General features: G+C 43.0%; 4 protein-coding genes across 6 annotated transcripts; 2 read left to right on the top strand and 2 right to left on the bottom strand.

Annotated features, from left to right (window-relative positions):
* The first annotated feature begins 31458 nt into the window (after window positions 1-31458).
* egr1 (early growth response 1) lies at window positions 31459-35519 on the top strand. Its single transcript, XM_056438682.1, has 2 exons — window positions 31459-32103; window positions 32967-35519. Exons 1-2 carry the CDS (start codon window positions 31893-31895, stop codon window positions 34262-34264), a joined length of 1509 nt encoding a protein of 502 aa, XP_056294657.1. The 5' UTR covers window positions 31459-31892; the 3' UTR covers window positions 34265-35519.
* A 25726-nt stretch (window positions 35520-61245) lies between these two features.
* Window positions 61246-67132, bottom strand: LOC130209190 (cell adhesion molecule DSCAM-like). 3 transcript variants are annotated; one of them, XM_056438677.1, is made up of 14 exons: window positions 67012-67132; window positions 66566-66904; window positions 66265-66393; window positions 65975-66142; window positions 65450-65520; window positions 65023-65269; window positions 64823-64909; window positions 64656-64730; window positions 64228-64356; window positions 63934-64098; window positions 63521-63573; window positions 62409-62511; window positions 62300-62330; window positions 61246-62208 (listed from the first exon to the last, which is right to left on the bottom strand). In XM_056438677.1, exons 1-14 carry the CDS (start codon window positions 67052-67054, stop codon window positions 62151-62153), a joined length of 1698 nt encoding a protein of 565 aa, XP_056294652.1. In that variant the 5' UTR covers window positions 67055-67132; the 3' UTR covers window positions 61246-62150. The 3 variants fall into 3 exon arrangements, with proteins under 3 accessions (XP_056294652.1, XP_056294653.1, XP_056294654.1); XM_056438678.1 differs by having other exon boundaries at window positions 64823-64891; XM_056438679.1 differs by lacking the exon at window positions 62300-62330.
* Window positions 67133-71926: 4794 nt separating this feature from the next.
* Window positions 71927-94516, bottom strand: LOC130210156 (hepatitis A virus cellular receptor 1 homolog). Its single transcript, XM_056440146.1, is given in 6 exon segments — window positions 71927-71996; window positions 72151-72265; window positions 72696-72734; window positions 73227-73294; window positions 73296-73548; window positions 94456-94516. Coding segments are annotated over 6 exon segments (606 nt in total).
* A 34936-nt stretch (window positions 94517-129452) lies between these two features.
* Window positions 129453-139693, top strand: LOC130209191 (alpha-1A adrenergic receptor-like). The gene is made up of 2 exons (XM_056438680.1): window positions 129453-130586; window positions 138480-139693. Exons 1-2 carry the CDS (start codon window positions 129623-129625, stop codon window positions 139040-139042), a joined length of 1527 nt encoding a protein of 508 aa, XP_056294655.1. The 5' UTR covers window positions 129453-129622; the 3' UTR covers window positions 139043-139693.
* The last annotated feature ends 4486 nt before the right edge of the window (window positions 139694-144179 follow it).

The following is a 144179-nucleotide window of genomic DNA, read 5'->3' as shown; positions in this document are numbered from 1 at the left end:
ATTAGCTGCAGTACTGTACAAACTGACACCTGAATCAGGCTGCGTGTCACTACCTTTGTCCTCGTCTGTTTGACACAACAGCAGCAACTTTTCATCTGTTGCCAGGAAAGTCTGATAGGACTTCACCCAGTCCACATCAACTTCTCATCAACTTCTGTCTGGAGTGCTGAAGGAAAGGAGACATTTTAATTTGGTAGATTTTACAATAAGGAATGTAAAAAGTATTTGACCATGTATGAATGTATCTGCCTCTGTGTTCCTTGTGTTTTATGTCCCCTTGAATATCTTTGTGAATCATTTCCACAGAAAGCATCAAAGTTGGATTTCTAAAATGTGTTTAATTTTATATTTTGTATTTCTTCTTCTTTGCCAGTCCACTTAAATAGCACAGAGCAGACCAGCTGCATCTGAGTCATTTAGGATTTTAACACAAATATCCCCCCCACACACACACACACACAGACACACACACACACACACACACACACACACACACACACACACACACACACACACACACACACACACACACACACACACACACACACACACACACACACACACACACACACACACACACACACACACACACAGGAATGTTTTTAACACAGATGTGAGTTTGATGGATGACATGGGCCAACTGCCGGTGGAAATCCCGGATTACTCAGCTCCTCACCCCGACCCCCCTCTCATTTCTCCATATCTTTCTATCTTTCTGTCTTTCTCTCCCTGTCAGTGTCTTTTTCTCACAGACAGGACAACCAGAGCCACCATTTGTTCGGTTTAGCCGAAGAAGGGAGAGGAGATTGTGGGAAGTGGGGAGGAAAGAGGGTGGGAGGGGAGTAGTCCTGATTTATGGCTCTGACTTTTCATTTGTAATACCCTGATTATCTGGGGAGCTGGGTGGGAGGGCGTGGGGTAAGAGGGAAGGGGGCCTGGTGCTGGTGAGAGGCCTGAGCAGCTTAATAATGTGTACATGCCCGTAGCGATGGGGGGATACAAGGCAACATAAATGCTGCCCTCTCAAAATGAGATGAGGAAACGACGGAGCAGTGCAAACGCCCGTTTTCAGCTAAATTAATCATAAAACAGTGTCTTTGATTTCACAGGCTAATCACTTCGGTTCCCTGTCATGCCGTTAAACATTTCTGCACCTATTTGAAAGAGATTGGAGGTGATAAAGACTTCAAATGAATATGCACTTGTTTTAAATTCCTGCTAAGCTTTCTTAGCTTTTGCAGGATGTGAATGCAGTGAGATAGATAGCGAAGAGATAATTAGTGCAAAGTCTCTCCTAATGACAACTGCGAACAGTTCGAGTCCCACAGGTGTGCCATTGGTGAAACACAGATTTGTAAAATGTTCAAAGTGAGATAATTTTCTCAATAATTAAATCTTTAGAACAAACTGGAGCGATAATGTAAACTTTTGAGATGACGTCTCTGTAAAACACATTTTCTTTGAATAAAACCACTTTGTGTTTCAACCATTTGCTCACTTTCTCTCTCTCACACTGACCCACCCACACCCACACACACACACACACACACACACAGGTAAACTCGGCCCTGAAAATAACACCCTCATCATCTGCGAAATCGTCCTAATAATCATCATCATGACATGAACCCTGCTCATAATAATTGGTACAGTTGTGCAGGCACGTTAGCTGGGAATGCATCTCTAGTTTTCACACGGTGCTATTATCCCAGCACATAATACCTTGCTGATTATCCATTCAATAAAGGCGTAGCCATCGTAACTGTTATGATGATAGCACGCACGGCTGTGATAATCCACACAGCCGTTGCTCTCGCTCTGTCAGATGCTAATGATGGTGGGTGGTCATGCACACAAACAGCAATGGCTGGTGGGAAGCCCCTCCTGGTTCAGTGGTGAGCCAAATGGACGGCACAGCGTTGTGTAAATCCGTTTGACCCCGGACGGCCCGGCGCTGACCGCGCTGGGGAGAGGACAAGGTTGCGGACATCTGCGGATCATATCACAAGTGTGGATCAGCTCATTTTGCTGAATTGATTAAGTTAAAAGGAGACACCTGTTTACCCAACGCCCTGTTAATATGTTGCCATGACAACAGCAAAGGACCCAGCGTCTCCAGCGTCTCCAGCGTCTATCTATTTCTCACTTCCTCCTTTATCTCTACACTTACTTCTCTGCTGATGAGGCTCTTGCTCTGGCTCTCCTTCTCACGACGCACAAAAGCACACACGCACACACCCCCACACACATACGCATACACACACAGACACACAAACACACGCACACACATAGCCATCCGCCATACACATGCACACGCGCACACATACACACACATAGCCATCCGCCCATACACATGCACACACGCACACACCCCCACACACATACACACACACACACAAACACACGCACACACATAGCCATCCGCCCATACACATGCACACGCGCACACATACACACACACGCACACACATAGCCATCCGCCCATACACATGCACACGCGCACACATACACACACACATACACACACACACACACACACATACACACACACGCACACACATAGCCATCCGCCCATACACATGCACACACGCACACACACACAGACACACAAACACACGCACACACATAGCCATCCGCCCATACACATGCACACACGCACACACACACAGACACACAAACACACGCACACACATAGCCATCCACCCATACACATGCACACGCGCACAGACGCACACACACACACACAGATGTATCTACTGAGTCTCTCGATCTGAAGTTGCTGAGGTAAGACGATCAGGTTTTCCAGTCAGTGGAGCGTGAGCGCTCTCACCTCTTCCCCACGGTCCACCCAGCAGCACCTGTGTGTGTATCTGTGTCTGCATGTCTTTGTGTGTGTTTATGCGTCTGTGTGACATTTTGGGTCCAAAGTGGAGGAGGCTAAAGCACACAGGTGCATCATTTCACATGTCTAGAAATCATCTCTTTTTGTGTGTGTGTGTGTGTGTGTGTGTGATGCAGGGATGTGGAAGGTATAAATCATCAGGTAAAGTTCTTGGCCAGAGTTTTCATCAAAATAGCTGCAACACAAGCAGAGCAAGGGTAATTAAATACATATTTTCAGGTGGGAAATACTCAATTTTAGTCTCAGCGTGAAACAAAAGTTTGCAGAAGTGATATACCGCAGGAGGATCACTTGGACGTCTCCTTTCTCGTCAAAGTGTTCTGCATATATTTTTTATCCTTTCCACCTCCCTCTTCTCTTCACTCTGCTTCCCCCTTTTCATCACTTGGTTTCTCTCTTTCACACCTTGCATCCATGGTGGTTGACATGTGCCTCTGTAATGTCTCTGACTGTCTTTCCCGCTCTGGCTCTCAGCTCCATTTAGGTCAACTCTCTAACCTGAAACAAAGTGACGGTCCCCCTTCACACCTTTTACATATCTTTCTTTTCTTTATTTCCTGTATTGCCCCGGTCTCTGCTCCTCTCGTAATGCTTTTTATTACAGTATTTGTCAATCTGTAGATGCACTTGAGTATCTGTATTTTGTTGATCTGTCACATTCCATCTCCTCCTCTCCGTCTCCTTCCTCTCTCCTCGGCTGTTTGTTTCTCTTCTTGACTCTGGCAGACTCATAATCTTTGTAGGACAGCAGTGTGCGTTCGTCAGCAGTGATTAGCAGCTTTTCATTCTAACATCGTTAAGGAAAGACACTTTGATATTTGACGAATGAAGATATGGCATTCTCTAATCTTCCACCGCCAAAACTGTGTCCCAGTAGATAGCGGCTTCAGTTGAGTTTTCCATAACATTAAAGCTTGCATTGATCATAATCCAATTAATGAAAAAAAAGAGAAAGACAAAAAGGACAGGGAAAAAAGAAACGCGTACCTCATTAAATAGAAAGAAATCAACTGTAATCAAATTGCTGAGTTCTCAGAACTGATGAAGTGTACACATTTAAAGATCTAATGAAAATGTTTGCAGTTAACATAATTAATTTGCAGCCCTTTTGATAAGTGGTAATGACTTGGAGATTATTGGTTTAAATGAATAGTTTTGTTGTATAGCCTCAGCGGAAGAGAGAAGTTGATGAGGAGGGGGGACAGTAGGAAGGAAACACTATCCTACTTTCAAAGTTCCCAAGGAGATGAATGAATGTTTTTTAAAATTACAATAAGACAATTAGACTCCTCCATAAACTAATTACTGCTGCTTTAATTCCTTTTCAGATTAAACTGCAATTGTAATAAGCCAACGTATCAAAGAAGATGTTTGTAAGCAGGGAGAAAAGAAACATTTGTAATTAAAGGTGGAAACTGATTTTTCTCATTAAACACACATTTGCACGGTATAAAGGTGCCGACATCCATTCTGAAGATACTTGTACGTCTCTTCTCTATCTCTCTTTCTATGGTGATGAATTAGAGGAGATGCTGCTCTTCATCGCCTCCAGAAACAGACGAGCAGCCTGATAACAGGAGGTGAGCCACGTCTCTGACAAGATATTAAGACACAATGTGATGAGTGAGGATTGTTTTGCTCTGAGGCTAAAAAGTGGGAGACTTGACTTACCAAAAAGGAACTTTTCTTTTATTTCTGGAATGTTATTATTATGAGAAAGCGGTGGTAATGTTATTATTGCTCACATCCACCGCAGGCTTCTTCTCATGCTGTCAGCTAATGTTGATGATGCCCTCCCCTTGGTCGTTGTTCCACAAACAGCATCGCCTTTAAAAGACTCAAAACAACTAGTTTCAGCACGACTGACTCTCTGTTATCATAATTTGATTATTTTAATGATCTTGTTACTAAACCTCAGACCCTGCACTTGCATACACCCGGAGGGAAGCCATGGTTGAACGCATTGTATGAATCTCACATGAGACCCAGGAAATGTCCAAGGGTGACTATGTACAGTGGTGTGTTTACCCATGTGTGTGTGTGTGTGTGTGTATTAATGCATGCGTGCAAATATGCTTGTGTGCTAGTGTGTCACTTTCCTCAGACAAACTTTTCGCACAAAGCAGCCCAGTGCATTATCAGTCAAACACTAAAGCCAGAGGGGTTTTGATGGTGGGGTTTCATCATCGCTTATTGAATTATCTGGATTAATTTAACACATTTAGGCCTGTGTGTTTTCCCTAGCTCGCAACTCTCCCGTCTCTTCGTTAGCGATAATTACACTAAGTGGGTCATGTCCTTCTGAGCTCCCTTCTTTTCTTTCTCCCGACATAGCATTAGCATTCTCAACTTCTTAAACAAAGTTTGGCAAAAATGTAATGATATAAACGTCATGATTCACTCTGCATTCTGCGGATGAAAGCCTTGAAAAGCAGGCGGTTGACTCAGAATGTGGAGGAGTGGAATGAGAGAATAGCAGTGTTGAACTAGGGGTTTTCAAACTCACCTTTAATTTTATTCTCACACTCGCACAGTGTGTGTGCCCTGGCTGTAACCCGTGTGGGCATCGCTGGTCAGTAACTAATGCGTTAGAACATAATCACAAGTCAACATATCACATCATGCTGGTAGAACATTTAGTAAAGGACATTACGTAACAAATGCCAATGTTTCATTCCAGTGGTGAAAGCGTGTTTCTCCGATTCTTCACAAGTCATGCCACTGAGCCACGCAACTCTTTAAACAACTGTTTGAAGATGAAAGGAATCAAAAGGTTGCCATGGTAACAGCAGCCTCAACTGAAATCTAGCAAGTGCTTGTGGCTTTAACTGTTATCTTATCAACAGTTTTGCATTTGATTGACCTGATCTGGAAACAGCTCAACAAGACAATAACACAATGTACACCTGACTGCTTCCCAAAAACACACAACACGAGAGAGGTGAGGTCAAGAGAAAAAGCCAATTGAGTCATAATAGCTTGAGCTATTGCTGAGAAACCTCACAGAGGAAAAATGGCTGCTAAGTTATTAGGGAGCTCATTAACACGTTGTTTAATTGGTGTCTAATTAATCATGAATGTGATATAAAGCTGTGCACCTCAGGGACGTTGCACATCAGCAGACTCTCAGGGGAACCATGGAGTCGTCAAAAGTCTGTGAATTGACATGTAAGGTCGACGTTGTGCTTCACAGCTGTATGAACCACTCTTAGCTGGCCTCTCTACATCAGACTGTGGAGAGATAGTTCATTTCAATCTGGTCAGAGCGTTAAGTAACCATGAGACTGGAAGTCAAAGTGGAAAAATATGAGCAAAAAAAGAAATGCGGTGCAGCTGAAGGAGAAAGCAGTGACAGAGGTGTCGTCTATTTTCATGCAGCCTCTCCATTCTTTTCTTTTTTTTCTCTCTCTCTCAAACGCACACAAACAAACTTCTCAGCAGAAGGAAAACTTTTCAGGGGACCAGCTCGTTATCTCAGGTGGTCTAATGGAGAAAGAGGCTCCCAGCCCAATGTTTTGACCCCTCTTTCTTTCTTTATTTCCTTTTCACTGCATTTCAAATTGGTTTAATGCAGTTAAAAGTCTGATTAAAATTGTTTTTTTGAATCAAAAAGAAGTGAACAATATTTTGCCAGAATAATCTTTCTAAACTACTTACTAAATTATTTATGTTTTCTTCTGGGTTTAATTTCTACATTTTCACAATGTTCATATATTGCGTGTTCATCTTAAAACTCACCTGGAATGCTTTTAGTCCTAAATACATGGGGTGGTGGTCCACTTCAGTCTCTTGTGGCAAAAATTAATATTGCAACATTGGTCAAAACCTTTTTTTCCACTTGTTCTCAATTCATAAACACACAGAGATCTGACTTAGAAAATGGACCACCCAAATGTTTGTTTTTTCTCGCTTGCCACTCAGGGCTTCTGTAACTTTTTCATGTATCAGATAAAAGAAACTCTGTATGCTCAAAACCCCAACCGTACACTCTGTCACAGCGATGTGATACATAATCAATGGCCTTTGAATGAAACTCTATATAAGTTAATGGATAGTATCAAGAAACGTATCACTGTATCACTTTCTCAACATTTGCCTTTTTCTATTTTCGTGCTTGTTTTTTCACTGCTATCTCTCCCTGTCATTTTGTGTCTCACCTGTGAATAATTCATAAGGAACAGCACATACGATTACACTGGTTAAAAAGTCATAAGGCGCTGCCAAAATAAAAGGTTGTCTAGCATTGTTTTACCAAGTGTCTCTCACACACCTGTGACGTTGCTGGTCCCGAGTTCAGCGCGCAGCGTTAGGAGAAAGCAAAACCACGACCTGTGGAGCGTGGTTAGAAAACAGGCACCACCGAAGCCCCCCCAGCTCTCTACCAGCACAGCGGCGCGATCTAGACCAGGCTATGAGCTGTCACTTGTAGCTTTTCATGTCTGAGCTTTGGAAAGATCTGTAGACTCCCCGTCTGAGCTCGGAGCTCTTTGATAATCGATGCATCTTACAGTGGTGCTTTGTAACGACAGCAACCGTTCACGGCACCAATCAAACTGCACCGCTATCTTCTCTTGTTTGTTCCCGGGATTGTGCAGGCTATTTCCTGTTTGACTTAATATGAAGCCTCGTGTTTTATGAGCGAGTCAGTGTTGACAGCGAGGAGATATGCCGGCACTACAAAGCTCCTCCTTTTTGAATTTCAGTACAATATTGGTGCAGCTCAGCATTGTTTTCTGTGTAAAGCAACAGTTGTACAAGGCTGACACAGATTTTTGAATTTTATTTACATTCTGAAACACTTTTGGACTTTGATAGCAATACATCAACTTCTTCATAACACAAGGAGGCATCAATGTTCCATTAGCCATGAGCTGTCCCCTGTCAAGTGATCATATAGTTAAATGTAACATCAGTGGTTGATCTTAAAGTGTTACTGTGCCCAAAATGCACAGCTAAAAATATGAACTGAATTAACTGAACTAAATGTAAGGTTGTTAAAGCAATACTCATGCCCCAAATGTAAAGGGGCTCAGCAGCTTGTGTTATATTTTCACTATGGGGAAAAATCCATATAAACCATTTAAACTGCTGCACCACAATCCACTTTGTCACATTTTATCTATAAACTTAGTGTGCTCTTAAACTCATTTCTACATTTGCTCCAAAATACGGCAAAACACACACAACTGTGCCCCATTATTTTATTTAGCATATTTTGGGCATTCAGATAGCAAAGACATGAATTAAGATGCAGAATGTGTGAAGTTATGGTGTACTGACTACACTTTTTCCACTGTGAATTCAAGAAAACTGCTGTACTCAAACAAAAAGGAAACTTTTGAAATCCACTGTTGAATACTACAGAGATATTGATCATACGCTTTTGGTGGAGTATGTCTTCAACAACCAAAGTAGTCTTGGGTTAATGAGATGGAATAATTGGCCTTGCTGCCAGTGTAGGAAAAAACGTGATAATTTCAAAGATGTTGATGACAAATTTGTGAGAAAGCCCCCCCCCCCCTCTTAATCTGAGGTATTTTCCACCTACAATCTATTTCTGTTTCATAAATACATAATTCAGTGGCTGTGAATCTAATTAAGTATTGAACATGTACAGATGGTGCTCTTGACCTCCTGTGAGTGCAGTACGTTGTATGTATATGCTGCAACAACTGACACACGTGTCTCTGATTGCATGTGAACATACTGCATTTGGGCTTGTTACGTATTACTGCATCTGAAGAATGATATTCACTCTAGATAGCAAGGACACACTTGTGTGTAATGTTTTTCAGTATGTGAATGTACATTCCTGTACCTGTGTGTGTGTGTGTTTCATGGCATATAATCTAAGAATTATATGCTCACAGATGAAGAAAATAAAACAATGTTTAAGTTGTTAAGAGTTAGACTGAACTAGTTAATAAGCCATCATGCCGGCGACATTGTGACATTTCTACCTGCTGTGTGCATCACACACTCAAATTTGTGTCTCTGTGTGTGTGTGTATGTATGTGTGTGTGCGTGTGTGTGTATGTATTTGTGTGTCCGTGTGTCTTCCCTACTGCTTTACAGTGGCCATAACAGGGGGAGAAAAGAGAGAGAAACCAAATAAATGGATGGAAGAGAACCGATTGATTGAATAGAGATGTATAAAGAGTCCATGTGGAGGAGGCGCAAAGCGTTCACAGCGAGGTCAAGCTCACCCAAGGTTGTTTTGATTTCCAAGCCACTTCCTTCAATCCAGTTGCATCTGTGTACTATAGTTATATGGATTTATAAGTACACCTTTATTGTGTGTGTTTGTGTGAATGCATCTGTGTGTGTGTTTGTACACAGTATACAGGGTTTGTGAGCGTGTACAAATGTATTTAGGCAACAAAATGACATGGTTAGGTTTGGGAAAAGATTGTGGTTTAGGTCTTTGTGGCAGCTGTCCCCAATCTGGCCTCGGCTGCTGGCTGGTTGACAATCAGTCAGCTGCTCTGACTGATTGGCAATCAGTCAGCAGCCGCTTGTATAAAAGGGCAGCAGAGCTGGAGGGAGAGGAGAAGGGAGCAGACGCGTATGTTTGGCGGTCTGCTCGGTGTGCGGTGTTTTGCCAAATAAAAGATGTCTTCAGACAAAACCTCTGTGTGCCTGGCGAATCCTGGGTGCTGGTGGGGGAAACCCACGGGTAGCGGCATGGAACCTGCTACAGTCTTACCTCCAGTTCATTCGTATCAATAAATTCAACTCTGACATAGCCCCTGTCTCTCAAGGTGTCCCCCAAAGTTCAGTACTGTGCCCTCCTCTTCATCCTTTCCATGCTCGCCCTGGGTATAAAGACCTGGATGCAAGCATTTCTCAAACTCAAGATCGCCAAATCTAAAATCCTCCTCATTGGCCCCGAATCACACATTTTTCTCTGTTTCGATAGCACCACGAACACACATCCGTAACCGTGGTATCAGTTTTGTATCAAACCTTCTCTTTCTATCGCCATGTTGATCACATCACAAAAAACACCTTTTATATAAAAAAAAGCCTGTCTCCGCCTCTACCTCACCTCTTTAGTCACTGAAACACTCATCCACGTCTTCATCACCTCTCGACTGTACAGCACATCCACCAAAATCATCAATAAATGACCATACATCGAGTATTCAGCTGCCTGTCTCCTCTCCTACTCCACCAGAGATCATATCACCCCAGTCCTTCTAAACCTCCACTGGCCCCCTAAACAGCAAATTATCCAGTTCAAGATTCTCCTCATCACCTACAAAGCCCTTCACAACCTCGCCCCTTCATACCTTTCTGACCTCCTGCACAGACACGCTCCCACACCGCAACCTCATATCTGCAGACGCCAAGCTCCTTACCCCCCCTACTCTGTCCAAGCATCGGTCCTCTGGGGTTAGGACCTTCTCCATTGCTGCCCCTTCCCTCTGGAACTCTCTTCCCCATCATCTCAGACATTCTCCGTCACTCGCTGCTTTCAAAACTGCACTAAAAAACTCATCTATTTAAATCGGCTTTTAATCTTCTATTTTTTTCTATTATAATATCATCTGTCTGCCTTGTTGATATTGTTGTTGCTTTTATTGTTTCTTTAAAGCGCTATACAAATAAAATGTATAATTATTTAATTTTGAATGAAAAGGACTGTATTTAAACATTAAAATATCAGTGATCGCATGGGATGAGAATGAGCTCGACCCACACACTCATTGTTCCTCAATACTTGCTCAACATTTGCTCGTCAAGTTCACTTTGGAGACTTTGGAGGCGGCGATGGAAGACAGTGGCTGATGTCTTTGCTGCTTTGATTGCACTAGTTTTGCCAGGTGCTGTAAATCCTCCGGTGCCGCGTAAAACATATTGCAAGTGCGTGAGCGTTGTGAACCCATGTGAGTTGCAAACGCATAGGCTCAGTTCACTGTTCACACATGAGTCTGTTCAGAGCGCGTTGATGCGCAACACTGCCCTGGGAGAACTGGAAGCACACACATCTACAGCCTTTATTTTTTTGGAATGATAAGAAAGAATATTTACACATTTATGGAGCTTTAATTTTTCATATTAATTCTCTAGTTTTTAAGCTTTAAAATCTTTGTTCACATAATATAAAAGAAGGCGCCATCGTCTGCCTGCTGCCAGCTACTTCCTCTTTATTGCAATCCATCACTCTCTTCACCTCCCTCCCTGACCGCCTCCGCCTCTTTTCTTCTCGTTTAATGTCTGCTGACCAGATCAATAGTCTAAAACAAACATGCACAGACACAAACACATAAACACACTGATGTACAAACTGCGGAAAGAACAAACAACACACACATTAAAGGAACATATCTAGGTCCTTCAACTATAAAGACCTCTTACTGGGGACATAATTGTGTCTTGCCAATGTTCGATACAATCACAGCACCTGAAAAATAGGCAGGGGGAAAAGTGGCTTGAGCTGAGGGGGAAAAGAAAAAAAGATGAAAGAAAACAAAAGGCAGATAGGTAGACTAAATTCCATCAATGCAGCCAACCAGCAGCACAGATCCACACAAATGGCATGATTCAAAGATGTGCAGGGCACCATTACCATCCTGTGAATGTGTATGATCGGAGTGGAGCTGAGGTGAAATGACTTGTGTCAGGTCTGCGGGACCACTAGTGGCTGACGGCCTCATCATGCAGCCTCGAGCTGCCCGCATGCAAACCGCGCTTGTGTAAGCTTAGAAAAACTGCTAATGACTTTTTAGCATTTCAGATTTTTCCTGCCCCTTGCTGTGCAGGGGATGCGCCCAGTCACAGTTACTCAATCCCGACCTCTGGGCGATTAGGCACCATCTCACTCCAAGCATGACCAATTCTTCTGCTCCCCTCTCACACACTCTTCAGTCCCCGGCGAGGTCAGGGGACAGACGCGACTTCATTCCTTACGCTTCTGTCGTTTAAATCAGGTTGGATGAGTGTCATCCTACCCTCCCCTTTAAAAGCATGGTAATTTGATTTGTTCTACTCGTGCCTCTATCCGCTCTATTTTCTTCTGCCTCTAACCCTCTCGGTTTATCGCCCAACTCTGTTTCTAAGTCCTCATCACGCTTGTGTTATGATTGAATTATGGCCTCTGGAGTGGCTCTATAAGCCCCTGTGTGGCTGCTGTGCTGTCACCAACAGACCTACATCTCCACTCTGCTCGGCCGCTCTCTCTCTGCCTTTACACTAGATGCCCGCTTGCCCTATCCACCCCAGCACTGCCCTGTCACCTTGGATCACAAGGGAAGAAGGAAGAGAAAGACAAGAGGAAAGAAAACAAACACTGACCTCATGGCAGCTTCTTTGCCTGCAACATGTATGTGTGTGTAAATCTATGACATGTGGCAGGAATGGAGATGTGGTCTGGTTGTTGTTATCAGGAATATAAAACAGGAGAGCAATGACTGTCTTCTCTGTGTAATGATTTTAATTTGTTACTGTAATTTGTGCAACGCTACTTAGCTTGACCCTGGCTCAAATTTCAATGGTGCAAAGCTGGAACAAGTTCTCAAAATCCTTTTGTCCACTGAATTAGATGGTTCAGATTAACCAAAGGAGTATTTTCCGTTAACCATTTGCTTAAACTGTAAAAGATACATTTTCTTGGTGATACATACAATACACAGACACAAAGAGATTCATATGCCGAGATAGTATGAGGGGGGTAGGGAGGCAGAGGCTATCCAAACAGGCATGTTGTCTTAATTAGGCCTGACAGCCTCTTCATAGAATATGAATAAAAAGCGTTAAGCCCCAGACCTGGACTTATGCATAATGATCTATTGAAAGAGGTGCCAAGGAACACAAAGTGTGGCTCACTTTAAAAAAACATGAAATAGTGCTGGATGTTTGCAAAATATTTAATGACTGAGGGAGTATCTTTGTACATGAGAAAAAGAAAAAAAATGTCATCCTTTATTTTCCCTATTGATTCCTCCACTTTAAAAGAATGCAACACAATACTTGTTCCATGGTGTTCCACTATTTTCAGAGCTTTCTTGAATTGCATGCAAAGAGTCGTGGGCTTTGATTTGTATCACATTTTATCGGGTTGACCAGAGGGTCGTTGTGTGACTTACCTTTACGACGCACGCTTCCTCTCTCCCTCACTGCAGTGGCTCAGAATAGTCATATGCTCGTTTCCAAGGCAACCAAGCAGGACCTGTGTCCAGGGAGGGTTGACAGACATGAATCAGTGGCTGCTCTAACGAAAAAGTCAATACATTTTTATTCGACTGTTATCAAGTTAGTGATATGTATGTGTGATATAAAGAGCTAGTTATAAAAGTTATATGAAAATGATAACTTTTTTAAAATTCAGGATCTATTTTTATTTAGGCCTAAACAAAAGTGCCTGGTACAATATTTCCCCTCGCCAAATGAATAAAGCAAACCAGATTTGTCGTAGTAAGCTGCAGCCCCCAGAGGACAAGATACTTTATAATATTTTCCCCTGGGTCACTCCACCAAGTAAGCCCCATTAATATAAAGAGAGAAATTAGAGGCTTATAATAAGTGAAATGAAAAACAGAACTCAGTGGGCCAGCACTAAGAGTAACACTGCTTATCAGTTGTCTAATTAATCTGTTGGCTAGGCGATGTGCAGGGAGTGGAGGGAGGGCCGAGGAGCTGCAGCGGCAACAAGAGACAAGAAGAACAATAGCGCTCTGAGTCTCACACTTCTTCACTGGGGTGTTGTATAATCCTGGTATTTTCAGCAACACAAGGGGACAATTAAAAGCATGGGCGCTCAGTGTAAAGCGCTTCAAGGGTCAGAGATTTTGGGATTATTTTGCGTCTGTTCCCACAAGGGTGATACTACACATGTGACTTGAATCTACTAAGTAAAAATGTGCACTTCACATAACTGGAGTTGATGTAGACCATCAAACAGACATTTACATCTGCTCAGATCATTTTTAGGGTTCACTCAATTAAATGCTCTTACTCTCCAATAGGGAGTGCTGTTTTCTGTCTTCTGTCATGGGAGAACTTTGTGATCAGGCCCGTCAAGGGGAGAGAGAGAGAGAGAGAGAGAGCTGTGCTGTTGAACGACTGCTGATAGCTGATATCCAATCAGATTTAATTTGCAGCGGATGTTTTTTTAACGCTTAGAACGTCAGTCAATATAATCAATTCAGTTTATTTTTTATTGCCCATCATCACAAATTACAAATTTGCCTCAAAGGGCTTTACCATCTTTACAATATATCTGCTCCATCTCAGGGAGATATCTCTACTCCAATCCCATACCTTTTTAATGTACAGAACTGACCAGGAGTTAGTACACACACTTGCGTAGATCCTCTTACAGATCTTTGAAGACAACTTTCCCCCAGTTTGTGAGCAAACAATTAATTAATTAATTTGAAGAATTTTTTTCAACTATGCTCTTTTTTCATCATCTCACCAATTAATTGGACTCAGTTTCCTTTAATTACCAAGTTATATTTACTTTGACTTGAACAAAGGTTTCAACGGAGCCATTGTGGAGTGAGAAGTGTGAAATGATAAAAAAATATTCTCTATTTTTTGTTGCATTTAAGTTCTTAAGGCACAAGAGTCCAAAGTGATCAAGGACGTACAGCCCAGTTTTTGCTTTTGACAATATGGTCCTTGTTTTTTTTCTTTTCATCCTAATCAAAGAGCAAAATAAGTGCTGATTAAGTGACGATGCACCTCTCTACCTGTCTATCAATAATCACAAAACAAATAGATCAACAAAAGATCAAAATTGTCACAGAGAAAAAGAAGCTGCTCTAAAAAGGTGCTGTGTTCACAAATTCAGTTCTTGTACGGGATATTAGGAAGTCAGAGTCCTTCAGTTTTCTTAGAGTAACTGCATTTCCCTAAGACTTCAGTCTTAAAGATCTGAAGAGCATCAAGAGGCATATCTAAAAGAAGTGCCTTCAGTTTTTATTCATGTTCCTTCCCCTTTTTTCAAGTGATCTGCAGCTTCACAGAGACAGAGAGAGAGAAAGAGAAAGAGAGAGAAAGGGGGAGAAAGAGAAGTGTTTTCCAAGAGGAATGATGCGAGTGGAAGAAGACTCTTCAGTCGGGCGGAGGCTGTCACTGTTCACTTCAAAAACATTTTGCCATGCCAAACAGCCCAAAGCCCCCAAAAACCTGTTATATGACTTCTTTGAACATCGGGGGAATCTCGTTCACAAGCAGGTCAGACTCTTTCAAACTTTTGACATTTTTAAAGAGCGCTCAAAGAATGAGTTAAGTAATATCTCAGCTACTTTTATTGGATTTGATTGTCAAGAATTTTGTTTGCAGTTTTATTTTCCTTTGTCAATGAAGATCATTGTCTCACTTATTGGCAAGCAACAAGGAGCGGATTTGTCATAACCGCAAGCATTCACTGCAAACACAAACAAAAACACACACACACACACACACACAGACGCAAACACTTCTCATATTCTGGAGGACAGCTGCATGGGGTGTGGAAGCCTTGGGAAAATGGATCATGGAATCAGGCCAATCAACTTCCTCTGCAGCCAGCACCTGTTTGTCTGTATCTGCTGCTGACAATTTAGGAAGTGATTACAAATATATATACAGAGATTAATAGAAACATTCTGTAAGTAAAAACAATAGAATACTGTCACAAACATGCCTTTCTTCATATTTTTTTAAGGTATGCAGTACAGTGTGTATTTATTATTTTCTGCTTGAGGTCTATTGAACAGAGATTATGCAAATGTTTGTCTATTACACATCCTGCCCTAATTCACTAAACCCTGTTATAATTAAGACGCACATCACCATGGAGAAAAACATGCACACACACACACACACACACACAAACAATAATGTATTACCTTGAAACATTTCTCTGGACCAAAAAGAGAGACGGAGAGATGCTAAAATGATGACAGTTAATACGCCTTGATGTTTTTTTCACTCAGAAAACAGGCAGGCTGAGTGTGTGTCTGTGTGCACATGTGTACGTGTGTGTCATGAAAGAAGCTGTGCACGTGTGTGCATGTGTGTACGAGCCAAGGCAGGGGGGTGGGTAGACGATTTTCTCTGAAGCGGTCCAGGCAGGCATCAGCACTCAATCATCCCAGATCTGCCAGACGACACCAGCAGAGAAAACACATTACCCGTGTTGTGTCGCCTCGTCTTCTTCTGTTGTCTTCTCTTTATTATATTTAGGGCTGCCTTGCCTCAGGGTCAGGTGACAATCTGCATTCTCTTTCTACAAGTTTTCTCAAGACTGTCTGGAGTTTTATTTATTTATTTATTTATTTTTATTTATTTGTTCAACGTTCTTTTCCTACCTCTCTGTGAAAGGGGAGCAGTTGATGGCTTTTAATCCCTACATGAGTCCCTTTGCAGATGACTCTGCTGGCATGGTGTCAGAAAGAAACTAACAGAGAGCAGTGCTACACATTAGACAAAAGATGAATACCCTCAGAAGGGAGGGAGGGAATAGAGAGAAGAGGCAAAGAGCCCATTTGAAGTGTCTGTCTAAGTTTTAGTAAAAAAATGAGTTCTTTATAACGGCATATAAATATATAAATGAAACACTTAAAGACATTATCAGGCACTTTCATTCCCCTGCCTTTTGTGTGCTGGTTGAGGTGGGAAACAGAAGGGAAGTAAACACATCTGCATATCTGAGTCATTGGTTCCAAGGGAGCTGTTATGGGCTGTCTTCGCACATCTCTTCTCTGCGTTGCTTACAGCCCACCAGCAACAAAATCAACCCCCTGCACCACTGATGCCAGGTCAGATATTCCAACAGTCCTCTTACTGATGCAGCTAGAAGGGAGGGTGGCACATCTGACTTCAGATTTAAAATGGCTGTGCACACTTTTAGTTTATCTTTTTTTTCCACATTTGAACACATGAGCAGAGGAAGGCGTGGCATGTGTCTCTGGTGTTTAGTGTCCAGTTGACTGGTAAGTTGGCACAGTTGGTGTAACAGAGTGGGCCAAGACCGGTCAAGCCCTCTGTCTCCACGGTAGCCATCACCTGGACAACTAAGCGTGCCAAGCCTGTGGTCACATCTGAGGGATCAGAGTAACGGCAACAACTGGCACCACCTGCTTCAGAGCATGCTCATCTATACAAACTGCTCACACAACTATGGTACAACTTTCGATTACAGCCCTCAAGGTACGGCACAATCAAGGAACCCATTGGCTTCCAGAATTGTGTTTCAGCCATTAAGCTCCGCCTCTTTTGCTTTCCACACAGACTACCGAAGAGCTACCGAATCTTCCATAAAACTCCCAACTTCTTACTCAATACAGGTCACATATTTCATTGTATTATTTAAATAAGTACCATGTAGTTAAACAGCTCCTACAAAATGCCAGATTGTTATTTAGTGTGTCATATTGTACGCAGAAATAGACCAGAGCAGACAACGCTGTGGTGGTGACCTAACAACTACAAGGTATATAGCCACGCCCTAAAGCATAGCCTGCTTTATGCTCCTTGGAACATCATTTACTAAATGAACATCATGCTGTATTCAGGAAGATTTGAAACTATCAATTGAGACTCTTGTTAACAATGTTTCGGAGGTAATAAATCAAGTGAGAAGTGTAGTGCCCCCGTTACCTTTTTAACGTGGGCACTACGGGCTGCTCATTGTCGAAGGTTTAGACACATTTTTAGTAAGACCAAGAGTCCCTATAATTTCTCCTGTGGTTTTATTAACAATCATTACATTCGTACAGACCTGGCTCACATTCCGACGGTCAAAAATTGTTTGGTCTTGTCAATAAGCAACACCTGGCCTCCCACTTCACCTCATTAAGTAGGGACAAACAACACCTTACAGCAAACTTGCCCCACCTAGTGGTGGGAGGTCCAAAGTCACAATAACATAAGAAAATGGCTCCTACAAGAAGTATACAATCAGACTTATTTTTCCAACCAGAGGAGTCGATGGCCTGTAAAGAGTTTTAGGGAATTTTTTATTGGAGGTCTCCCCTTGTTTTCTCCATGTATCCATCGGTAGACACTTGTGCACCATTGAAAGATGACGATGTGAATTAGGAAGAACTACACCATTGGTTAATTACATTACTGTTCATAACAACATATTAGAAGAAGTCTTGGAGAAATGAAGCTCCTTTGTGTGGGTTTCTATGTCTGGATTTCTTCTAACCTTGAGATTATTTCCCATATCCATTGTAAACTGTTTGTATATATATAATGTATGTGTGTGTGTGTATTCCTTCTGGTCAGTGGGAGGACTCTTTCAGTATGGCTGGCACCCCCAGGACCAGGCTCATACAACAGGATAATGAGCAACTATTCTGCTCGGTGGCAGAGAACCAAACAAGGTTTACAAAGAGGAAGGGGGTCAAGGCTGAGCGGTGACTCTCTCCCTGTCGAACATAAGCCACACACACACGCACACACATTTCTTTATGACTTCCACTTTCTTGCGTATGTCCCCAGTGTGTAGGGTTCACCATGGTAACCTTGTTTTCTGCAGCAAATGGCCGTGATATTGTGATGAGGTCTCGACCAAAGTTTATTGATCAGCAAGATTTGGTGCCCGTTTCAAGGAAAAATCTGGTTCTACGTTGTTGAGAATTGCGATCGATAATAAGAAATCTCTGGAAACAAACATGTTGAGATTTACAGTTTATTGGTGGTTTTATGTGTTATTTCTAGTCTTTTCTTCCGGTAGCTCATCCTGAGCCGATTTGGTTATGTGTTTATATACTGTGTGTGTGTGTGTGTGTGTGTGTGTGTGTGTGTGTGTGTGTGTGTGTGTGTGTGGTGGGGGTGTGGTTGAATGCACTTATTGTAAGTCGCTTTGGATAAAAGCGTCTGCTAAATGACATGTAATACATTCCTGTGTGTGTATGTGTGTGTGTGTGTGTGTGTATGTGTGTATGTGTGTTCCATGGATACTTCCTGTGGTTAGATCTATGCAGCAGAGATGAATCATGACTTTCAGTGTTGTTTCAGAGAGAGAAAATTCACACTATAAATTTCTCTCTCTCTCTTTCTATTACGTTAGTGTTCCAACTCCCACACAAATAGACAGAAATGGGTGCATCTTCATTTCTGCTTTTCGGGGTAACTGACACACTAGGCAAGATTTAATCTATGGTGTCTTATACATTCATTCATATAAATAAGCAGTTCATATAACAGATTACGTAAAAAATAATTTGAAGCTCTGCTGTGCTTTATCAGGAAACGCTGCCGTCAGTTGAGATCATAGTACAAAGGATGAAGTCCTTTTTTCCGTGTTCTTCTGTGGACCGTGTGCTGAGCGGAGGTCACAGCAAACAATAACCTACGGGAAGTGAGAGCACCTAGAAAGGCACGAGAGCTTGTGAATATAAAAAAAGAAGAAATAATCTATGTACGCCCGTTGGAATCGATTTGGGTGCCGAACATTTTGTGCAACCTAGCACAGAAATAATGCCACAGTTAATCAAAGCAGCAACCGTAATAATAGCAGCAGTCTGCAGCTCACCTTATCACTACTGTCTATCCTGTTATCTGAAAGGGGAAAGTCCGCACACAGGAAACTTTACCGTTCAGTTACAGTATCCAATTACAGTTCAGTCAACACATTTTCCTTTTTCAAATAAAGCCACAGCTTCCTCATTGCAGATTTTCCACGCCTCTATGTTGCTCTCTTTCTCTTTTTTCCAAACACCGCGTCACTGGTTTGTGGTTTTCTCACTACTCACAGTGCACAGGAAGTGTGTTGTGGCAAAACAGGTCCTCGTCACTGTTTCCACTCCTCAGCGAGGACCACAGAACTAAATTTAACACCAATAACAAGATCACAAGCACCCAAAATACTCACTTCCACATACATAGAGGCACAGTTGCACTCCAGTGAGCTATTTATACTTAACCATGTTAATATACTTATGTCTAGGCTGAGGCTAAGTTTACTGTGTGACGCAGTCGGCCACAAAGGAATCAGACTAAGCCAATTAGCGAGCCTATAGGGTTAGAGAGGAGCTAGTAAAGTCAAGACAGATAGCCGCTAAAGCTGCCCATGATGATCACACGAATGAAGTCTGGTCAGAAAATAGACTGATCGACACTGACATGTCTGTCAATCTGACACTTGACGGTGAGCCAGCGCATAGGTTTGATGCAAAAAGTGATCGTCACCGATCAGTTTATCAGTTTATCAGGACCAGTCCTTTACTTGAACTAAAAGTCTGCTCAAGAAAAAACGACAGACATCTGTTTGTATGAATAACAAGTTGCCTATTTTGTGGTGCCCCCTCAGGACTTGGTGCCCTACGCACAGCGCGTAGTGCGTTATGGGAGCGGCGGCGCTGGTCGTAGTTTATAGCATGCCGCACAAACAACAATGCAACTAGTGGAAGCGGCAAGGTGCTCCGTGTTGCCAGATTGGAAATGGTGAAGTATCGTACCAAAGGCTCACAATGGTCGTATTTGGAGGATAATTATCGTGTATCTGGCAACACTGAGATCGGTCGACCAATGACTGTTCTCTATACAGTCAGAGCTCGTGCAAGAAGGTGGAACGTAAGGGAGATACCATTTCCAAAACTTGTAAGGGGTAAATACTAATTTGTGAAAGACCCAGAGAAACACAAATATCCGACGAAGCAAAATCCCGGACGTTTTTGGAATCCCTGCCGGACGCATTTTTTAGGTCTCAAAAAGAGGATATGTCCGGGGAAAAGAGGACATCTGGTCCTTAATCTGGAGCAGCTCCTCTCCACTCGGTCTTTGTGTCGAGGGTATTGTGAGGCCTCGATTGAACCCAACTCTGTGAGCTGCCAGCGTATGCTCAGGATCAGTGCAGTGGAGATGAGAAGGGTTGAGAAAGAGGCCGGCGGACTTGGACCACAGCCAGGGCCACAGTGGGTTTAACTGTGGCTAAAGTTATGCACTGCTCACTGTGACTGGCTCCGATCACTCTGGCTGGGATCAGAAGCCAATAGTGGGACAATTACCCTGCACTGCCGAGTCATATTGGCCAAAGTCTGGTCTGTGTCCAAGAAAGGACAAACACATAATCAGAGGCACCAAAGCACCATTCTCTTAGTTTCTAATTATTTGTTTTTCTCTTTTTTCTCTCTGTGACTTCCTCCCTCCTACTCATTCTCTCTCATTTGTTCCCAGTTCTGTGTCTCCATCCCTAACTCGCACCATCCCTGTCCTTCTGGGTCTATAGATAGGCCGATGTAAGGTGGTCGGGCTTTCGGAGGAAGCAGATAAGCTCTTTTTGTAACTCGTAGAAAATGAGCCAGAGGTCCTGCTATAAATAGGCAGATTTAGTCCACCCTATACTCAGAGCTCGGCAGGAGATCACACTTGAGAGTGCAAATTTAAGGCCAGGGTCAGTGTGTTACTATGGCGACACAGCCACACACTGAGTGACTGTCAGGGGGTAAGGGTGTACATAAGAGTGTGTGCGTGTGTGTGTGTGTGTGTACCCTCCTTCCCTGTTATCCGGGTCTCTCCAGCAGCAGCAGCAGCAACAGCAGCAGCAGTCAGTCTCCCAGCCCCTGTTGAGAGAGCATGTTGGGTAATGTAAGTCTGGAGTTCCCCTGGCCTCGCTCCAGACCTCCTCTCCCTTCCCTCCTGCCTCTCTCCCACAGTCCTTCACTCCTCCTCCATTCTCACCCACCCGCGTCCTCCTTCCCCCCACTGGCTTTTTCACCGAGGAGAGATATGGCTTTATGGGTTTATGTGTGTCTGTGTGGACATGCTTGGCTATTCTTCCCAACAGTCAATGCAGCACAACTGCTGGTTTATTTGTCCTGTCCACAGTGGGTCATCTCCTTTGGACATTTTCAGTGTTTTAAATACCGTTCTTCCTCTAAACTGCTGTTGGACCACCTTTCCATTCACCTCTGTTGGCTCAATCTCCTAAATTAAACCATTATGTGAAACGGATCTGGAGTCATTGCCAGCATCTCAACATATCTGACTCATTTTCTCTAGTTCCCCATTCTGAAAATGAGAAATAAAGCCTGCTTTCAAAACAATGTGTGCCTATTTGTGGCTCTGACCAAGCCCAGTCAGAATACCATCATCAACACAATTGGTGTCATCATAGCAACAGATGTTGGGTAATGGGTAATTAAACACATCAGCTCAAAGTGTGTATCTCAGAGGGGGATTGGTAAGGTTGGATGACTCTTTTCGAAAATCCCTTCTAAGTGATTTACAGTAAAAAATCTTGAGCTGAATCAAAAGTTTTCAAGTTTTTTTGTTGGTGTCTTTTCACTGTAAAATGCTGAAGTTTCAATCCTCCAACCGTCACATCTCAAACATAAAAAAAGTCTGAGATCGGATGATGTCACACATTGAGAAAAAGTAGGTGTATGAATGTGAAAGATGTCAACAAGGCAGCACAATTACTGAGCGGGACCTGTTAGAGCATGTATACCTGCACCCACTCCATTCGGTTTTCAGCCTCCCAGCCAGAGGAACAAGCTGTTGCACGCTTCTACCACAAAAGCAGACAACAGTAACTCACCCTGCCTTGCACCCATGCTCTGACAAAGCACAGCGTCACAGTTTCCGAAACCTCTCCCTCTCCACTTTTGCATCACCTTGCATGCAAATAACTGAAATGTAAGAGCACTGGTGTGAACTGGCAAGTCACCGGATGTCTGACAGAAGAGTTTTATGGCTACAAGCAGTTCATTAGAGGGTTGTAAAATGTAAACACATATTCTCGGATTTATTTGGCTTTTCATTCATTCCAGTTATTGAAATGAACACAGGTGAAACTGAATTAACTGAAAGCTAGAAGTTAGACAAAGTGTAAGAAACAAGAGGCAACTATATGAGATTTAGCTGAGGAAATGTCTAGCAACTGCTGACGTCAGCAGAGTCTGGTCCAAAAATATGTACGATTATAAATTTTCCCAAAAAACCCTTTATACGTGTTTATGCAAAATGGTCATGAGGTTAAAACAGGGGATGATAAAGTAGATAAGTGACTTAAATTGGTTCCGTTTATTTGTCTGGCTGGCCTTAAACAAGACCACAGAGACTGGGACGTCTGAGCCACAGCCACAGCCACTGAATGAGAACGAAACACAAACAGCTTCCTCTTTCCACCCATCAGCTGCTCAGCCGCTTCTCTGTCTCTTTTCTTCCTTTCACTGTATAATGTTCTCCGTCGAAGCCCAGTGATATCACGGAGCACCGGATGTGAAGTCACTTCCTGTTTGGTTTTCAGTCGCACTGCCAGCAACTACAGAAGTAGTCAGCTTGCTGACAGCTGTGAGTGGAGTTCGAAACATGCAAATAAACGGGGTCAAAGGTTAGAACTCGCTGATTGTAAGTGTTCGTAAGCCCTTACAGCTGCTTTTCAAAGCCAAATTAGAGTCCCGGGAAATGTTTTCTTTGTAATTTGGTATGTGCCTTACCGTAAGCTTGTTTTCTGAGTGCTTAGCTCTTATACAGGTGTCGCCAAATCAACTTCTCCAACAATGCAGGTGCACAAACTTTTTGCAATGCACAACAAGCAGGGCCGCATAGCTGGAGGACAACATTCTAATTTACTGTATACATCTCCTGTATTATCTCCTGTAGTATCTATTCTGCCAAAGAGAACAGCAGTTAGAAAACTGCAACTCCTTTCCTCATCATCTGTCGCTAGTTGAGAGTCTCGTGGTGACAGACAGGCTGTGACACCCAGCCCTGGTAATAGAAGGCAATTATAAGCCCTGGCGAGAGCTCTGGCAATGGGGAAAACTTTTATACAACCCCCCTCCTGGGGCGCTGACATGCAGACACACTGAAATTAATTGCTACAAAACATCAGGCGAGCTTGACGCACACATGCGCACAGTCAAACTCCTGGAAAGGAGAAGAATGAAACAATACGCATCATGCAATGTTGCATTGATGCTCGTGAGGAGGAAGAAGAAGAAGAAGAAAGAAAAGGCAGCAAAGAGAAGCAGCAAAAAAACAAGTAGATCTCTTCCAACAAATCATGTTCTCATCTAAAATAAGAAGCCAAAGACAATAGACTCAGGTACCTTGGAGACCGGGAGGACTATTTCTCCATGGCAACCAGTTTGGTGTGTGACAATGCCGCAGTGCGAGAGTTTGAACTGCTAAAGCTGTCTGGGATTGCAGAGATAGATGGGGAGACAGAAAGACTCGGAGAGTGAGACCCACGGAGGACTGTCTGTGTGCTCGTAATGAGAACACACACTGTCACAAGCCTTACTGCGAGAAAAATGGAAGTTCATGACTTTCCAACTCACGCTATATTCTTTCTTTGACTCTTAAAGTCATACAGAGAGAAATCATGTTCCTAACTAAATTATGACACTGAGCATGTTTATGTTTCCAACCGTGCATATCCAAATATTCTCACGCGTAAACATTTCTCGAGTGTTGCTATGGAGTTGTTCCCCTGTTTGGCTGTTAGAAAAAGCAGCACCATGTGGCCTTCAGAGGAGATTTATTTTAATTGTGTGGTGTATTGCGGCCAAGAGAATGTCAGGCTATATGCTGGGTGTGTGCTGTCAGCACACTTGTGGATACATGTAATCGCGTCGGCCCTCGGACGCTATTGTGTGTGTGGGTGTGTGTGTGTGTGTGTGTGTGTGAGTGTGTAAGTGAAGGAGATTTACTGTGTTTGAATAGCAAGACAAACACAAATCACGGAGCATGTTGTTGTGTTTCTTTTGAGCAACCTGTGTGTGTATTCTTGTTGAAAAGTGGGATGATGAAGATCATTTAAAAGCTTTCCTCTGCCTGTTGGCTGACTCTTCCTAATACATGCATTAAAATCTGATTGAGATTATTGTTTTATGATCGCGACTCTGGCTGCTGAAGGGGGCGATTTCTTTCTTCAAAACTTGAGGTAGACTGAGGTTTTTACAAACTGTACACTTCTGCAAGTCTCAACGCCGTCCTCACACATTTCTCCTTGTCAGCATCACCCGACAACCATCAACATGCAATCTCCTTTGTGTGTCTTTATTTTTATATGCAGTGCGCTTTATAGAAATTCATTACACTGTCTGCCGCCAGCGTAGGCAGAACAATATTCCCTCAGCTCAGCTGAACTCTCACCCTCCTTTAATGTAAACACTGCTCTCCAGTCACGTTTCTCCCATTAAGGTACATTTCTGCATTGTGTATGAATATAGTCTCCTTAATTTTCAAGAGAGAGAAAGAGAGACATCTCTGGCCCTGGTAATTTGTAATAGATAATGTTAATTTAAAGCATTAGAGCAAATTAGATTGCATATAATTACTTATCACGATGCTTTCTTGTCTGGCTAGTGCAGAATTTAACTTCTTAAAACTGTTGTTGAATCTTCAGTCCAACTGACCCGGAGTGACGTCTGGCCCCCGAGCCTGAACTCTTTAAAAAAATCATTGTCCCATAAGCCAAATGCTTCTGACAGTTATTCATTTATTCATTTCTTCTTCCTCCCATTCTTAGCTTTTCCCCCCTTTTTTCTTGGAAGCATGTAAAGGGTGTTGCCGTTACTCTTGTTTGTCTGTCTGCCTCGTCAGCCGTCATCTCTGTTGACGTATGGCACTCGGAGTTAAATGATTATCGTACGATTGTAAAGGATTGCGGGGCTTTCTGATGGAGACCTGTCTCCTCAGCCCTGTAGGCTATCCCATCTCTGCAGTCTCCAGCTGGGGTAGAGGGGAGGGTTGGAGGGTGGGGGAGAGAAGGAGGAGGATGGGGAGGAAGGAGAGGGGCTTACCTGAATCAACCTGTCGTTCCTGCCCTGAGGCCCACCTGTCAACAACCCAGCAACAGTCACTTTCTCTTTCACTCTCTGTCACTTTCAAGCTCTATCTTTCCATCACTTCCTCTGCCTTTGTATCTTTCCTCACCCATTTATCTATCTGCCTCTCACCCTCTCTCCTCTTTCACTTTGCCTTCGTTCCGACACTACAAAACAAATAACTCTCACCTGAGAAGATGCACCTCTCAACACTTGTCATTTTCTCTTCACAGCAAGTTATTGGGAAAAGCTTTGGCTATTGGACCCGAGGAGACTATTTGTCTTGGCAAGTTCTGATCCAACTCAAAACTCAAATAAACTCTGGAGAACAACTTAAAGGTGTGTGTGTGAATGTGTATGTGTGTATGCCTTGTCTGTTTGTATAACACCCAGTTTAGACAGGTCATCCTTTGAGAGACCTGGTGATTTCAGGGTAGGTTTACCACATTTTCAGGAGCTCAGGCTTTGTGTTCATAGCTCTTGGTTCGGATAGGAAAAGATAAAAACAAACCCTTCCTTGCCATTCTCTGAAAGCATGTCAAGGGCCAAAGACTGAGTGACTGTCTGATGCAATAATAAACCCACGATGCAAGAAGCCGCTCTTCTACATTGACAGATGTGGACTGGCAGAGAGCCACGTGACTGTGGACTTAAGCTACATTTTTATTCCGAACAAAAATCTGAAGACTGTAGTAGAATAAAAACAGGTCTTTGATTTTGGGTGTTTTCTGTCTACTGCAAGTTCGAATACCCATGAGTCACACCCAAACATGTTGGCTAAAGACAACAAACCAGTTGCTGCTCAGTCGGGACGCTGAGGCCACATCTTTCTGCTTCCCTCGCTCCCCGTCTCTTCCTGTCTGTCTTGCTGTGCACATGAAGACGTCAGCGGTGGGGAGAGCAGTTGGTTTTAGTCAGCTCAGTCAATAAAGAGCTTGGTCACGGTGGAAAGTCACACACATCCACGCATCTATGAAGAAAACTTAAGATGACCAAAATCTCCTCAACAACGGCACAACAGGTGTTTTTATCTTGGTGGGTAAAATTCCAAACTATTTTATTTTGAGCAGTACGTGGTTTCAGTGGTCATTCACTTTATCTGCTAAACTAATACAGTAGCTTCTCAATCCACAAAAAAAAGTTAAAAAAGACACTGAACATGCACACCTACAATCCTCACTTTTGTCAACATGCTTGGGTCTTGCCACCGACGGATTATGGAACACAAGGCTGAGACAAACACAGAAACCTGGCAACCTTTAAATGTTACCCGTTGCTGTACTGTGACTGCTACATGGTGTGGGGAAGCCCCGATTTTCAGAGCACTACCGGTGACTCATCAAGGAACTGAAAGGTCAGAGGTCAGACCTTTTGTCACAGGCATCAAACAAACAGGCCGGGGGCCCAGTGAGTCACACATCCTGAGGGGTGGGCTTTGTGCTGTGTTCGGTAATTGTCTCTCTGTAACCTGCCACCATCAGGAGGCGACAACAGGCAGATAAGCAGATAGAGCGACTATTCGATGCCTGTTTCTGTGTGATACGCTTACACCTGTCCTGCTCCATAGTCTCAGGGGTAATATGACAGGGAAGGACACTTGCAGTGACTGTGAAATGCGAGCCGATTGCTTTTCATACGTCGTCACCGGGGCCTTAAGCTTTAGTAGTACAGCTCCCACAGTAAAATAACCTGTGATCTTACCGACATAATCATAGCTACGCCGCTAACACAAGGCCAGCATTCCACAGCAGCATTCCTGGACTCCTCTGAATGGAGAAGAAAACTGTCTGGCTGCTTCAGCTCAGCAACAGGTGGTGTGCTGTATTCTTCTGCATTGTACTCTAATGTGCTATCTTATATTTCAATAAGTGAGCCAACGTTTATGATAAGTGCTGAGTGGACATGTCAAGTACTTAAACACACAGATAGTAATGGATGTCTTCATCGACAATGATTTCCAGAATCCCTAGATCCATTTGGGTTTTCATGTATGTCAATTAGTCCGAAGATTTTCCCGACCCCTTAACACGGTGTCATACTGCAGACCGATTTTTATGCCTCCAACGCCAGTTTTTCTTTTCTCTGGCGGCATCTCACTCTGCGTGTAAAAGGTCAGACTGTACATTCCTGCTGGCGTCACTTAAAAAGCCGAGAGAAAGATGACATTTATCAAATAGCCTCCCATCTGTTCTCTGCTCCTCTTCCCATCACTCTCAGGCTATGGGCTAATATTCAGCATGTCACTCTGCCCAAGACGATCAGGCCTCCACTCTTCTCCTATTTAATTATCAACTCTCCCTGTGTGTTCTAGACCCCAACATTTTAATTTTCATCATCTTAAAATCCACCACTCTCTCTCCAACAGCAATATATAAGGTAGCTCTAAAATAACCAGGTCCTCTCTCCTTTTCTCTCTCTCTCATCACATCATCTCCACCTCCCCATCCTCTCTCGCTACATTATGTAACATGCACCGTTTGGTAACCGTCATCGTCCACTCTCTAATCCTGGTCGGCCATCATAGGAGCACACATGGCGGAACACACCTGTAAGCTAATGGGAAGGGATTACATCACTCGGCAGCATGGGCGGAGGAGGAGCAGGCGTGTCTGTCTGTCTGTCTGTTTGTGTGTCTCTCTGTCTGTCTTTCTGTCTGTTTGTGTGTCTGTTTGTGTGTCTGTCTGTCTGTCTGTCTGTTTGCGTGTCTCTCTGTCTGTCTTTCTGTCTGTTTGTGTGTCTGGTTGTGTGTCTGTCTGTCTGTTTGTGTGTCTGTCTGTTTGTGTGTCTCTCTGTCCATCTGTCTGTCTTTCTGTCTGTCTTTCCATCTGTTTGTGTGTCTGTCTGTCTTTCTGTCTGTCTGTTTGTGTGTCTGTCTGTGTGTGTGTCTGTCTGTCTGTTTGTGTGTCTGTCTGTTTGTCTGTCTGTCTGTCCTTTCTCCCCGACTGACTGCCTGGCATTGGCTGCTGACAAATGCCAGCACAAAGCGTGGAATTTGCTCCCACGTACAGTATGTAGGTGTGAGGATTCTCTCTCAGTCTCTCGGTCTATTTTCTATTTCTTTATCGCCCTCACCCTTACTTCCCACCTTTTCCATCTCTTTTTCGCAACCTGCCTCCATCTCCTCAAGATCTATACATCTCTATTTGTTGCTCTCCCCCCCCCGCCCTCACACTCTCTCTTTTATGTTCCAATTCCTCTCCTCTCGTCCAACTCCTCTCTTTTTTTGGCTTTCCATATCTACTTCCGCATATTTTCTCTGTGGCAAAATGAGGCATGATTAAATATCCACCAGCGCTCGTGTTGCGTGTGTGTATGTGTGAACAGCGGCGTGTTGGCTGCGTAGGTAAAGGGAGAACCTCTCTTCCTCGTCCAGCTAGTAGAGCGTTGGAGTTTTATCAGACGAGGACTCCTCTGGTTGGTTTGTGTGGGCAGCAATGGGGAACACACTGAGGAGAATGAACCGGCTGACTCAAACACACACACACACGCACGCACACACACACACACACACACACACACACGCACAGACTAATTCTCCTACCCCTGCCCTTACAGCATCTAGCTTCCACCCCCTCTTTGCATCAGAGTGAAGGGAGGCCCAAACAGCCACTGTGAAGTGTTTATCATCTTTATTACTTTATTACTTTTCCGACAGTTTTCCCTAACCTGATTTTATTACATTGTCATCATGATGAGTTTTTCATCTGCTCTCTCTACTCTTTCTTCTTTGCTCTGCCACAAATGTATCAACCTTGGTACCGATGAAAGCAGCGGCGGATGCAGTCACAAGTTTAGATTTGCCATCACCGCTGTTGCCACACAGTGACAGTCTCTTGGTGAAACTCACCATCATCATGTCTTCTGGTCTTCATTTCAACTGGCCTGGAGACACACTGGCTTCTCTCTTTGCTGGAAAACAAAACGTAAACTCAAGTGCATGGAGCAAGTGCACGGGGAGCACCAGTTTCCTTTTCTAAAATACAACAGATCTGTGCAGTGCCACATTCCTTCAAAAGTGATTTGATTTGAGCGTTTATATGTATCTCAATGTATGAAATAACAACATTACACATTCTCCAGCTGCGCCATCTACTTCAGGCTTATTTGGATTTTGTGAAGGAGCTTCTGCTCCCCATCATCCATAATATATGACATAATTTTGCTATCAGTCTAATGGGGGTAAACAGAGAGATTTGCCAGAGGCTGAATGGGAAATGCCTGGGAGAGAATACAATCCAGTAAAGACCAAGAAACGTCAGTGGTGTGTACCTGAATCATCTTTTGTTTCCATATCCATCCATCCAGTTTGAAACGTTATTCTTTCCCAGATGAGCCTGACTGAGGTTACTGTGACACCATGCCCCTGAAGGGCAGTTGAACGGTTTAAGGATAATGCAATCACTTTTTTTAGTCTGAATCAAATGATTTTTAAAGAACGGAAAGTGTCACCTGCACTGCCCTCTCCAACGCATCAGCATCACCGGTCTTTCTCTCATGGCCACCTCAAAGTGTCCTGCCCGCGATGTTTCCCGATGAGCTTGCTTGCATATAGATCCAGTCAGCAACAAGGGGAACACATTGATTTCCCGTCAGCATCCACTGAGGAGTGCTGGCGCGCCAGCCGAAGCGGGAGCAGCCGAGGGGGGACATCGGTATCCCGCAGGCGCCCTGGCAGCTGTGCGCAGCGTTGTTAATTCGGCCCATTAGGCTGTTGAGTGGCACAGAGATTCCCCGAATATTGAGCCGGGGACACCCCTCAATTAGACGGATCGCCCCGCACCTCGTCAGCATCCGCGGCTTTCTGTTCCCATTAATCAATCACACAGCCAAGAGAGATGGAAAGTTAATTTGGAGGAAGTTTGCTATACCAGCAGGAGAGTTTGCAGTCTTTTATGTTTAAACTTATAAACTTAGAAATACACTCGCTTATTAAATGTCAAGGTCAATAAAAAACGTCGGATAATTATTTACAATCAATGAGCCGAGTTCTATATGCCTGGCAATGCCGCTTTCAACCATAACATCGACTGATAGCTGTGTTCCAGCCTTTAAAAAAACAACTTTGTAATTGACTTCGATATTATTTCTGTTCGCTTTGTGTGCATCACAACATAATTGTTGCATTTGTGTTTGCCCACGTTTCGTTTATATTTAGCGCACAAGCACGCCGCCTTCAGCTTTCAACCAAATCAATGTAGTCTAACAGTTCGTCTGCTGCATAAAGTATTTCACATGTAAGTCATAAAGATGGAGCTGTACTTTAAAACAAGCCAAACTGGATTCTGCCGCTGACATTATGAGCGCTGGACATGATTTGCACTCCAGCCTCTCATTCACTGCCAAGCAGCGCTCAGCGCTGCCTCAGGAAGTTCCAAATAAGGACAGGGAAATGGAAACCCACCGGAATAGGTCCTTATGTAGTCACGACCTTATAAGGCACGGCGGAGCCGGGCTTTCCGGCTGCAGCGCAGCCTGCCGCACAGATGGGAAATCCAAATCAAATCTATGGGGCGACGGCGAGCGAGCAAGAATTATGCTGCTGTCTCGCGGAGCTATTCAGCTATGAAGATACATTGATTCAGGGCAGAGGAAGAGCGGCGTTGTCTTTGCAATTTACTGCGAGAGCTTAATATAAAGTCTCCTCTCTGCTTTCCCCCAGGCCGGCGTCATGTGTCCTCAGCTGCAGTGCCTAAATATGGGCTTCCTCCACTCCAAATATGGACATCTACGTCACAGCAAGAGGGTATATAATGAGCGGGGAAACCTCTCAGCTCAGAGAGAGAGCCCTGAGAGCCCACAAGAGCAACTGTTAGAGCAGCGATAGATAGACAAACACATAGAACTCCCTTTCTGCGAAATATCACAATAAAAGTACAAAGTCAATTCAAAACAACATCCATCCAAGAGGGTCAAAACCTAACTGGATACATCATTTAATAATTTGATTAAAAATCGAGATTGATCTGTTGAATAATTTCGATGGATGTTAGGGAATGAGTATAAAGGACACTTTTGATTTTTTCCTGAAAAGACAAGTGGATCTTAACTCATCTCTGAGAGAAAGGGGAAAACAACAGGACAACTGGAGAACAAGAGTCACGGAACGAGACAGCAACACAACATCTTCTTCGACACCGGCAGAAGTGTGCAGCGCTCCCTGAGCTGGGCAAAGTGATTACCTCCACCTGCGAGGCATCGCTCTGCCAGTGTGCTTCCAGCCTCCCTGAACTCATCAGCAGCCCCCAGCGCAGCTCCAGCACCAGCAGAGGATGGCTGCAGCCAAGACCGAGATGATCCTCCCAGCCCTGCAGATCTCAGAGCCTCTGAGCTTCCCTCACTCCCCCATGGATAACTACCCCAAGCTGGAGGAGGTGATGATGCTCAGCTCTGCAGGGACCCCCTTCCTCAACGCCTCTGCACCCGAAGGTGCAGGCTTTGGCTCCGGGGAGCCAGGAGACCAGTACGACCACCTTGCTGGAGGTAAGATCTGGAGATTTGACTCTTTTGCCTCTGGTTGTCTGTGCTGCATGTACAAATGAATTAAAGATTACAGCACATCTGCTGAGTTACACTAAACCTGGAAAGAAGTAAAGATAAATAAACCGCTGCTTGACTTTAAGTCTTATTTATTTTTGCTGTGTATTATTAATTCACATTATTAATTGAGCTGACATATTATGTTTACTGACAAGTCTATATTCATTTGTTTCATCAGAGCTTGTTATGAGGCATTTAATGAATTTTGATATCAACTGACTAAAACAATACATGAATACAATACAAATCGACAAATGACCAGAGACAGGGAAATAAAAAATGCATCCGACTTAATATAAATAGATTGATAGCTCTAAATCCTCTCTCTTGGAGGACTCAAACACTCCTCAGTCACTGCATGCCTCTAGACACTCCTACAGCTCAATTCAAATTGCATTCCTAAAACCAGCTGAACTGCAGTTTCGGTAATCAATTGCCTCGGGCTCTGTGATGGGCTTCAAGAATATGTGTGTGTGTTTGTGTGTGTGGATGTGTGTGTGAAAAACAGGAAGAATGAAAGAAAGAATCAAAGAATCAAAGAAAGAAAGAAAGAAAGAGAGGAAGAGAGTGTGAGCAGAGGGAAATAATGCGAGCATGGAAAGCTTGAACAGCAGCTCTTGTTGAGGTTTGGAAGAGTCAGTTTTAGTGTTCAGGGGGAAAGAGTTTAGTTGTCGAGGGATTCTCTGTGTGGGCAGCTGACAGAAGAGAGGGGTGACACACTGTCCACCTCTCTTTCAGGATCCCCCCTCTCCCTCTGGATATTGGCAGTTTGATTAATGTCTCCTCTTTCTCTGTGCTCCCTGCAGATACGTTACCTGATATCCCCTTCAACTGTGAGAAGTCAGTGGGAGAGCAGACCTACTCCACCCAAAGGCTGCCGCCCATCTCTTACACAGGACGCTTCACCTTGGAGCCCGCCACCACCTGCAGCAACAGCCTCTGGGCGGAACCCATCCTGGGCCTCTTCACTGGTCTGATGGGCAATATTGCCCCCAGCTCTTCCTCTTCTGCCTCGCAGACCACCTCATCCTCCTCTTCCGCCACTTCTTCCTCTTCTACCTCCTCATCTCAGAGCCTCAGTTCCTCCATTCACCACAACGAGCCCAACCCCATCTACTCAGCCGCCCCAACCTACTCCAGCCCCAACTCTGACATCTTCCCGGACCAGGGCCATGTTTTTTCCAGCTCGGCTGGAGGAGTGCAGTACCCTCCACCGGCATATCCCAATGGGAAGACCTGCAACACTAGCTTCCCTGTGCCCATGATTCCTGACTATCTCTTCCCTCAGCAGCAGGGAGAGATCAGCCTGGTGCCCCCTGACCAAAAGCCCTTCCAGAGTCAGTCAAGCCAGCCGTCCCTCACTCCTCTGTCTACCATCAAGGCCTTTGCCACCCAGACTGGTTCCCAGGACTTAAAGAGTGTCTACCAGTCTCAGCTGATTAAGCCAAGCCGCATGCGCAAGTACCCCAACCGGCCAAGCAAGACACCTCCTCATGAGAGGCCCTACGCTTGCCCCGTGGAGACCTGCGATCGCCGCTTCTCTCGTTCTGATGAGCTGACTCGTCACATCCGGATCCACACAGGCCAGAAACCCTTCCAGTGCCGCATCTGCATGCGCAACTTCAGCCGCAGCGACCACCTGACAACACACATCCGCACTCACACCGGTGAGAAGCCCTTCGCCTGTGAGATCTGCGGACGCAAGTTTGCCCGCAGTGACGAGAGGAAGAGGCACACGAAGATCCACCTACGGCAGAAGGATAAGAAAGCAGAGAAGGCAGGAGCAGTGGTGTTGACAGCAGCGCCGGTATCAGCTGCTTCGCCTGCTTCCAGCTACCCTTCTCCCATCACCTCCTACCCCTCTCCAGTATCCTCCTACCCCTCTCCCGTCACCTCCTGCTACTCCTCTCCAGTCCACACTTCCTATCCATCTCCTTCCATTGCCACCACCTACCCATCAGTGTCCATGTCCAGCAGCTTTCAGTCCCAAATCGCCTCCTCCTTCCCCTCTTCAATCGCCTCCCACCTCTACAGCTCCCCCGTGCCCACCCCGCTATTAGACATGCAGACCACTCTCTCCCCAAGGACAATTGAGATCTGCTAATAAAGAGAAACACTCTTTATAGTCTCTCCGCTCCTCTCCTTCCTTAAGGTTCTTTGAGGGGAAAGAAATCAGCATCAAAAGACTTAGTTTTCTCCTCCAAAAAGCACTTTTATTTATCTGCTCGCTGCGCAGTGTTAGGTGAATCTTGAGATTTACCTGAAAGAGAGAAAAAGACAAGGACTGGGCAAAGACAATAGAAGATGAAAAGGGATTTCTTTCTTTCTCTGTAAAACAAATGCAGCTCTTCAAATGCGCCAGGGACTCGACAAATCGAGCGCAGAAACCAGCACTGACGGCTCTCTACTATTAGGTACACAGAAACCAAGAGACAAACAAATTGCCAGCGGTTGTGGTTCTAAGGCACGTTTGCCCTTGAAGGCACTCCATACAGTAGGCTACAAAAGACATTGAATGATATACATAAGCTACCATATATGTATATTGTACATGTGCCATGTTTTGTTTTTATCATTCTTTGGTACCATTGATGTGAAAAACTATTTGCATATTTGCATTGTATTATTTGAAGTGAGCAGGGCCATATTTTCTACATACTTTCTCTATTATGTAGTGATGATGCTGTGATACGTTTTGACATTGTTTGAAAAAAAGCACTTAAGTATTCAAGCATGAGTAAGAGTGATGTTAGTTTCTGTTTGTAAATATCACCCACTGGTACGATGTCTTTCTCTCTTTCTCACATGTGACATATCGCTCGGTTATATGGAAAAACAGAGATAAGAAAAAAAACATTGAAAAAAAAAGTAAAACGTTCCCGTTATTTGGTGCCTTTTTGTGAAGCCTTGCTGATGTTGTGACTCGGCTGTGTGCGAGAGAGGATGCACTGCATCTCGCCTTAAGGGTTGAGGGAATATTTTTGTTACAGAATGTAAGTCATACTCAGAAGGAGGAAAAGGGATGAGCTATGAGGGCACCACTTCATTTCATTAGAATGTAAGCAAAAAAGGAGAAAACTATAAAGTATATTTTTGTAAAACTTAAGTGTAAATATCCACATCATCAAGAGCTGGAATGTTGAAGTTACCTACTGAGTAGGCATTGGATTCTTTTGTATGTTATATACATGCAGTTCATTATTTTGTGGCTATCTTAATTTTGTATTTGTGTTTGTTAAAACAAGTGACTGTTTCTGGCTTCTAAACACATTGAATGCGCTTAACTGCCAACGGGATATTTGGTGTACAAGATATCCTCCCAGAAATTAAATATAAATAAAAATATGAATATATATGTATATTTGTTCTCACACTTTATTGTCTGACTTGATCTTTGATGCTTGAAAACATTTCATACAGTGTCATTACATTACACCCCAACCTTCATTGCATCATGAAAAATCTCATACATTAATTAACATCACACACTCCATCATTTTATATGTTAATTGCATGCAGATTATAAGTGTAGATTAATAGCACAATGTCCCAACACTGAGAGACACCCTTTCATTTGGGTGAAAAATCTGCACAGCATCATCTTATGGAACCTCTCTGTTTCAATCGCGGTTCTCCAATTGGACCGTGTATGAATGATAACACTAACGCATAACTCCAATGCCTATAAACACTGGAGACGAGGAATTCTTATCTACATCAAACGTGCTCGAGAAGATATTAAGCTTATCTAAATTTCCATTTTATTTGAGATTTTATGATACACACTGGCCTGGCCCTTATTGTTGAATACAGTGTTGCAGCGTTAGGATCTTTCTGCAAAAATAAAACAACAATAATAATAATTATCTTCTGTCGGCTGTTAGAGAATAATTCTTTTTTGGAGAGGGATATTTTAAACCGACTATGCCTCGACATTCACAGGGTTATTTTCAGAGTGCAGGTGAAATCTATCACATGATAATTACCCTCTTTTCTGCAAAATGTGCTTGGCGAGAGGCTGTCACCCCGTAGCGAATGAGCTGTAGCACACAATTGGGCAATATCCGCATAGGTTAGGCTGAATTGTTGCATGAGTGCAGCAGAACAGACTGGCCCTGAAGGTTTAACCGCTGTTTCTTTTGTTTTTTCAAGTATAATATAATAACAGCCTCTTCGCTCCGTCATTATTCATCTGCCACTGTTCCCCAGGCAAGAAATTCTTGCTACATGTTTGGTTATGAAAATAAAACAGCTTTTTTTCCACGCCTATGTAGACAAGAACCCTACGTTTTTTTCTTGGTGATTTGGAGTAATTTTGTCTTGCGAAATGCTCTCACCAAAATACTCACAAATGCAAACACAGCTAAAATAGAAAGCAGGAAAACAAGTAGAAGAGAGGTCTCCTGATCCTAAATTGACTTTCTAAATTGGGTCTGACGAGGTGTGTCCGTGTGTTTATGTGTGCGTGTGTGTGTATTTGTGCGTATGAGTGTGTGTGTTTTGCATGCATTTGTGTGCGAATAGACTCTGACTAGTGTAGTTGTTTCCTGCAATGTGTCTTCATCCCGCTTAGGTGATGTGTTAGTGTGTAATTTTATGAAATTTGCCATGTTGGCAGCCGCGTTTCTGCTCTGTGTTGTTTTGGTTAAAGCTTCGCGTCCCCATGAAACAGATCGACCAGGACACCACCCTCTCATCTGCTGACACAGTTTGCAGGTGTGAGCGTGTATGTGTATGCATGTCAGCTTGAGTACGTATAAATACAAATGAAACAGTGAAAAGCAGCAAAATAACAATTACATTTCCTTGGATGAAATCTGCAATACTGCTACAGTTTAATAAATAAATAAATTACAAGAGGATATACAATGACAAAACAGACATTAACACTTTGGTTGACCTCCGAGTTAAATCATGTTGATGTTTAAGAAGTGATGCTCCTCACTCAGAACCACATCTTTTCTGGCCAAATCTCAAGCCTCCCTGTGTGGCGAATCCGTCATTTCCTGTCATTGTTTACAACGTTATTTTGGTCCCTGGCTTCAACTCAAGAGTCCTTCAGCAGCTTTCGCTTCAAAACTTTCTCATACTGCCATAGTTTGAGGAATCTTTTTTATTCAAAGTGAAACCACAGACTGTGCTTCTCTAAGCCCTTTCTCGTGTTAATAGATAATATTTCAACCGGCATTTTCACAGTCCATAACCGAAATGCTCGAAAGACCGACGACCCATATCCCCCAAAGTACGAGGGAATTGTGTAGCCTGTCATATCTTGCTCTGATTCAAGGCTCTTCCTCGCATATCAAAGCTCACGCGCTGAGCCTGTTCTGTTTAGGGAGGTGTGAGTGGAGCGCAAGAGGAGTTAAGAGTGCAGTTGCGTTGTGGCTTCACTCTGTTGTAACCCACAACGGAGCCACCTCACGCCCCCAACAGGCTTCAACTTCAAGAGCCATGCCTTTGTTAAAAAATGTTTTTGTTCTCTTATTCTTTTTGGGAACTGTGTAAAACAAAAAAGGACGAATGGCGAAAAGAAGCGTTCTTTCTCCCTCAGCCCTCGATCCCCACCCCACCCCACCGCCACTTCTTTCCCTCTCTCCCCCTGTCTGTCTCTACCTTGCTTTCCCTCTTTGGTAGTGAATATTTTGCTGGAGATGCTAATGATCCTACCCCCCCTATCTGTATTCTGATGCAAGGTCTGTCTTCACTTTTCCCTTTCATCCACATACAAATGTGCTCTTATTGCCTCTTCGCCCTCGGGCCTTTTAAGATGCCTTTTTGAAATATGCCGTTTGATAAGCACATCATTGGCCAAGTCCCCGCAGTGATGAGAGTTCTCTTTAATGTGAGCAAGTTAGAGAGTGAATGACGGGCTTCGGGGCCGGTAGCTATCTGTTCTCCTCTGGCCTCACCCCTTGACATGTCCCTGACCGCTGGGAAGAGACCAGGGTCGGGAAGGATGACCCTGAGCACCACTTGCCATCCTCTCTGCTTCATTCCCACATGGAGATGTAGCACGGGAGGAGAGACACTGGAGAATCGTCTGCATAGAGACACAGTCCTGTCTGCTGGAAGGCTAGATTTCTGTACTTTATCACAGAGATATGACAGGAGGACTGCTCTCTAATGTCTTTTAAATATGCTCCATTGATCTAATGTTCAGAACCTTGCTTTGCCTCGCTGGGAAGGTTTCTTTTATCTTGCCAATAGGGAACACCAATACAGTCGTCAGGTGCTTTCTCCTGCTCTGCGCCAAGCACTCAACACCTGTTGAGCCTTTTGGGATATATGTTATATTTAAACTGCTTGATTTCCAGCCTCCTCGCAGTTACATTTCAGGTAGATTGCAACATTACTAGTTGCATTAGTTCAGGAGATGTACTCTGCATATTTCTAAACAAAGAAAATGTAAGTACGACCAAACTGAACACAATGTTGCAGTCCGTCTCAATTCAATGATCTCCTGCTGTAAAGGAAATACCACCAGACCAACCTGAAACCACACATGCTCAGCTTTGCACATGAAGACACACAAACACATAAAAGATGATCAAGATGTCACAGATTTGCTCTCCATTTCTAGGCTAAGACGTGTGAGTCATATGCATGTGTGGCAGCTGTGTACCTGTTCAAAACACACCAGATGTAAGAGCAGCACAACTTGCAAGCATCTTTGAAATTATTTGTGGCACTCAAAAGAGTTTTTGACGTAGCACTTCGACAATAATCTACAGGTGTCCTGGCAACTTTAGCTCTACTTAATAAGCCATGCTTGTTTGAAGTACATGGCTTTGAACAGACAACAAAACAGTACCTCCAAATATGACACCTCTTCAACTCAGCATCAAGCACACTACAGCTTCACAAAAGGCACCTGGGTGGCTCTGAAATGCAAACAGGCCTTCATACGTCTATATGCGTTAAGGCTAGTATATAGGCTGGAGTTGTTTTTCTTTTCTGTCTGTGTGTCTGACTATCATATGCAATCCCTGAGCAGGGTCTCTGAGTCTGGGTAAATAAATGCAGTCATGCCTCTCAGAGACTTGTCTGTTTTCATCAGAGGGGTGCATGTTCTGCAGCAGATGGCTTCCTACTGCAAATTAGAGGCAAAACATAAATTCTAAAATAATTCAACCAAAACAATCATAGACATCTTAGAGTACATTTTTATAACTAGTAATAGATTGGCCACCATTAGGGCCATTAGTAATATTGTACTGTTCGGTTTCTATGATCCAGTTCATTCCACATGAAGCAATATAAATGCATTTCAGGTTCACTGGTTTTGCTTAAACTGTAGTTCAAGAGTTTAGAACAACCACCTAGTTGTCACAACTGCCCAGATTAGAGGTGAGAGTTTTTTATTTGTGTTTGTGAGTGAGTGAGTGAGTGAGTGAGTGAGCGATTGAACAGTAAAATATAAAAACTGCAACCAAGAGATTTCAAGCTAAAACAATAACTAAATGTTCTCTGATCAAGTTGTTTGTTTAAATATTTGAATTATCACAAAGTTTAAAAAAAGTCCAGACAGGTAGAAAAACTAAACCTTTGACCCACATCCTATGTGAAAAATGTTCACGAGGTCAGATCAATCTCAATAACTGCAAATGCACACAGAGAGACTCACAAAGGGAAACACGAAGATTCACAAATGCGCACAGGACAATTCACAAATATATTCAATTTACAAATGCACGTAGAACGATTCACAAATACATTCCGATGCTCACGTGAATAAATGATGATTTATATAAATGTGAAAGAAAAATCACAAATATATTTATGAATTTCTTTGTGGATTTGTCTATTTGTTTGTGGATTTATATGTACTTATTTATGTGTGTGTGTGTGTGTGTGTGTGTGCGTGCTTTACTTGCTTGTGGGGACATAAAAGTCACATTGTTGGGACTCATCTTCCTTTAGGAGACAAAATGCACATCCCCGGAACATAAATCAATATATTTTAGGGTGAAGACTTGGTTTAAGGTAAGTGATGTTCGGTTAAGAGTTAGTATTAGGCTGGTTGCAGTTGTGGTTAGGGTTTGAATAAGTCTCGGATATGTAATTCAATATAATGATTGTGGTCAGATCAGGGCTTCCTGTGTCTTACTCTGATACATCAAAAGCTGAGGGAGAGAGACAGATACCCCCCTCCAGATGTGCCCTGCAGTGACTTCACCACTGTCATTTAAAAGGCGGAGGCCAGGTGTCTGATCCATCACCACAGCCACCTGTTCTGAGATGCACACACACACTCAAACACACACTCCTGTAAGTGCACTTTTGCTTAGTACAACTCCTCTGACTTCAACTTAATCAGTATTTTTTCCATGTACTGCCAAAAAATAGTCCATCACTCTCGATAATACCAGTGGGCAATAATAATGTAATATAACACAGATATTAAGCTTTAGTTACAAAACTGAAAGAAGAAAAAAATCTCACTGGTTAGAGGCCAAAGACAATAGAATCAGGAGTACACTGACAATGCTGCTGCACTGTCGCTGCTCTGCTTTCACAAGGCGCACCAGGTATTACAAAAGCAGCGCTTGTCATCCTGCTGCTGTTAAGCCTAATTTAAAGGCTGAACCATAATCACATACAAAAAAATAGGAGATTCTTGTGTATGTAGAATTATAGTGCGTGTGTGTGTGTGTGTGTGTGTGTGTGTGTGTGTGTGTGTGTGTGTGTGTGTGTGCATGTGTATATATGCACGTGTGCCTGTCTAGGCCACGTGTGCCTATATGCAGCACCCATAAGATGTTATCAGTCTCAGAAGTGACAGCTTGATCGCGAGGGAGTGGGAGAAGTGAGATTTGGGGAGGAGGGATACAGTGAATGTGTATCATCATCTGGCCAGGTTTCCTTTCCCGCCCCCTGAATACAGCTGTCTTCCACGTCTGATGAAAGCCTTGCACTGCTATATTTGACCCACAGTGATGAGGTGGAACTAATGGCCACTTTCATACCAGCTGATGTCATCAGTGTGCTGCGCCTGGGGAGCAGACCAGGATACCTGCTGGGTGCTTCTGTTGTCCACACACACGCACACACACACACACATGTACAAATGGTTTACATCAACTTGCCTTATAGAAAGTCCTTTGGGAAGACTTTTGAGTCAGAACTCTTCCAGGTCCGCAAATGTTAAAGGAATAGTAAGACATTTTGGGATTGGCTTACCTGCCTGAGAGAAGATTGATAGTGTCACAAACACTGTCATGTCTGTCGTAAATATGAAGATACCGCCAGCAGTCAGTTAGCTTAGCTTCATAAATACTGGTCGGCTAGCTGGCACTGTCCACGGTGACAAAATCCACCACTTCGTATTTACTGCACAGACATGAGAGTGCAATCAGTCAGCAAAAGTATTTCTCAAAATGTCGAACCAGTCCTTTCACGAGAGCTATTTTACTGAGAATTTATATACGGACAATTTATTTAGATATAAATCCAGGTATCTCTCTCTCTCTCTCTCTCTCTCTCTCTGTCCCTCTCTCCTTGTCTGCCTCACTAACAGCGAGTTAACAGTAGGAAGTGTGTCCTGTGGCGAGCCGAGCACAGCCACATCTCTGTCACATCCACACACCGCTGGGTCCTCATTTAGGGCCTGTGACTGCATGCAGTGGCATGTCAGCATCTGTCAGCTCTGTCACGTGTATATGTAGGCTTTTTACGCTTCCTAATGTGGAACAGTTGACAGGTTATTACTGCCAAAGTGAAGTCATGAGCCCTGACCACAGCTATAACCCAACTTTAACCTGGGAACATTTTGTTTCAGCACTGAAATGCTTTGTCAAGGTGAGACAAGCTAAGTTTTCTATGGTAGACTCAAACATCTAGCTTAGGGTACACTGTGCATTATTTTATGCTTGCTATCCTGTTTCCATTAAGATACATCTATGATCAGATCATGAACTCGGTACGCTTTTTAACGCTTCAATCGTTTGGCTAAAAATACCTCAGATGCCCCCTCAGTAAAATCACCCCTTCAGCGGCCCTGTCTCGTACTGGCCTCCATCATTTTTCATCCTCTAATGTACGTGAAGCCGCCAGTAATGGGACTAGATTACAAAGAGTGTGCATATAGCTTGTGTGTGCACGTGCTTTTTTGCAGCTCAGAAATATCCCTGCAGTTAAATATAATTCAAACACAGAGCACCACAAATTTGACCTGCGCAGATGCACGCACATACACTTCAGTGTGTTCTCTCTTCACCTCAGGCTGTGTGTGTGTGTGTGTGTGTGTGTGCATTTAGCTCTGTACGCCGCCGCTTAATTGAGTTCTCCATTGTGACTAATGACCCCAGCCCTATTCTGTTATTTTATCCAGACCAGCGGGCTAACTGTTGTTGTGAGGATGAGAATGAAGGGCTCTCTCTTTTTCAAAAGCAGTTAAATGAGGAGAAATTGCAGTAAAATTAATGGTTGTTTACTCACTGCATTTTTCCCAAATACACCTCATCCATCTTCCTGTGTGAACTTCTACATCCCTCTGTCTGGCTTTTACCTTTAACTTACATTATTGCTCTTCTCACCAAACACTTTCACTGAGGCCCAGGACACATATCTTTTTACATTCAGACATGTTTAACAATGTTCTACCTATAAAACTCTGCTCATGACTTCCAGACTTGAACTCGTTCAACACACACACACACACACACACACACACACACACACACACACACACACACACACACACACACACACACACACACACACACACATACACACACGACACACATTTTCTCTGGCAGCTACAAACACCACCATCACCACTCACTCACACCTTACTAGTGATGCTATGATGCTATGAAGCAGCAGGGCTCCACTCCTGTATGATTGTTTCTGTCTAGGTCTAGGACCATATTTCACACCGTTCGGTCTGTCTACTGTCCATCCTCTCTTTTAATTTATTTTCCTTAGTCTGCTGCTTTTCCTTAGTATGTGTGTGTGTGTGTGTGAGTGAGTAAGTGAGTAAATGAGAGAGAGAGAGAGAGAGAGAGATAGAGCAGGTGTAGAACTTAACTTGTCACTTTACAGATGTATGTCTGATTCTAGCACTCACCAGGAAACATCTGCCTGTCTATCTATCTGTCTCTCTGTTTTCCTGTCTGTCCGGGAGCAGTGGAAGTTTATTGTCAACACAAATGCACAGATGGACGATCAATAAGCAACGAAGCATGAGCTGCCAACAAGGTTTCAGCCAGTGACGGAGAAGTGTCTGGGTTTGAGATTCAAGCAGCCTTTTTCACAGCTGCAGAAAAGGCAAAGTGAGGAGGAGATCGACCGGGTCACGAGCATCACAAAAGGCAGAAGAGCTGAAACACAACAAGCAGATGTCTTTCTGGACTTTTCCTGCAAATGAAATAAAAGCTGGATGTACTTTGAATGTCAGGGCTCAAAATGCAATAAAGTAACGAGCACTCAAAGCAAATTTGAATAATTTTCTTTTATATAGGAACATTTAAACTAATAGTATAGGAAAATAAGTGGGCCTTTCCCACTAACTAATGAGGCAAAATTACTTCATACAGAGACTGTCTTTAGGGAGTGGACATAGTCATTGTGACCTCACACATCCATTCGCCCTTGTCTTTGGCCGTCACTATTTTGTTTTTTTGCAACCAGACCGAAAACAAGAGGGTGGAGCTAAATACAACTTGAACAATATATTTTTAGGCAACCAAGATGTTACAAATAACTTTCATGAACTGTAAAAAGGGTTAAAGTCCTAAGAAGAAAACAAAGACAACTCCCAGAACAGACAACGCCGTGGTAGCGAACTGTCAATCACAAAGTCGCCACGCCCTGAAGCATACCCTGCTTCTTGGTCTATTCCAGGGGTGCTCAATACGTCGATCGCGATCGACCGGTCGATCGCGGCGACCTGCCAGTCGATCGCGGCGTAGTATTGGTAGATCGCATGACATAAACAAAAATTGGCCCGCCCCCCTGTCACTTTCTCTATAGCGCCACATTACAGCAGAAGCATGTCATTTCTGTCTCTACGTGCGCGCGGCAGGTGAGCACACTTACTAGCCCCCCCCCCGTCGGTCGATCGCCTTGACTTGGTCACATAATAAGTAGCTCGCATGCTGAAAAAGTGTGAGCACCCCTGGTCTATTCTATTCGAAATGGGACAATCATTTACAAAATGAAGGTCATGCTGTATTAAAGGAGACTTGAAACTGAGACCATAAATGCATGTTTACAATGTCTACTGAGGTAATAAATTAAGAGAGAAGAACCACCATTCTCTCTTACACTAGACGACAACGACTATAAAATCAAACTTAATTTTGCAACCATGAGTCGTCTCCTGTTGGCCAGTAGTGAGAATGCATGTCTAAGGCACTTCCACATTGGCTTCATTTTCAGACCTGGATATGGCCGCCTGCTTTAGTATTGCAGAATAAAGTCCAGCTGCCCCGCCGGTGTTATGAGACGGACTAAACCAACTCGTGTAGTCACATGTCATGGGCACAAAGCGTGTTGGTATGCTGTCTGGCTCTGTGAGCCCGTCTGCTCTGCCTTATACTAGATGAGGTTTGTGCTTTATGCAAGATTCCTTTAGCTGTGTAAAAATACGGTATCCATCTGTGTTTGTATGTTTCTTCAAATTAATGCAGACCAATAAATATTTTATACATGATTTCTCACTAGTTTCTAATTTATTTTTCGAAAAGGAGAACAAAAGAGTAACAAGTGATTAACAGAACAGATGTGTATAGGGGACATATTCTGTATTATTTAAAATGCACTTTAAAAAACAATATTTAGGATGGCTGAAGTAAAACTGTTTTACTTTAACTTGAGTGCAGACAAAGAGTTTGCAGCCATGTTGCAGCTCTGATGCTATTATGCTAACATGCTAATGTTAAGCAAGTAGCCTATATTGTTTGCCATGTTCACCATTTTATTTGAACGTGTTAAAATACCAACATTCAGCTAAAACTGATGTCATTAGTTTTAGAAGGTATCCCATTAGGTCATCAACAAAAATATGGAGAAATAAAAATGTTAACCATAAAGAAGAAAAGTCAGAGGATCACCAAAGTCATAGGATTCATCCTCTGGATATTATGTATATATGTATCAGGCAATTTATCTAATAGACAATAAGATATTCAGTCTGAAGGAAAGTGGTGGACCAACAGACCAAATCCTCAGTGAGTGAATGCAAATGTGCTGTCACAATTGTCATCGTAACACATTGTTATAAGCAGATTCAATCCACATGTTCACCATTCTGTCTCAGCTCCCTTATGATCTATGCCGTAAATACATCATTATGCTAATAGAAGAACATGTGTGTCATGTTACATTATATATACAGCACAGTGGTATACTGTATGTCATCAACGCAGAGAATGAAAGCTGCCTTGTGAAGTGTCTGCTACAGCAATACGCCACTAGCTGCAGGCTGAACAGAGAGCCAAGCAGAACAGAGGGAGGAAACGCTGGAACTGAAACCAGAGAGCGGGCCCAGCCCAGCCCGAGCGGCGGCCCACCTTCATGTGATCCCCTCTCGAGAAGCCAACAAGTAGAGGAAATGTCAGTCTTCCAGGGAGCCAGGACACCTCCTTGCCCAAACAAGGAGCTTCCTGCCCTGACACAGCTCTTCCTGTGGGCTATGTAAGGACTTTCCTGCCCTCTCTCCCTCTCTCTCTTCCCCTTTTCTCTCTCCTTCTCTCTCTCTCTCTCTCTCTCGCTCCCACTCTTTTGGCAGGCTGCCCTTCGGCAAGCTGCCTCAGTACAATCCTTTTTCCCCCTTCTCTTGCTAGGTGTGTGTGTGTGTGTGTGTGTGTGTGTGTGTGTGTGTGTGTAACATTATGTTTCGCTGGTCCATCCACTTGCAAAATAATGCAGCACATTGCAACACAGTTACAATATTCAACCCATCTGCAGTCTATTATTGTATTTAAAGTATAACGTTTCTGTCTCTTTCTATTTCTCTGTTCTGTGTATCTTTAGAGAATATCTCAGGAGGGCCTACTTTGTTAATGGGGCAGTTAACCTCATCCGCATCATCTTTCCAGTCGTCTGTTAGTCAGTTTTTCAGACTAGTACATGTATTATAACACCACAGGTCAGGGTGAAACATGTATACAAACTGTCTATAACATAACCATAATATACGGAGACACTTGTTTTGGCTAAACTGCCGCCCACCTGTGGAACTGTCTGACACGGCTTGTTTTGAGACACACTTTTGATGTCCATGCATGTGAGGGTTGCACTGCACTTTCATTAACTTGAAAGATATACAATACAAAATAATGATTGTTTGTACTCTAACTTACATACACATATTTGAGGTGTTCATATTATCTACTGTCTACTTTCTTCTTTCCTTATTTAGAGCTGATGTCACTCCCTGGTTGGCACCAACAGTTTTTGCTCATAGACTGCAAGAAATTGACTTTGGTGTCCTCCTGACTCTTCATCGTCAGCATTAGTTAAAATAATACATATTGTGATGCATTACTTTTTTAACGCCAACATCAGGTTAAAATGTGAAAGTTTCCAAAACTTAGTTTTTTGACTATGAATACCTCAGTTGTTATTTGTGCGTAATGCTAATAGGAAAACATATAATGCTAACATGCTTAACTAAGAAGTGTTAGCATATAGCTTAAAGCATTTCTTTGGCGAGGTACAGCAGCACCGAGCTTCTTGTTCGTCTTGATTACTTGATTATATGCCAGATGTATTCATGTGATGAGTCTAATTATCATTTATCTGAAGATTACAAGTGAATGCTGGCACATTGAACTACTCTACTGTACTACAAACTAAATTGCTACAAAGGAGAAAAACAATATTCGTAAATATGCTACATCAGGAACAACCAGGCCCTTCTATCAGTCAGTTACAAGCTTCATCACACGCCTATATGTGATGGTCCACACACACACACACACACACACACACACACACACACACACACACACACACACACACAGGCTGTTGTGGGCATGTGCATTTGCTAACGTGCACACTCTTGGTCTATCACACAGAGACAAATCCCTGTCTGCCACCACAGCAGTATGTGGCACAGTATTTATCTTGCAGCTGTAGTTAGTCCTGAGTGGTACATTTCATCTGTAACACTTTCAATTGTATTCAGACGTGGGAGTGGGAGCACCAGGTTGCTTCGCTGTATCTCTATCTCTCTCATAAAGCACAGCAGCGTGCTACTGTTACATTATCTGATCTATGGCAAAGGGGGGCGAGTGAGAGGCTCTGCAGCTCAGAGCAGGTTGGCATTGTATAACAAGTGGGTCTTTTGTCCAGAACAGTGGGGTATTTTTCTTCTAAAATCCATTACTGTAAACAGTATTGATGGATGGATGGCTATAGATAGATAGATAGATAGATAGATAGAAGCATTTTTTTGATTGGACATGATTTGATTGTGAAAGAGTGGAAGGAAATTCATCCATTTCTCTTCCACTAGTTTGCTGCGCTGCGTGTTCATGCACAATACTTAGCAGCATCTTAATAATCAGGCTGTTTTACACTCATACTTCTATATATAAAGTACTGCTTCAAGGCCTGTGCTCCTGATCACAGCTATGATGTGGCTTTCTCTCACACTCTCCTTCCTTGCCAAGTGATGCCTTGTCAAAGCATCTTAGCAGTGGTAAAAGCTTACAGGCGCTACCTTGCCAGGATAGTTTATGGAAACATGTGACAAAAGAAAACTAGATAACACTTGATATGTTTAAGTCTACAAAGGCAATGGATGAAACCAATAAAAAGGGACTTTACGTGGCCTTTGAACAGACACAACACTCCCGCCACAAAGAATCACAAAGCTCCACTGACCTCGAAACATTTATAAGCAGAAGAGGATGAGATAAACAGGGACGCCTCCTCTTAAAACTATAGAATGGTACTTTGCGAGAAAAAAGAAGAAAAAAAAGTAATTCTTAAGGAGAAAAAAATCTTTTGATCTGTGCAAGTCATTTTACCAAAGTGTTAAATAGGTATTTTACAAAATGCAGACGTCTGTAGCATCAAAGCTGTTGAGATTTTGTTCTGACGGTGTAGTTTATAGTTGACATTATACATGGCATTGCAACATCTTCGAAGGCCTCGCCATCATCACACTCTTTCTTTCTTTCTTTCTTTCTTTCTTTCTGTCACTCACACGTGCACACATTGTCGACATATACAGTAGTCACACACCCCAGCGCACACATACAGTAACATGAGTTCTCTCATATGGCTGCCTGTCTTGCCGCAATTACATGATGTGCGGTAATTGCCAGTCTCTGAAGCGGGCTCTTCAGACATACATCAAAGGGAACGGAGCGCGTCCACGGACGCAATTAACAAGATCAACGGAGCTCAGATGAGCTGGCGGGCCCCGCGCTCCTCTCCCTATTGTTCTCATTTTCACTCTCATTAGCGAGTGCGCAGTGGGTGGTGTGGGTGGTGGTGGGGGGTTGGACACCTGCGGAAAAGCGTGGTGCGTGGTGTGCGGTGCCGGGAGAGAGAGAGAGAGAGAGAGTGACACGGAGGAGCTAACACTAGTCGCAGCACAGGGACATTGGTGTTAATGATGGTTGTCTAAGCTACTGGAGGAAAGGGCACAAACAGCCAGCTGTGGGTGTCGAGGCATGTGAGGAAAGAGGAGCCGACTCCTGAGAGACAGAGGTGTGTGTCCCTGTGTGTGTCTGACAGAAGGAGGGAGACATAGTGTGTGTTTGTGTGCATGTGACTGATGCACCTGGGAGAAGATATCACCACGGCAACTGGATTGAGGCTGTCAGTGCACATGAGAAGCTGGAGCTTCACTTTTCACACACGCGTGGACGCACACTTTGAACACATACTCCAAGAGAAGTCAGCCTCGTCGGGTCCATGAACATCTCTAGTGACACCTAGGGGACACCATGCGGAAACAGATAGACAGGCAGACGTAGAGACAGATGTGAAGACACCTCTGGATACTGTTGATTTACTGTCCAACACTAATGTCATTTCTCAACTGAAACCAGTGAGGAATTTCATATTATCCAACATTTCCCTGGTGAAATGTGTCATTGCTCCTTTTTGGGGGAACTGGAGTTGATCCTTAGTGTTGGAGACAGTTAAAGTATGTGATGATACATCACAGTTCATCAAAAGCCCAGCAAACTCTTCATCCTTCACTCATCTGTCTTTATGGCCGACCAGCCAATCTGAACCAGCCCCCTTAAGATCTTAATATTGCATCTCAGTGGCACCAACTCAATATCTGAAAGTAATAAACCAAATAAGTATATATATATATATATATATATATATATTGTATACTGTATGGTACACAACAATACACTCACCACTCACCAATACAACAGTTGTTGTATTCCTTCACAGTTGTATTTCCTGCTGTCTAGACCACTTCAGTCTTGGTTTGTATTCAAATGCAGCCTTGCAGGCTTGTAAAAGCCTATTGGTTAGAGCTTTTAAGAGAGAGCCTTTAATTTGTTTCTCCTGAATTGTTAATGCTACAAGTCCCAGTGGTGCATAGAAAGACTTCTAAGGGGGGTGGCAGCAGCAGCCGGTCAACTTTTAGCGTGTATAGGTGTATTAAAGTACACTACTTCTGTTGTGCTTCAGAGTACATCTGAGATAAATGCACGAGAGAGATGAGGGGGAAATAATCATACTAACCTGACGCTTTTCAGCAATTTCCATCCTTGCCCACTGTGGGGGAAACCATCCAACTCTCAAACATTCAGTGTGCAACAATCCTGAAGCAAACACAAGGTGTGATTATGAAATTGTGTCATTTTTCACACAATAGCCAAACTGGACAAAGCATTGTATTCACATAGTTCAGAGTAGACAAACAACATTAAAACATCTAACCAGAACCAAGCTCTATCTCTCCCGTCTTACCCTGACCAGACTGCATGCTTCTTGTGCCAAACCACCAGTAGACAAAGAGGGTGGGGGAACAGGGATTATTGGCCTGCTGCAATAACACCAGCCTTATGAAGACTTGAGTTTACACCAAAAAAAGGCTGGTTTTCTTGTACATGCTATTGTTTTTGTCATTTGGCTTATATAAGCTGGAGTGAGAAACTGCTTGTGTGAAAACAAGGTATTAAAACTGTTGGATGTGTTTCTTGTCTTGGCAGTTGGCCTGTTGATGGTAATAGACTGAGTTAGCTATAGTGGCCGCCTGGCTCTAATTTGTACATCAAGGCAAGTGCTTTGGAACAAATTGTACCATGCAGCTGAGAGCATAGAAATTGCAGCGTTATTCTGGCTGCTTAAAACAGCTCTTCTCCATGTGTAAGAAAGAAAATCTTGGCTGATGTATGAACACGTTCCTGCCTGTGTGCACTAACACACATTCTCACACACACGCAGGTGCGCGTTCACACACACCAATCTTGGCTGGTACAGATATGCGACATACAGCACAATTTGGTAAATGTCTTTCTCTGCAGCTTAGCGAGAAAGAGAACACTGTGTGAATGTGTGTTTACATCTCAACTCCAATGCTGTGAACTTCATTTCACAGCAGCCAGATGGAGATTTAGCATGTGAACATAGATGAAAATACACACAGCGGAAAGGACTAAAAACAGAGAGTCTTGTACTCTAGTGCGGCTTTTGAACTGGGGGGGGGGGGGGGGGAAGTAGTTTCACTACAATGTTTTGGAAAACTCAACAGTCATTGAGCAGCTGGGACACTCAAGATACAGAAACTAACTTTCTTCAACCAATGGTTTACAAGCTAAAAAAAGGCTGTTGTTTGTTTAAATAATTTAATTATGTAATAGACTTTCAGCAGTCACAATGTTTTAAAAGCCAAGATGACAGATGAACAAAAACAATTCTTTTGACCCACAACATTTGTATGAGAGTGTGTGTGTGTGTGGGTGTGTGTATGGGAGTGGCGATGACTGGTGAGGGGACCAGCAGACAGACAAACAGAGAGCACAGGGCCTGTGTAATTATGGTCAACCACATTCTCCACCACCACCTTTATTTATAGGGTTGCAAACACACTGGGGCTTCAGAGTGCTTTTCCCTGCGCATTCCATCACATTGGGACTTTTTTTGGTCGGGGGTGTAAACAAATGATACTTTAAGTAGAGTGTAAAGGGATTGTGATTGTGTGTATGTGTGCGCATGTGTGTTCTCAAATTTCAGAGTTAGAAACGAGATCTAAATGTATTTGAGGATTCCAAGATTCCAGAATATATCAAGAAAAAACTTGTCTTGCACCAGAAGTTAACACTGTACGTTCAATGTTTATCACAAGAGTGCCTCTCGATGTTCCTCGGCTTTCGGAAATACTTTGATCGAGATGGAGTGTAACTCATGCTAACTAATCTCAACAGAACGCATCAAAAAAACATGGGGGTGAGGTTTGGTCAGAATCAATTGGAGGGGCACGGCCTCTGGCCACAAGGGGAAGAGGGACCATTCGCCTTTAGGCATGAGCAACAGTAGCCCAAGTCAGCCGTCACCTTGGGGATGCGGCAGAGCGGAAGTGAACAGACATGCCAGTTAATGTGAAGAGAAAAGAGGAAACACATGAACGTGAACTGGTAGCTGGGTACCTTTTCATTGGTCGATTGGGAGTATTTCCAGCTCTCCCTCTCTTTCGCTTTGTGCCAGTCAAGCACATCTGCGGCACAACTGAAGGAAATGTAAAATGTTCAGGATATCCTGTGGTAATAAAACTCCAGGTTGAATGAAAGAGATGAAGGTGGGTGTAGGAGGGGCTTCTCTTGTGTAATGGCTGTTGGTGGACACATGACCCAGTGGTGACGAGGCTGAGGGCTTTGGAGCTCATGAGCAGGTCCTGCAAATTGTGTGTGTGTGTGTGTGAGTGATGTGGTGTGGAGTGGAGGGGGCTCAGATTGAGTGCAGGTGCGCTGTGTGAGACTGAGATGGGGGTGGGGTAAGATGTGAACAGTGGAAATTAAGAGCTTTGATGAAACCCAAGGACATCTGTGATTATGGTGTATGTGAGTGATCATGCATGCCTGACATCAGCTGTTCTATCCGTCCGTCTTTCTGTCTGTCTCTCTTTGTATCCATAAATCCTTCCATCCATCATCAACTTGTCTGGGAGCAGTGGGGTTCTTCACAATCAGGCAAACCAAAAATTCTTTATCCCAAAGGCAGCTCATATTCAGAAGAGAGTGACAGAGATGGAGATGAGGTGTCATGCATAAATCACTTAGTATCAGTTCAGTCTCCTGAGTGAGGCTAAAACCTCGATGCTCAAGCTGGTGGCATCTCACCTCGGCCAATGAGCTGGATAATTGATGGAACTCGAAATGATTTCATGTAATATCAAACTCCTACGCTCACACGTGCAGTCGCCCCTTCCCAAGCCCTCTGAGGACTGGCACTTTTATTCTCACAATGGTGTAATTTTCTCAGTCATGCACTGACAGAGCAACTGACCCAGCTGTAACAAACGCGTCTCTGGATTTAAATCAGAATGTGTATTGCGTGTCTCTGGGATGTAAAGCTTCAGCATGATACTTACTTGACTGTGTGGCAAATACATAAAACGCATACACACAGTCTGTATAAAACCCAGATGGCTGACAAATAGGGAATCATACGAGCCACACAGATAAACAGAGGAGAGAAAGACAGAGACGGAAGTTACTCACAATAACAAGAGCCTTTTTCTCAGCGGTTGTGTTTACCCTCGCTCAGTCCTCCAGGGGTAATTTGCGGAGAGGAAGAGAGACAGAAAGTTAGACGGAGCACAGAGACCAAAACTAGCAAATTACTGTCAGGAGGCGGCCTGTCTCCTTCAATGTTAGGTGTTTGTGCTGACAAACACACAGTGGCACACGGATACATCACTGCACGCACGTACAATACTTTTATACTTTCTCTTTCCAGACACGCAAACTCTCAGAACTGAAGCTGAGCTTTACAGTACATGAGAGCGAGGATTGCTTTGTTGTAGTCGATTGGCACAGAGCAGTTAACGATGAACCTTCAAACATTAAGCATCAGTGGCAATGTCTCACTCCCATCCACTTCTCACTGCTGGCTGGCAGAACTGAGAACAGATTCTCACCCTCTCCTGGCCTGTTCTTGACCGGCAGGAGGATGAGAAAATACCCAGACCAGGATCGGCTGTTGGGTCAAGCCTCTGCCGCCAACTTGGTCCTATCCATATGTGAGCAAGTCAAGGTGACATGCAGGGCGGAGGGGGTTATTCTTCATTTCCACAGAGAGACATTGAGCCCAGGGTCAATATTGACTGTCAACCATCCGTGAGCTTGGCTGGACATCGCTTGACTTTTTAGACTTCAGTTCATTAGTTTAACAGAGGGAGGAGGGAAAGTCAGGGGAGGGGACTGCAGCAAGAAATAAAGCCAGGCTTAACAGCACACACACACTCACACACACTCACACTGATACACTCGTGCATGTGCATGAACCAGCTGCCATCTGGAGAAGACATGCAGGTATGAGGAGGCTTCACGGTGAACTGTGTGGGAGTTGCAGTGGTTTCGGGCAGAGTGACAGAAAAGGTGACAGAGGGAGGGACAAAAAGTGAGAGGGAAAAAGAGAGTGTTGGAAGGGGAGGAGGAGGAGGAGGAGGGGTGAGATGTTAAATGGGACTATAACAGCATCACTGAGGCCTCTTATATTTGTTTTAACTGGACACGGTCAAACCATCTTGGCTGCCAGTTTGTCTTTTAGAGCGCCTTTTAAGCCTGACCTGGCAAGGTGCACGGACTGACACAAACACACACGCACACACAAACACAAATGCACACAAGCACACGCATTTGCACACACAAACGCACACACACACACACACACACACAGCTGAGCAGAATACTTTCCCCTCTGTGTTGTAGTCGGAGCTCAATCCTCTGAGAAATGGCCCGTTGTGATCTCTTCCTGGTAGAAAGACAGATGGAGCAGTTCTGGGCCAATAAGAACACTCCATGAAAACACTAAAGACACCGCCTCAAACCAACGGCACTCGAGGGGAACTATGCTATGGCTGCACTGGGATAAAACAGTCCAGATTAAGGTTTTACTTAAAACATGAACACTGTCTGAGGGATTCATAACAAAGACGGACACGCCCACTGGACATCCGCAGCTCCGACCAGTGGGCTTTTCATAAAAGTTGTTGCCGCTCAGACTAAACAAGTGTTCTGCCTGCAGTCCAAGTGAAGCCTCTCACAATACATGGAAGGAACACATGAAGAGATGAGGGGCATGTATAGATGATAATCACTGATTTGCAAAACTCTCGCGAGATAGTTGAAGTTAGGCATTTAGCTGGAACGGTTAAGGTGAGGATATGTCGTTGGGCTCACAAGAGTTTTTACACCTTTTCACAAATCTAGGGTCACCAAGTCGTTGATAGAGGGCCTCATATCCAGTGTCAAGCCTGTTCCCACAGCATGATACACTCCCGTCAATGCCCTCATGTCTTGTTCATCGCTTCACACTGTTTATGAAAGTTGAGTGAAGAAACACAGAAAAATATAGACGACAGAGTAGGAGGAAGAGTGAGTGGATGATGGAGGATAAGGAGTTACGATCATCTTGGAGAGACTGCTCCTTTGTTCCGTTGCATTAATCTGCTTTTTTCCCCCGTTCCCCTGCTCGTTCTTTTGATCCGCTGTTGGATCATCCCCTTGATGATTCACTAACAGCAAAAAAAAATTAAATACATCGGATTGACGACCAGCTCTCCCCGTCCCCTCCCTGGCTCTCTCCTCTCTTTATGCCACCACTACCTCCCTCCTTCATCTCCTTCCTCCCCTCTTCTCCCTGAGGGCCTCATTTCTTCGATAGATAAGCAGCGGATCCGTTCTTTATCGCTTCACTCTCCATCTCTATCCTTTTCCCTTCTTCCTTCTTTTCTGTTTTTTCCTCTGCGCTGTGTTTAATCCCAGCCTTGCGGTGGATGCATGTCAGAGATGTAATTCCATTGTTTAACATGCTCCTCTGAGCCCCCACCCAACCCCAAACTCAGTCACTCCTGGGGCCACATGCATATTCATCAGCTATCAAAAACAAAAGGCAGATCACACTGTTTGTCGTGTACCGCAACCAGCGCAATTCAATTCTCTCCCTTCTTTGCTGCTTCTGGCAGAATAGTGCATGTTAAACGTATCTCAGACACACAAATCCTAAGTACTAACATATAGACATTCAATCAGAGAAAGCTAGACTGTAGTTTTTTAACATGCAGGCACAAGCTCCTTAGATTCTCTTATGTGAAGACACTGGGAAGTCTGGGAAGAGTGTGGAGCGCAGTGATAGTTGGAGGCAGTAGATGACAAAAGCAAGAAGATTTCAGAGCAATGTAGAAAAAAGGGGTCAGTTATCCAAAGGGACATGCACGGCTCTGTGAGACTGTAGGCCATTCATCAGGCATTCCTGCACAGTTGGAGTCGGAGTGAGAGTCGGTCCTTAGGTCCTGCTACAGTCTTCTGGGTGATGTCCAGGATGCACCGGCGCACAGCTCCTGGGTCCAGGCTCCAGGGCCAGACAGATGTAAACACGGCCTGACCGCACACAGGCGCGGTGCCAGCCTGCCCTCACCTTGCACATAAACAGCCGAGGAGGCCACACTGTGGGCCGGCGGACGGACAGCGCTGCACTTGGCTGAAGGGAAGGGAAGAGAGGGGGGAGGGGGGAGGGGGGATGGAGCATGGAAGGCATGAGAGCGAGAGGCAATGATTTAATGCTCGTTAGAGCGGTTCACATTTCTGAGGGGGAAAAACTGCGATATCCCGGCTTACTTGCCTTAGCATTGTATACATTCTCTTATTATTATTTGCCGTTCCTAATTGCAGTTCATGCCACCAGCGGTGTGTGCATTCGGGTTGATCTGCTTGGATATATTCTCTAACACCCTGCCTTGACAGATGCGCAGGGCTTCTCAGCGCCTGTTTGATTCATGCGTCAGGACAAATATGGGTCAAAATGAAACATCCAACACGGTGGCTTTTTCTTGCTAGTTCTTCTCTCTTCTTTTTCATTCCCTTTGCACTTTCTTCTTTTCAAAGCTCGGCTCAGCGGGACTGTGTGTCTCTGCCGCACCACTGCCAGGTTGTGTGTGTGTGTGTGTGTGTGTACACATTTGTGTGATGAGACGTGACAAGCGCCTTCATCCCCTCAGACGCAGCATTCCACAACGCTCCGCCACTCGCTTCGTGCGGCGGGCTTTTCATCTTTCCCCTACCCTCTCTCTCCTTATTCTTCTCCTCCTCTCCTGGCTCTTCCTTTCCTCGCTCTCACAGGTGTAAGAAAGGCGCATGGAGGAATGAAAGGGACACGATTCTAATTAGAGGAGGAGGCTGAGACAAAAGTAGGGGGATAACGAAGGGAAGCAATGATAACACATGTAAAACACAAAGCCTTAATCTTAGAGAGCGTTTGGAGAGATCTCTCATTTTCTCTCCCTCTGCGAGGCGGGGAGGGGGGGGGGGGGTGCACGGGAACGCAAGGGGATATGATGTGATTATGAGCACAGAGCTGACAGAAGGAAAGATTGGTGTGTGTGTGTGTGTGCATGTGCGTGTGTGTGTGTGTGTGTGTGTGTGTATGTGTGTGTGTGGTGTGCGTGTGTGGGTGTATCCCCACAGGGCCTTTGGTCCCCTTTCTTCATAGGGACCAACTTTTTAAAAAACACAGCCCAAAAACAGCAGGCAGTCGTACTTTTAGCATTGTTTACTTATTTGGAGAAAAGTGCAACAAAGTAACAATTTATTTAAGTAACTTTGTCTAAATTCAACAAGTTATGTTGCTCTGCTTTATCTACAGTATAGAGTGATAACAAAAGGGCATTAAAGACCAGACATCAAGCCAACAAGCCTGATTCTATATTTCATCGTCACCTCCGCTCGGCCAGAAGGAAGAGCGCCTGGCTGCTTCTCAAACTCTCTCCATCCTTCCCTCCAGTTTTGCTCACTCTGCATGCGGATTCTGTCAATTTACTTGTTTGAGTCGCCTCTGAGCTTTTCTGACATGTCGCTGCACCTCCAAAGTCCTTTGGTGATTTCATAGAGCTCGGGGACTTTGGTTTTCTTGCCACTGCTGTGAAATTCCATTCAGATGATGAAACTGCGGTGCGGCTGTGTCTGCGGCTCACGGTGGGAAGCTGGTGTCTTTGTCGCTCTCTGCGAGGCAAATTCTCACTGATGAAAGATCCGGCAAATGTGCCTCTTTAGCCCGGGCCCATACGTCTTCTGACTGTCATCTGCCTGTGCATGTGTGTATGTGGGTGTGTGTATTTACAAAGACTAAAAGTCCACGCCATTCTCTGAAGAGCTTCTTCATTAACTGCCTGTAGTCATCCGTGTTCATACGTATGTGTACGTGGTTAATTCATGTATGTAGGCATTGGAGTGAAGAAACATGATGACAGGTGACAACAAATATTTAGTGTTTTCTATCCAGATCTCGGATCCAAAGCCACAAAGTTTGGATCTTGTGAGTCACAGGGAGACTGAAAATAACAGCGAAAAGATAACCTGGCAAAGCACATTTCCACAGAGTCTTCCCTGAGGTGATGCAAGACTTTAGACAAATGTCTTGTTTGTTCACCACTGAATGGCCATCTTTCATGGGGTGGCATGCCAGCGCACACACACAGATTTACAGACGGGAGCAGATCATTTTTCTCCCTCATGAAGTAGGTAGTGAGAATATTACAAATCAAAAACATAATGCATTGCCGGAGGCCAGAGGTCGAACGACTAGATGCAGCTGTGTGAGACAGACATACCGACAGGGTATATATATATATGTGTGCATCTGTGTGTGCATGTGTGTGTGTGTGTGTGTGAGAGAAAGAGTGACACCAAAGAGCCTTATCCTCCATTAATAACAGCCACTAATCCCCTGATGTGATTACCTCTCCCCCTACTTTACCCCATCTCCCTCCATCCCTCCTCACTCTCTCCCATTCAACAGCGCCAGCCACTTGTCTTCCATGGCACAGCTCAGCTGGTCCAATCCCCTAAACAGATCCAAGACTTCCACTGTGTTCAGCTGCCAGGACGATGGAGGTCTTCCAATTTGACGCCTCTTCTTACTAGAACTCGCCTCTGGGCAGGTGTCTAAAAAAGCGAAAGTCTGTGGCGCAGAGAAGGAAGCACATTTAAACAGATTAAGACCCATGCCTCTGTTCAAAGCTCTAACACTTAATGCTGCCTGAATGAGAGGTGACGTGTGATATGAATCGTACAAGATGTGGTTTTGGATGTTCAAACGTTTATGGAAATATCTGTAAGCATTAAGGATTATGGGTGTGCAAAGGGAGGCAACAAGCATGTCAGAAAAGCTATTTCTGTCCTCAATGATTGGCTGCCAAATTAATTTTTTCAGCATATAATAAACTGGCTACATCAATACAAAGTCTAGTGTGTTTCTATGGAAACTTAGACCTCCAAGAAGGTTGAAATGTGCCACTTAGCTCAAGATATGCTCAATAGTAACATGCGATGATAAATCTGCACAACGCTTTTATATATTAGATTGTATATGCATCATAGAGACAAATACTGCACAACTTTATGCATCGACGAACATGTTTAACACCAACAGCAGTCAATTCAAAGGATAAAAGCATGGCGTTACATTCATCTTTTTTTATCTGTGTTAGTAGCAAGCAAATGTGTGTTCGATTTCTTCCAGACAACTTAAAAAAGTATTTTGTTCAAAAGTTCTATTAAGTTTTGTCATGCTGTAATTCTTTACTTAACTTGTGAATAATTTCTCGAGTTAAAGGATTGAGGAGCAGTAAGAAATAATCTGAAAATGAATCTTAATGCCTGTGCACATGCTCAAAAGCATACTGCAGAGTGGTAATTGAAAATGATAAATGCTCTCAGACTGGACACATGCACAACCACGCAGAAACACACACACATACATACACAGCACACACACACACACGCACACACACATGCACACGGGCTGTTGCAGGTCCCTCGGGGGAAGCGACAGTGCAGTATACTTAGTGTACTTGGTGATGTCTCCATGGTAACTGGTATGTCTGACCTTCAACCATGTGCACTGCCTTCTATCTCGCTCAGGTTGGCTAATCATATCACATCAACACACACACACTCAAATGCATCTTGAATGGAGAGAATTTTTGGGTGATTTTTACAGCGTTCTTAACAAGCTTCTTCACTGTAATATTAGATGTTACTTCCCAGTTCAACCCAAATGTGTGGATCTGATTTTAGGAGTTCGACTTGTTTTCACTCAGACATGCTGTAGCTCTAACAAGATGAAAAGTTCCCTTTGAGCTGCAGTAGTTTGCAGGGGGTTTGGAAAAGATTTGATTCAATTAGTGTGTCTTTCATCAGGAAGTAGGCCTTTCACAAACTGCCCCTTTCATTTCTGTTCAGTTCAATACTCTCATGCGCGCTGCTGTTCGCAAATTCATAAGGCCCTCCAGAAGGGCCAACATCTGGCAGCTTCTTAGGCCCAGAACCGTGCATCTGTTCTGGAGCAATGAGGCCTGCAGACCAGCCCCTCCTGTTGAGCTCAGCCTTTGGTGTGTGTGGTACCGCTCAAGGTCTCCACTTCCTGCGTGCTGGTGCCTTGATGTGGCCAGAACCATAGTGCATGATTTATTACAGTACTAACTCTGTCCCCAATGCTAATACTGCCATTATTATGACCATACACTCCCCCCTTCTTCCTCAATCTCCCACCTGCAGTCTCACACTGAAACCTTTACCAGATCCAGCTGACACAGCTGTGGCTAATGGCTTACATAAGGAGCGCAGTTTTGTTGCCTTGATGGATGTTTGGTCTCAGAGGATGTTTGAAAAGGGCGGGGAGGCAGCCATGCTGTGAACGAGGTGACAACATTGTTGGGGCGATGACACATTGTTAAGCAAGATCAGCCGTTTCCTTTTGTCTCCCATCTCGTATTGACGACTGGTTTGTTTCCGTGTGTGGTTTACGGGTGGAAAGCTTGGTGCAAGGGAAGTGGGGGTGGAGGTGGCTGGGAGGTAAACTGGTTTTGGTTGTCTGGCTAATCAAAGTGACCTCATGAAAGTCCCCTAACCATTGCTTCCCACAACCTTCCTTGCCTCTTTTCCTCCGTTAATGCAAGTTCTCGTGTAATCAGCAGGGTTTAACCAGACAGGAAGGTGGATGAAAGGAGAAGAAGGTGTAGAGATGGAGGAAGCACCAGAACAGAAAGGCAGCGATGTTTGTGTTAGCAAATCCAGAGTGAGGAGGCAGAGGAAACAAGGGAGAAGGACAAGAGACAGCGGAAGTGAGGGCACCAGAGGAGGGATGTGGTGGCGTTTTGTTTACAGGCCATGGTCTCGCAGCGCACTGTGCCTTTGTGCGTCAACAAATCTGAGTTTGTGATGGCTTACCACTGCAAAAGAATAATCAAACTATATTTACAACACTGTAGACACGTAGTCTATTCCTCAGGAAGTGTGACACTTGAGCATGTGAATGCAGAAGCAACAACAAGCAACAGTTCTTTCATCGGTAGATTAGTTGTAAGTTTTCTTTAGAAAGAGATATAAACAGGTAGAAAAGTAAGCGGAAGCTGTTTTTCAAAATGCATTCATATACACATCCCTATTGTGCCACGTAGTCCCCATTGAGACACAAGCTTGGGTATCCCCCCGTATCATCCCCCTAAAAGACTCCCTCGCAGGCAGCTGCCTCAGAGCCCCACAGAGGTATCAGATCTTCTCCTCTTCCTTATCTCCTTAATTAGGACAATCAAGAGATTTACAGGACAGATGGATGGAAATCCAGCTGGCTGCCGTGCCTGTCTCGGAGGACGACTGATGAGGTGAAATCCAAGTGATCTGAGCTAGACTATTAGATACACTCACTGGTGGGGCTCTGTCTCCCTCTTGTGGTTATACCTGGATACTGGTGGACAGTGGTTGTGAGAGTTGCGGGGTTAAAATGGCTGCTTTCATTATTTATCAAACCTTTGGGTTTTGTCAAATAGAAAGCAGGTTAGTGTTTGGGTTTAACCGAAAGAAGGGATTGATTAACAACACCAGTTCCTCAGTATTTGTAATCTGCGAGTGTGCTGAGTGTAGACTATTGGACAATATGTTAGTCTTGGGAGGAATTTGTTTTATTTAATTACATATAAAGTCACATCAAAAGATTACAAATAATTTAATTAACTGTTGAGGGTGATTATAATGAAAACTGATGCATATTGTTAGAAAGAGAGGAAACAACAACAAATGACAATAACAACAATTGCTGCAACTTGAACTATTGCAAATAAAGGCAAATCTCATCTTAACATTGACATGGTAATTAAAGTTTCTTTGCTGGGCGAAAATAAGATTAGTTTTTCTTTTGATTGTTTGATCAATGCAGCATGCAGGTGAAGTTTCTTTTCTCAATGACAAAATATATATACACTACCGGTCAAAGGTTTTAGAAGACCTCAATTCCTGAAATGTACACAGTTTCATTTATCAATTTACTCTGAAATTAAAGCATAGAACAAATAAACAATTGAAGATAACAAATAAATCATGGAATCGATTTGTTTATCAATCAACACTCAATTTCGGACTCATCAAAGTATTGTCACCTTTTGCAGATATAACAGCCGAACGCACTCATGGCATTCTTTCTACAATGGAAATTAAATGTTGTTCAGAAAGTTCTTCCCAACACTGTTGCAAAACAGCTGCAAGTTGTTAACCTATTACTTGTTCCACGAAAAAGGCCTTTTTGTATAACTCTGAAATGTACATTATTTTAAAAAAATTGGTAACTTAGACTTTTTGTTTAACCTCTGGCAGTTTGCCGCTTACCTTTGGACCATTTCAGGTTCACTGGACTTGAACTGCTTAAATGTCAATAGAAACTGTAAAAATGGGGGTATTCTAAAACTTTTGACTGGTAGTATATATATATAAAGCAAATTATGGCAAATGTAATCTAGGCTACTGCTTATTTGTGTTTTTGTCGGCTAAAATGTGAAGTAACTCGTAGGTTTACAGCTCTTGTAGTGACTCGGAGCCTCTGTAACGTAGAACTTCATTGGTCAGCCACCTGCACACAAGAAACGTGATGGTTCAATCATGTAGACGCAATAACAGTTATATTTAAATGACTTCATATTAATGTCACAAATACAACTCACATGTTCAGGTTGCCTTTTTTCTGTTTTATTCCTAAAAGAGTTATGATCAAATAAAATAAATTGAATCCTTTCAGACTTTAAGTTAAGTATATAACGTTAGAATACTCACTTCGAAGCTGCCACGTGGTTACTATGGCAACCACCATCACCAACAGCACCACTGGCACCACGATGGCTGCTAGGTGACCACTTTGACTCTCCTTAACGCTCGCCTAGCAGAGAGGATTCACCATCAGTTCACTGGAGAGCTTATGCACAATAAAGGTGCAGTGACATATTGTTGCCACTCGGGGGCCGAGAAACAGAACTAGCAGATAAACATTCTCAAAGTCACCAGCCAATGTGGTTTTTAGCAAAAGAAACTTAAAAGCAATTCCGTCTTTAATACTGTTTTGGCCTTTACATGAGATAAATCCTCAATGCTCAATTCTATGTTCAAGAGTTCGCCGCTGACCTATTGTTGCTGAGCAGGTCACTTGGTGGTTTATCAGAGCTCTTTTAACAGCTGCCTACAGGGCATGATGTGCAGTGATGGAAAGTAACAAAGTACATTTAATCAAATAATGTGGCTAAGTATCATTTTAAGGTAACTTGAATATTTCCATTTTACGCTCCTTTATATTTCTGCAGCACCATGTTTCAGAGTCAAAGTTTGTACTTTTTACTAAACATTCTGCATCATGAGTATGTTTACTTTTGGTACCTTTGGCAGTGCGTGTATGGTTTGGTGGCATGTAGCAATAAGGTTGCAGATTGAAAGCAAGCATGTAGGACAAATATGGTGGCAGATGCAAAAAAAAACACAAACAAATATTTGCCATATCGAGAGCCAGGAGTTGCTTTGTCCATTCTTAGCTACTGAAGAAGCACGGTGTTGCAACATGACAGACTCCGTGAAGATAAACAGCTATTATATGGTTACTACACATATTTTCAGGTGATTATACACTTAAGAAAACATACTTGTTACGATGATATTCCATTTAAATCCCACTAAATGCTAAACACTGTTCTTTTAAATATATCTTTATGCTAATACATGCTGATTACTTCAGTAAGATTTTGAACGCAAGACTTTTACTTTCTACACTGAGGTATTACAACTTATACTTAGTGGGTACTTCTTACCCTGAATGATGAGTGAACTCATGAACATTAAAGTTAATGTTCATGCCATATGGTCTTTAAATTTATTGTTAAAGTCATTGTTTTCATACTTACAGCAGCATGAGTGTCAGTAGATACGGTGGTAAGGAGATCAACTCCCTGATGACCTGTCAGACACCCACAAAGAAAATAGCTAAGAGGAAGTTTTCAGAGTTTTGCTTTTCATCAGTCACATGATTGGTTAATGGACCGTGAACATTTTTTTTTTAATGAAAATAACTAATGGGGTCACTGGTGTAGTGTTTCCTGTTGTCTGAGGAACTGAAATTGTGTTATAACAAAAGTGGGCTTCATGCATATGTTAGGCTGCCCTGGTGAGTGCAAATAAAGGCCACTACTTCAACTACTGAGCCACAGCATCACAGTGACACTAAAGAGTGCAGCAATAGAAACACCAGTCCTGTTATGCCTGACACAGTCAAAAACAACAGAGATCATGAGAATATAAGAAAAGAAACAACAGGCACCTGCTTCTCCGGTAGTGAAGGTGATTACATTGCTGGCGTTACTGGTGCCCAGACTGTTCTTGGCAAACATGCGGATGTTGTATGTTGAGGGATTTATCTCTATTATTGTGGCCTCTGTCTGGTTGGGGCTAAAATCAACAACTGTCTTTGTGTTATCCCATGACGCTGTGGAGGGAAAGATATGTTACATTATATCACCAGATAACAGAGGGATTAACAATGTGAATGTAATGTCAGCAGTTGAGTTACAGTAAAGTGGCAATGATTTAATACTCCATTGAAAATGCCTCGTACCAGTCACTGCTTTACACTCCAGGTAATAGCCAGTGATGGGGCTGTCACCTTCAAACCCAGGAGTCCATAAAAGGGCGATTGTCTTGCCTTTGACCTCCTTTAACTCAATCACTGGGGGATCTGGGGCCACTGGAAGACACACAGCAACAAAAAACAATTCTCTGTGTAATTCTGTGATTTTGAACAGCTGAAAGACAGATTGGGATGATCACGACATGTGCAGACAAACTAGAGCTGTGAACAATGATTCTTCTCTTATGGGACACTGTCACAGAACATTTGATCGAAAGTGGATGTGGGCACATTTCACGATTCAGTGTCTGTGGAAGATCTGCAATCAAATAAAGTCTGAAATACAAACTTCTGTAATAATCAGCAATATTAATTCAGTGTCGGTGGAAAAACTCTATATGAAACACCTGAAGTACCTGATGTGATGGTTGTGGTGCTTTCTGCCCAAACAGTGGCAGCAGTACCAGTCTCGATTGTTGAGGTTGTGTGAGCTTGGGACAGGATTTTAAAAAAGTATATATATATACACATATATATTCTCAAGATGTTAATAAATTACCATAAATATGATGAAAACACTCACCCGAAGTGAAACTTGTCGTGTCTTGTATCCATCTTGTGGCCACAGAGGAAGAAGACTTGAAAGTGGAAGCTGTTGACGTTTTGTGAACTTGAAAAAGAACAAATTGTAACTTCTGTATATTACTTGATGATATTAAATAATAACAACTAAATGAATGTTTTTGTCATATTTTTGTATCCAACTTGTGTCGCCCATCTTACCCTCTTCCAGAGTGGAGCAGAGAGGTGCAGTTGAGGCAGGTCCTGTTCCTGCATTGGTTTTGGCCTGTATTATCACGCCGTATTTCTTCGAAGGCTTCAGGTTGTTCAGAATGGCGCTCTCTAGTTCCTGTGTGGCCGTCACACTTACGTGCTGCCACCTTTTGAACTGTCTGCCTACAGAGTCATACTCTCTGTAGCTAATGCTGTAACTCCGAAGAACCCCGTTTCTTTGATCGAGCCTCGGAGGCTGGTCAGGAGAAAACACTCTTAGAGGTGTAAAGTATTTGACACTCTTTTTACTTGTTAGTTATATCATAACTCTTATGGCCTGAGTAAAATAAGTGCAATCCATAGCTTTTTATAAATATACAAATATTTAGAATGTTTTTGATTGTCTGCAAATTAAGCTTCACAATTGTTACTTTACCTTCCAAGTGACTTTGATACTATGAGCAGTGAGCGCCTCCAGCTGCATATCCAGAGGAGGACCCTCTGGTGCTGCAAGGAAAACACATCTTAACCCTTGTGTTGCCTTAGGGTCATTTTGACCCGAATCAATATTACACCCTCCCCCCGCCTTTGGGTCATTTTGACCCGATTCAATGTTTCACCCTCCTGTTACCTTTATATTTACTAACATATTTTACCCTTTGGGTTCAATTTGACGCCAGCAATTAAAACCTCCAGAAAATTATTAGAATTAATATTGTTTTCCAAGTTTAAGTGTGAGGCACTTTATGTTTGTTTGTTGACTACCGAAAGAACACCGACATTAAACATTGAATGGGGTCAAATTAATCCTAAGGCGGGGGGAGGGTGTAATATTGATTCGGGTCAAAATGACCCAAAGGCAACACAAGGGTTAAAGAAGCCATCCCTCGAAAAAAGAATGTTATGTTAGTTATCCACTGTTCTAATCATTTCTAAAACTACAAACAATGAGGGACACTACCTGCTTCTTTAGTTGTGACTGTCAGAACATTGCTGGCCTCGCTCATGCCCACATTGTTGATAACAAACATTCGAAGGTTGTAGGGCTTGGCCGGACGCAAAGCCACCAAAGTCAGCTGAGTCAGTTCAGGATTTGAGACTTCGGTACTCACTGCAGCATCCCAGAAGGCTGTGCAACAAGGGTGCATAAGGTCCATACATCATTCTCCAATTATATTTATAAAAAGATATAATTAGCCGCTAAATATCCTAATTCTACTGAGATTATTGGGACAATGATCTACTGCTTACCCTGTTTGTCTTTAAGATCAATCCTGTAGGCTGTGATGGGCCGGCCACCATCGAACCCAGGAGTCCAGCAAACAGTCAGAGTTCTTTCCTTCACCTCTTTTGTCTCCACCTTCAGAGGATTGGGGCGTACTAAAAAATAAAACTAAGTCAAATGCTGAATAGTGCTAAAACAATTAGTCAGTTAATAAATCAACAGATAAAACCATGTGCACATTTTCCCTACAGGCGACTCCAGTAACTAATTATGTCAAGAATATGTTGTCTCTCCTTCACAGATGATAGTTTCTCCCGTCGGTCTCACCTGCCACTACCGTCAGCGTCAGCTGGTGCTTGTGATCATTGAACCAGCCCGGTACTTCCACACGGCAGCCATAGGTCCCAGAGTCGCCCTCCTCAACCTGCCTAATGGTCAGCGACACATCTCCCACACCAACATCACCCTTGAGCAGGTAGCGCTCCGACAGTCTGTTGACCATTGATGCCCCGTCTGACCTGATCACCTCCTCGGCACAGCCCCTGTTGGGGATGGCTCCCCGACCCCAGCATGCAGAAAGTTTGCCGTAGGTCTGAGCATCATAGTTGCATATCAAAGTCACATCTTCTCCCACTGTGGCTATGATGCTTTCTGCAGACACACAACCTGAAAAGATAACACGTCCCAATGGAAACAAGGAATATTTGGTACGGCATAATGAATAAAAGATTTTGATTATCATCTTTTTTAAAACAGACTCATGACTGTCTTACCTAGGAGAAGACAAAAGAGGAGATTGCAACAAAGAAGAATCATTTTACCCTCGTCTCAGAATCAATCAGGATTTAGTCCACCTGCTAACCGACTCTGAACCAAACCACAGTGTGGTTTCAGCTTTGAAATTCTTCCAAGTCACATGAGGCGGTCCTTGATATGCTCACACAAACAACTTCTGCTGGCAGAAGTGGAATGTCAAAAGAGACGTTTCCTTTTCTGTGGTTTTGGTTCCTTATCCTAGAAGTAAGACACATGTTTCATTTTGGGGACAGAATCAAGATTATTAATACACTACCTTCACTCCTGTTGTTTGTTCTCAGTCCTGGTAGTTAATCAAAGAATTTGAGGAAGTATGAAACATTCAAACGTTTAACTTTATTCTTGGATGAGGTGTTTTGCATTCAAAGAAGAAGTTACTTTTTGTTAACTGAGCAGACACACTGTGAAACGGATTGTTAAAATATTCCACAAAACTTTAAAGACTCTGAACTCTCTGACGGTAACTTCCTTTCTGACATTTACTTTCAGCACAGCACACACATGGTTGTAGATGTATAATCTTTATATTCACTTCCAAAAACATGAACTCAAAATGTCCTGAAACCTCCGATAAAAATAGAACGTCTGGTTTACTCAGGGTCCATAGACATTTCTTCTGAGTAAGCACTTGGGTCTGGTGGATGTGTAGTAACCAGCAGAGAACTTCCTCTCTGATCACTCCACAAACATGAAGTTGGTTACACACAATAAATAAAAGAGAAACCACAACAATAATAAAACATGCAGACATTCCACAATTCAGATAACATGTTACAAAATGCCTGCAAACACTGTCACAGCCACATGAAGATCATTTCCCTCACTGACTCAGAAAAGATGTCTTCCACTTGCCTTGCTATACTAATTCAAATCAGTATTTATGCGATAAATAGATTAGATACAGATTAGCATAAAAACAAGAACTGGAAGAGAAACTGTGACGAAATGTGTCTTCAATGTGAGAACATGGAGTACAATTCTGCATAACAGCTTTCACAGTGAGCTTGAAATGAAAGAAAAAACATTAATATTGTTTGTTTATAATATTTGAATCTAAAACATTTCCCATATATCCATTTTGATCGTAAAGAAAGAGATGAAAATAGGATTTACATTGAGAACAACAGCAATTCATCATTCCTACGTAAAAATACAAACAAGGAAAAGTGGACATTGATAAAAGCGCACTATAGTCAGAGTGGAATATTCTTCTCTAATATGTTGACAATAATGTGTTAAACCCAGGAGGTGATATCAAGTAAAAAGTATAAACCACCAAGTATAAACCATCCTCATTGGAAAAACAGAAAGAAAACAATGTAAGTTGCTGCTAAGAAGGTTATATCTTCTCCATATTGATTGATTGAAAATATGAGTTCGAAAGGTTTCCTCTCAGGCGGAGAACATAAATGAGGTCAACTAACGTCATGACAGACGTGTCTTCATTCAGGAGATCTTCACTCAAGGACACTCATAACTGTTCTCAGCCGGTTGAAGCAGGTTTTAGAAAAGATTTATATTGGCTGTTCTACAAATACAGATGATTATGCACTTCTATTCAGCGAACGCCTGATTTAAAGATGGAAGGTCTTGCCGGAAAAGCTGGTGTTCCTGCATTGACAACAGCAACCTCCACTTCAAAGCGGCTCAAACAACAAACATAGCCTTAATATCAGCGGAGCGTTTCAGAGATAGGCAGAACATGTTGCTTATAGTTGAGCCTTCTGTTAACTGTAGTCAAAGGGTCATAACAGCTCACGGCAATGGTTATCAGAAAGGTTAAACTATCAACAAGATGTTCTCTCTGTCTCTGGAACACTTGGCCGAAATCGTAGATTTCCGAAGCCTCAAATCAGAGGCTCTCAAGTCTGCAATTGATGCAAGTTCTATCGGTATCAGGGTCACAATAATGATTGGGATTGGGATGTTTGAAATTAAAGAATAGTCATTCTAATCATACGTATATGCCCGTGTTTGTCTGGTGGGAGGGGCTTAGGGCAGAGAGCTGCAGGATAAGGGCTGTGTTTTTTAATTCTAGCATATGTTTGACTTTACCAGAAAACTTCCTATCCCGGGGTACCCCTTGAAATATGCTGAAAGCTTATTATGGATTTTTTGCCAGACGACTATCAAAATGAATTGCCTACCCCAGCTTTATTATTACACAATTTTGCAAAACTGGATTAATGGAAAAAGTTTTGACTGTTCAATGCCAGCTGTTTATATATTGTTACACAATCTGTGCACAGTATAAGAACATTAGGGGAAGGATTGAAGTTATGGCAAATACACTCGGTTAGCCTTGTAACAGTCTGTTCTGTGTGTCTCCCCAGTGTTTGTTGATTGTTTCATTCCCTTCACCTGCCCTCAGCCACTCCTCTGTCTCCCTGATTATTCATGCCCTACACCTGTGGTTTCCCCTCCTTATATATTCTCCCATTCTTTCCGTTGTGCCTGGCCAATTCTTGTCTTTGTTAGCGTCATTAATTCCTGTCTTTGTTGATTCCTGTTATTGTTACCTGTGTGTTTAGTCTCTGCTTTCAACCAGAGTTCCTATGTTCAACTTTTTCTCAGTAAAGAGAGTTTTTGTTCCACTTTACCTCGACTCCTGCCTGGTTCCTCTGCGCCTGAGCTCTTGCCCCACCACATCCGTGACAAGCCTGTGGTTAAGGTGACTCATACACTTATCTATTTATGGTCAGGGAAGGGTTGTAGTTCTGGTAAATGTAGTAACAAATCAAAACCCGAAGTGCAATAATCTGATGGGATGAAATGACAAACTGCCCTCCACTCAACCACATGCACCAATGTTGGCATGAGATGTTAATGTATTTATTATAGTCTGCATATTCATCCATTATATAGTGTGTTCCTAAAATGGACAAAAGAAGGAAGGCCCGCTATCTTTTAATGTGTAAAATTAATCTGAATGGCACATGAGTCATAAACTCTTATTCATTCCACACTAATGGAAAATAAGTTTGATGATTATGGTGAAAAAGAAAATAGCTGCCAGCCTGTCAATGAGGCACTCCCAGGCTGTGAATTAATTCCTGCAATGAAAATGAACCTTATCAAGAGGGACTGGGTCAAGTATAATAGTCCCACAGGCTTTTATATGTGCCATAAATATGTAGTATATTCAAATATATATTGTTTGTTGAAAACTGTCATATTTCTCTGCACTCTATTTCTTGCTTTCAGGTTTAACCCACAGCAACATAAGTGCACACTTATATTAAATTGATCAATTATTTAAACATTTGGGAAATGTCTTTTTTTCACTCAAGTATGAGAGGAAAGTCTCAGCCAGTGGGTTGAGCGAGTCCTTTAAGTAGAACGTTGGTGGCCCCGCCTCCAACTGTCCTCATGTTAATTGTCCTCCAGCGAGACATTGAACCCCAAGTGCTTCACAGCTGCCCACTGCTCCTTTATGCATTAGACGTGTTAAAAGCAGAGGGCAATTTGACGAGTGGGATAAAGTCTAAAAAAATAAAATGTGCCAACACTTTAGCCAGCCCGCCATAATAATTTCTTCTTAATCATTCCACTTGTAAAGGGTATTTTCTGATTTTTTAAAAATACCAAAATAAGTTTTAGAAACACAACACAGAGGTTTCAATAATGGTCAGTCACTTGTTTTTTCTGAAGTAATTGTTTTCTGTATAAATGATATAGGATTAATTCGAAAATGTATGATATTTCATTTCTAAAATTAAAAATAGTTCCAATGCTTACTCATGATTTGTAAAACGTTCTTAAGCTACACTATATTTGAACATAATTTGGGCTCAAACATGAAGAGCGTTACCAGAAGTATATCTATTATATCCAGACACTGATGAAAGTTGAACTTCTGGACTTCTGTATGCATCTTAAATTAATGAGTAAACATTTGGGTCCAATAAATGTTTAGTAACCCAGCACAAAATATCTAATTTCATTGTTCCCACAACTAACTACTAGAATATATAAATACAGGTCAGTATATGGATTTTCCTTTTTATCATTAATATTTTTGAATAATTACATTTTTTCGCACCAGATCCCAGGAGATCTATTGAGGTTATTTAATTTTGCTCACAAAAGGTTATAATAACTATGGTTATGAGAGATCTTGGATCTTCACACTAAATGTATGTGTGTGAAGTAAAGAGGTGCATAGAGCCGCATGAGTATTTGTCGATATGCAAAGTTGACAAATTGATCTTCTCACACCATCCATGAAATAAAAAACAAAGTCTCACTTACATGTTGCTTACTTTGCCAAACAGATTCATAGAAACCCGCCAGCAAATAACTGGAACGATATCAGTGTTGGAGTGACTCCTCATAATATAAAAATCCTCATAACGAGGAGGTTTAACTGAGTTAAGAGAGGATGTATCATATTCATATATGTTTTGTAGTTTATTATTCTTTTTACTCTTTGCTGGCCAGTTCAATATACAGTTCAATTCAGTTTTATTCAAAACATTGAGACTATAGTCATCTGATAACTTCAGACAGATTGCTCAGTGTATTCATGGTAGAATATTCTAATATGAATGATGCATTAGGTCCAATAGGTGGCATTGTGTCCACAAGTATAAACCATGTACCAGCTTTTAAGGGATGTGAGATCCATGGTGCTATGAAAAACAGACAAACGACAAATCAATTAATCTGCATGATATTTGTTGCATCTTTTCAGCCACATGTCACACATTTTCCCTTTTTAGAGCGATCAGAGAGCGGTACGACTCAGTATGGTGCTAAAAAGGACAACGGTTTCCCTCTAAAGCTGAAGAGTTGCATCAAGTCAGCAATCAAAAGCCGACACATTCAGTAAGCAGTTCCTTATGGATTCACTTATCATAATGTTGGGACCCTCTATAATACTTCATAGATGTTTTTAGCAGTTGAGGTGTGGAGATGTTGAAGTGTCTTCGGCAGAAATATTCTCCCTGGTTTGAAGAAATAAGCATTAAATGATATTCTCAGTCTATAAAAAGAAGACTCACTCAGTGACTTCAACGGCTTGATAGACGCCCACCTTGAATGTGTAAAATTAATCTGAATGGCACATGAGTCACAAATTGTAATCCATTCCACACGAATGGAAAACAAAGATGAGGATTATGATCATTGCGAAGGAAAAAATAGCTACCGCCCTCCCAATGTTCCCCACTTCAAAGAAGGCTTTGAATTTTTACTGCATTGAAAATGAACCTTATCATGAGGGACTGGGTCAATTATAATTGGCACATAGTTTGTAATATATGCCATAAATATACAATACATTTTCAATATACTGTATATTTAAAGCAATATTACAAAACTAATACATCAGTGTACTCTATTTCTCAATTCTAACCCACACACCTCAATACAAATATCATGGGAAAATATTCCTGAAGAAGGCCATATGTGCTTTAGCATTGGTTACAAATAAAAACAAAGATTGCATGAGAGTTATGGGAGTGCAGCTTTCCTCCTTTATTTTAAAGTCTCATTTTAAAGAAATACTTCCTGAGATTAGGAGGACATTTTCATTCAGTTCTTTATATTTTTTTTGTTAAACAGCTCAGACACAACACTATAGATTATCAAAAGTACAATACCATAGTTTTAATTGCAAATATGTACAATGTTGGGTCACCAACTTCCACATTTTTAGTCAAGGATGTTGTCAATATTTCTGTAAGGAGTTTAAACCGTCAGTTACTAACACATATAAAATAAAGTTTACCCTTAAAAATAAAATGCAAATAACATGATGTTTTATCCCTTAACACAACACATTGGCAATAAAATGGAGACTATGGGTCAGTGGGTAGCAGGTCCGTCTTTCAATCAGGGGGTCAGCGGTTCAATCCCCGCCTCAGTCGATTAAGCAAGACACTTAACCCTAAATTGCTTCCTGTAGCTGCGTCTACGGTGTATGAATGTAACAGGATTGTAAGTCGCTTTGGATAAAAGCGTCAGCTAAATGACATGTAATGTAATGTAAAAAATAGCGTAAAACTAATTTGATCAACATGTCCACTATTCAACATTGTATTCACAGGTGGTTACTCACCACTGCAGCGAGTGTCCAGTCCCGGCTAACAACAAGAGATTGAAAAACCAAATACCTTCAGGCTGGATGACAAAGTTCATATTCAACCTGGATGATTATTATGAGCATTACCTTCCTCCATTTCCAGGTGTGTGTTGACCTTCTCGTCATTGAACCACCCTGGGATCTCGAGCCTGCATCACTCCACTGGGTACCAGGAAGGTCAGCGACACATCTCCGTCTGTCACCCTGCCCTGCAGCTGGTACCTACGCGACTCCCTGAAGAGCAGAGCCCCATCCAGTGAGGAGACGATGATGTCGGAACATTTGAACCGGGGTACCATCCCTCTTCCCCAACAGAAACTCAGGATGCTGTGAGTTTGGGTGTCATACCTACAGGGCAAAGTGACATTGTGCCCAAAGAAGCCAATGACGTTGAGGGTGCTGCAAGACACTGTGGAACACAGTAGTCGATTAAACTGGATGATGTGATGCAGATTGTAATTAATAAATGTCACGCCCACGAATGCATCCACACAGGCGCACACACACACATAAGCACTGTTAGACACCCATGAGCACACCTCAAATACAAGAAAACCATAAAGCGCCGAATATCGACTCAACTTGGGTCATGAGGCAAAAATAACAAAGACCACGCATCTTTGTAGGCTATTGTATAACCATGTCCTGAAGTGAGGAGAAGATGGATTTCTCCCCACACACAGGCACTGAAGTTTAAACTTCCCTTTTTTCAAAATCAGGAAGGAAATCAATACTAGTACATGTCTACATCTTAAATTGAATCCTTGTGATATGCAATGAGCACACATCGTATCCAAGGTTATTGTTGTACATCAAAATATCAGCTCTCACCTGGAACTAGATAAGTGCATTTTAAACTCGCAACATGCAATCCCACATGTATTCATTTGAGAAGACATTTTGTTAGGTCCTCAGCCTTGGCCTTTTAGTGTCCCAGTGCAGGAGTTGTATCGCACTAGAGTGTTCCCAGCAGCCAGCATCCAGCTTCTATCATACAAAACCCCATCTAAATCAGTCTTTCATCCATTGTTTAAAATACCCATTTGCTATCCTTTATGAGTGAACACAATACCCTACGCCAAATCCTATCAGGTTTAAGAAATGCCTCAAAGTGACTAGTAAAGTTGAAATTATCCATTTTATTAGTTTAGAGTAGACCATTAAGATACTGTAGACCACCGTGTTTCCTTTCTTTGTTGTATTGTAGAATGAAGCTCTTTACTGTCAGTTTCTTTTTTTATGGAACAATTTGAATTAGCAGGCGTAGTATTCATCTGTCATACTCTACTATCGCACCAATAGAATATGTTTTTTGCGAACTCGATATGATTGTTCACAGCTATACCAATAAACTTCACATGCAATCAAATCACGAATCAGTCAAGTTTGTAATCTTTGTTAAGATAAAGAAATCACCATTATTACGTTCCAGTTAGTGCCCTTGTGTATATGCATGTGTGGATGTGTGTGTGTGCTCAAAGGCAATTGTTAAATGACTATTACTACAGTTAGTATGAGGACTGCAGCCTGAGAAAAATATGTTGTCTTTGCCGGTTTACCTCGAACATGCCCGTCTCCACCTCCACCCTGTCAGCCACCATTGAGCTGCTGTTGTGCTCTATAGATCATGGCCTCCCACAATAATGTCCTGTGTTCTGTCACTTCTCTTTCTCATTTCTCTTAGCTGTGAGTCGATTCTCAGATTGTCTCAGACCTACAGCTAACTTAAAGAAACCAAAACTATTCAATACACAGGAGAGAGAATATTACGTCGAAAGAGCTGAATTGTGTTCAAATGAACCAGTGGATCTGAAAATAGCAGTTCACTGAACTCATAAAAACAACTCATTACATCAAATTTCTTCTCCATTTATTCTCTTTATGATATCATGAACATATATGCCAATGTGCCTGCACGACGGCAGGGTCGTTTAGACCACTGCTCCCTCCATCCAACTATTAGTTTATTGCTCAACTTCGCAAGAGGAGTCTTGTTTACTCTGATTTCCGGTTTGGGTTCAAATTTGAGCCATTGTCAATCTTCTGTACAGATGAAGGTTTAAAGATGGCCTTTTTGCTGAATAACTGGTCTGGTTCAAAGTTTAAAAAAAAGAGCCAACACTGAAAAATCTCTGGCTGGTCAACCTGCTGATGTCTAACACCAGGGGCAAACAGAAAAGGAGAAGTGAAATGACAAAGGTCAGAGTCTTGTCATATTTAGACATTTGAAAGAGGCTGGTAGTTGCTGCTTGGTCAGCTCTATTTCTGGAGGAACTGAAGTGCAGAGCAATTGAGCTTGTAATGTAAAAAAAAGTGAAGAATGATGGGGACACTAATACACATCATAGCTTCATTCTTGGTCCATTTTGGGGGGTTTCTTAATCGCAAGCCAACGAGAGAAAATTTTGATTTGCAATACTGACTTAAAGGGATCCATTGCTACCTTTGGGACAAACATGCTGAGCTGTCAAACAGCTCTAAGCTCCGTCAGATGACCTCTACTCTCTAAATAGACACCGACCATCTGCTGGACGAGATATGGGACAACAAACGGCATGCTGGAAGATGCTGGCGGTCAATACTGCCCCCTATTATTCGATTTTACTTCCTCAAACACATTGAACATGTGTTTGCATATCCCTTGATATGCAGAGTGGCAAACACATGTTTAATGGCATGCCAGGGGTATGCATGTGATGGCTGTACCACTTAGTATACATACATGTACCTGCCCATACATACTGTGAAAAGGTTGTTGATATACGAGTATTACAATGTATCAACGGGTCAACAAAACACACTTTTCACAGGAGACCGCTGTTTATGTTCTGCTTCAACATTGTGTATTGTTAAGCGTGACCACAATCGTGCCCTCACTTTCATGAAGTTAAAGCAACATTTCAACCCAAACCATGATCTTTTCGTTTACATAGCGATGTCGTATATTTTGCTGCAGACCTAGCGAAGCTTCACCTATTGCTTTGTCAATCATTGATATTTCAACAGTTACAGTTTGGGAAAAAACTGACAAATTATGTCATCCGTTGGAGATCAGAATACGCTTCCATCCGTCGTTCTTGAGGGCATGGATAAACAGATTGTATAATTTAATTTGGAGGACTTGTTGGCCATGGCTGATGTGCCCCTCCTCTAAAAGGTAACTACATGTTGGAGCTAAGGCGGCTACAGAGATACAGCGTTGTGAAAACGAGAACTGTGATTGATCAGCACTTGTGTTTGTCCTACAAGTTGCTGCTAGAGATGGCCGAGTGCGAAGAGAACATGAAGCCAGTAGAAGGAGAGTCAGTAGTATTTGGCTCTCCAGAAACGCACATCTTTCAAAGCCATTTTCACCATGATCCCCAGTCATCATCATCGTGAAAACTGATCAGAAAAGTCATATATTCAAAAATAAAGAGACAAAACTCTGTTGGTACACCGAAGTTAGTGCGTCTCTAGCTTCTGTTAATTCTTAAAAACATTTTTATTTCGTAAAACAATGTGGCACTGAGGATGGCCGGGCTCTGCTCGTACACATTAACTGCAGTGACACAGATCCAGTTGAAAATGAGCACAGTTTCTCATTTGTCCTTCTCCTGACCGACGGTGTGTGTGTGTGTGTGTGTGTGTCAATCCTCTGTTGCTCCGAAGGTTTCTTTGTCATTTATTCCTTATTTCCTCTTCAAGAACAGACTCAAATCTGTGTTGGTTTGTCTGTGTGTAATTCATGATGGATTTATGGTTGTTGCTCCCGGCGACTATAGAGACCCGGCCCTTTCCCCACTTCTTACTTCCCACCCTCTGCCCTCCCAGGAGTGTGTCTCTATGCCCCCTCCCCTCCTCTCTCCTATTAATATCCCACTAGGGAGATCAGAGCTCATGGGGAGTTTGGGAGCGGAAACGCCTCCAAGCACTCCTGGAAGACACAAGAGCTGGATAATGGTGACGAAAACACGGAACAAACACAGATTAAGGCGAGTGAGGGGAGAATTTGATTCTGAATGTGTGAAAGAGGATTAGAAAGCATGAGTGAGGAAATGAAACAGGATAGAAGTGAAAGAAAGAGATGAATTAAGAATGAGCAAGTTGGATGTAGAGATCTGTCGCAGATTTAAATACACCTTACACTCACCAGCACAGTTGCCTGTAGGTTTTGTCAGTAAAATAAATAGCATTCACACCGTCTCCTTTTAAAGGACATAGTAATCATTGTAATTTTACAGTGAGCAGTCACAGTGCTCGTTTGCTACTCGTTCCTCCCACCCACAGTGTGCTGGGACGCTGCCATGAATCCCATTTCTGTTACTCATTGCAGCATCATTTTGGGATACAGTTGCAAACGATGTTTTCCCACAAATAATCTTTTATGGTGACTTATCACTTGAAGATGCTTGTAGTCATCTGTGTTGTGTACTTTGTAGCAGATTATGGCCTATAAATGTAAAGGAGAAAGGTAAGATGCTGAGACTGTGCCTCCACGCATACACAGCATGAGGAAGCGAGCCACTGCAGGATATGAGGATATTCAGCCAACAACATTCTCATGAGTTCAGTCTCCTTCGGCACAATCGAAAAGGAAATATGTGCAAACATAAACATGCCCTTAATGGAAAGATGATTAAGGATGTACAGAAGAGAAACAGTTCTCCTGACCTGAGACTCCAACTCTTTCACTCCACTGGGAAACAAAGTCCTCTTTTCATTTCTCACATGGCCCGGCCACCTCTGCTACTAACACAGGACAGGAAGATGCTGAGAAAACCATTCGAGGACATGAGCAGGGGACCAATATGGGAACGATTATCCTGGAGCACAAAGTCCCCTAGTGGTAGAGATCTAAAATGTTTGGACATTTTTGTTTTTAAAAAGGTTTGAAATACTTAAATCTACAATTTCAAGTTTTACAAGTTTAGTTTATAGGTGTTCAGTCCACCCATTCAAGCTCAAAACTGGAATACAATCCAAGACGTGAAGCAAGTGCAAGTTCGAATTTTTGCTTCTATCAGATAGTTTTTTCTTCTCTTTGCATCTGAGCAGACAGGGCCGACTCCGCCACAGTACTGTTAACCCAACGGCATGATTCCTCCGCACTGAGCACAGCAAGGGTCATGAGAAAATGTGTGTTCTATCTCTGTGCAAGTGTTCACGCACACACATTCTTCTTTGCTATTTAAAAAGCACAACATGAAAATAAACATCCTAGTCAGATGCACATCAATTTAAAAAAAATGTTTTAACAGTGTGGCTGCTACTGCCGTAAGACGTTGCATAATATATATGCCAGTAGTAAGTAAGCCTCCCTCCAAAATAAGTCTATAGTTATGCAAACACAGATTAAAAAAACACCTTTCCCTTCAATAATAAGTTCTAGTTTTATAGTTCTTTATCGTTTTCAGTCCAGCAACGAGCGATTAACAAATAATTATACCATTGTGTTTCCTGCTAGAAATAATAACATATAATAAACTTTTTTTATTGTAATAATAGCTTGGATAGTCAATACTGTTCAGTCAGGAAACGTGCTAGCAGTAAGCTTGCTAGCAGTTAGCTTGCTAGCAGTTAGCTTTTACTCAAGATGTTTACTGCATGTACAAACAAATCTTGAACATCCAATATTAAAACTGAACAGACTACTTTGTAGTCGCTGCTGAGCTGTTGACTTTTTAAACAGTGCTTGTATCGTCCACATTTTTTAGCAGAACCAGCGAAAGACTTAACAGATAACTTAACTTTGAAATTACAACAAACCTCACAGAAACGAACGCTGATGTGTTCACCGATGTCTGTACTTCCGTGCATTTGAACACTTATGTGATTTCATAGCTTGTAAAAAAATTAACTAGCTATATTTTTTTGGAGAGTTTTTCCTGATCCGATGTGAGGTCCTGGGACAGGGATGTCATATGTGTTCAGATTGTAAAGCCTTCTGAGGAACATTTTTAATTTTTGATATTGGGCTATACAAAATAAACTAAATTGAATATGGTCAACAGTGACTACAAACCAAACTATTTGAATCAGCAAAGTGACGTAGTAGTCCCTCAAGAGTCGTAATACATTTCCCCTTTTTACAGAAATACGCTCTCTTCTGTCCTTCCTTTCTGACTTGTCAAATCCAATTCAGTTTTTTTATACAATTGACAACCGCCATTGGCTCAAATAGGAGCAAACAACGTCTCAATCAATAGTTACATGAATGAGAGATATTGCTCCTTTTTTGCTGTTGTCCACACAGTTCTCAAATCAGTGGGAGTAATTGAGTCATTGTAAAAGACAAAAGGTGGGTTGATTTATTTCTTTTTCCCATGTCAGACATATGGATAGAAAGGTTACTAAAAATATCTGCAGGGCCAAAAAGTAACAAGTCCAACAAAATGGTGGGAGGCTTGAATAGAGCTACGCCTACAGGACTCAATGTACTTGCATGTCTTGTCAAAGGTTAAAACCCAGGATTAATCTAAAACGTATTTAATCAGAAAGTGATGTTTTTGTGGGCTATTCTTAGAGTAAATATAATAATGATATGAAATCTCTGTGATTTAGAATGCCTCTCAAACATTACCAGTTGCCAATTTTCACATCCCAGCTGGTATTTCCAATTTCAACAACGTCAGGGTGAAAGACGGAATCTGCACTCGAAACAAATGTACCTATCCATTCATTTCAGGAATTTTCACACACATTTCTTCTTCCTCAAGTTGTCTTGTGTACAGAGAACATCATCTATCATAAGCAAATAATCCCTGATATTCGATACATATGGGGAACCTACACAAAGACAGGAAGGAAGCACAGCGTCTGCATGGACGGACACAATGGGGAGCTGGGAGAGAGGGCACCGAGTCACTAGAACAAAAGCTCACCTTTCAAAGGTTCAAAGGTGACATTCCAAGTATCAAAGAGAGGATATTGTTTAAAAGAGATCTAAAGACAAATTTTTTAAGTTCTGTTAATTTTCATTTGGGGGAATTTTGGGGTATTGGAATCTGCTAGGACATGAAACAAGTTTAAAACAATCCATAGTTAATGCAGTTATACAAGCCACTTATTTGCAACTGATGAACAGAAATGTAGCTCAGCGAAAGTTCAGACAGGAAGACATTGGGTACAGCTGGTTCATTCACAAGTCTTGCAGCGATTACACCATTAGCTGATTGGGGGCGGGCCCGATGAATGAACCAACCATTTAGAGCCAGCCCAGTTGGGTAAGCCTATCACAGCGTCGTTGGTAACACTTTAAAGTTGTGTTCTCTGCTGCTGTCAGTTGTCGTTTCAGCTCGCGTCAGTTCGACCCTCCTCCACCCCAGGCTCCTCCAATTGGCGTTGCGGCAACGCTTCTTCGACACCGCCACCAGTGTCTGGACTCTATGGGGGAATTCTGCATGCGCAGATATCAGCATCTCTACCCCTGGGTTATCCTACTTCAGGATGGAGTCCAATCGCCAAAAAGACTTTGCACTATTGCAATATACTATTGTAATAAATGATTGTTAAACTCTAAATACCCATCTCTCCTGATTGAAATGAATATAACCAACATTTTCATTCAAATGATTAAAGGTTTACTGGCATCTCATGGTTTGTGGTAGGTTGCGACCAACTAAATACCCCTCAGCTCAGCGGCTACCTTTCCAAGCATGGTGCCTACAGGTAGATTTATCGTTATGATTTTAGTACAACTAGGAGTTACTCTTATCAATACTCTGCATTTCTACATGACTAAATAAGTGTTTTAAAAAATGATTTATTAGGAATAGAATTAGAAGTTATTTAACTAAATATTGTTTCTAGAGCAGCAACAGTTAACTGCAAAGTCAGTATGTAGAGTAATATTGTGTTGCATGTACAGTAACAAGAGTAGTTGCTTTCAACTCAAGTAATCATCACCACAGTGCACCTGCATGTGTGTTTGTGTCTATGTGTGTGTGTGGAGTTGGAAGAGCAACGTCATAATATATACTTATAAATAACTAATATAGTACTATATAGTACTAACTTACTCATAAAAAGCACCAGTAACGCCGGGGCTTAGCCATACTACAAGCATCCATGCCTACTATACCAACTAACTCGGAGTGGTGGTCAGCTCAATGTTAGTAAAACCAACCAGGTTATTATTGAAAAAGGAGACAAAGACAACCTGAGAAGGTCATCACACATCTCCATCCTGGTAAAGAAAGTTAATTAAAAGGTTGATTTTCTTGAAGAAACAATGAAGAAGACAACTTTCCTGTGCAAAGTTCTTTTACAGAGGAGTAATAGAAAGCATCCTTACTGGAAACATCACATGCCGGTATGGTAAAGAAGAGCTCTACAGCATCTTTGGTACCTTTCTACCAAGAATCAGTGATGTTGCTGACAAGAGGAGCCTGAGAAGAGCTCAAATGATATTAAGGACAAAACCCAACTCAGCCACAGCCTGTTCCCCCTGCTGCCGTCTGGCAAGAGATACATTAGCATCAGCTGCTGTACCACCAGACGAGAGCAGCTTCTTTCTTTCGGCTCTGAGACTCCGCACTTCTTCCTCCACGTGTTTTTCTTATGTTGCAAACTGGGACTACAAAGTACATTTTGTTGCACAACACAAATGAACATTAATCCCCAATCCTGTGCAGTTTGGAGCAAAAAACAAAAAGTTTTTTAGCATGCAGTACAAATGTGACTATAAAGCCGAGACTCAAAGATCCAATGAGCCCAATCGTATATATGTGTGACTATATTAGTCCACATTGTACCCATTTCAAGTCAGATATATTGGATTGGCTGTCATATATGAATAAGACATTTATATTTTTATTATTCATTTATATGGTTACATTTATGTTAACAATAAAATATAATAGCATGCAACTATGCATACTTCTCTGAATCTCTGCAGACTTAAAATATAGCAAAATATATTTTGTTACACAATGTGATTTAAAACTCCAGCCAAAAGTTGAGGCTACGTTGATTCTAACACAATCAGCGCACGGTGGGTCTATTTCTCCCCCCCCCCCCCATGACCCCACATTCAGTTGTGTTTCATGTGCTTCTTTTAAAATGTATCAGCATGGAGCCAGACACCCATGACTGATGACGACTTACACAATCGAACACGTGGCTCCGCTGCATTGTGCTGCACCCTGTAAATGGAATAAAAACATGAAGGCACTTCTTTATAGCCCCACTGCAATCACCTTGGAGACACTTTAGCTGCAACTATGCAGTTCACTTGGCCGCGGGTCTGATGGGAGTTTCTCACAGACGCCTTTCGCATTTTAATTAGGTTATACAAAATGCTTCTTCTAAAGGCCCGCTGGCAACTATGCAACCCAACATCTAAGTTTCTTGTTTGAGACAGAAAGTGAGATAGCTTTTTTTTAACGGACACAAATGGATTTGGTTTCTTCAACATATGAACCAAAACAGAGAAAGTATCACATCACAGTACAAATCCCTGTGTAGCATCCAGGTTTACTTCACACTCTCCGTTTGTAGATTCAGATATTTTAATCAAAAGAAAAGAGATTTGGATAAATTGCTGGCTTCTCTTTCACAATTGAATTTGTCTTAGAAGTCCAATAACCATTTCTTACATCTGTCAATACTCCACGTTTCTATGCTCTTTTTCACCCCCATTCTCATAATAAACACTGCTGCCAATAGGAGCAGAGGGGGAGCGACTACAAATGAATGATGATGTTGTATGCGCTTCTATTGTATTGCTGTTTATTCTGGCAAAAGTCTGTGGATTTCAAAAGACAGCTTGTACTAAGAGTCTGCAGTATGTCTGACTCTTTCATCAACGGGGACTATAAACACAGGTCTTATGGTGGTATTGGGGGTTTTCTGCTCAGAACATTTTTGACTCCGGAGTCGACTTAAGCAAAAAGCTCTTGGAACGTTCTTATGAATAAAAGATTGTGCTAAATACCCATTTTACCAGACGGCTTTGTACAAAAAAGAGGTGATGCTCTTTGCATTTTACCGCCTCTTATTGGGGTGAACAATTGTGCAACACTAAATCATATATATGCAATAGTGTGAAGCGAAATGGGGTGAATGCAGCAAGATAAATAACGTAAATGCAAAAGAAAAGTTAGTTTGAGTAGAGTTGCTGGACAACAAAACATGCCAAATAGCCAATTGATTTAAAAAGTATCATTAACTGTGATTATAATTTGTGCTTATCTTACATTTCAAAAATGTCTTGATTGCCACACAATGTAAAATGCTTCAGAGACTATTATGAATGTTTAACAAATGCACTTATCTTTGCTCATGTTAGAATTAAGTATGAGAAAAGGGACTCATTTTTGAAGGGTTGTATTTAATTGATTAACTATGATCCGATGAGCCAGGGCCACAAAATGCTACTTTGTTTCCACCTAATATCCCTTGAAGCATTTAGTTTCTCATATGAATAAGACCACGTGTCTCAATAGGATGTACTGTCTAGATAAAGATTAAATAAATATGATCTAAAAAAAGATCTTTAAATCTTTAAGATGTTTTTTTTAATGAAAATGTGTTGAACAAGTAGAAAACTCCTTTGAGGAATAACTCCTGCAAAGGATGTGTGCGTAACGTTCGGGATTGTGGGGTCAAATGTGAGGTGCTGAAAATGTGTTTGATATTTTTCCATCACCAACTGCTCCACAGTCTCAAAATCTGGTGTTCCCGAAGTACACAACAGTGTGAAACATGACTCACAATTCACACGGCTAAGTTGCAGCTGAACAGCTGTCATTTGTATATTTAAATTAATTCTTTCATGAGATGGACAGAGCATAAAGAAGCAATAACATGAAAGACTACATCAGTAACATGTATATACAGGACTGTCTCAGAAAATTAGAATATTGTGATAAAGTTCTTTATTTTCTGTAATGCAATTAAAAAACAAAAATGTCATGCATTCTGGATTCATTACAAATCAACTGAAATATTGCAAGCCTTTTATTCTTTTAATATTGCTGATTATGGCTTACAGCTTAAGAAAACTCTAAAATCCTATCTCATAAAATTTGAATATTTCCTCAGACCAAGTTAAAAAAAAGATTTATAACAGCAAAACAAAATAAAAAGATGAATTGTTTCTTTGTCAATCGTTCACACGCACGTTATCTAACAAAAAATGGGTTTAAAAATTAAAGATCTAATGAAAAACATCCCGCACATTCTATACCCACAAATGTTTTCTCTGACTACTTCTTGTTTTCGCCTAATTTGTTCTATCAAGAACTTCCTTGCCAGTCCACTTATGCTCTTGCTGTGCGGTGGACATAGATATATTTTTCAATTATATATTTGTTTGGATGCTGCATAGATTACACAATAACAATTAAATAATATAATTGGGTCCATTGCCATGCTGGAGGTCTGGTTCACTCCCTTTAATGTGGTGAGTATCCACTTCAGTCATGAGGATCTGGAAACAGCCCATCACTATATATTAGCCGCTCCCATTGGAAATCTGGCATTTTTTTGCTTCCACTTTATTATTAGTGTACACATTAGTTTTTAAATTATGAATTAATAAGCTCCTCAAGCTCCTAAACATGTCCTTGTTTAGTTCCAGGTTCATATGGGATGGCTATCTGACACAAACTGACATCCTTGATGGCATCTGTCATAATTTGTATTGTGACAGCAGAGCTCTTGCCCCTAATGTGTAAATGTGTAATATATAGAATGAATGCCAATTATCTATATGAATAAGTAAATAAAACATTGTGGATACCCTTAAATCATTGTTAATAGTAGATTTTCGATTATTTTGTACAGTCCTGGGATTATTTGACTTAACTTTCATCGACAACATGGTTTATCCTTTCCACTTTTCTCACAAGGTGTTCAAAATCCCGGTACAGTAAATTACAATTTGTATTCATTCAAGTAATAATGAACTGTCACCACTACTCATTTTATTAAATGATATAGTGTCCTAATATATATATATATATATATATATATATATATATATATATATATATATATATCAATATAATAATATACAATTTCACAAAGATTAACAGTCACATACTAAGTGTATAAGTGCTGAACCACACCTCCGGATAAATAAATACACAAAGACCAGCCAGTTCATGCTCTCTCGCTTACAAGCCTGAAATGAGTATCGTGTTGTTGAGACAATCATCATCCTCAGAGCAGAAGTTACGTCACCATGACGGCCTTAAATAGTCATTATTTAAGTATTTACAAAATACTTAAATGTGCCTCTCACCATTTCACTTTGACATATGTTGACTTGATGAACAACGTATCAAGCACAGCGGAGAATACCAACGAACATGTAAACATATGAACAGCTGTATGTAAACCGCATGACATAATAATGTTGATAGCCGTGCGAGTTGCTTATTAGCAATATTGTCTTTTTTGGGCGGGGGAAACAGAATATATTTGGTGTATAAAAATGTAGTCAGTGATTTGTTTAACCCCACACTCTCAGTATTTACAGGGTCAAGTTCACCACATTAAACAAGACTTGTGTAGAACAGGACCAGCTCGGTGTTGTGGGTGGACGATCCCCCGGAGGCCTCGCCCGCCCACATAGCCGCCCACCCAAAGAGTCAGAATCTTGTGGTGTGTGATTTTGTGATCTATAAACTATCAAAATTAGGAGAGGGAGGGAACATGTGGGAACAGCTGGCTGTATTTTTGTTCTCTCTCTCCCTCTCTCTCCCCCCCTCAATCTGTCTCCCTCTCCCCCCTCTATTCAATTCAATTCAATTCAGTTTATTTGTATAGCCCAATTTCACAAATTACTAATTTGTCTCGGAGTGCTTTACAATCGGTACACATAGACATCCCTGTCCCAAAACCTCACATCGGATCAGGAAAAACTCTCAAATAACCCTTCAGGGGGGAGCAACAGAGGAGGATCCCTCTCCAGGATGGACAGGTGCAATAGATGTAATGTGTACAGAAGGACAGATTTAGAGTTAAAATACATTCAATGAATATGACAGAGTGTATGAATAGTTCATAGTAGGCATATTCCACGATGGAGACCTCCAGGTGAACCTGATTCAGCCCTAACTATAAGCTCTGTCAAAGAGGAAAGTCTTAAGTCTACTCTTAAACGAGGTGACTGTGTCTGCCTCCCGGACTGAAATTGGAAGCTGGTTCCATAAAAGAGGAGCTTGATAACTAGAGTTCTCTGGCTCCCATTCTACTTTTTAAGACTCTAGGAACTACAGTTCTATCCTTCTCCCCCTCCCTCCCCTAAAGTTATCTCTCTCTCTCTCTCTCTCTCTCTCTGACCATCCCTTCACTTCCCTAAAGTTCTCCCTCTCTCACTCCGACCGTCCTTCCCCTCCCCTAAAGTTCTCTTCTTATATATGACCAAGCACACTTCTGCAGCAAAGCTGGTGCAGAGCTGAGGTGATTTGTGGCGCTTGCTGAGAGCTGCAGTGACGCAACGCGCACATCCTGAAATATGTGACCGCCGGACACGTTGGATTGGACATCAGAGCCGGTAGATGGGTTTTCTTGACAATTACTTCACATCCGGTTACAACAACAACAACAACACTCATCATTCAACTCTGACATAGTTTATTTCACAACAATGTAAGCTTGTATGGTGGCTGAAATATCTCAGTGATTTTCATAAACTGTCCCTTTATACGATTACCTCAACAGAAAGTTAAGAGAACGGCGGTTTGGAAGAACAAAGAGAAAGTGACATTTTGCACTATATTTGTCAACATTATTCCTTTTCATATGCCAACAGCCTTTTAAAAAGTTTTCTCATAATACATTCTTTTTTTGTTTGCTTTTTGCATTTCTGTATCAAACAACCTTTAAAAAGAGCTCAGAGAATAGTACAGCTCTGTATAATAAGCTCGTAGTTTCACTGCCACTGTGGAGTTTAAGTGCATCCATGGAAATAAGAAAAATGTATTGACAGAAGGAACTCGTCATTTTGTTTAAAAATAGCAAAGTCTTGCATGTGGAATTAATCTTGGATGACCCTCTTCTTATAGCTATCCAAAAAACCATAAAGCTGGCATCTTCCACTCTTAAGAGCCCCCTTCAACCCACTGAGTTACTGTGCGCGTTAAAGCGTTCTGCCATATTGATCGGGTGCCTTCCTTAATGCACACATGATCGTTTATCAAATCAATTCCAAATGCTGTTTACTCAGTAGGCATATTTAGTTTGCAACAATATCACTTGAAATGTAACAAACATTATAACTCTGAACATATTTTGTGTTTTATATTTGATCTGCATGTATGTTTCTGTGTACTGGCTGTGCAAACAAATATCCCTCTTGAGAGAAATAAATCTAATGTACTGTAAAACTTCACACTGATAATAAAACTACACTGATCAGAAAAGAATAAAAACCAACAATGTTCACCTTTAATGATCTCAAATAGGTTTACAAGTCATTTCGAAGAGACGTACATTTGATAAATAAGATCTTCTAAACGGATATGACAGATCAAACTTGGTGTGATCATTGATGGAGATAAATGGGACCTAATAAAGGACCAGAGAAATATGATACCAACCAGTGCTAGATTTTAGCAATTTAAAATCCTGCAGCGTTTGCTCTCCCAACAAAAGTATGAATTGAATTCCAGCCCGGTCATGACATCCAAGCATTTTGGATATGTTCACTGGATCATATTGTGATCTTACAATAATGTCTATCAATCAATTTATGTTTTAAATCTTCAAGTATATTTTTTATCCTCATTTGGCCTCTAATTGGATCTAATATAGATGAATGTGTTGCCTTTTATTCACCATTAACAAGCTACACTCAGACTGACCAAACTCAGAGTTCATGGTTCGGCTCAGAGAAGATTCCTAGATTATGGCAGCCGTACAAGATTGTAGAGAGATGTTGATTAAGACGGATGTGGAAAGATCCCATTCACTGACTGCAAAAATACACTGTAAAGACTCAGTTCTTGCTCATGGGAGGTAGACAGCCAGGGGGCTCCCTGGAGAGGGCCAATGAGCTGAACTGTTTTTTCAATAGGTTCAGTTCACAGCCCTCTCCTGTCTCCTCCACACATCACACCTCCCAAACACCTCCCCCTCTGTCCCCCCTGCTGAGCTGCACATCCACCGAGCCCTCAATAACAATGGGCTCCTCCACCCTCCCCCCTCTCTCTGTGACGACTGACCAGGTGAGAAGACAGCTGGAGAAACTACTCCAGCGCAGAGCTGAAGGTCCTGATGGCATCAGCCCCAGGGTCCTAAAGACCTGCGCCACCCAGCTGTCTGGTGTCCTGCAGCACCTCTTCAACCTCAGCCTGAGGCTGGGGGAAGTCCCGTTGCTGTGGAAGACGTCGTGCCTGGTCCCTGTCCCAAAGAAGTCAACACCATCTGGCCTCAATGACTACCGACCGGTCGCCCTCACCTCCCATGTGATGAAGGTGCTGGAGAGGCTGGTCTTGGCCCACCTCCGGCCGCAGGTGAAATCGTCGTTGGACCCTCTGCAATTTGCTTACCAGCCTCATGTGGGAGTGGACGACGCCATCATCTACCTGCTGCAACGAGCTCAGTCGCACCTGGATGGAACCGGTGTCTCTGTGAGAGTCACTTTCTTTGACTTCTCCAGTGCATTTAACACCATCCAGCCACTGCTGCTGAGTGAGAAGCTGCGGGTGGTCGGTGTGGACGCGTCCACCATCTCCTGGATCACTGACTACCTCACAGGCAGACCACAGTTTGTCAGAATGGGCCGTGTGCTGTCTGGAACGGTGGTCAGTGATGTTGGAGCCCCACAGGAACTGTTCTGTCTCCCTTCCTCTTCACCCTGTACACCAGTGACTTCCAGTACAACACGGAGTCATGCCATCTGCAGAAGTACTCTGATGATTCTGCAGTGGTCGGGTGTATTAGGGATGGACGGGAGGAGGAGTACAGGACAGTGGTGAGTGACTTTGTAAAGTGGGCCGATGAGAACCACCTGCGGCTGAACGTGGCCAAGACCAGAGAGATGGTGGTGGACTTCAGGAGGAAGGCGACAGCTCCTACACCTCTGAGTGTCCTGGGAGTGGACGTGGACATAAGAAGAATATACACTTTTATTTATCCCCAAGGGGAAATTAGTTCTCTGCATTTAACCCATCCTTAGTTATTAAGGAGCAGTGGGCTGCGGTGAAGCGCCCGGGAAGCAACTGGGGGTTCAGTGCCTTGCTCAAGGACACTTCGACTTGCAATTAATGGGGAGAGCGGGGATCGAACCCACAACCCTGCGGTTGCAGGACGGCCCTCTTACCCCACATGGTGGAGGAGTACAAGTACCTGGGCGTCTCCATCGACAGCCGACTGAACTGGAAGGCCAACATCAACGCTGTGTACAAGAAGGGGATGAGTCGACTCTTTTTCCTGAGGAAGCTTCGATCCTTCAACGTGTGCAGCAAGATGTTGGAGTTATTCTACCAGTCGGTTGTCGCCAGTGTACTGCACTTTGCCATTGTCTGCTGGGGGAGCAGCATCGGAGCCGGTGACACCAGCCGTCTTAACAAACTGGTTAGGAAGGCTGGCTCCATCATCGGCTGCCAGCTGGAGCACCTAGAACAGGTGGTGGAGAGGAGGACGTTGAAGAAACTTGTGTCCATATTGGACAACCCGGACCACCCTCTCCACCACCTCCTACAGGGACAGAGGAGTACTTTCTCCAGACGTCTCCTCATGCTCCGCTGCCACAAGGACAGATACAGGAGAACATTCCTGCCGACGGCTATGAGGCTCTACAACAGTTCACCTCTTGCCAGATCACCCTAACCCTTCATTTCATTTGCTCTGCACTCATACACACACTTTGCTTTTTGCACTCTGTCTATATTTAATATTTTTGTATTGGATTTGTCAGTGTTGTTGTGTGTTGTGTATGCATGTGTGTTGTATATTTACATATATATTTTGTTTTGTATTTTACTTTATCTTACTTGTACACTTCTATATCTTTCATCCCTGTTTCTTATATTTTGTGTTTTGTTTTTTATTCTTGTGTGTTGCTGCTACTGTCTCGACAAATTTCCCCTTGGGGATTAATAAAGTATATATCTATCTATCTATCTATCTATTATATTTTGGGAGACAAAGTCCAAATATAAATCTCTGTGCAGGTACAGTTATCACCTCCTCCATTTGTACTGCAACATAACAACCACAACACAAGAACATGAAGGTGCAAACCTGTTAGCAGGATAGTGTGATTATAGAAGTTTGTTTCCAGGATTACAAGCTGCAAACACAAATAACACAGTCCAGCGGAGCAAATAAATGTACCACATGCCGTGTTAGTCTGTGAGAAATGTGCACTGCTGAGACACTGACTTGCCAATCAGAAACACCCTCATTGCAAACAACTAAACATGTCAATGCACAATCTCTTCTGCATTGTTAGCGAGCAAACTAAACTGAAAAAGCATCAATATTTCACACTCACAATTATCAGGAGAAAAGGAAAATATAAAGAATTACTCGGTATTGATCACCAGAAAATCGTTTGGTATGCTGAAGTCTATACAGACTCATTGTGCAACAACATTTCATGGAGCCAAGCCAATAAAATCAACTAGACTCTCTACTCTGTTCACAATTAGTCCACTCACACAATCACGCTACTCCCTGCAACAGAATACACACACACACAAGCACACACACACACAGCTTCCTAACGTTGCCGTCCTGGTTTCCAAGACTTTGAGAGACAATGTTGCGCTTAAATACAGATTCTCACGAACGGTATTGGATTCATTTTAGAAAGCCCCCCTAATTTGAGGCTTTTACGAGGTAGTAGTAATAGTAAAACATAGTAATATCACAATATAGAAATACTCTGGTACAAGTAAAAGTCCTGAAGTATTCGCATCAAAACATTGTTAAAATGTCAAAAGTAAAGTATTTATCATGCATCCATCCATCCATCCATTCTCATCTGCTTATGCATCCGGAGGTCGGGTCGCGGGGGGCAGCAGACCCAGCAGGTCGACCCAGACTTCTCTCTCGCCCGCAACACTTTCCAGCTCATTCTGGGGGATCCCGAGGCATTCCCAGGCCAGCCAGGAGATGTAATCTCTCCAGCGTGTCCTGGGTCTTCCCCGGGGTCTCCTCCCAGTAGGACGTGCCTGGAAAACCTCTAACGGGAGGCGTCCAGGAGGCATCTGAATCAGATGCCCGAACCACCTCAGCTGACTCCTTTCGATGCGAAGGAGTAGCGGCTCGACTCCAAGCTCCCTCCTGATGTCCGAGCTCCTTACCCTATCTCTAAGGCTGAGGCCGGCCACCCTACGGAGGAAACTCATTTTGGCCGCTTGTATTCGCGACCTCGTTCTTTCGGTCACTACCCAAAGTTTGTGACCATAGGTGAGGATTGGAACGTAGACCGACCAGTAAATTGAGAGCTTCGCCTTTCGGCTCAGCTCTCTCTTCACCAAGACAGACCGGTACAGCGCCTGTTTTACTGCTGCAGCTGCACCGATCCGCCTGTCGATCTCCCGCTCCATCTTACCCTCACTCGTGAACAAGACCCCGAGATACTTGAACTCCTTCGCTTGGGGCAGGCACTCTGTCCCCACCTGGAGGGAGCAATCCACCGGTTTCCGGCAGAGCACCATGGTCTCAGATTTGGCGGTGCTGACTCTCATCCCTGCCGCTTCACACTCGGCAGAAAAACGCCCCAGTGAGTGCCGGAGGTCATGGTCTGAGGATGCTAACAGGACCACATCATCTGCAAACAGAAGAGAGGCGATCCCAAGACCCCCAAACCTGACCTGCTCCACCCCCAGGCTGCGCCTAGATATCCTGTCCATGAAAATCACAAACAGGACCGGTGATAAAGGGCAGCCCTGGCGAAGACCAATACCCACCGGGAACGTGTCTGACTTACTGCCGAGGATGCGAACACAGCTCCTACTGCAGGCGTACAGAGACCGGATAGCCCATAGCAACGGGTCCGGAACCCCATACCCCCGCAGCACCCCTCACAACAATTCCCGAGGGACCCGGTCAAAAGCTTTCTCCAAGTCTACAAAACACATGAAGACTGGTTGGGCAACTCCCAGGACACATCGAGGACCCTTGCGAGGGTAAAGAGCTGGTCCACAGTTCCACGACCGGGACGGAATCCGCACTGCTGGTCTTGAATCCGAGGTTCGACCAGCGGTCGGAGCCTCCTTTCCAGTACCCTGGCATAAACTTTCCCAGGGAGGCTGAGAAGTGTGATTCCACGATAGTTCGAGCACACTCTCCGGTCCCCCTTTTTGAAAATGGGAACCACCACCCCGGTCTGCCAGTCCAAGGGCACTGTTCCACCCCCACACGACATTGAAGAGGCATGTCAGCCAAGACAGCCCAACAATGTCCAGCGCCTTAAGCATCTCAGGGCGGATCTCATCCACCCCCGGCGCCTTGCCACCAAGGAGCTTTTTAACAACCTTAGCGGCCTCTGCCAGGGATATTGGTGCGACCCCCCCCCCAAGTCTACAGGCACTGCCCCCTCTAGAAGGGACATGTTGGCCGGGTTTAGGACTTCCTCAAAGTGTTCTTTCCACCGTCCGACGATGTCCCCCATCCGGGTCAGCAGCTCCCCCCCCCCCCACGCTGAGAACAGCCGGGGGTAGACCCTGCTTTCCCTTCCTGAGCCGTCGGACGGTTTGCCAGAACCTCTTTGAGGCCGACCGAAAGTCCTTCTCCATGGCCTCCCCGAACTCCTCCCATGCCCGAGTTTTTGCATCCGCGACCACCACAGCTGCAGCCCTTCTGGCCTGCCGGTACCTGTCAGCTGTTTCAGGAGACCCCTGGGCCAGCCAGGCCCGGTAGGCCTCCTTCTTCAGCTTGACGGCTTCCCTGACCCCCGGTGTCCATCACCGGGTTCTTGGGTTGCCGCCGCGACAGGCACCGATGACCTTCCGACCACAGCTCCTGTCGGCCGCTTCCACAATAGAGGCTTTGAACATGGTCCACTCGGATTGCATGTCCCCAACCTCCCTCGGGATGTGTGAGAAGTTCATCCGGAGGTGGGAGTTGAAGACCTCCTGGACAGGGTCCTCGACCAGACGTTCCCAGTTCACCCGCACTACACGTTTGGGCTTGCCAGGTCTCTCTGGCCGATTCCCTGCCATCTGATCCAACTCACCACCAGGTGGTGATCAGTTGACAGCTCTGCTCCTCTCTTCACCCGAGTGTCCAAGACATATGGCCGCAGATCAGATGATACGATTATAAAGTCGATCATCGATCTCCGGCCTAAGGTGTTCTGGTACCAAGAACATAGAGCCACCTTATGTTCGAACATGGTGTTCGTTATAGACAAGCCGTGGCTAGCACAGAAGTCCAATAACAGAACACCGCTCGGGTTCAGATCGGGCAAGCCGTTCCTCCCAATCACTCCCCGCCAGGTTTCTCTGTCATTGCCCACGTGAGCGTTGAAGTCTCCCAGGAGAACTATGGAGTCGGCAGGCGGTGCCCTCTCCAGGACCCCTCCCACCGACTCCGGTTTCCCTTGTCCGGGCGAGGTAGCTGAAGACCGTGTGCTGCTATTCATCAGGGTTTTTGAACTGCTCTTAGTCTGGACTCTCACCCGAGACCTGTTTGCCTTGGGAGACCCTACCCGGGGCTAATGCCCCGGACAACATAGCTCCCGGGATCACTGAGCCTCTCAAACTCCTCCACCACGTTAAGGTGGCGATTCACAGAGGAGATTTATCATGCAGACAGGCCCATTTCAGAATATACATTTGAAAAACATATATGGCCTTGTATAATTTTACACACACTAAAACAGTGGTTCTCAAGTGGGGGTACGTGTAAAAGCACTCCAAGGGGTACATGATTTAAAATTATCATCCATTCAAAAATCCTTTTAAAAAATGTATTTAATAAATGTTCAATAAAATGTAAGTGTGTACGTTGATAAACAGAATTTTATATATTCTATATTAAATCAGACACTGATGTCACAGCGTTGGGTATTACATATTTTTTCAACCCAAAAAGATTATGCGCTGGTTTGGGGGTAGGCCTACTTGACTGGAAAAAATATTTCACAGGGGGTACATCGCTGAAAAAATCTTGAGAACCAGAGCACTAAAGGATTGTTTCTCTGCTATCCAATGTAACAAGAACCTTTAAACTCTTGACAGAGTTGGTATTTCAAGCGAAACAATTCAGTGGATTCAGGTATGCAGATATTTCTGATTCTTACCCCTATACAATGATGGAGACACATGGACTTTTGTTTGTGGTGCTCATTTCATGGAAAAACTACATAAAAAAACTAAAGTTGTCTTTCAGGTATCAGCATCCATGTTCTTCTGATTAATAAACATACCTTGCGGCCTCGGGGAATACCTGTAGAAGAGACCCGATTTCTCTAAACCCCGGAGTTTCATACTCGATCTCACTGGCCCCGGTCAAAATGTCACTTCCGGTTCCGTCGCATTTTCACAATAAGAGTCCCATCTTGTTATTGTCCTCATTAAAGTCACTTTCACAATAAAAGTCCCTTATTATTGTAAGTCACTTGACGGAATTCAACCAGCCTCGTCAATCTATAATACTAACATACAGTCACTCTCATGCAACATACATTAATTCTTGCCATTTACATTTGCATAGAGTAAACATTACCCCTATGCTTCATAATACATTAATAACAATATCAATATTCTCCCTAATATTTTCTATTATAATATCTTTCTATATGTATTAATTTAAAACATAAGACCTCTGCAGATGTTATCAAAATAAACTATTACAACTTAACAACTGTCATCGATTCAGGTCGCATGTGCGTTTCTTAAATATAATGTGTCAAGTTTGTGTGCACCACAAATAACATTTCACACACATCCATTGTATTGTAAAAGCTCAAATGTAAACCTAACCCTTGTATTGCTCTCTCCAAAGACAGTATATGAATCGAGCTGTACTGTATCTGATTTGAATCTGACTGCATAATGTTTTAAACACATCTGTGAAGATAGTTCACACCTGGCTTCAATCAGCGTCTTGAGTGATCCAATCACAACAAACAGCTCTTAGTGCGTCAGTACAGAGTTGCCACTGGAAGGCGACCACTTGTTATCAAATCTCACTTCCCCGCTCAATATGCAAATAAAGGATGCATCATTTCCTTTTGAAAATACCAAGTGTTGCTGTTTTTATTGGATTTACTGGAGTACCGAGAAAATTAAACTGCCAATCAAAGGCCACCGACAACCTTTAGTCCTGGAACGTCTTCAGCTGTTTTTAAACTCATAGCCAAAAGAGGCCATGAGCTACTGGCCTATGGCTGGCTCTAGTTTCACAGAAGTATAATCTCATGATATCATTACAATATTTCTAATGATATTTTCTCTACATCATGATAGGTTTGATGAAATAGAGACCGGTCTACAAAAGATGTATGCTAAAGTGATGTGAAACACATAAGACAAATTTTATGCATTAGCTGTTTTAACCGTACAGCTGTCAACACAGGAGTTACTATTTAAGGTTCTTAGCTTTATGGGAGAGTAGCTGATATGAATTCCCAACTAAAGAGGCCCTTTTGTCTCCTCTGGGCAATAAACTGTGTGAATTTTTTAAGGAGTTATTTAAGTGTTATTAGGAGGTTCTCACAATAAACAGCTAAACCCACAAGCTTAAATCTGAATGTTGTTGTAGATCAGTTTTTCCAAACCAACCTGCAAACCACAAATGTCTTAACTTTCCTCTACATTTGTTTAACAGCAACACAGTTACGTCGCACACAGAAAGTAAAAGAGATGAGTGATAAATAGAGTACCGTACGTTATGGTCTCCCAAAACAAAAAGGTTTTCCTTCATGAAGGTTTCAACATGGAACTGGAGGGTCAACGCTACATTGTCTGTAGGCTACACACAGGCCTGCACGTTGGTTTAGTTTGGCCCACATTAATCCCTCCTTAAGGACATCCAGGGCACTCTGTGACCCAACATTGTTGGAAGTTGTGAGCCGGCCAAAAAACGCCTCCTGCTGCTCTTTGTCCTGATTTCACACAGTTAGTGCCGATGCTCCAAGTGTAAGCTCCAGCTGGGGGTCAGTGATGGTCAACTCTGAATGGCCTTGTTCTCTACAAAACTACACGTGAAGATTACAATTACTGTTGTTCTGCCACTGTTGTTTTGACCAACAGCTAAATCAAACCATATAGTATATTTACCACTTTGCCATTTTTCAAAATCTGTACAAAAGTTGTAATTAATGGCTTATTTAATTGTTAATGAATAAGCTTGTAATGATTTATAGATATATAGTTATAGATCAATAGTTTTCTTGTAAAACTGCTTTGAATGGAAAAATGCCATAATGTTGAAACATCAAACTAAAGAGTTGAACCAGGCAACTTCAGTTGGACCATATTCTGGTGAATAGGTTTATAATTTGTATAGATTGTAAATAAAAAATAAAATTGAAGACCCACAACATATTGTGTCAAGTTATTTATTTTTTGTTCAAACAGATATTCTAAAATTAATATTGGTATTATAAACAATGTCCGGCCCTATGTCTGTCTAGCTTTCCATTCTTGAATGGCACCAATGCACAGTGACAACAGTGACAACAGGGACAACAGGGACAACAGGACACCAGTGACAACAGGGACAACAGGGACACCAGTGGTAATAGTGACAACAGGGACAACAGTGGTAATAGTGACAACAGGGATACATTGAACAAAAAAAAGTTTTCGTAATTGTTTTAACATTGGTTATAAAATTTCCCAGTGGTAACCTGTAGCACTGTAGCCAGGCTGACAGAGAGTCACAGCTCTGTGGAGCCGAGTATTCCTATAGACCTCAGTGGTAATGACTTTATGAACTTCTTTAATGAAAAGATTTTAACTATTAGGGACAAGATTAATAATCTCTTGCCCTTAACCAGTGCCAATCTGTCCTCAAGTGGAATGGCCTTGGAAACCGCTGTATGCCCTGGTGTATATTTGGAGGGCTTTTCTCCCATCAACCGTGACCAATTATCGTCAACGGTTTCTACTTCTAACACGTCTACCTGTCTCTTGGACCCCATCCCGACGAGGCTGCTTAATTAAAGACGTTTTGCCTTTAATTGGCAGCTCTCTATTAGATATTATCAATGTGTCTCTGCTAACAGGCCACGTACCACATTCCTTCAAAGTAGCTGTAATTAAACCTCTCCTGGTGTTGGCTAACTACAGACCGATCTCTAACCTCCCCTTCCTCTCCAAGATCCTTGAGAAAGTGGTCGCAAATCAGTTGTGTGACTTTCGACATCATAATAGTTTATTTGAGGAGTTTTAGTCAGGATTTAGAAAACGCCACAGCACCGAGACAGCACTGGTGAAAATTACAAATGACCTCTTAATGGCAGCAGATAAAGGACTCCTCTCTGTACTGGTCTTATTAGACCTTAGTGCTGCATTCGACACCATTGACCATGACATCCTATTACAGAGACTGGAGCAGTCGATTGGCATTTCAGGCACGGCACTAAGTTGGTTTAAATCCTATTTATCAAATCGATCTCAGTTTGTATTTGTAAACGATGAAGCCTCGATAACCACCAACGTTAGTCACGGAGTTCCACAAGGTTCTGTGCTTGGACCAATTTTATTTACCTTACACATGCTTCCTTTGGGCAATATTATCAGGAAACACTCCATAAACTTTCATTGCTATGCAGATGATACTCAACTATATCTATCGATAAAACCAGAGGAAACCAACCAACTAAGTATCTTTGATCGGGACTTGTCCTTTAACTCCCACGTAAAGCAAATCTCAAGGACTGCATTCTTTCATCTACGTAATATTTCAAAAATCAGGCACATCTTGTCTCAAAAAGCTGCAGAAAAATTGGTTCACGCGTTCGTTACTTCGAGACTGGATTACTGCAACTCCTTATTAGCAGGCTGCTCTAATAAGTCTCTTAGGTCCCTCCATTTGATCCAGAATGCTGCAGCTCGTATTCTCACTAAAACTAAGAAAAGAGATCACATCACTCCTGCACTAGCTGCTCTGCACTGGCTCCCAGTAAAATCAAGAATCACTTTTAAAATTCTTCTCTTAACGTACAAAGCCTTGATTGGTGATGCACCATCATATCTTAAGGAGCTTGTAGTAACATATTGCCCCACTAGAGAGCTACGCTCACTAAATACGGGACTACTTGTAGTTCCTAGAGTCTTAAAAAGTAGAATGGGAGCCAAAGCCTTTAGTTATCAAGCTCCTCTTTTATGGAACCAGCTTCCAATTTCAGTCCGGGAGGCAGACACAGTCACCTCATTTAAGAGTAGACTTAAGACCTTCCTCTTTGACAGAGCTTATAGTTAGGGCTGAATCAGGTTCACCTGGTCCAGCCCCTTGATATGCTGCTATAGGCTTATAGCTGCCGGGGGACATTTTAGGATGCACTGAGCACCTATCTCCTCTTTTTTTTTCTCTCCTTAGGGATGAATTTTCATCTCTCAATCACACGTTACTAACACTGCTTTCTCCCTGGAGTCCTTTTGACTTCACGTCTCATGGGGTCATCGGACCCTATGAGACGACATAGATCCTATCTGCCTGATGGATCATCGAGGTCTGGGTCGTGGAATTCCTGCTACCGACTACGACACTGTCCTGTTGCGACTCCGCCCACTGTTGAGACTCCGCCCACTCCTCCTCCCCACCGCCATCTGCCTGATGGATCGTGGAGGTCTCCATCGTGGAATATGCCTACTATGAACTATTCATACACTCTGTCATATTCATTGAATGTATTTTAACTCTAAATATGTCCTTCTGTACACATTACATCTATTGCACCTGTCCATCCTGGAGAGGGATCCTCCTCTGTTGCTCTCCTGAAGGTTTCTTCCCTTTTTTTTCCCCTGAAGGGTTATTTGGGAGTTTTTCCTGGTCCGATGCGAGGTTTTGGGGCAGGGATGTCTATGTGTACTGATTGTAAAGCACTCCGAGACAAATTTGTAATTTGTGAAATTGGGCTATACAAATAAACTGAATTGAATTGAATTAACCAAAAGCAAACGTCTCATCAGGCTGAAATGACAACATTGTTGCTGGCATATTTTTTTAGCTGAAGCTAACTAGCCATGTTAAGATGGTGGAAAACGCTGTAACCGGCGGACTTTGTAATGTTTCCAGCTGATTCATTTCAAAGGAAAGGCAAGAAGCCAACATCCTCACCAGTTGATGATCCATGAAGAAGATATAATTGGGCTTGCTAAATAAACACCCAATTTAATTGAATCGAGTCTTTGTTAAATTGTGTGGAAAATGTGAATTCCTGCATTAGGTCAAATTGCTAAATTGTGTAATTTTCTGGTTCTCTCTGTCCAAATTAGTTGTTGCTCCGCCATTTTCCCCATCTAAAAACACCACTGAGTAGAGCATGGCCTTCTTGGCAGCCCAGTCAGTTCATATGAGAAAACAGGCAGAGACAGGAAGCCACAAATGAAAACAGAAGCCGTGTATTTAGCTTTGTGCATACCAGACTGTCCATGGACATGCTTGTATTACCCTCAGGGCAAGTGGTCAGATGACCCAGGGCCATATTGTGCATGTAAACACATTTCCAAATAATGTAATGTCAGCATCCCTGTGCACTCTCAGCAGGTGAAATCAAACTTCCCGGTACATTTTTACCGAGGGGTCTATCAGTTTAATCCGCCTGTGTAGTTGTGAAGAAGAAATCACCTTACAAAAAAATGTTAAGGGCTGAACAGGCTCTTGCGGCTTATCTCCTCAAGCATCATGCCGAGGAAACATTATAGTGTGACAGAGAGCATCTAAGGTCACACTGTTATCCACAAGGGCAGAATGTAATCTTCCCTCTCTAAAGCAACATTTTTAAAGGGACAGATTGATGGTAAATGCAAATCAGTCAAAGCCAAAGAGCATCTTTTATGGCTTGACACATTATTCCTCTGTGCTGTGAAGCTTTGCGCGCATCAGACAAAGGAGAACACTGTGCGTGTTGTGCTCGCTGCATTTTTAGGCAGGAGGATGCATTTCTAATTTCTCAGCCTTGTCTAGTTGTTTAAAAAGAATCAGTTTCATACAAGAACACAGATGCTTAACAAGCTTAAGAATGTCCATAGTTCGAGGCCGGATGCTATTCCAGTATATCTTGCTCCTAAGGGAAATCAAGCTGATATATCCCTTGGGGCTATGTTTTTAGAATCTGAGCAGCAGCCAGAGAGGTTTAAAGGATGTTTTAAAGTATCTCTCTAAAAATGTACTTCTTGGTGTGGACAGCATCGGATAAAACAGACCAAAATCGACAACAAAATGTTTAAGATCGTCCCAAAACTTTTGAAAGTTGAGTGTAGTAAGATAAGAGCCTCCTCTGAAGGATCAAGACCAAGGACATGTGCCGAGATTACGATCGAGTTGGCTAACAGTGAGTAAACCTCAATAATACAAGCAGATAAAAACCCAAACAACGAGTCTCAGTGCAGCGGCTGCCATGTCAGTCAACCCCAGTGGCTGTGGTCTGGAAACAATTACTGTTGGCTTACACTGACACGGAAATTACAACTATTACTGCACTTTGGTCTATAACAGAGGAGATATTGAAGGTAGCAATTAAGTTGGCTCGTTCTGATTGAGACCTATTTCAGAAATACAAAGACAGAGCAGTGACATTAAGTGTGTGTACGGATAATAATACAGTCCCCGTTACTTAAATTTATGTTTTGAATATTGCAAGGTCCTATGCATTACAAATCCCTCAAAATACTCACTAATGATAGTCGCCAATATGGAAGCCATCCAGCGGTCTACTGTGCGTTATCAAGTTCATACACAGTGCAGATGTGTGACATATTACAATGAAAGGAAACATGAACTCCATTCTTCCAAAAGACATTCTCTCATTTGGCGTCTTGATGATGGTGTTAAAGACAACAACAAATCTCACATATGTGTTCAGATAGGTTGAGAGCTGGTGACACAAATATACAGCAGGACAACAAAACAATGGCCAGCTGATGCAGCCGTGCCACACGTCATATTTAATTTCCGTTGCATTAAAAAGAAGGCTCCGAGGCAAGGATGTCTCCTTTTGTTAAACGCCTATTGCCTCGACTCTTCTCTCCTTGTGTCTCTTCCTCGAGAAGATGCAAGGAAAATATTCGAGAATATACAAACTGGGAATATAAACAGGAAAGGCCCCAGGGAATAGCAAGTTCTGAGCTGAAGGAGATGTCAATGTTTGTTTGTTTTCTTTAACTTCCTATTATGCAGTAAATGTTGATTGCTCAATTTAATGGACACCAAATAATAATAATAATACAACTACTTACGCTTAGATTATTTCCCTTTAGACCTCGCTTTCGCAATGCATCTTCCTGCATCCGGGTACAATCTCCAGGACAAATGTAGCGTAAATGGAGGACGTTGAACCGAACGAACGCAACTGTGGAAAACAAAATGCAGTGTCTCCTGTCTTTGTGTGGTGGTTCAAATTGAGACCGGGACCATTTTATTTTCTGTGGTATTCATCAGTCATGAATGCCATTCTGTTATCTCAATACGTTTCTACAAATTTAAAAAGGAAGCAATATGGAAGTAATCCCTTTTTACAAAAAAATTCATCAATAATTAAAATACAATTCAAGATAGCAATGCCACTTCTCCAAAAACTAATGTTCCTTGAAATTAGCTGTTTGTCATCGCCATCATCCAGGGCATTGATTCATTACCTGAGCTCATTGAATGCCACATGTTAACTGTAATTATGAAACAGCATCATAAACACACATCTGCCAAATAGAATAGAATATAAAAGTGAAGGTGTGGGAACAGCACAACGAAGAGGGAGGAATGGAAATAAAAATGGCTGAAAGCTCTTTTGTGTTCCTCATTAAGCATCCGTCAAGCAAATGGAATTAATTGCTTTTTCTGCATCAAAAGCTCAAAGCAACTTTTTAACAGTATATAGAAGAAGTGCAGTCAATCAGTGTTTCCAATATATGAGGCTTACAAGGACTGAACCAAAGTACATCAGTCTTTTGAAAATTAAATTGAATTTAGTGTGAAAAGTACAAAATCCACCTACCGGCACCTTAAGCGTACTAATCAACATGTTATATCTAGGCATACTATAGTTCATACTCTAGTAAAGAACATGGAGTGGCTATTCTAGTGCACAAAAAGCTGAATTTCAAATTGTTAAGAGAAGAAAAGGAAATGGAAGGAAGAATGATATGTTTGGAAGCAAAGATGTATGGAATTCAAATAAACCTATGCAATATATATGCCCCGAACATTGAAGACCCAGACTTTTTCATGAAGTAAATAAATCAGTGGGGAACATAGTTGATCATAGCTGTTGATTTTAATCAAGTTTTGGATGGGGCTTTAGAAAAAACAACTCCTTTACTTAATATGCCAAATGACAGACTGGCTATTCAATTACTGATGAAGGTCCTCAGATTGACAAATATATGGAGGCTTGTCAACCCAAGAGAAAGGGAATAGACATTCTTTTTTTCTCCAAAATGTGTTTATTTGATTTTCTCTTTTCCTTCATGTAAGAACAGGTTACAAATACAGTAAACGTAAGAAACATGCTACCAGACAATAATAAAATAAAAATACAAATAATGATAAAAATAAAATCAATTATATAAAATGATACTCAATACTGGATGGCACACTCATTGGTACATTTGCAAGGGGTATTTAGACATGGGGTTGCTCAGAGATTGTACAGGGGTAATGAGGTCACTTTAGAGCCCTAAGAAATTGAGGGCCCTTTACAAAGTCCAAGAAGGAAGTCCACATCTCTTCAAACTGTGCATATTTTCCTTTCAGTGAGTATGTTATTTTTTCCATGGCTATAACTTGTACAATGTCCTCTAGCCGGCCTTTGGTAGTCGGCTTCTGTATAGATTTCCAACATTTTGCAATAGTCCGCCTGGCTTGTTGTAGGCATAGGGTAACCATCTTTATGTTAGCTCTGCTGATATTAATGTCCTTTGGTATGAGTCCCAAAACTCATATTCTTGGGCACATAGGGAGAACCACCTTTGATGCATTTGAGAGTGTCTCAACAATCATCCTCCAAAATTCCTGTACTTTTGAACAGGACCATAAACAATGGAAAAGCGTCCCCCAATGTGTTTCACATTTAATACATACATCAGGAATATTAACATTGAAACAGTTCAAAAGCTCTGGAGTGATATACAGCCTCATGGACCATTTGTACTGTAATAGTCTGAAACCTGAATTAGATGTTTGTGTTTGGGTACAAATATTTTGCCATTCAGACTCCGTTATCTCCTCCCCGATGTCTGCACACCAAGCAAGTCTCTTGTCCTCTGATGTCTCTGGGGACCCAGCAGACAAAATCTTATAAAAGATGGAAATAAGTCTTCTCTAGTGAGGGCTTATCATAATGTTTTCTACTGCTGAGGTGTCAGGTATTGAGAGCTTTTTGGGGGTCTTATAGATGAAGTCTCTGACTTGTAGGTATTTGAAGAATGTGGCAGCTGTCTCCAATTTGGCCTCGGCGGCTGGCTGGTTGTTAAACAGTCAGCTGCCCTCAGCCAACGCTGCTCGTATAAAAGTGCAGCAGAGCTGGAGTTGGGGAGAGAAGAGTGAGCAGAGGCGCAGGCTTGCGGTCGGCTGTGCTGAATGTGAATGAAATAAAGCATGTTCCCGAATAGAACCTCGTTGTTGGTGGCAATTCATTGGTGCTTTGGGGGGAAACCCACGGGTGACGGCCAGAGAACCGTTACACTGGAGCCCAACGTGGGACCCACCGGAGAAAAAAAATCACCTGGAAGGGATGGAGCAACAGATGCTCGAGTGGGTCGCAGCGATGCGGCGGGACCAGGTCGAGGCAGACCTACGCCCTCGGGCTGCTGGGGCTGGTCACTGCCTCCCGTAACCCGTCGGCTCTGCCGAACCCCATTCCCCAGGATCCGTCGGAGCTGACGACCCCCGTTTCCCGTGACCCGTCGGCGCAAAGTCCGACCCGTGTTCCCCGTGACCCGTCGGCGTGAAGGCCGACCCCATATCCCCGGGTCCCGTCGGCGCTGCCGACCCCTGATCCCCGGGTCCCGTCGGCGGCGCCAGTTACCTCTGCCCCGTCTCTATCCTGGCCGGTCCCAGTTCCCCGTTCCCCGTTCCGGCGGGCTTGAGCTCCCCGTCCCCCCGTCCTGGCCGACCCCAGAGCCCCCTCCTTCCGATCCCGGTCCCCCAGAGCCCCCTCTTCTTGATCCCGGTCACCCAGAGCCCCCTCCTCCGCCCAAGCTCTCATGGTGGGGAGGGAGAGTAGGTCAGGGCGAATGGAGCCCCGGCCTAAATCGGGTGGTGGGGACATGTGGCAGCTGTCTCCAATTTGGCCTCGGCTGCTGGCTGGTTGTTAATCAGTCAGCTGCTCTGATAATTCTTACGTTATGGGGAAAAATGTATATCATTTAGATCAGGGGTGCTCACATTTTTTCAGCATGCAAGCTACTTATTATGTGACCAAGTCAAGGCGATCGACCGACGGGGGGATGGGGGTGCTAGTGCTAGTGAGAGTGTGCTCACCTGCCGCGCGCGAGCCGAGAAGAGTTGTCGATGGGGGGGGGTGCTAGTGACTTTTCCGTTGCTCCGTCCCGATGCTCGCAATCCGGTGTCGGAGCTCTGTGGCGCACGAGACGGCGGGCAGAGGACTGTTAACGCGACACGTAGAGACAGAAATGACATGCTTCTGCTGTATTGTGGCGCTATAGAGAAAGTGACAGGGGGGCGGGCCAATTTTTTTTATGTCATGCGATCTACCATACTACGCCGCGATCGACTGGCAGGTCGATCGCGATCGACGTATTGAGCACCCCTGATTTAGATGGTGGTCGCTCCACACTTTAATTACATCTCTATGATGCAGGGAGTAAAAAATTAATAATGATAACATCAAATTTATATTAATATTTTTCCACCGATCTTTATGTATGACTAATTTCGAACATTTTATAGTCAAAATCGCTAAATTTGCCTATTTCCTGTTCAAATACAGGATGAAACGAGAGTTGAGGCAGCGACGAGTCGAGCCTCACCTCTGATTGCGCAATCCATCATAAGCTGGGTTGATGCATGCAATTGGCCCGTGCGGGCTGCCGTATCTCTGCATGTCGCCAATATAATGTTTCCAGATATGTTTATTTGCCCTGATTTTCCACAGTCTGGCTAAGGTCTTTAACCATTACACTGTAAGTGACATATTTAGTTTTGCTGATGGGAAATAGAACCGCAGTGAAAAGGCGCAGGGTGAGGCAGATAATCCTCTGCCGCCCTGCAGGGGGCGCTCGTGAGCCAACGGGTACTTGTTGCTGCTTCTTCTACGCTGAGGCGCCAGGCGAGTCAAGTCCGTTTGTTTTTGTATTTTGCTACGTCATACTGCCAACATGGAAGAGGATTATATATCTAATAGGGCTGTGAAACGATTAAAATTTTAATCGGGTTAATCACAGGTTTTTGTGGATTAATCATGATTAATCACATATTACCGATATTCTCGGTATATTTTGTGAGAACATAGAGATTTATGACAAAAGACGGATATATACATGTATACATTCTTCTATAAAATGGTGCTGCAACTCAGCAGTTATTTAGCAGTTTTCTTCCATATGGACCATTAATACATCTTCATCTTAAACAGAATGTTTAACCCTCATGTTACCTTTCGGGTCAATTTGACCCCATTCAATGTTTAATGTCGGTGTTCTTTGGGGTCAATTTGACCCCAGGCTGTTTTTCACTGTGTCAAACATAAGAAATATCAACTTTTTTATTTATTTAAAGGGCTATTTAGGTTGTCAACAAACATAAAGTACCTCACACTTAAACTTGGGAAGCAATATTAATTCTAATAATTTTCTGGAGGTTTTAATTGCTGGGGTCAAATTGACCCCGAGGCTTAAAATATGTGAGTAAATGTAAAGGTAACAGGAGGGTTAAACAGAACATTTTTCTCTTGTTTGTCAACCATTAACTCCACCATGATACAATCTAAAGGCCTCTAGTCTTCCTTTAGCAGCTGCTGAAGAACACTGACTGTGGGTTTTCTTCATGAACTGGGCCGTGATGAAAGGGACGGCGGGGACACCGCTGCAAAGCTGAAACCTCACCGACACGGACAGGTGGACAGATTGACAAGTGACTTTTTTTTTGCTCGGTCCCGATGCGCACGCACGGAGCTCTGTGGCGCGCGAGACGGAGATCGATAAGTGTTAACGCAACGCGAAGACAGAAATGACATGCTGCTGTGGAGATACGATCAACAGACGTTTAGTTTAATAAAAGAACAAAGACGTGCTATAGAGAACATGTCAGGGGGCGGGCCAATCTTTTTAATGTCATGCGATCGACTGGCAGGTCGCGATCGACGTGTTGAGACCCTGATCTACAGGAAGTAAAAGTCGTAACAAGGTTTCCGTAGGTGAACCTGCGGAAGGATCATTACGATGAACAGACCGTCTGCATGAGAGCGGACAGAGTTCAGATTGAAGTGGTGTATTAAAACTCATTTTGCAAGTGACTTTTTTTTCGTCCCGACGACCAACAGACGGATTGAAACTCATTCTGCGCATGCGTTTAAGAGTTTAAAAAAAATAACTAGTTAAACCTGTAATTGAATTAACGTGTTGTTTTTCACAGCACTAATATCTAAGCTTAAAAATGTCTCAAAACTGGACTTTTCAGTCAAAAGTGGACGTGATTAACACAGGTAGACCAACGCCGGAGCTAAAAGGTTTGCGTCAAACTTTTGTTTACCTTTACGTATCTGTAATATGTACCGTGCACGTGTGTGAAGAATGCTGATGAGACATGAAATAACCAGTAGCCAATTTAATAAGCTACCCTTTTGGGTTTATATATTTGTAAATCTGACACTAAAGGAGTCCGTGCCTCACCAACCATGAACCTCACGTCACTGCTAAGATGATACCAGTAACTTTTTCTGAAAAGATCTTTAAACAATATTACCAGTTAGGTAAGCAGGGCTGCACGGTGGTGTAGTGGCTAGCACTGTCGTCTCACAGCAATTCAATCAGGAGAGACTGGTATTTAGAGTTTAACAATCATTTATTACAATAGAATATTGCAATAGTGCAAAGTCTTTTTGGCGATTGGACTCCATCCTGAAGTAGGATAACCCAGGGGTAGAGATGTTGATATCTGCGCAGGCAGAATCCCCCCATGGAGTCCAGACACTGGTGGTGGTGTCGAAGACGCATTGCCGCAACGCCAATTGGAGGAGCCTGGGGTGGAGGAGGGACGAACTGACACAAGCTGAAACGACAACTGACAGCAGCAGAGAACACAACTTTAAAGTGTTACCAACGACTCTGTGATAGGCTTATCCAACTGGGCTGGCTCTAAATGGTTGGTTCATTCATCGGGCCCGCCCCCAATCAGCTAATGGAGTAATCGCTGCAAGACTTGTGAATGAACCAGCTGTACCCAATGTCTTCCTGTCTGAATTTTCGCTGAGCTACATGAGGGCCGTGGGTTCAATTCCCGGTCGCGGCGGTCCTTCTGTGTGGAGTTTGCATGTTCTCCCCGTGGCAGCGTGGGTTCCCTCTGGGTTCTCCTGCTTCCTCCCACAGTCCAACGACATGCTCAGGTTAATTGATCTCTAAATTGTCCATAGGTGTGAATGTGAGCGTGAATGGTTGTCCGTCTCTATATGTGCCCTGGAAGGACTGGCGGCCTGTCCAGGATGTCCCCTGCCTTCGCCCAGAAGGGGGATTTCTGGAAGTATTTACAGTTGAGGAGTAGCATGGGGGCTGGGTTCGGACTGAAAATAGAAGCAAGAAGCAAGTTTACGCACTATACAATTGTACATAGATATTATTTCACATCTTTGAAACTGTATAAAATGGGATTAAGGCAGGATAATAAATGTTAGGAATGTAACAAAGAAATGGACACTTTTCTACACGCTATGTGGGAGTGCTCCAACGTGTGGCCTTTATGGAGGCAGTATTGAATACATTAGAAGGGTGGCTCAAGCGGCCATGAATCCCCACAACTGTGTTTATTAGGGGACAAATCATTGGTCCCACCAAGCCTCACCAAAGCAGAGATTAGAATGTCATTAACAGGTTTCATGTTGGCAGCAAGGCTTATCCTGCGAAACTGGAAGAGCCCCCATACGGCCACGTTTACAGATTGACTCACACAGGATGCACAACAAAGGCCTAAGATCACCCATAAAGTAGCACAACTCGTGGACAGTCTCTCTGCAAAATTTGACTTTAAAAAAGTGAAGCAGAAAGCAGCTAGAGTTTTTAGTAAAGAGAATTTAGGCAAGGTCTTCAAAATGTGCATTTGGGTACATTTGAGCACCATCTGTGCCATTTGAATTTTCTAATGTACCAAACCATATAGTTTACTTGTTTATTACTTATAGTGTAGAATACATCCAAATACAGCAGTCTTTGGTTTTACAACAGTAAACCAAAGATGAAAGAACGATAAAACAAAGTGGTGCTGTTCGCATGCGTCCTCTGCGTAGCGGTCATTTCTCTCTCTGTCGGCCCCGAACTGTTACGCAGGCAGATATCTCCGCTGGGGAAGGGCGGGTTTAAAAAAACTCGTCTTTGAAATCTTTAGAGCCAATAAAATCGATTGGTACCAAGAAAGACAAGACTGACAGCACTGTGAGCAGTTAGAATACAGAAAGGCGTCACTGAATCTGAGCTTTTTCCTCAATATTGATGTCCTGCACTCATTTTCATATCCAAAACCCCAGCTTGTGGTTTTTGGGTTACACTGCTGATGATGTTCTCAAAGGGAAGATGTATTGGTTTCTATGTGCAGATATTAATGCCTTAGCTACTCCTGAATTGGGGATACAGAATAAATGAATCATAGCCCAAGCACTTTTCCTCACCCCTCACTCCTGGGAGGAGGCACAAATCGCTCAAGGGATGAATGACACTAAACTGATATGGTTCAGATATAAACGTTTGATGACTGGCCAGGAAAAGCACCTGAAATATGTTCTCAGTGGGAGCGCAGTTTGGAAACTTTGCTGCATGTCTCACAATTAGGAATTTAGCACATGCTCTGAGCTCTCAGTGGCTTTATTTTTTGCTCATCAACAGAAATACTCCATGTCCCTGGTCCTCCTCGCAGACCGAGGATCTCATGGTCCTCAGCAATTCTCAGGATGAAAATATCCCCCTCCTCACAGAGGTTTGCCATGGCCAATGTCAAGAGAGCTATCTGTTTGCCATTATTTTGGGGCTTATTTACGAAAAGTTTATTTTGACTCGTACTTTTTTCCCTTTTGGCAAGGCCTCCGAAAAGATTCTGCGGTTATCCCAATGTCTCACACAAACTTGTCTGCTCCTCATGTTGTCTGTTTACATTTCCTTCATATTATGTAAACTTTGCGAACGGCAACACAGAAATTATAATTTCCACAGTTTATTGGAACAGGTACAAATCAATCACATCATCATCTCGGTTCATGATTACTCTCAGCAGCAAATCCACATAATCTATTGTTGGTTATCGACTCTGCTGTGAGGAAGCACTTCATCCTGGGAGCAGAAACATATGACCCTATAAATATTCGGTCTACCTTTGGGAATGATAAGTCTTTCCAGCGGGGAGAGCATCCCTCATCTCAGACTTGATGTGATGAGGTCTTCCAGCTGGTGGTTAGAATAGAATATACACTTTTATTAATCCCCAAGGGGAAATTAGTTCTCTGCATTTAACCCATCCTTAGTTATTAAGGAGCAGTGGGCTGAAGCAAGCAACTGGGGTTCAGTGCCTTGCTCAAGGTGCAACTAATGGGGAGAGCGGGGATCGAACCCACAACCCTGCGGTTGCAGGACAGCCCTCTTACCCCACTGAGCTAAAGCCGCCCCTCACAACACAGCGCAGCCTCTTTGCAACCAGTAATGCCACAAATAATGCTGCCAAAAGATGAACCAATGCATCTAAACAACATTTAGAAAGATACAGACTGCCTCAGGGTTATTTATTCAACATCTAAGTCACACTTTTCAAACAAGTTAATCAATTAAAGGCAAATTATTTTTCTTTTGTATTTTGTGGCCACAACATAACTCCAGCTCAAGAATGGAAATCAGGGCCAAGTAAGCTAAATATTATTTAGCTTGAGGCTGTTGGAGCACATCTATGGATTGGCTCAACATGAAACTCTTCTGGTTGGCCATGGCAACGGGGGCTAAGGTTCATGGGTATTGCAGTATTTTGAGCCGTCGACAAACCTGATTTCTCAGACACAAGATTATTTTCTGGACTGCAGTTGCCCTCAGATCTCCAATGATTTAAAGCTTGTGAGAGCATTATGTAGGTTCACATAGTCGTTTCCAGCCACAGCTAAGAAACTCACTGTCCCCTAGACAAAAGTATGAACTAGCAGGTGAACAGAGTTGAGTGCAGCTTAAGAGTCAGAGATTTCCCACAAGATATAAACCTTATGCGGTTAAAAAAAACAAGGTCAAAATGAATATTGGACTTACATTTATGGAAAGAAACACGACTTAAAACTAATGCTCATGTGGCTTATGTTCGGCAGAACGAACACAAACAGTGGTAATACAGTGGTGTGCTGCATTCACAGTGCATTTCTGCCTTCAAGATGATAGAAAAAAAAGTCTGCATAAACCATCGACACTTTTCAGACTTTAATAAAAAGGCTGCTATTTTTGAAGCAACCAAGCTAGCCCTTGATCTGTCTTAGTTAACATTAATTGGTTTTAAAATAAACTGTATGTAACATGATTCTACTACCAGGAAAAGAAACATCAGCAAAATTAGCCAGAATGGTGTATAGCAACAAAACATTTGTTTGTTCCTTCATAGAAAGCATGATTTTATTCTCGACAGTCACTAATTTAACAGCATGTGTCTTACAGTACAGATTCAAAACTGCTTTAAGGGCATCAACCTTCAACCAACTCAAGTTTAACCACATGTGTTGTAGAGAGTTTTTTAAAACAATGAAGCCAGCAGTGGCTTTGAAGTGACTCGTGTTTGATGACGAAAAGCAGGTTTTATATCGACCTTTTTCCCTTCTACTCATCAGGCCTGGGTTGACCTCAGCGGCCCCCTTGTCATATCAACAGAGACATCTTGCTGCTTTCAAAGACCCCTTCAAATGCCAGATGTGCCGGCTAACCAACCTTTACTATGAGAACCATTAATTCTGCCTATAGAAAATGTATCATCAAATAAATGTTTTTCTTCACAAGAAAGGATTGAAGAGTGTCTTGTTTTCACTTTTAAATATAATGTGTACATTCCTTTTGAATATATAAAGGCATTTTCCAAAAACCAGGAAACCAATAATGTATTCTAGCGTCTCAAAATGAATTAATTCTCCTGAGAATAGAAAAATGAGGAGGAACGCAGTGCACCTAAGCCTGAAAAAGGACAATTTGTTCATTCTCCTCACTGAAGAAAATCAATTTTAATAGACATCTTTAGCATGTCATTGCTCAACTGTATTTACCTCATTGCCTGCTTCCAAAAGAGCAGTTGATACACTTGTTTGGCTTTATATAACACTTTTTACAGGATGTTCTTATAAACTGAGAGCTATTGATGCAGGCTGACTCACCATCACTTCACACAAACTCAATATGTTTTCAATGAGGCCCCAGAGCTGAGGTCATGTGACCCATCTTGGCTCTGTTTTCTTTTGGATCAATAAAAAGAAATGGGTCGGGAAATGTTACTTTGCTTAGCAAGTAAATCCTCACAGCAACTGATGTGGTGGACAGATCGACGATGCTTACAATTAGGATGCATTTTAATGACTTACTGTAATGCATAAGAATTGCTTTGACTTATTCAGCAACAAAGCCCATCACGATGCATCATGAGTCTATTTAAAAGTATTATAGATACAAAATTGTGTTTATTCAAAAGCAGAACAGCTGACTGCTGCAAGATTAACACCAAATCAAACAAAGTCAGCCAAATTCTACAAAGATTCATGACACATATTTGAGGCAGATTACTCTGAAAATGTTGTCCATCTCAGCCAAAAGTACATCAAGCACATGCCAATATATTTGATAAAACAGGCGACCAATACAAACAGAAAACCTACAAGCAAGCTGCATCCTGATATTTACTCATGCATCTTTTATTTACAATGTTCACCTTCTTATAGTTCAGCGTGTTAGCAGACTAACATTTCAGTTTTTGGTGGAAAGACCAACACGTCACTAGTGTGGCTAAAAATGCTGAAAAAAAATAAACACATTGTACATTTTCATGATAAGTAATTCATAATGTCTACAACTCACCAACAATGTATAACTCCGTCTTTGTCTTTCTCTTCCTGACAAACTCAAGTCTTTTCATGATACTTTGTCTTCACGAGACAAGTGGGACAATATAAACATATCCTTAATATATTGTGAGTGCATAATTTAAATGAGTGGCTTACGCGTTTAATTTACATCAGAAGGCCCTACGCCAAGTTTAAATGTAGTTTGTGGCACAATTTATCATCAATCCATCGATTCATAAAAGGTCTTAATTTCTTTTTTCCCCTTTTAATTTCCCTGATGGGCAAAGAAACAGGCTGAAGCTGAATATTAGCACCAGAGCTGAATGTAACTGTTTGAGTCATAATAAAGATCTAAATGTGTTACTGTCGTAACTTTGATTTCAACGGCATCCGCTTCAGGTTTAGTGTCAGAGAAAGATGAACAAAGAAAGCTGGAACACTATAATTTATGTGATTTGTTCAGATTGACAAGTCAAGATTAGTTTGTCAGCTCCATTTGTTCCACCAAGTCTCTCTCACACCCACACCCACACCCCCACCCACCCACCCCCAAACACACACACACACACACACACAAGACACAAGGAGGCACACATCCTTCTTTGAATATTGAGAGAAGCCTTTCCCAAGCACAAAATACGACTTACTTCCAGGTGGAATAAGATGGCATTAAAATTGATTGCTAGTATTCAAATGAGATGAAGCTTATCGGCTCGTCTGTGGAGCAATATTGCCATGATACATATTTGTTTGGAGAGCCTGAGGTAACTCCGAATTTGCTATTTGATAGAACTGATCCTGACGTCTCTGCAGAGCTAACGGCATGTCATTGAAAGTAATGTGATACGTTTTAAGACTGGAAAGTCTTTTCTTTGATTTTATATGGCAGTAATGTTGCAATTTCATTTACATGCCATAAACCAAACAATCCCCTTAAGGTTTCTCTTATCTGAGACCATAGCATAATATATCTTGGAATTCCGTGCACAGTGGTCAGAAAACATGAAGAGGAAAGTTTTATAAAGTTCCAAGGATGTTCTGGTGGATCAAAGCCCTCATCAGGGTCTTGCGGGGTAAACATTGCACATAACAAGTCTCACTCTCATCACAAAACCTTAGAGGCAATAATCTAATGGTTGGGGATCACTACACCGCTAAAGTGTCCACTCAGCAGCACTCTGTATAGAGCATTGGGCTCCTGCCAGGTCATATTCAGCTTAAAGCATCATCGTCCAAGAATCTCCTCCAGTTTGGTCCGCCAACCCCGCACAAAAACCCTGCCCCGGTCCCGTTTCTTTCTTTGTCCAACAACCTACACCAACACACTGTTTTTGCAGTCATGTGCATTTCTGATGAGGGTCAGCCAAGAGCCACACCAGTCCTTTATCAAATTTAAGTGATGTGGTTCTAGCTTCACTGCTTGCGATTACCTTCTGTCAAATAGAATGACTGCTTATGGAAGTGCTGGACTTGCAGTTTTCTCACTGAGGGAGTAAATCGCCTCTTTGTGGGTCGTGCATTTCCAGCAGTGCAGGTATAAATGCGTGACGGTAAATGTCCCATTGCAAGGCGTGTATTAAGAGCAGTCACTGCAACTTTGTGGGCTGGTATGATACCTCTCCCTGGATGGCTAGTTGTGTCAAGAGAATAATGGAGGGAAGGAGAGGTGGGGGCAGACCAAGTGAAAGCCAGAGAGAAGCTGACCTTAAACATCGTGTTTAAAGAGATAATTTCAATCAAGCCGCGGGCTCTTTACAAGCAAGAGAAAGGGCGATTCATCTGCCGTTGTGGGAAGCCAAAATAGTTCTGATCTGGCACTCTGGCAGCTGAGCAGCATTGAGGAAATCTATTTTCTTCTCTTTTCATTACTTTTTACTGACTGATTTCTGCTGTCAAGCCAGCCTGGAGCTGTGATGTAACCACCAGGATCATGTTGTCCATAAATTATTGTGCCGCTCTGGTCCAAGATCCACAAGTATTCAAATAGTTTAAACTACTCCAATCAACATTAGACAGAAATAAATGAACGGATCCGATCAGACCGATAAGTCATTGTGTCAACAGCACTGCTGTGGATTTTAAAGTCATAATTTACTGCCAGGCATAAGCAAGGCATTTGCTAAAGTAGGTTCACATTAAAATGTTATCAACACAAAACAATGACCAGCAACAGCCAGCAATAATAGGGCAAACTAACACAAATGGACATACGTACTGTGTCATAATACTTCATTTTAAATATTAGGGATGAAAAGTAAAATGAGAAGCACATGCAGGGTACTCCTTCTACTGTTGTTGAGAGCAGTTCTATTTAAAAACGACTTGGGTCTAATGTAAGTCTGGTTTATTTACTGAAACTCGTGGTTATGATAACAAAACTGACGTTGATCTTATGCTAACATTGAAAACAATCCATTCTTATCTTCGCCATTACTTTCTCGTAGCCTTAAACTTTTCATAGCCTTTATCCAGAAACTGAATAAGATGTGACATTTAAGAAGAGTGTATGGTTGCTGTTAATACACATATTCCAAAATGAATTGTTTTGATTTCTCTTACTGTGTCTCTTGTTTGCACTTTTCTGTATGCTGCTGTAATCATGTGAACGTCCCTGCTGCAGGACTAATAGAGCAGTATCTTATCTTATAAGATCAGCTTGGGAAGATATGTGTAATGCACACATTGTAAAGTATATTAAATGATAGTCACGGCTGTGTGCATAATATCCACAGTTTTTGCAGGTATTTCCATTTGCAGCACAAGGCATTTGAAATGCGGCATAAGCAGATCTGCATTCATTAATCATGAGGGAACTGCTAAAATCAGCAGTTTGACTTCTGGGGACCTTTGGCTCCTTCCACAGCAATTTAGCATTGCAATAATTGTACCAATGATTCTGTGCTGTGTAAGGAAGACCGAAAGATGAAGACAATCAAATATCTGCAAAACTGAAAATAACAACATATGAAAAGGCTCTGGATGTATTGGTTTAATGCCATAATTATTGTTTTCCTGTCAAATTCATTCCCAGCAAATTCCCAAAAGACACTTTGACTTCACTTTCCATTTCTAGTGACAATCTTTGGAGTTCTTTTCCAAAATATTTCATGTTGTCCCGAATAAGAAATATTTAGCAGCAGCTCCAGATGTCGGTTGTCAGGAAAACCCAAAAATGAAGTCACCTTCTGACCCTGGTCGGGTTTCTATAGGTTGTAGTTATTGGGAAATATGCTATCATTTGACTTTCCCTGTCACACCTGCTGAGGTGTGAAACCAGATGGACCTCCCTCCCCGTCCTAATTGACGATCAGTCCCAGCTGCTCCGGCAATCACCGCCCAGGGGAGGGAGGAGACAGCCACACCCTCTTGGTGAGCCCTAGACAGACAGGGTAAACACACAGGAGACAGAAGGACAGGGAAACAGAGGAAACACAGGGAAACTCTGTCTTGTCTTGATGACAACATGACAGTACCCCCTCAACGAGAGCCTCCAGGCGACTCTCTGGGCTTGACAGGGTGAGTCTTGCGAAAATCTCGAATCAACTCAGCATCCAAGATACGGGAACGGGGTTCCAAGGACCTCTCCTCTGGGCTGTATCCCTCCCAATCCACCAAATACTGAAAGCCCCGGCCTCGTCGTCTGACATCAAGTAGTCGTTTGACTGTATATGCTGGATGGTTGTCAATGACCCGGGCGGGAGGAGGGGGATTGGTTGGAGGGACCAAAGGACTGGTGAGGACCGGTTTCAGTCGGGAGACATGAAAGGATGGGTGAACCCGGAGAGCCTTGGGAAGGATGAGTCTGACAGTGGAGGGGTTAATGATGCTCTCAATCACAAACGGTCCGATGAAGCGTGGTGCCAATTTTTTAGAGTCAACCTTCAATGGAATGTCTCTTGAAGATAACCAAACTTTCTGACCTGGAGCGTAGTCTGGTGCCTGGGTTCGGTGACGATCAGCAGTCCTCCTGTTTCTCTCGGTTGTCTTTAAAAGTGCTGCCCTGGCGTCTCTCCAAATCTTGCGACAGCGTCGAAGATGATGTTGCACCGATGGAACAGCCAACTCCTCCTCCTGTGCCGGGAACAGTGGAGGCTGATAGCCTAATGAAACCTCAAATGGAGAAACACCTGTGGCAGAGGAGGAGAGTGAGTTGTGTGCATATTCTATCCAACTTAGGTGAGCGTTCCAGGAAGTAGGATTTGAAGCGGCAACACAGCGTAAGGCGGACTCCAGATCTTGATTTGCTCTGTCAGTCTGTCCATTGGTCTGTGGATGGAAACCAGACGACAGACTGACGGTAGCTCCCAGAGCGTGGCAGAATGATTTCCAAACTTGAGAGATGAACTGAGGGCCACGGTCTGAGACGATGTCTAATGGAATGTCATGAAGGCAGAAGACATGATTTGTCAAGAGGGCTGCTGTTTCGTGAGCTGAAGGAAGCTTGGGAAGACCAACGAAGTGGGCGGCCTTAGATAACCGGTCTACAATGGTAAGTATCGTGGTCATACCATCAGAAACGGGGAGACCGGTGACAAAGTCCACGCCAATGTGAGACCAAGGACGGCCAGGCGTTGGCAAGGGGCGGAGCAACCCTATAGGTGGTTGATGAGAGGCCTTACCCCGAGCACAAACAGAGCAGGCAAGGACGTATTCCTTAGTGTTGCTACCCATGGAGGGCCACCAGAAGTGTTGTCTGAGGAGGGACAACGTCCGACTAATCCCTGGGTGACAAGCGAATCGAGAGTTATGTCCCCACTGCAGAACCTGAGAGTGGGCAGCCTCAGGAACAAACAACAGATTTGCAGGTCCTGTGCCTGGATCTGGTTCCTCCTTTTGCGCCTCACGGACCGCTGACTCAACCTCCCAGGTTAGAGCTCCCACAACCAATGATGCAGGCAGAATGGTGTCGGACCCACTCGGGGTCTCCTCAAAGGCAGACTGGCGAGACAGGGCATCGGGCTTGATGTTCTTTGAACCAGGGCGGTAAGTGATGGTAAAGTTGAAGCGGCCAAAAAATAATGCCCACCGGGCCTGGCGGGAATTCAGCCGTCTAGCTGACTGGATGTAGGCCAGATTCTTGTGGTCTGTCCATATGATGAAAGGGGTCTCCGATCCCTCCAGCCAGTGTCTCCACTCCTCCAGAGCCAACTTCACCACCAATAGCTCGCGGTTACCCACATCATAGTTGCTCTCTGCTGGAGACAAGTGTCGAGAAAAGAAAGCACATGGGTGCAATTTCTGGCCAGGTCCGGAGTGTTGGGAGAGAACAGCCCCCACCCCAATGTCCGACGCATCAACCTCAACGACAAACTGCCGCGTAGAGTCGGGTTGCACCAGAATTGGTGCGGAAGTGAAGCGGTCCTTTAATACGGCAAAAGCTTGATCCGCCTCAGCAGACCACCGGAAAGGAACAGCAGGAGAGGTGAGTCGAGTCAAGGGGGCCACAATCCTACTGTAATCCCGGCTAAACAGACGGTAAAAGTTTGCAAACCCAAGGAACCGTTGTAACATCTTCCTGGAGGAGGGTTCGGGCCACTCTGCCACCGCTTTGGTCTTCTCTGGGTCGGTCCTCACCTGCCCACTCTCGATGATGTAGCCGAGGAATCCAACAGAGTTGACATGAAACTCGCATTTCTCCGCCTTCATGAACAACTTGTTCTCCAACAGTCTCTGTAGTACTTGGCGGACATGATGTTGATGTTCTGAGCGGTCCTGGGAAAAAATCAAAATGTCATCAAGATACACAAAGACAAAGCGGTTACAAAAATCTCAAAACGTCATTAACCAGTGCTTGAAAAACTGCAGGTGCATTTGTTTGTCCGAAAGGCATTACCAGGTATTCGAAGTGGCCCAGTGGTGTATTGAAGGCAGTCTTCCACTCGTCTCCCTTACGAATTCGTACCAAATGGTATGCATTCCTTAGGTCCAGTTTGCTGAAGATGGTGGCTCCCTGTAAGGGTTCGAAGGCAGAACTGATTAATGGCGGAGGATACTTGTTTTTAACAGTGATGTTGTTTAAGCCACGGAAGTCTATACAAGGGCGGAGAGACTTGTCCTTCTTGCTGACAAAGAAAAATCCTGCCACCGCTGCACCGGGGAACAGGGGTTTGGGTCATGGGCGTTGGAGAAACCGGAGGAAGGTCTCACGAAAGGTGTGGCGGCATGGACGCTCCCAGAAGAGTGGGACGGGTCGTTCCTCTCCCGACGTCTGTCTCGAATACGATTATCTAACTTTATCGCCAGATTGATCACCATGTCTAGGGAGTCGGCCACATCATGAACCGCGAGTTCATCCTTGAGTTGCTCAGACAAACCGTGCAGAAAAACTCCTCGTAGAGCCTTGTCGCCCCATCCGGACCCCGCTGCCACAATCCGGAACTCCACAGAGTAATCTGCAACACTCCTTTGGTTCTGTCTTAAATTAAGCAGACGTTTCGAAGTATCTTCAGCACAAACAGGATGATCAAAAACTTGTTTTAGTTCACTCATGAAACGGCCAAAGCTATACACACTGATTCCTCCATCTCCCAACACAGACTCAGCCCAGTCTAATGCTCTTCCTCTTAGTAGTCCCGTAACATAAGAGATCTTAGCTTCATCGGACGTGAAAGTGAACGGTTGGCGAGAAAACACGAGTGAGCACTGAAGTAGGAATCCTCTGCACCTCCCCAGATCTCCAGCATAAGGTGCAGGAGGTGGCACAGGTGATTCCTTGATTACCTGAGGCGGAGCGGGGGATGGAGCTGATTGACTGCCGACAGTGCCCAATAATCCTCGAATATCCGACAATTGGGTCTTGATGGTTCTCAGATCATCCAAAAGCTCTTGTATTGCCCTAATAAATTTTCATGACCGGCAACTGCCCTTTGAAAAGCTTCCTTGTCGGCTGGGTCCATTCTTTTTGGTTGGATCGTTCTGTTAAGGGTGAGCAAGGCAGGAACCCAAAAGCAGCACAAGGAGTTCTTTGAAAATATAAAGGTTTCTTTAATCGTGTACTGAGCAGAACCACAGTCTGGCAACAGGAGAGAAACTAACGATCCAACAACATCAAGGGGTATGAGTACAGGTTATGTAGGCAGCATCCTAATTGACGATCAGTCCCAGCTGCTCCGGCAATCACCGCCCAGGGGACGGAGGAGACAGCCACACCCTCTTGGTGAGCCCTAGACAGACAGGGACAGAAGGACAGGGAAACAGAGGAAACACAGGGAAACTCTGTCTTGTCTTGATGACAACATGACAGAACCTTACTTTGAGCAGCATCAACTGATTTGTTTGCGCCATATTTATCTCAGTTTTCAGTCTCTAAGTGAACCATGTCGACCAGCTAACTTCCGTCATTCACAAATAGCTGGATGTGAGGATGTAGCGAACTAATAAAACACTTGTTGATATCTGCAATACCCAAGGGTATCGGCATCAGCATGGAAGCGGTTGTATTGGGGTCTCCCTTTTTCAGTTTGCCGAGGGTTTCATCTAACGGGGACGTCAGTGAACCAAATCTGTTGGGTTTTTCTTCCTTTCTCTCCTTCATGCTTTTCGTGCTCAGGATAAAATCTTACATGTCGGTCAAGACTAAACATACCTGCTGTGAAGGTGAGACTGGAGAGGTATAGGATGTTGATGTTGTGTTTTTTATGTGTAATATATATATATATAGTGCTGTGAAAAATAACGCGTTAACTCAGTTAATTAAATTACAGGATTAACTAGTTTTGTTTTTTTTACGCATTTAACGCAGGCGCAGAATGAGCTTCCAATCCGTCTGTTGTTGTCGTCTCAAACCAGCAGCGTGTCATTCTGTCTCTACGTGTCGCGTTAACACGACTCCGATCTCCGTCTCGCGCGTCGCAGAGCTCGGATGCCGGGACGAAAAAAAGCCACTTGCACCCCCGCCCACCGTCAACAACTCTTCTCGGAGCTCTTGCCTGTCTTGAGAGCCCTGTAAATGTATATATGTGATTAATCATGATTAATCCACAGAAACCTGTGATTAACCTGATTAAAAATGTTAATCGTTTCACAGCCCTAATATATATATATATATACACAGTTATATGGTTACATACTCGCGCAAATGTTTACGCTTAACTCTGTTTGACTGTTGTCTTTGTTTGTTTAGTTACTTTATTTGTCAGTTTCTATGTATACTGATGGCGCCGCGGACGGCCGCCTCGGTGCGTTGGTGCGCGATGTTTTTTGTTGTTTTCGTCTTAAATACTGTTTTCTGCTGTGATTCCCGGAGCTCTTTCACCAGAGAAGAGCTCATGAACATCAGGGGAACAACTCCAGCGGATTTATTTCCAACGTTTTTAACTTCTGTGGAGTTACTGGACATTTTTGTAAAAGGTGTGCTCACCTTCGCCACGGTGAGACGCCGCCGGAGAGGGAATCGCTCAGGGCGCTTTGCGGCCACGGAAACGGGATCTCGTACAGCGCTGCCGGGCATATTTCTCCAACGTCCGCTCACTGTGCAACAAACTGGACGAACTCCAGCTGCTGGTGGGAGAGACAGAGACTTCTCCTCATCCTCTGTCCTGTGCTTTACGGAATCATGGCTAAGTGGATCGATACCAGATTCTGCGCCCAGCTCGCTGGCTTCCAGCTGTTCCGAGCGGACCGGGTCACGGAGCGCCCGGAAAACAAAGGGTGGAGGAATCTGCTTTACCTCAACAACGGCTGGTGCAACGACGTAACGGTGATTCTACAGCACTGTTCGCCGGACCTGGAATCTTTATCATTCACTGCAAACCCTTCTACTCCCCACATGAGTTCGCTTCATTCATCCTGGCCGGAGTTTACATGTCGCCGCAGGGAAACGTGCAAGAGGCACAGCAGTCCCTCGCTGAACAGATACGGTGTGTGGAGCGGACCTTCCCGGACTCTTTAGTTATTGTACTGGGATTTTAACAAAGGAAACCTCAGCCACGAACTTCCTAAATATAGACAGTTAATTAAATGCCCTACCAGAGAGAAGAGCATTCTGGACCACTGCTACACAACAATCAGCAGGGCCTATCACGCCGTCCTCGAGCTGCACTGGGAAACTCTGACCACGCCATGGTTCATCTGATTCCTCATACAGGCAGAGACTAAAGCTCTGCAAACCTGTGGTGAGGAAGTTCAAGAAGTGGACCAGTGAGGCTCTGGAGGATCTACGGGCGTGCTTGGACTGTACTGACTGGGATGTCTTCAGGACTGCTACCAACAGCCTGGATGAGTACACAGAGGCTGTAACTTCCTACATCAGCTTCTGTGAGGACAGCTGTATTCCATCCAGCTCCAGGGTGAGTTATAACAACGACAAACCCTGGTTCACAGCGGAGCTCAGGAAGCTAAGACTGCAGAAGGACCAGGCATTCAGGAGTGGGGACAAGGACCTGTACACAGAGTCAAAATACAGGTTTAGCAAGGCGGTGAGAGATGCTAAACGACTGTACTCTGAGAAACTGCAACAGCAGCTCTCAGCAAACGACTCTGCTTCTGTCTGGAGAGGGCTCAGGCAGATCACCAACTACAAGCCCAAATCACCCCACTCCATGAACAATGTGCTTCTGGCAGACGAGCTCAATGAGTTCTACTGCCGCTTTGAAAGACAATGGAGCAGTCCTGAGACAATCCCCCACAGCCCCATCAACAAGCCACAGACCATCAGCCCACCCTCCCCAGCCCATCAGGGGCTCACACCTCTGGAGCACCCTCCATCAACTCAGCGACGACCCTCGTCATCCTGGAGAGAGACGTCAACAGGCTGTTCAAAAAGCAGAACCCCCGCAAAGCAGCGGGCCCGGACTCCGTCTCTCTCCACGCTGCAGCACTGAGCTGACGAGGTGTCTCCGGTGTCCACCGTCATCTTCAACACCTCCTGGAGACATGCCACGTTCCAGCCTGCTTCAAGGCCTCCACCATCATCCCCGTCCCCAAAAAACCCAAGATCACAGGACTCAATGACTACAGGCCCATCGCCCTGACCTCTGTGGTCATGAAGTCCTTTGAACGCTTGGTCCTGTCACACCTCAAGACCATCACCGACCCACTCCTGGACGCCCTGCAGTTCACCTACAGAGCCAGCAGGTCGATAGACGCTGCAGTCATCATGGCCCTTCACTACATCCTCCAGCATCTGGACTCCCAGGAACCCACGCCAGGATCCTGTTTGTGGACTTCAGCTCTGCTTTCAATACAATCATCCCGTCCCTGCTGCAGGACAAGCTCTCCCAGCTGCACGTGCCCGACTCCACCTGCAGGTGGATCACAGACTTCCTGACCGACAGGAAGCAGCACGTGAGGCTGGGGAAACACGTCTCAGGCTCCCGGACCACCAGCACAGGTTCCCCAAGGCTGTGTTCTTTCCCTCTGCTGTTCTCCCTGTACACCAACAGCTGCACCTCCAGTCACCAGTCCGTCAAGCTCCTAAAGTTCGCGGATGACACCACCCTCATTGGGCTCATCTCTGGTGGGGACGAGACCGCCTACAGGTGGGAGACTGACCACCTGGTGACCTGGTGCAGCCAGAACAACCTGGAGCTCAACGCTCTAAAGACAGTGGAGATGGTTGTGGATTTCAGGAGGAATGCAGCCCCACCCGCCCTCTCATCCTGTGTGACTCCCCCGTCGACGCTGTGGAGTCCGTCCGCTTCCTGGGCTCCATCATCACCCAGGACCTCAAGTGGGAGCTGAACATCGGCTCCATCACCAAGAAGGCCCAGCAGAGGATGTTCTTCCTGAGGCAGCTGAGGAAATTCAACCTGCCAGGGAAGATGATGGTACAATTCTACACGGCCATCGTTGAGTCCATCATCTGCTCCTCCATCACCGCCTGGCACCCTGCAGCCACAGCCAAAGACAAGTGCAGGCTGGAGAGCATCATCCGCCGGCCGAGAGGGTTATCGGCTGCAATCTGCCTTCCTCCAGGTCCTGTTCACTTCCAGGTCACTGAAGCGGGCCAGAAAGATTGTCGCTGACCCTCCCACCCTGGACACTCCTTTTCGAGTCCCTCCTCGGGAGGAGGCTGCGTCTATCATGACAAAGACCATCCGCCACACCAAAGTGTTTTCCGTCGGCAGTCGGGCTCATCAATGGAACCCGGACTGACTGACTGTCACCCCAGGACTACCACCTCTTCTTCCACCTTCCTCTCCTCCTTCTTCCCGCTCCTTCCTCTTCCTCCTCCTCCTCTTCCTCCCACCTCCTCCTCCTCCTTCTTCTTCCCTCCTCCACACACGTCACTTTAACATGCACTTTAACTTGAGGCCTCCTCCACACACATGCCACTTTATTTGCATGCACTTTAACTTAAACACACGCCACGCGTAACATACACTTTTAACTAAAACACACCACTTGAAGCACACACCCAAACACTTTCACATTACTTGTTGTCTTTCTGTCGTGTTGATTGTTGTTTGTTTGTCATGTCCAAATGCTGCACCTTCCACCAAAAAAAAATTCCTCGTTTGTGTAAACATTCCTGGCAATAAAACTGTTTCTGATTCTGATTCTGATTCTGATTAACGTTGAGAGCAACGGAAAATGCAAAGTCAAATTCCTTGTATGCAAAAACTTACATGGCCAATAAAGCGGATTCAGATTCTAACAAGTAATATATTTGTAATTTTTAGATTGTTTCTCTGGTATTGAGGAACTTTGTTTTCCTAAATGAAGATGATGGTAACTAAAATCTATGTTGGGAAATATCTGTAGGCCAATGAAAGATTTGTTTTCTCACATAATTACAAGTACACGTATAAAGGTTATTTTAACAAACACATCTATAAATACTGAAATAAAACTTCCTCAGTGATAGATACAAGCTTATATTCTTTCATGACTCAGTGTATCCTGTTAGGACTTTGAAGGGCCAACATTTCACTCCGATAGAGAGAAAAAAAGGTGAGAAAACTGGAAGTGCTTATCGTGTTCTCTATGTTTAAGTCTATATATGGTCTTTCCAAAAGCATATTACGAATCCCACAAAACAGTTATACAATAATAAAGTATTTTCTGGGTCTCTGCATGTTACACAACATTATCGATATATATGGACATGGCCAGGCAGCATGAGCCCACTCACTCAGGTGGGCCACTATAGATTGTTCTGTGTGTGGGCTTCACTTCCAGCTGGCATCTATCTGCCTAACAATGAGATAAAATCATCAATGCAACTAGAAGAGGAGTTTTTGCCCAAAAATAAGAAACTTTTACTTATATAAATTCTTGCTGATTGTGAACCACTTCCAGACTTATCTGACTCCTTTGAGTGGTCGAAAGACACGAAAAGCACAAATCAAATACAGGTCTATTTACCATTTATCGTTGACATTGGTGCCATTTGTTGTCAGAGTCACCATTCAGCTAACGAAAAGTGATCACTATTTAACTGTTCAAAAGAAGTCTCTATACTTCCTTTGAGTTTGTACATAATTTTACTTGAGTATTTCTGTTATGTACTACTTTTTACTTCTAATCTTCTACATTTCAGGTGTGAATATTGTACTAGTTACTTAATTACATGTGTGGGACAGTTGTAGTTACTTTAAATTTAAATATTTAAATCAATAAAGCAGTATCTAGTTGGAGACTCTTGTCACATTTCAGATACAATTTTTTTAGCATTTCCACAAAAAGGACATTTCACCTATACACATACTTAACAAACTGTTTGACGCCCAAAGAAGGAAATTATCCAATATTTCACAACACCACAACGACTTTAAAAGGTGAATTTACATGTTTTTGTAAAATCGAGAAAATGAGCCCAGACTCCAGAGGGTTAACGTGACATATTTGTCAGTTTACCAAGGCCACTGGTTCTGCTGCTGTTCAGTGTTAAAGATGACAGGACCAATGGGGTCTCAAATACACCTTTGTTTTTTACTAATCTGGATGTTTCACTGAAGAAACAATTTATCATCCACGATATTAAATACCTCGCTGGCACTTTATAGGTAGAAGCCTCTTTGAAAACACAGCTCTGTGTGAAGTTTTGTCTTTAAAAAAGAATGCAATTAAACAAGTGTTTAAAATACACGCTGTCTGAAGTGATTACTCGTTCATTTAGAAGATTTAGTCTTTAGAAGAAAAAAAACTTTTAATTGCGATTAATGAATTTCAAAATGTGCGATTAATTAGTTAATTTTTTTTAATCAATTGACAGCCCTAATTGCAACATTTACTTCAAAAGGAGCAGTATGTAGGATTTAGTGGCATCTAGTGGTAAAACCATGAACGGCCCTTTTCAAAGCCAGTGTTTTGGTTTGTCCGTTCTGGGCTACTGTAGTAACAAAGGCGGGGTGCAACATGGCAGACTCAAGAGCCACTCGCTCTGTAGATAAAGGATCATTCTAAGCTAATGAAAATCCAATAATTGATAGTTTCAAGTGATTTTACACCAATTAATAGTCCTCCACACTAGTTATTTACATTGAGGAATAGATGCAACACTGGTTTGTCGTCATCCCTCTCAGACCTGACAAGCAGAACGTCTCTCTTACTGTGAAATCAATTCTTCTGCCCACATTATCACAGATCACAGTGGTCCTAAGTCAGTCCTGTGAGATATAAGGATGGTGAACTGGATAATGCTCAACCTGTGGCGTCAGTGGGCAACCAGACCGGTTTAGACAGAAGCACATGTCAAAGAAACGCCGACCTCTCACTTATTCACAGCAGGAGAAACAGTCAACTAAGATCGCTGAACCCAAATAGTTGAATGCAGAAGAACTGGCCATTGTCCAGAAATAAGATTAACTATCGTCCCATGTCAAACTAGAAACCTCCTTCAGTCTCCCAAGTTTGACAGACCCCCTTAAAATATTAATGTTTCTCAAGAGTAAATACATCTCTGACATAACAAAACAAACTATTCTAAACGTGGAAATGTCTTTATCTGCAGTCTAGACAAAACATCTCGAAATCTCATATGATTAATGTGAAATGGATTGAAATAATGAGAAATTGCTGTGTAAAACTAGGAGCCATGTCTGTAAAAATAAATCAGATGTCTTTTCTGCCAAGAAGAAAAGTTGATCCTCTTGAACAGCAATCCTCACCATGAAGCACACAGAAAGAAGGAGGTTGCTCTTGTTCAGGTCAAAGATTTGAATCTTTTCTCTCACCCGGAGCCCTTGGCAGCATGCTAAGCAGCAGAAGCTTTGATGTCATGTATAAACTCAGTGTATTCAATCAAGTCAAATGGGAAGTGATAAGCACTTAATCCCAGACCAAAAAAAATCCTGTTTTAGATATGAAATGATATAATTTCTTGTGATTCATCTTTTAAGAAAGACAGATGCTAACTAGAACGGGCACTCGGTAGAGCGCATACCTTTGCATATCACAAGATTGGGCATTGAATTATGAACATTTTGGCATTAGTTGCATGCCAATTGGACAAAAATGTATCGTGCTATGGTAAAAAAAGATTTTGACCTTTCCATGACCTTGACCTTGACCTTTGACCCGATTGATCCCAAAATCTAATCAAATGGTCCCCGGATAATAACCAATCATCCCACCAAATTCCATGTGATTCAAGAAGATTTTACCTGTTCATGACCTTTGACCTTGACCTTTGACCCGATCGATCCCAAAATCTAATCAACTGGTCCCCAGCTAATAAACAATCATCCCACCAAATTTCATGCGATTCGGTTCAATACTTTTTGAGTTCTGCGAAAGATTTTGACCTGTTCATGACCTTTGACCTTGACCTTTGACCCGATCGATCCCAAAATCTAATCAACTGGTCCCCGGATAATAAACAATCATCCCACCAAATTTCATGCAATTCGGTTCAATACTTTTTGAGTTTTGCGAATAACACGCATAGAAATAAATAAATAAATAAATACACGGCGATCAAAACATAACCTTCCGGCATTTTCAATGCGACGGTAATGATAGCCGAGTACTCTGGTGTCTGTTGAAGGGTGTGAGTTCAATTACATTCAATTCAGTTTATTTGTATAGCCCATTCTCACAAATTACAGATTTGCCTCAGAGTGTTTTACAATCTGTACACATAGACATCTCTGTCCCAGAAGTTAGAGTTAATGCTTAATCCTCTCTACAGAAATGCTGTCCCACTGTCTAAATGTAGGGGTCCCTTAAGGATTGGGTTATATTTGTTATAGCCTTCTGTATTGAAATTATTAACTCAAAACACCCATATACTTGACCATGACACCAAGAAGGAAGTAACTGGCATCACTTTACATCATGTTGATATTTTTTTATTTTTTTAACATTTCCATGCAATAGTGGTACAACATCAAGCCACAGAGCCATTGTGTCCAACCCAACAATAAATACAATAATATTGACAACTTTCACAGAGAAGTCGACAATAAACAAAAGACGAGGACAACACAGCAAGTGGAACAAGGTGCCTTAAGCCACATACATTAATTAATATGACACATCTTGTGGAATCAATCGCAGAATAAAACTTCATTAATTGACGTGTGACCATTGGCGGCATCTATTTCAAGTTTGTGTGCAACCCGTGGGTTTACTCAGGACAGTAGGCTACCTGGTCTCAATTAAAAACATATTTGTTGATGTTATCAAACTGGTCATCAAACATGCTGATGCATGACAGAATTCGCCACACGATGAATGGTTGATGGGGGATTTAAATTATGATATGTCAACAAGCAGGTGGAACATTAGAGGAGAACGGACTGGAGTGGACTGGGAAAAAAGCTCCATATCTCATTAATTTCTCTAAATAAGAGGTGGAAGCTTTTTGCTTATGAAGAAGCTATGTCATCGTTTAGTATGTACATCATCTATCATCAGCCACAAGTCCTATGGCTCAAACAGAAAATAGGTTTTACATGTGCTTTTCTTTAATTTATGCTCGACTTAGTTAGAAACTGAACTTAATGAGATGCAGTGAAGTAACAGCGGATGAAGTCTTTCAGTTATTCCCTTATCCTAAAAGAATCAAAAAGTAAAGACATTTGTGAGAAATAATTCTCCATTGTATAAAAACAACGCAAGATCATTGTCTTGAGAGAGACTTACTATTATTACAGGCTTATCATGTAATATTGGAAATAAACTGTTGCTGATTTTAAATAAATGAATAACATAAACTAACATCCATGACTATTGTGATAACCTGGTGAAAAAGATTGCCTAGTCTGAAGCTATAAACATTCCTGCTAAAACTGAATACATACAGTATATTCACTATAGTGATTAAAATATCTTTTAAAATGATGTTGACTATAAGAGAGTTTTTCTGCCTTCATTTTTTAAAACATGTATTCATAAATTGCAATTCTGTGACAGGCTATAAAAGAAACTTTTTGGAATATGTCCTACATTACATTATGAGAAGGGAAAACGATCTGAAACAGGAAGAACCTCCTTTTCAGGAATGTGCCGTCTGAACTCAGCCCATGAAATCAGTCGCTTTTCACTCAGATCCAAAGTGAGGTTACTTTCAGGAATTCCTGCATTTGACCAAAATAGAAAAAAATGTTCACAAGACAGAGGGAATATGTGATTTTGTTAACTAATTTTGAACTTCGAAAATGTGACCTCTAAGTAACCTTTAAGTTGCCTGCCCGAGCATCCTATTTTATTATCCTGCAAAACAAACAGAGTAGATCTTATTCCAATGGCCATTACACCGAGAGGTGCTCAAGCATACCTGAGCCACATTTTTGGATGATCAATTATCTTGTTATCGAACTAAGTAACTGAACAAATTAATAGACGACATCAAGTTTAAGGTATAGTTTTGGCAGAAACGTCTTTTGCTGATAATTGTCACGTTAAGCACCCTCCCACGGAGGAAAAACTAAAAGGCAACAACACACCAAAGAGGCACCTCTCCTAAAACGCGCACAGTTGGGTGACGAGAATGCGTGCTTGCTCGTGTTTCGGTTTATTTGGCCAGTAGGCCGACATGGGAGCGCTGTGTGTGGTGCAGAGGAAGCAGGGGATCACTGCTGCCCCCTCACTTCTCCACTGAGCCCTCAGGAGAGTGGAGGGAGGACTGCAGTGAACGGGTTTTCTCTGAAAAACACCTCAGCAGCGATTTGGAAACACGCATAATTGCAAAAACGCAGCAACGCCATGCGAGCTTTGGACATTTAGGCAAGTTATTTTATGTTCTGTAAAGCTCTTTCGTGAGTTGCCGTTACAAGTGATCTGAAGCCTGCTATGGAGGACCTCTTGAGTCAAAATGAATCTGAGCACTGACAATGTCACAAACTTGTGGAAAAATGGTTCCTCGAAACTCGGCGGGATTCCGAACGCGTCCTCCCCGGTCAACTTCATCAACAGCTCCGGGGGGAACCATACGGAGGTGGACCTCACCCGAGCCATCCCGCTCGGCTTGGTGCTGGGGGCTTTCATCGTGTTCGCCATCGCGGGCAATATCCTCGTCATCCTCTCGGTGGTGTGCAACAGGCACCTGCGGACACCGACAAACTACTTCATCATCAACTTGGCCATCGCCGATCTGCTGCTGGGCACCACGGTGCTGCCGGTGTCGGCTACTCAAGAGATCTTAGACTACTGGGTCTTTGGCAGGATCTTCTGTGACATTTGGGCTGCGGTGGACGTGCTGTGCTGCACCGCGTCCATCATGAGTCTGTGCGTAATATCCATCGACCGCTACATCGGAGTGAGCCACCCGCTCCAGTACCCGAGCATCGTGACAGAGAAGCGGGCTCTGTTGGCCATGCTCGGTGTGTGGGTGCTGTCGGTGGTCATCTCCATCGGACCTTTGCTCGGGTGGAAGCAGCCGCCGTCGCCGGATGACACGGTCTGCCCCATCACCGAGGAGCCCTTTTACGCGCTCTTCTCCTCCTTCGGCTCCTTCTACATCCCTCTTATCGTTATTCTGGTCATGTACTGCCGGGTGTATATAGTCGCCAAACGGACCACTAAGAACCTGGAAGCCGGTGTGATGCGCGAGAGGATGAACTCCGGTGAGCTGACCCTCAGGATCCACAAGGGTTCGCAGGTGAACGAGGATCCCATCAATGCAGGCGCCGGCAAGGGCCGCGCGAACCAAGCGAGAAGTTCCCTCACGTTAAAACTTCTGAAATTCTCCCGGGAGAAGAAAGCGGCGAAAACGTTGGGAGTTGTGGTCGGCATGTTTACGCTTTGTTGGCTGCCCTTCTTCCTCGCCTTACCCATAGGTAGGTCCAATAAGTATGTGTGGTCTGTTGTAGAGCTACTGTCATTCATGAAACACGTTTCACAAACCTATCCAGTGGAGAAGAAAACACCTCATTACATTTAATTCATGACATCTGCAGACAAGTTTTTTTATATACTGTAGTGGTCCTTTTATAAGCTTACATGAATAAGAAAAAAACCTATAGTATTGAGGCATTCAGTACAGTGGATCAATATCATTTTGTTAGAATGCATCATATTTTATGATACAGACTTTGTAATTGGGCCACCTGTAAAATTGTCCCACTCTTCATTGCCAAAGCCAACACTGATGTTGTGATTTCAAAACACGGGGCCTATAATGTGTGATAAAACATGTTTCTCAAGGATGAATTCTTTCAAACATTATTAGCAGGCACGTGCACAGACATTTTGGGGGGCAGGTGCTCAAACCCAAAAAAAGGGCACCCAATGCCAACAAAAAATTCTAAAAAGAGTTGAAGCATAAGCATCAATACACTGATGATGCTGTCCTCGACCTGCGTTTCCTCTGGGCAGCATCAGACCGCTAGCTTACATTTTCTTTATGAATAAAGATGAATTATTATATAGCAACAACAGTACAAGCGTTCTGATTGGCTAATGGGTCGTCATGCCAGCCACGTATTGCCCTCCTCGCTGGTCTGATACGGCTCCGTATTGCCCTCTTACGTCATTTTCAAAATGAGTGATATTGATAGGCATCAACAGCCAAGAGCAGTGGTCCTCAAACTAAGGCCCGCGGGCCGAATACGGCCCGCCTCCACATTTGGCCCGGCCCTCTGAACAATACCAGAGGCCTTATTTTTTTTTTTTCAGTCTGGCCATGCAAATCCGAGACTAGCCCCTGTTAATCAGAACGGAAAAAGAATTATCTCTCTCTCTCTCTCTTTTCTCTCTCTCTCCTCTCTCTCTTCTCCCTCTTCTCTCTCTCCCTCTCTCTCTCTTTTCTCTCTTTTCTCTCTCTCTCCCCTCTCTCTCTTCTCTCTCTTCTCTCTCTCCTCTCTCTCCCTCTCTCTATTCTCTAAACATAACTAATGTCAGTAAACAGCTGGACAAGACTCTGAAATCACGGATTTCGTGAGTTTTTGTTTGTTTATTTTTTTAGGAAACGTCTGACCAGTTGTGACGTCATGTTTTCAGCAGCGCTAATGTTGTGGTTGATTTATCACAAAACAACGTCAGTGGATGATGGATGTGTCACTCTTGCCTGTCTTCAAAACTTGAGAGCCCTGTGTTTGTCTGGTGCTGCGGGTCAGAGGAGAAGGAGGTGCACCCGTTTAGTGGCGCGAGGAGACCTGCGTGGAGGAGGAAGTGGAGGAGGAGGAGGAGGGAGGGGCGCGGCGGGGGGAAGAGGGGGGGGGGGTCTCGTGAGCGTCGCGGAGCATGTCGGGGCGAAATTCTCACAAGAACTCAAATAAATGCCCCGTCGGATATTAAAACACATTTGGGGGGACTTGATGACAGAGAGAGTAACTTTTATTCTTAAATACGGATGAATGAAAAAAGTGGGCTCCAGCAACAAGGGCACTTTTCTCATCCAGGGCAAAATGGGCTGGTGCTTGAGCACCATTCGGGGTCTATTTGTGCACGTGCCTGATTATTAGTGTAATCCTCACTCCGATAATCAGCTGGTACAACAAATACCTCAAGTGTGCCAAGTGAGGTGCATGTGGCCTCGTTCTGCTCTGCTTGCTGTATTTGAAGGCCTGTGGGCCCTGCCACAGCTTTTTCCTCTGAGAGGGGAAAACATTAAGCACTCTTCTGTCATGGCTGTTTGCAAAACCTGCAGAGAAAATGAAACAATTTATTTTTTGGTGAAATGCTCATGTGGCCATGGAGTGGCGAAGGGGTTAAAACAAGTATTTTATTTCGTGAGAGAGGCGCGCTGAACAAAGTCTGACCTACAAGCATGACTGCTGCATTTTGATGAAATCATCCTATATGCCACTTGTTGTGAGTGTGTATTGCAATGAGCCTGCACATAAACACATTCGTGCTGGTCATCAGGGAACATCTTTATGCCCCTGGCTTCAAGCTGCAAGGTTATCACCTCCCCACATGGACAGAGACGACATAGCAGGGTTAATTTGGCCCTGAGGGGTTCAAAGTGAGCATACCAAAAGCATATAGCATGTAATTTTTCATAGTTTGGATTTTCAGATAAGAGAGGCTTCAGGGGGCAGCTTCAGGAGGCCTGTTCATGTACATTAATCAACAAAATGCCAAAGAAAAATCCCCACGGGTCGAGTTTTCTTTGTACATTCACTGGTGTAGCATACTGATACAATTTGGCAGAGGAACATACTGCCTGATGTCATCAGTCCATCAGTCTTCTTGTGGGGAATTCCACACACAATACATCTACCACAAATACATATTGTGTTATAGTGGACTTATCTATCCACTATGTCAAAGCTGGAGACTGAAATGGCATCCTCTATTTCCCAAAGGGGATTGTAGGAAACCTGGTTGTTTACCTATGTATGTTTGTGCCCCTGCTCCCTTGTGTGACTCTCGTTTGAACTTAAATGCTGAAAGTGTGATAGGACTGAGTCTGTCATCATGTTGCTCCGAGTATTAATTAGCCTCCACCCACAGTTTGGGATTTCCTGCCTCACACTGGGAATTCCCCTAGCTGCTCCTTCCTCTGAAAACCGTCATTGATATGTAACGTGTGTGGAGGTTTGGTTGGTGCTGTATATGCGCTGGCCTCAACAAATGGCACGTGTGTTTATTTGTGTGTGCAGGAAAACAGTATGTGTTAATGTACCACTTTGTCCATGTGTGTTTTGGGTGACTGTGCCAGTGTTGCTGCAGATTTTGATGGCAAGCATGCAGCTATTGAGTCCTTCCTTTTTCATGTTCTGAATGATCGCATTTTCTTTTTACACCTTTATCTTGGAGTGAAGCAAGGTGTAGACTTCAAGATTCTAAACATTACATCAAAGTGTTTATGTTACAGGTGTTCCAGGCAAGTTTCCTTGGACAAAACTTTAAGTAATTTCAGAACACATTTTTGTATTACATGATGAAAAAAATTACTCTGTAGCTTTTGAATGTTGAGGGGCTAGACATAACAAAAGCAGCCAAAGTTTCACAAAAATGCTTGTAGACCTTCACAACAGAATAAACATTTTCCAGACAGATATTTTTATTCGAAATTCCAGATACAAAATTGTTCAAGCGTTGATATAGATTAAGTTAAAAAATACTTCCTATAAACACAACATTGAAGCAAAGAATCAACAAAAAATCCTGCAACAAGTAAAAGTAAAAAAAAGAGACTCCAGTTGACAGCAAGAAAACAGATTTACAGAAAGATGCATACATAGAGTAAACAAACTACCTCATGATCATTGTTCATTATTCTGCCAGTTGTTTTCTCCATTTATTCATTGATGTTTTTTTTGTTTGTTATAAGTCGAGAAAAAGAAGCAATCTCGCTTAAAAAATTACAATTGCTTGACGTTTGATTTATTATCCAAATCATCTCCAATTAATTTCCTGTCCATTGACGAATCAATTAATTGACTACATCCAGCTAAACAAATAAACAAAGCTAAATCAAGATAAGGAAACACAATCATAAAACTGTAAGAATAACAAATGTGTCATGAAGAGGAAAACATGTTCCTGTTTCAACTTCCAAAATATTAAGATTTAGTGGCGTGACTCGGCTACATTCTATGTGTTTCAACAGGCTGTTTCCTCTTGTTCTCAGTCGGATTTTAAAAAACTTCAGCGGATACGTGTTTTAATTTATTGCACACATTGTCCCACGACTCTTTAACACCCAGTGCAGGCACTAATGTGCTGTGAAGGTCTTGCATTTAGTAACCAGTGCAAACAGTGGGCCCACGTGTGAGCGACACCAACACTCTGAGGTGTTAACCAATTGTTTCCATGTAGAAGTGTTTTTGGAAGAGATAACTGTGTATGCGTGCATCTCACACAAGCGAGTTTTGTTGCAGGAGCCGGTCGGCCCTTGCACTCAGCCTCGGGGGTAATTGAAATGGTTTTTGAAGGGGAAAAATAATGAGAGTGCAAAGCGCCAAAGCAACAGAGTCGTAATGGGTTGTCAGATCAGAGCTGGAGGGGCCACAGGGCACATGGGGTGAACGTGAGGGTCCCTGGGTTGTCAACTCAATCTTCCACAAATAGCTTCATGCTGTGGTTTGATTGAAAGCAATATGCGAGGGCAATAACTTCTGTCCTTTTCGATCAAGGCATTTTAATCAAATTTATGGGTGTGTTATGAAACCGAATGAGTGAGAGCACAGTGAGTGTGTTATGTTTGTGGCACAGAATCGGCATCACTTCTTCAATGAGTGAGAATAACAGGATGCCTTGTTTTGTTAACATGTTCCTGTGTTTGATCGTGAGATGTGCTCGTGTGTGTACGTGACGGTTCTCAGGAAGGAGCTGCAAACATGTCACTTAACAGAAGAGCCAAGACCACCAACAAAAACTGTCCCACAGTTATCTCTCTACTATTGTCTCGCATCCTCTGCGGTTTTAGTAACACGATGAAACAACATAAACACCTTCAAGCAACGAAAATGGACTACCTTCACACAAAACGTAAACATACAAACATGTACAGGAAGGTCTGTTGACAACCAGATTTATTTCAGGGTTTCCGACTTTTATTCTGCACTTTTGTAGAAAGGAGCCACAGTCCCACGTTTTGGTCTCTATTGTGGCCTCTCGATGTTTAGAGGGCGCTTCCTGAGAGGCAGAGCCACACAGCTGTGTTTGCCTGTGCAGATGACACTGTTGGAGCACATCTGAGCGACTTATCGGTGAAATGCTGTATTTTTTCTTAACTGTTGAATCAACCAGGAGAGCCATAGGCTACAGTTCTGCCATAACCATTTAATAAAGCATACATGTTGATCCGTCTGTTATGTAAAAAGGGAAAAAAGAAATAGAAATAGAAAGGAAAAAAGGTAACCTAAAGATATGTTAGTCTACCCCAGGGCAGCTGTGGCTACTGATGTAGCTTACCACCACCGGTATGACTGTGTGTGTATGACTACTGGACTCTGGACTCTGTAAGCGACTTCGGGTATTTAGAGAAGCGCTATATAAAATTGAAGGTTATTATTATTAGTATGGAATAAAGTTGAAAAACTAATTATATTCATTGATTCAATAGAAAGTGAATTAACTATTTTGATAACTTAATAAATCAACATCAGTCAATTCACAAGTTACAAATGTCAAAACCTTCTCGGGCGACCTCTGGCTTACCCAGGGGAGCGCAAGCCCCATGTCGACTGAGGCCCTTTGCTGCATATCATCCCTCGCTCTCCTCCCTTTGCTGACATTCTCCAGCTGCACTAATAAAGGCAATAAAAAAAGAAAATCTCAAAAGAAAAATGCAACACGTTTCTCTGGTACCGGCTTCTCCAGTGTGAGGACTTTTGTGTGTTGTAGATCATTGCGAATTGAAAATATTCGGTGGGGGGTTGGCTCATCTTGGGGTAGACCAAATGTTCCCTATTTTTAAACAATGCATTGAAAAAATTTAGTCAGATAAATGTATAATGGAAAAAAATACTTAGTTGCTGTCCTAGAACAAAGCTCATACATATTTATTCATGATCTTAGTATGCTATCATCACACAGATTGATACTCAAGAGCATTGCCATTACAATTACAATTTAATATATAATACAATCATCTTAATTATTGCAATTAATTGTTGATTAATCAGTCAATATGCATAATTGACTGATGAGTTTAACATTGTTTTAGTCATTGATCATGTAAATACACAAAACATTTAATAAATATTGCCGTACAAATACAAATGCTTAGCTTGTTTTTTTTCATTTTGTGTTTGTGATCTGCTCGACCATAAAAAGAGAACATATTTGCAACCTACTACTTTCAGATAGAGAGAGAGAGACACACAAAGGAAGAGGAGAGAGAGCCGGAGAGAAATAACAGAAAGACCATGTTTTAATTCCAATGCAAACCTCTGTATCCCAATCACAAGCATAACTCACACCATTATGTCATCACATTGGCTGTCCAGAAGCAAAAATAGCATGTGAAAATACCAGCCACTGAAAAGCGACTCATCCATCTAAAAAACAGGAGGCCAAGACATTCAGACAGCCGTCTCTAGTTTCCTCTCACAATCTGGCAACCGGGACACATTCTGTAGTGCAGCCATTTAAGAGCCACTAATGAAAGTTGGAAGTGACATTTCCTCATGTTGTTGCACTCATCGCTTTCCTCCAGGTTAACAAATTAACTGGAGCAGTGTGTGTGTGTGTGTGTGTGTGTGTGTGTGTGTGTGTGTGTGTGTGTGTGTGTGTGTGTGTGTGTGTGTGTGTGTGTATGCGTGTGTGTGTTGGGTGTGTATGTGTGGGTGCTGTGTACGTGCTTATATAAGTCTGATATAAACTTTGCATGGTTTTGGTTTGATGCCACAGGTGTCTTTGGCATCAAACCAAAACCATGGTGGATTTTTTTATTGTTATTTTAAAATCAAAAAGTGGAGACAACTATATAACTCCCTTACTTCGTTCTCCGCAACCAGTAATTGATTCAACCCGTTGACTCTGTATTATATATGTACATTGTAATGCTGCTGATATGATATTCAGAAGAAGCAAGCTGAGGTGTTTTGCCAGATCTAATTTCACATTTGAAAGGCTGAGATTGGAGTGCATTTTGTTGCATCTTCAGTCTCTCCAGGAATGTGAAATTAATCTAGGAATGTGGGTTGGTGTAAAGGAACACAGTTTTACTCAAATCCGCCCACACACAAACACACAAAGTCTTTATTTCTTTCACGCTCATCTCCCACTTGCTGTGTTTTTTTTAAATCTTCAGGCTTCCCCCTCTCACCTCATTAGCTTGTAGGGTTGGTCATTGCAGTGTAACACAGGCCAATGTCATGAGCACACGTGACAAGTCGGCTTTAGAATATTTTGTAATGTTGACCTTTCCATCATTAGTCTCCCTGCTGAAAATGTCTACAGAAGGCATACCCTAACGCCTCCACCCCCACATGCACACATGTGCATCCAGCTGTGTGCTGTTAAACTCTCAGAAAAAAGGTGCCATTTAATTTCAACTGTCTGCCTTTTGCTCAAAGTGAAGCAGGTCTCCCACAGTGTATTTATCTAAAAGGGGGATTCAAGGTCATCTCACTCTCTCTCTCTCTGATACTTATGAATGTTCTCCACATGAACTACAGAGCGGATGCATTGTTTTTGTTTTTTTAAAGGAAGCACTTTGTCTGCCTTGAAAGTTTTCATATATAGAAGGTCTTTCTTTACTGATAAATGACATGGAAAATTGACTGTACTCGGGTCCTCTGTGCTTCGCATCCTGTCTGCAGGCAGTCTGGCTGTAACGTCCTAATCACTGCTGCCACCTACTGGGTCGAATACAAACTTCAAGACTCATCGTCAATTTATTAAGAGCAAGGATGCACTGAGCAAATACAGCTCTGATTAAACAGATGAGATAGATCCGTATTTCGATAGAAAAAGTTGGATCAGTGCATCCTTAATTATTTTTTGGTAGCTTTAAGTTTTGAAAAAAACCTTCCAATAAAGTCAGTAATAAAACAAGACGCTTGCAATGTGTTTATGGCTGCATCATTGCATCAGTTTGAAACATGTCTCTAAATGATTTGATCTAAATTTTAGTAAATTGTGAGTATCACACAGACGTAGGTGACATAACCTGTTTCTTTCATTCAGTGAAAAGAGCACAGAGTAAAGCAAGCGGTTTGAGAAAAAAAGGTATCCGGGACCTTTAAGCGGTTAATTTGAGGTTTCTGTACTAAGCCATTGGGCACTAATGAGAGTGTTTCCATTTTCTCTCTCTGTTCTACTGTCTCCAGGGTCTTTTAATGTGAACTTGCGCCCACCTGAAGTCCTCTTCAAAGTGATCTTCTGGCTGGGCTACTTCAACAGCTGCCTGAACCCCATCATCTACCCCTGCTATAACCGCGAGTTCAAGCTGGCATTCATCCGCATCCTCCGATGCCAGTGTCACCAGCGTAAGCATCCCGGCTGGAGAGCATACAATTACCGCTCCTCCAACTTCAGCTCCTCCGGACACTCGCGCAAAGGCTCAGCGGATCACAACTCCGGCTGCTTGAACGGTAGCCAGCGCACTCTGCCCTCCTCAGCCAGCCCGAGCCCCAGCTACCTGAGCAAGGGCCTCCCATCTTGCCCTGAAGGGGAAACATTATATATCTGGGGGGGCACCACCCCAACTCTCTCCTCACCCAACCTGCTGCCTGGCAGCTCCGCAGACTGCCAGCCAGGAGCTCTGAGAGGGGAGCTAAGAGGAGGAAAACCAGCTGAGGAGACCACTGGTATTTTCTCTTTCTCCTTTGGGAAGAATAGAGACAAGGGAAGAACCAACAAAGACAGCATGGTGCCTGATGACATGGTGTGACTTCTGGGTGTCACTGAGATGTAACTCGTTCGCCACGTGTATGGTTTTAAGTCATAGAGCATGGGTGTCTGATTTGCTGCCTTCATTGTACATGTTCATTCATCAGTGGATTGTCACTGTCATTAGTGCTCAATGTAAGCTGATGGTAACTGAGTATTGTCTATGCTGCTGTATCGGAGGTGCTTTGTCCTATGTAACTGTATATGTGGTTGACATAGACAGGGGGGGTTATTTCAGTGAACAGTAACCGGTTCAAGACAGTGTCTCAAAATAATCACTGCTTATCCCTCTTTGGGACGGAAAGACACCAGCGCATGTATTTTGATCAAACAAAAATGCATTCTAAGAAAAAAGGACACATTTTTAGAAATCCAGGACGGTTTCCTCTCAGTTAAAGCCCCACGTCTGCCCTGTAGAAGACTGACTAAGAGCCTGACTTGTGTAAAATGTGTGATAAGACAAACAATCACCTTTCTGTTGCAGTCACTTGATATCTTCATGGTATGTTGTGGAATTAAATTATAACCTGGTTTATCTGCTGTGAGCACAATCATGTGATAGAATTCTTTGTATGTTTGGTGTGTTTTTCTGAATATCGATATGAGAGATGTGAGTGATACATGAATAAACATAGAATGTTGATCAAATGCCGCTTGGAGGTAAACTCTGAAACTTGCACTTTCATATATGATCATCGATTTATAAAATACTATCAAAAACTAGAAGTGGTATAAGAAATATTTATTGAAATCGGATTGTAAAATGATGTTACTGCAAACAAACTGTAATTTAGGTAAATGGGAGGTGTGAAATTAGATTTGAAGTCACTTGTCATATTGATTACCTTCCAAAACCAAAACAGATCAGTGATACATTTTCATCGAAGTAAATATTTTTCAATAAAAGAAAATAATGAATATTTCGACTTAACCTTCACCTAATATGTGTCCACTGGTTAGATGCTGACGAATATAGGTCCAGAAGATTAACCTCTATCACATTATTTCATCCATTGTTAATACAAATATATTACTTAATAATACATTTATATTATAAGGTGCCTTTCAAGGCACTGACATGGATGAGTGTGGATTCTCTCCTTGAGCACTGCAGGAACACCAGTGTGCACTATCACTGCTGTTCAATATGAGATACACTTTAAACATGTGAACATGTCAAACACCGAGAAAGCAAAGCTTCCTCTAGCTCAGACACCGAAATATAGAAGATCAGAACCTAGTTCATTAAGGTTGACCAGCTCAGGAAGGCCAGAGGGCAGCAGAGTGTAGGGTCTCTGCTTTGAAGGTCAGTAATTATCTTCATGTCCTTTCATCTTCACCACGTCACTGAGGCAGCGTGCCCCGTCTGTCCTGGTGTTGTTCTCCTGAAGCGTTGAGTCTTTTTCCCCTTCATTCAAGACGCAATCCTTTAAAAGGTCACCTAGCAGCTGATTAATCAGTTCTCTGGACACTTTCTCCACAAGTTTAGATCTCACTTTGGCAAGCTCCTTTTCTAAAAGAGTAACATGGAAAAAATTAAACAACTCAAAATGTTGCCTCTTCTTTGCTCGTTAGCAGCATCCACCACCACGCGACTGAGGTGAAGTGTCCGGCAGATCCCGAGGAACTTCTTTCAGAAACAGCAAGCTGTACAGGTTGGAAAAGATGCAGGGCTGGGCTAGGGTTGGGGTACAGGTTACCCCCCCCCCCCCTGCCTAAAAAGGTGAGTTTTGAGGTGGGTTTTGAATATCAAGATTGAGTCAATGTTTCTGATGTCGGGGGGGAGGGAGTGGCAGAGCAGCTCTTGAAAGGCTCTTGACCCCATGGTGGACAGACGAGCTGGGGGGACAGTCAGGTTGATGGAGGAAGCAGACCTTAGAGACCGGGTGGGAACGTTGATTTGGAGGACGTCAGACAGATATGGAGGTGCAAGGTTGTGGATGGCCTTGAATGCATGGAGGAGGATCCTAAAGTCAATGCAGTGTTTGATGGGAAGCCAGTGGAGTTACTGTAGAACAGGGGTGATGTGACAGATGGAAGGGGTTTTGGTGATGATGCGGGCAGCAGCGTTCTGGACCAGTTGGTGCTTATGAAGGAGTTTGTGGGGGAGAACAAAGAGGAGGGAATTGCAATAATCCAAGCGGGAGGTGACAAGAGAGTGGACCAGGATTGCGGCGCTGTTGGGGGTGAGTGAAGGGCGGAGGCGGTTGATATTTCGGAGGTGGAAGTAGGCAGACCAGATGGTGTTATTGATGTGTGTGGAATGATAGTGTGCTGTCGAGGACGACACCCAGACTCTTAGCCTGAGAGGAGGGGGGGACCGAGGAGTTGTCTACGGTAAGGGTGAAACTGGGATGCTTTGTGAGTGAAGACTTGGAGCCAATGAGGACAACCTCGGTTTTATTGCTGTTCAATTTGAGGAAGTTTGAGGTGAACCAGGATTTGATTTCATGTAAACAGGCACAGAGGGAGGGGGGCGGGAAAGTGCAAGAGGGTTTGGAGGAACATAGAGTTGGTTGCCGTCCGCGTAACAGTGGAATTGGATGTTATGTTTACGGAAAATCAGTCCAAGTGGGAGGAGGTAGATAATGAGCAGGATAGGACCAAGGACAGAGCCCTGGGGAACACCGGAGGAGAGGGATGGAATGTGAATGACTTTAACTGAATGCACTGAGTACGGCCAGAGAGATACGAGTGAAACCAGTCAAGGGGTGTATCTGAAAGTCCAATGGAGGCTAGTCGGTCAAGGAGGATGGAGTGGGAGATGGTATCGAAGGCTGCGCTCAGATCGAGGAGGATGAGGATTGATAATAGTCCAGAGTCAGCTGCCATCAGGAGGTCTTTTGTGATTTTGATGAGGGCGGTTTCTGTGCTGTGACTTAGTGCAGCTTCGACCAAGTGCATAGAGCTGAAAAAACATAAGACATTAATCATGTCACCTGATATGAGTGTGTAATGACTTAGGAGCAGCTTCATTTTCTCTGTCCAAACAGTATCAGCAGCATGGATTGTCACGGGACGATAAGTATGAACCCAATAGCATGACTCAGTAGGCATAACTGCAAATAATGATCTTTACTCGGTGTAGTGGCCATTTTTCGTACGAACTCAAACAAAACTCGAAATCAAACCGCCACTGATGCACCGTGGGTTTCGGCGTTGACGCATGCAAAAGAAAGTAATGTCCATTTCCGCCTGTTATTATTCTGATAATTTATTTCTTAAACCAACAAAAAAGAACAAACAAAATGTTCACACTTCCTCTCTATGTTGTGGTAAAAACCATTTGCCACCCTGGTGCATGCTGGTCCTGTGCCTACCCACCTCTACATATAACCACAGGGGCCCAGTGTTACCCAATCAGTGAACCTAAAACTAAATATATTAAACTAAACCACAACTATCATAAGAAACAACTAACAAATCAAAATATAACCTAAATAAGCAATAAATAATCAATATTACTTTACAATAAAACCTAAATACAAATGTCAATTAGATAGCTCCAACTAGTGTTGTTACGAGATGTGCCGACGCTTCGAGGCGTGTGTCGAGTCATGGAGGGGGCGTTTCCTCGAAGCGCGTATCGAGGCTTGCTTCATTTAGGGGAGGAGCCAAACATGATGACGTCCGAAGCCTCGCTGCCCGGCTGTACCACGTGACTGCTTCGGGAAGTGGTTCAGATTTTGCCGGGAGGTTTGACAGCAATATAAACCCCTCAGGCTCCATTCAAAATGTGGGTTGTTGGTTGAGAGTTTGGAGAGTTTAGAGAGAGAGAGATAGTTTGTAGAGTTAGGAGAGTGAGGAGAGAAGGATAGGTGATAAGATGGAACTTTTGAGAAACTGTTATTTCTGAATAAAAATGAATAAAATGTCCCCTGTCCTGGACATCACTGCAGTGATGTCCAGGACAGGGGACATTTTCATAACATTGAAATTACTGTTTGTGAAAAAGTTAAGTAGACTTTACTTAATTAGCTAAATAAATATTAGTTATGTTTAAGCATAATTAAGTAACAATTACTTAGTATTTTAATGGTTATTTACTCTAAAATTAAGTATGTTATACTTAACACTGTCTAGTAGGATTTACTTAATCCTTCAACAGTAAAAGTTACTTAGTTAGTGTTAGTGCAAATTGTTACGAGGATTTTATTAAGTAAATCCAACAAGTTATTTCTTTGAGTGTGTCCAAGTTACACAAGCATATTCAGTCCCCTCTTCCTAGTTACACAAGCACTTTCACTGTCCTCTGCCTGCTTAAGCCCATGCCATTTTCCTGAAGTGACATTATAACATTATTACACAACCTGCCATATCATATGATCCAACCATTTTGGGAACATTTACACACACAGAATACATTCAAAACATATTTTATTATGCACATATGTGATACTTTATGTACAGAAATGATTTGGTCATACATTTTTGAAATTCATAGTCATACCCAACAGCCATAACAGACACACAAATTCAATGCATCACATTATGTGGTTCAGATACAGCTGCCTGTGATTATACACTTGGCCAATAGGTGGTTTCGTGAGCACATGAAGCTTCGAGAAATGAACCCTTTCTCGAACCAATTGGCTGAAGTTGTTCGATGCCTCATGAGGCTTCATCTCACCATCACTAGCTCCAACACTCAGAGTATCATCAGGAACAGAACACTAGAAAATATATAGACAAAATGTGTAACGCATGAGGGCTTGGGCTGGAAAACACAAGACAATCTGGCAGAGGACAAGAACAAGTGAGGGGACCTAAGTTGACAGGGACTAACGAGGGAATGGGCAACAGGTGAGACGGGCATGAGGACCAGGTGAAGGGAATGAGGGATTGACTAGGGAGTGATCAGAGGCAGGTGAGAGAACAGGTGAAGGGAGTTGGACTGATGAGATGAGAAGCAGGATCTGGTAAGACATGATAGTTGGTGAAACAGGCAGACAGGATGAAAACAACTAATAAAAGGAAGGTGTGGAGCTGAACTGTGACATGGATGAGTGTGGATTCTCTCCTTGAGGACTGCAGGAACACCAGTGTACACTATCACTGCTGTTCAATATAATATACACTTTAAACATGTGAACATGTCAAACGCCGAGAAAGCAAAGCTTCCTCTAGCTCAGGCACCA

Source organism: Pseudoliparis swirei, chromosome 19, assembly GCF_029220125.1.
Source record: "Pseudoliparis swirei isolate HS2019 ecotype Mariana Trench chromosome 19, NWPU_hadal_v1, whole genome shotgun sequence".
Classification (NCBI taxonomy): Eukaryota; Metazoa; Chordata; class Actinopteri; order Perciformes; family Liparidae; genus Pseudoliparis; species Pseudoliparis swirei.
Note: the sequence above shows the minus strand (reverse complement) of the source record. Positions and strands in the feature narration are given on the sequence as shown.

Coding starts and splice junctions, on each gene's coding strand:
- egr1 (XM_056438682.1), top strand. CDS start 31,893: ATGGCTGCAGCCAAGACCGAGATGATCCTCCCAGCCCTGCAGATCTCA. Junction 32,104..32,966: donor GTACGACCACCTTGCTGGAG/GTAAGATCTGGA, acceptor TGCTCCCTGCAG/ATACGTTACCTGATATCCCC.
- LOC130209190 (XM_056438677.1), bottom strand. CDS start 67,054: ATGATTCTTCTTTGTTGCAATCTCCTCTTTTGTCTTCTCCTAG. Junction 65,521..65,974: donor AGTCACAACTAAAGAAGCAG/GTAGTGTCCCTC, acceptor TTTTCCTTGCAG/CACCAGAGGGTCCTCCTCTG. Junction 64,099..64,227: donor GGAGTGTAAAGCAGTGACTG/GTACGAGGCATT, acceptor TTCCCTCCACAG/CGTCATGGGATAACACAAAG.
- LOC130209191 (XM_056438680.1), top strand. CDS start 129,623: ATGAATCTGAGCACTGACAATGTCACAAACTTGTGGAAAAATGGTTCC. Junction 130,587..138,479: donor CTTCCTCGCCTTACCCATAG/GTAGGTCCAATA, acceptor TACTGTCTCCAG/GGTCTTTTAATGTGAACTTG.